This window comes from Miniopterus schreibersii (assembly GCF_964146895.1).
Source record: "Miniopterus schreibersii genome assembly, chromosome: 2".
Taxonomy (NCBI): Eukaryota; Metazoa; Chordata; class Mammalia; order Chiroptera; family Miniopteridae; genus Miniopterus; species Miniopterus schreibersii.
This window is the reverse complement of record NC_138102.1, coordinates 83,124,111-83,254,770: the sequence shown is the minus strand read 5'-3', so window position 1 is coordinate 83,254,770 and position 130,660 is coordinate 83,124,111. Positions and strand designations below refer to the sequence as shown.

General features: G+C 36.7%; 1 protein-coding gene across 1 annotated transcript; it reads left to right on the top strand.

Moving 5' to 3' along the window:
- Positions 1-9,064: 9,064 nt before the first annotated feature.
- On the top strand, positions 9,065-126,499 carry SGCG (sarcoglycan gamma). The gene is made up of 8 exons (XM_081129376.1): positions 9,065-9,209; positions 26,067-26,261; positions 31,964-32,065; positions 40,446-40,533; positions 46,123-46,242; positions 59,107-59,179; positions 122,451-122,574; positions 125,315-126,499. The coding sequence occupies exons 2-8, from the start codon at positions 26,067-26,069 to the stop codon at positions 125,486-125,488; spliced, it is 876 nt and encodes a 291-aa protein (XP_080985502.1). The 5' UTR covers positions 9,065-9,209; the 3' UTR covers positions 125,489-126,499.
- Positions 126,500-130,660: the final 4,161 nt, after the last annotated feature.

Genomic DNA, 130,660 nt, shown 5'->3' with positions numbered 1-130,660 from the left:
CACAGAAGATTATTGTTTTGAATGGAATGTAAATATGATCACTCTGATTATGTAAAAGTAAAAATAAAGTGACAGAGGGTTGGACATAGAATTAGCAGGCATTGTGAGTACAGGCAGGAAATGGGACAGCTGGAGTGACAGTGAGCTCAGTTGGAGAACAGGAGGATCAAGAGATACTCTATGTCATTGTGGAACAAGAAATGAATGTTCAAGTAGACTGAAATTTTAGATGTGACCATGGAAGAAACTCAAATGAATGATACAACTATGTAGAAAAAAGGAAAAGAGGGCTGCTGGATGATAATGTATATTAACTAATGCAATAGATTAGGTCTGAAGTGAAAAAATTCAGATATAGCAATATAAAGTTATTTAAAGATTAGTAGTGCCATAGCCTGTTTGGCTCAGTAGTTAGAGCATTGGCCCATGGACTGAAGGGTCTCAAGGGTTTGAGTCCAGCCAAAGGCATGTACCTCAGTTGTAGGGGCCATCCTTGGCCCCAGTTGGTGCATGAACGGGAGGCAACCAATCGATGTGTCTCTCTCACATTGATGTTTTCCTCTCCCTCTCTCTCTCCCTCCCCTTTCCACTTTCCCTGAAAAGCAATGGAAAAAGTATCTTTGGGTGAGGATTAAAAAAATATATATATACTAGTAGCATGTACGAGAAGGAAGATATAAGTAATGCCCTCTACCAATGGAAGTAGTGATGGACTGGGAGAAGCAGGAGGTGAGTTTGGGGGTTGTTATTATAAGCTTTTCTGGTGGATTTCCTCTCTAAATGTCCAAAAGTTAAGCTTTAGTAATTACTCTCTTAAGCATTTCCTGTGATTCTGATTTGTACATACCACACTTCCAATCCCTGCTCCAACTGAGAATCATAGCCCAAAAAATTTATACTTAATGGAGTTGCAATATCCCTTTAAATTGTGCAAAGTCATATGTTCATGGAATAATACTTTTAAAAAATCATTTTCTTTATTTATTCAGTTACAGTTGGCATACAATATTATATTAGTTTCATGTGTGCACCCAGTGATTAGACATTATAAAATGTATTAAGTGACCATCCCCAAAAATATCATATCCATCTGACACCATACATTGTTTTTAGAATATTATTGACTATATTCCCTATGTTGTACTTTTCATCATCATGACTACACTATAACTACTAATTTGTACTTCTAAATCCCTTCGCCTTTTTCACCCATCCCCTCAAACCCCCTCCCATGTGGTAATGGTCAAAATATTCTCTGTATCTATGAGTCTGTTTCTGTTCTGTTTGTTCATTTATTTTGATTTTTAGATTCAATTGTTGATAGATATGTATTTATTACCATTTTATTGTTCATATTTTTTATCTTTTTCTTTTTCTTCTTAAAGAAGACCCTTTAACACTTTTTGTTATACTGGTTTGGTGGTGATGAAATCCTTTAGCTTTTACTTGTCTGGAAAGCTCTTATCTGATGGTCAATTCTAAATGATAGCTGCTGGGTAGAGCAATCTTGGTTGTAGGTCCTTGCTTTTCATCACTTTGAATATTTCTTGCCACTCCCTTCTGACCTGCAAAGTTTCTGTTGAGAAATCAGCTGACAGTTGTATGGCTTCTTCCTTGTAGGTAACTAACTGCTTTTCTCTTACTGCTTTTGAAATTCTCTGTCATTAACCTTTGACACTTTAATTATGATGTGTCCTGGTGTGGGCTTCTTTGGGCTCATCTTGTTTGGGACTCTGCACTTCCTGGACTTGTATGTCTATTTCTTTCATCAAGTTAAGGAAGTTTTCCACCATTATTTCTTCAAATAGTTTCTTGGTCTCCTACTCTCTCCCTTCTCCTTCCTACAACTCCATAATGTGAATGTTGGTATACTTGACGTTGTCCCAGAGGTCACTTTAACTGTCATTTTTTTTGGATTCTTCTTTTTGCTATTCTGATGGGATGTTTTTTGCTTCTTTATATTCCAAATTCTCGACTTGATTCTTGGTGTCCTCTACTCCACTGTTAATTTCCGTTAAATTATTCTTTATTTCAGCTAGTGTGTCTTTCATTTTTGACAGATCATTTTTTATGTTGTTGATGTTCTCACTAAGTTTTCTTAAAGTTCTCAGTAAGTTTCATGAAGTTCTCAGTAAGTTTTTTGAGCATCCTTAAACCATCATTTTGAACTCTGTATCTGGTAGTTTTCTTTTTTCCATTTCATGTAGTTCTTTTTCTGGAGATTTCTTCTGTTCTTTTATTTGTGACATGTTTCTTTGTCCCCGCATTTTGACTGCTTCCCTGTGTTTGTTTATATTTATTAGGTGTATCTGCTATGTCTTCTGGACTTGGTAGAGTGGCCTTGTGTATAGGTGTCCTGTAGGGCCCAGTATCTCGGCATCATAGTCACCTGAGCTGGGCATTCCAGATTCACCCTTTGTGTGAGCTGTGTGTACTGTCCTACTGTAGTTAAGCCTTTACTGATGTTGGCATCACTGGGATGGACTGATCCTCAGGCCAACTGGTTGTAAGGACCAGCTGGGACTACAGCAGAACTGCTATGCAGGAGTTTACCCTACTGAGCAGGATTTGCTTCAATGGGCCTTTGGTGTTCCCTAAATCTGCTCCTTAAGTGTGTCACTCATGGAGGTGGTAGTGCTGTAATCCCATGTTGTTGAAGTTTACCACTGGGTTCACTAGCTCTGGGACCTGCTGGGAGGTGCAAAGTTGGCCACTGATTGTGCTCTGCCTGTAGAGGACTTTAACACCCCACTGTGATCATTGCACAGATCATCAAGACAAAAAATCAACATGAAAACAAAGACCATAAATGACTCACTACACCTACTGGATTTAATTGACATTTACAGAACACTTCATCCCAAAGCAGCAGACTACACATTCTTCTCAAGTGCACATGGAACATTCTCAAAAATAGACCTCATGTTAGGGCACAAGGCAAGTCTCTACAAATTCAAGAAGATTGAAATAATATCAAGCACCTTCTTGGATCACAGTGCCATGAAAGTATAAATCAACCACTATAAAAAAACCTCAAAGATATTCAAACACATGGGTGCTAAATAGCATGTTATTAAACAATGAATGGGTTACCAATGAGATCAAGGAAGAAATCAAATACTTCTGGAAAAAAATGAAAATGAACACACAACAACCCAAAAGCTATGGGACACAGCAAAAGCAGTCCTGAGAGGAAAGTACATAGCAGTACAGGAATACCTCAAGAAACAAGATAAAGCTCTACTAAACCATCTAGCACAACAACTAAAAAAACTAGAATGAGAACAGCAAGAAAATCTCTGAGGAAGCAGAGGGCAGGAAATAATAAATATCAGATCAGAAATTAATGACATAGAGACTAAAAAACAATACAAAATATCAATGAAACCAAGAGCTGGTCCTTTGAAAAGATAAATAAGATTGATGCACCTTTAGCCAGACTCACCAAGAAGCAGAGAGAGGACCCAAATAAATAAAATCAGAAATGAAAGATGTGATAAAAAAACTGACCCAACAGAAATAAAGGATCGTAAGAAAATACTATGAGTAACTATATTCCAACAAACTGGACATGAGTGAAATGGACCAATTCCTAGAAACATACAACTTTCCAAAGCTGATTCAGGAAGAGGCAGAATACTTGAATAGGCTGATAACAATTAATGATATTGAAGCAGTAATAAAAAAACTGCCAGCAAACAAAAATCTTGGACCAGATGGATTTACAGGTGAGTTTTATGAAACATTCAAAGAAGAATTATCACCTATTCTCCTCAAACTATTCCAGAAAACTTAAGAGGGGGGAAAACTCCCAAACTCATTTTATGACACCATTATCATCCTAATTCCAAAACCATATAAGGACATTATAAAGGAAGAAAATTACAGGCCAATATCCCTGATGAACATAGATGCTAAAATCCTCAAAAAAATACTACCAAACTGGATCCAGCAATACATTAAAAAGATCATGTACCACTACCAAGTGGAATTTATTTAGGGGATGCAAGGCTGGTATAATATCTGCAAATCAATAAATGTGATATATCACATAAACAAAATGAAGAACAAGAATAAGATCACATGATCTTATCAATAGATGCAGAAAGAACATTCAACAAAATCCAGCACCCATTTCTGATAAAAACTCTCAACAAAGTGGGAATAGAGGGATCATACCTCAACATAATAAAGGCCATATATGAAAAACCTACAGGTCATTTGTTACAGAACATTTCATCCCAAAGCAGCAGAATACACATTCTTCCCAAACTACATTTGCTGGCTTGCACCCTAAAGACTCTTCAGAAGACTATGGAGTAAGACCAAGAACCATAAAGGCCATAAAGTCACAGACATCTCACATAGTGGAATTTTCACTGATACATCTCCTAGGGCATGTGAAACAAAAGAAAAAATAAACAAATGGAACTACACCAAATTAAGAAGCTTCTGCACAGCCAAAGAAATCAACCTCAAAATACAAAGGAAACCCGTGGTATGGGAGAACATATTTGCCAAGGTTGTATCTGATAAAGGCCTAATTTCCAAAGTGTACAAAGGACACATACAACTCAACCAGAGAAAGACAAATAATCCAATTAAAAAATGGGAGAATCACCTGAATAGACACTTCTCCAAAGAGGACATACAGATAGCCAAGAGACATATGAAAAAATGCTTAACGTCACTAGTCATTAGAGAGATGTAAATTTAAACCACAATAAGGTATCACTTCACACTTTTCAGAATGGCTGTCTTCAACAAATCAGCAAGTGCCATGTGCTGGCGAGGATGTGGAGAAAGGAAAACCCTGTTACACTGCTGGTGGGAATGCAGACTGGTGCAGCCACTATGGAAAACAGTATGGAGGTTCCTCAATAAATTAAAAATGGAACTGCCTTTTAACCCAGTGACCCACTTCTAAGAATATATCCTAAGAATCCTGAAACACTAATCAGAAAGAATATATGCACCCCTATGTACATGGCAACATAATTTACAATAGCTAAGATCTGGAAACAGCCCAAGTGCCCTTCAGTAGATACGTGGATAAAAAAGCTTTGGGGCATTACAGAGTGGAATACTCTGCAGCTGTAAAGAAGAAGGATCTCATACCCTTTGGGACATTGTGGATGGACCTGGAGAATATTATGCTAAGCGAAATAAGCCAGGCAGAGAAAGACAAACATCGCATGATCTCACTTATATGTGGAATCTAAAGAACTTAATAAACTGATGAACAGGATAGATTCAGTGACATGGAAGCATGGATCATTCTGACAAATTTCAGAGGGAAGGAATGAGGTAGATGGGTGGGTGGGAGATTAACCAATGTATTTATATGCATATATGCATAACCAAAAGACACTGACAATTATCTGGTGAGGGACTGGGGGTGGGATGGAGCATGGTGGAAGGGGTCAATGGGGAGAAGAAAACTTAAATCCTAAACCCCTCAAAAGTGATACTCTTGTAATTAGCTACTTACTAATAGGAAAGGAATAAAGGTAAGGCCAGACATTGCAGGCATGTCATTTGGGCAGCTTTGCCAGGGAACTGCAACTCTGCACTCCCCAGGAAACTACCAGCCTATTCCTTGCAAAACCTTGTGGGAAGAGATCTAACAAAGGAAAAATAGACATACACCCAGTAAAGTTGGGATGGTTAAGGAAGGTGCCTGTCAGTCAAACTTGGTGTCAGAGATAGTTGTCCAGAATGGACATGGCCACTGCAAACCCACAAAAATTTGGGAATGCATAATCCCCTAAACAAAAGAGTTCTCTCTTTGTTGCTCTTGACACAGTTGGCTCATGAATCTTGGTAACTCTTGGTTCATGGGCCTCTTTTGCTCATGGCTTCCTCCATAGCCATGTGGTCCTGTGGACCTCACATGCAATTGACCAATGGAGCACAGCAGGGAAACACAAATTAGGCTCACCTCATGATGGATTGGACTATGAAGACATGGAAGGGAAACTCTGGGCACTGGCTTTGATTTTAGCTCTATTGAAACTACACTTCTTTTTTTACTGGACTAAGGAAGATGAGACTTTTGAAACTCAGGGGTGTAATTCCATGGAAATAAAGCTTACTACCATATCTCATCCACCCATGCAAGTCTCAAAAATTTTTTTTACTTGGGATATCACAAGAAATCCACTGCCACTGGCAACCTGGGGAGATGAGGCCTTCTCCTCTCTGTTAACAAGAGTACCACGAAAATAATGAAATACCTACATTCAGTAGTCTAGAAAACGGTTTTATTTTTTTATTAATATGGAAACTCTAAAGGAAATATGAATTATCTTTGTTAAAATTTATGCACCTGGGTGATCTCTATTTAATAATAACCAGAGAATCTGGGTGAGAATCATCCAGGTAATTACATTCCTGATGAAAACTCTTTGGTTTTTAGTTGTGTGTAGATTCACCTGATCACTTCATTTTGCTTACATGAAAGGTGTGACCATCTACTTTGAAGAAGTATACGTTCAATTGGAGGGGCAAATAATTGACATGGTATTTTTAAAAGCTTTCAAGTTTATCACTTACAAAATTATTTGATATCACATTTCATTTGCCCTACTTTTATTACTTTTATACTGACCTCTTCCGGATAATTCTCAGAATGTCTTCCTGATGGTATGCTAGCTCTGTTGTTTTAGTGTTACTCTACACTATTTTTGTATTGTAAAAAATGCTGAATCTGGTGTAACTATTCAAAGTTCAGTTAATTGAGGAATGACTGTAGGTGTTGAGCAAGGAGTTCATTGGCTAGTAGAGAGAACAGGTACTTAAACCAGTGATGGTCATGTGAATACAAATAATTATAATACATTTTAAAAAACATAAAAAGCTGATAGTGACATGTGAACTAACTTTTAAAAGTTACATAGCTCTTCAGCTCTGGCCAGTGTGGCTCAGTTGGTTGGAGCATTGTCTTATACACAAAAAGGTGGTGGGTTCCATTCCAGGTCAGGGCACAAACCCAGGTTGTGGTTCTATCCCAGGCCACGGGTCAGGGCACTTAAAGGAGGCAACAGATAGATGTTTCTCTCTCACATAGACATTTTTCCCTCTCTTTCTCTCTTCCTTCCTCTCTCTAAAATAATCAATGAAAAACATATTCTCAGTGAGGATAAAAACATTATTGTTCTCCAGTGAAAAAGATGGGAGGTAACACTAGTCAGAAATATGGCCAGGTACCCAAAGGCATTGTGCATTTTGTGGTTTCCTATGGAACCCAAAAGGCAAGGGACAGTAGAGATGGAGAGGGTGCACTTGTAAAGATGTGTGTATCCTCTCAAGTATCAGGCACCATATCCTGAAGGCTCACTGAGGCCTTCAAGCAGGAGAATGATATGAAGAGAATTACTTGTTTTTGGCTTTTCTCTGGCTGTCCCAGGAATGTAAGATGGAAAGTGCCAGTGCCTGGAAGCAGGGAAGCAGCTACCAGCTACAGTAACATACTGGGCCTGAAGGTGAGTCCACCAGTCAGGCATGACACAAGTGGGGAAATCAGGCCCAGCAGGCAATACTGGGAGCTTAGTGACTGAGTGAGGGAGGTTCCCAAAATGTCTCTGTGACTGAATGGAGGATGAAGCCATAAACCAGGAAAGGAAGGATGATAAAAGAGCAGGTTTGGGAGTAGAATAGTTTATTTGGGAGGAATGTATGGTGTGGTTTGGGGCACTTAGTCATAGGAGCTCACAGCTGCAGTTAGTGTATAAAGCCACAGGAACTATTAAAAATGGAACTACAGTATATTCATCAGCTTCAACTGGGTCCTGAACATGGTCCACTACATTTTACTTGACCCATATTTTTACAAAGCAGCTCCCAAACATTGAAAAGTTAATTGCTATTTAACCAATTTACTGATTGATTAAAAGGTCCCTCAATATGTAACCGTTAAATGTGTGATATTTCAACCAGAATACTGAATTATGAGTTTTAAATTTTGCCTTTTCAGACACATATTCATAAAAAAATCATCTTAAATCATCATCATTAAATATATTTTTGTTAAGAATTGATAGCTGTGCTATAATTTATGCCTAATTGAATAATCATGACAATAATGTGCAGAGAATTCATAAAATATTTTTAAACATAATATAAACAGATCTGATTAGTTGAAATGGTACCAGCTTTTAATGTCCTGCAGCTATTGTGTAAGAAGCGTCAAATTTCAAAAGAAGTTAGAGTATGAAGAAATAAAATAAGAGAAAAGGTTTCCTGAGAATAAAATAAAATAAAAATTAAGCATATCGAGTATCATTGCATTGCTTCTTATATTCAAGGTTTAGTACTAAAATACTAATTTCAAATCTATATTTTAGTTAGTTTTAAGTTAATCTTCTAACCAGGCTAAATAAAAGTGATACAGAACAAAATGTTAAGATTATTAAAATTTTTAATATCCTATTTTCTTCAAGAATACTTTATGATTATTGAATGATTTGTTATTTTAAAATAAAGATAAGACATCATGATCACATTGTTAAGTTCACATAATTTATTAGAAATAATACAATTTACTAGAGAAGAACACATAATTATAACAGAGTTTGTCTATCTTCTGTTTACTATTATCATTATTGAAGGTTTTCTCCTCAAATATTAGAGTTTTTCAGTTAAAAAGAGGCTTAAATAAAGTGATTTTTAATAAGTGACTATTATATGATACACAGCTTATCTGGGTGAGAACAGTATACATTTAATACTAATAAAGTTGTAAATTCTAAAGGTTGCATGGCAATCTGAAGTGATTTTTCAGGAGATTTTATCAACATTAGATTCTCCTGGAAACTATCTGAGAAGCTTTTTCTATTCATTTGAGATAAAATTTATTTTAGAAAGTTGTATAAGACTATCATGGTTCAGGGCTTAAATGTTGATTTTGTAAGATTTTTTTTTTTTGGCACACTTAGAGCTGTGTCCTGGAACTGGTGCCCAAACAATGTTAAGCTGTTATGAGCTGTTTATGTCACTGAGTAAAATTAGATACACGCCTGTTGCTAATAGGAGGAGATGAAACATGAGACAGGGCAAAATACTTGGAGCCTTTTCTTCCAGGCATAACTGGTGAAGTCTAAATCGTTCACTCTCATTCTGCAAGTGATGGGACGTTTGAAACATTTTGTCTCTGATAGAGCTTGAGCTGGTTGTAGTCAATTCACAAGTGTATTTTTAATACATCGAAGGTAAGCAATTGTTTTTAACTTGTATTTTATATAATTACAAAGTACAACTTAAAAAAAAATAAAGGTAAGACTTAATCTTTTTCCTTCATAGGTGTCATAATAATTAATAAATTAAAAATGTGTAAGTTTATTTCAAATGATTATTAAGTATCAGCAAAAGGTAGTTAACTTCTTATTATATCTTTTCTAAATTATTCTGATTACTAATATGCTCTGTATTTTTAGTATAATTTGTATTCCTAATATTGTAACTTGTAGAATACCATGATAGAATTTACATATTATCAAGCATTAAATTGTATACTGTGATTAATCCAGACAAGGTATTATCTTTAAGAACAACTATTTCTAATTCTACTCTAAAACTTTTTGGTGAAATTACATTGGCTTTCATTTTGTCTATAGTTTTGTTATAGACATTAAAAAGCCTTAAAATTAACGAAGACAAAAGTACAAGTCATTTGATAAATTGGGGATGAGCAAAACACCAACTTCAGCTTCCCAACTATTCTTGAAGTGAAAAAAAGGAGGACTATTTCTCTCCTCAAATATGGAAATAAATAAATTGTTGTTCATAATATATTTCTCAAAAAATAAATGTAAATAGGGTAAAAGATAAACTTGTGCTATGCTGTGGCTTACTAAAGTTGTTCAGTTCTTTCTTTGTGTTTCTTAAGTTAATATGGTGCAATCCAAAAACAAGTTTTTAAAGGAAGGCATACAGAAAGATAATAAGGGAAAATATAACTCAACTGGCTGAAAGGTTTGCCAGCAGAATAACTCACTAGTACAAAATGAACTACAAAATGTACTGTTTATCTTTTGCTTATTTTCTTGGAAACATTTTGTGGAGGTAAGTACAAAGAGGCACACTTAAGAAGTTTCAAAACTAGTGGTTCAGTTGGTGTTGGTTTTATAAGTTCTAGAATTTATCTAAGGTTTTCTTTCAAACTCAAATAAAAAGTAATATTTCAATATATTTAAATATCAAATTCCAAAGTCTAACAAATACAAGTTTCCAAGAAATGTTGACTAAGCTTGCAGTTGAAATACTGAAATTAAAATTAAAATTGTTACATATTATGCTTTTTAAAATATACTTTCTATTTATTAAATGAAATTTCTATTATATTGAATATGAAAATCAAATAATAATAGTAAATTATGATTGGGTGGGTGCCCATTTGGTTTAACTTTGCATACTTTGTAGAACCTATGGTTTTCTTCTGCTCCCTATTCCACTTGGCTTATTGCAGGCCCTTTCTGCTTCTCAACTATGTCCTCCATTGCTGTGGTTTCCTAGTAAGAAGCAAAAAACTGGTCTTGAGTATGATTCTACCAACTTTGTTCTTCTTAAGAATGTTGACGCTATTTGGCTTCTTTTTTGGTTCCATAATAATTTTTGAATTATTTGTTCTAGTTTGTTGAAATACCCTGTTGGTATTTTAATTGGGATTGCATTGAACCTGTAGATTGCTTTGGGTAGTTTGAACATTTAATGATGTTAATTTTTTCAGCCCATGAACCTAGTATATGCTTCCACTTGTTTGTATCTTTCTCTATTTCTGTTTTAATGGCCTATAATTTTCTCAATACAGGTCTGTTATTTCCTTGGTTAAATTTATTCCAAGGTATCTTATTTTGTTGTTGTTGTGATGGTAAATGGGGATTGTTATTTTAGTTTCTCTTTCTGAGAGTTCACTATTGGTGTATAAAAATGCCATTGATTTCTGGATGTTAATTTTGAATCCTGCTGCTTTACCAAATTCATTTATTAAATCGAGTGGTTTTTTGGTGGAGTCCTTAGGGTTTTCTATGTACAATATCGTGTTATCTGCAAATAATGACAGTTTTACTTCCTCCTTTCCAATTTCAATGCTTTTTATATTTCCTTCTTGTCTGATTACTATGGATAGGATTTCCAGGACTGCTGTTGAATAAGAGTGGTGAAAGCAGACATCCCTGTCTTGTTCCTGTAATAAGGGAAATGATTTTAGTTTTAGTCCATCGAGTATGATGTTGGCTGTAGGTTTGTCATATATGGCCTTTATTATATTGAGTTATGATCTCTATTTCCTCTGCTGAAAGTAGTTATCATAAAAGAATGCTATGTTTGTCGAAAGTTTCTGCTGCATCTATTGATGGGATCATATGATTTTATCCTTTTTTGTTTATATGATATATTACACTTATTGATTTGTGACTATTGTACCAGACTTGCATCCCTGGAATACATCTCACTTAGTGATGGTGTTTGATCTTTTTACTATATTGCTGGATCCGATTTTCTAATATTTTGTTGAGTATTTTAAGCATCTACGTTCATCGGGGATACTGGCTTGTAATTTTTTCTTTGTAGTGTCTTTCTCTGGTTTTGGAATTAGGATAAAGGTAAAGCTAGCATCATAAAGAGATCTTGGAAATCTTTACTCCTCTTGAGTATCTTGGAATAGTTTGAGGAGGATAGGTGTTAGTTATTCTTTGAATGTTTGGTAAAACCCCCCTGTGAAGCCATCCAGTCCATGACTTTTGTTTGCTGGGAGTTTTTGTTTACTGTTTTAATTTCATTAGTTGTTATTGGTCTATTTAGGTTTTCTAATTCTTCCTGGTTGAGTTTTGGAAGATTGTATGTTTCTTTGTCCAATTTGTTGGTATATAGTTGTTCATAGTATTTTCTTACAAGTCTTTGTATTTCTGTATGTCAGTTTATACTTAGCCTCTTTCATTTCTTATTTTATTTATTTGGGTCCTGTCTCTGTTTTTTGATGAGTCTGGCTAAAGGTTCATCAAACTTATTTATGTTTTCAAAGAACCAACTCTTGGTTTCATTGATCTTTTGTATTGTTTCATTAATCTCTATGTCTTTTTTTTTTCTGCTCTGATATTTATTAGTTCCTTCCTTCTACTTACTCTGGGATTTTTTTGTTGTTCGCTTTCTAATTCTTTTAGTTGTAGTCTTAGATAATTTATTACAGGTTTTTCTTTTCTTGAAGTAGGCCTGGAATGCTATGAACTTCCATCTCAGGACTGCTTTTGCTGTGTCCCATAGATTTTGCATAGTTGTGTGTTCATTTTCATTTGTTTTTAGGAACACTTTTATTTCTTCCTTGATCTCATTGATAACCCATTCATTATTTATTAACATGCTATTTAACCTCCATGTATTTGAATGTTTTTGAGTGTTTTTATTGTAGTTGATTTCTAGTCATGCCATTGTGTTCCCAAAAGATGCTTGATATTATTTCAATCTTCTTGAATTTGTTAAGACTTATTTGGTGGGTAACACGTGGTCCATCTTTGAGAATGTTCCATGTACTCTTAAGAAGAATATATATTCTGCAGCTTTGGGATGAAATGTTCTGTAAATATCAATTAAATCTACCAGATCTAGTGTGTCATTTAGGGTCACTGTTTCCTTGTTGATTTTTTGTCTGGAAAATCTATCCAGTGATGTCTTTGGGGCATTAAAGACCCCTACTATGGCTGTATTGCTGTCAGTCTCTCCATTAAACTCCTCCAACAGGGGTGTGTGTGTGTGTGTGTGTGTGTGTGTGTGTAATTTTTTTTTTTTTAGGTATGCCTATATTGGATGCATATATGTTTACACGGGTGATTTTTTTTGTTGGTTCTATCCCTTTAGTATCATGTAGTGACCTTCTTTGTCTCATGTTATGGCCTTCATTTTGAAGTATATTTTGTCAGATATGAGCATTGCTACTCCAGCTTCTTTTTTATTTCCATTTGCATGGAATATTTTTCCACCCTTTCACTTTCAGTCTATGTGGATATTTGCTCTGAGGTTGGTCTCTATAGACAGTGTATATATGGGTTAGGTTTTCTTATCCATTCAGCTGCCCTATGTCTTTCGATTGGAGCATTTAATCCATTTACATTTAAGGTTATTATTGATAGGTATCTATTTACTGGTGTTTTTTTTTCTTTATACCTATGTTCCTCTCTATGAATTTCTTCTTTTTCTTAAAGCAGTCTCATTATATTTCTTGAAGTACTGGTTTCAAGATAATGTACTCCTTTAGCCTTTTTGTTTGTTTGTTTTTTTCTGGGAAGCTCTTTATTTCACCATCAGTTCTAAATGATAGCCTTGCTGGATACAATAGTATCCAATTTCTGGATTCAGGTTTCTGCTTTTCATTACTTTGAATATGTCCTGCCAATCCCTTCTGACCTGTAGTGTTTCTGCTGAGAAATAAGCTGACAGTCTAATTGGAGTTCCTGTGTAGGTAACTTTCTGTCTCACTCTTGCTGCCTATAAGATTCTTTCTTTGTGTTTTACAGTTGTCATTTTAATGACATTGTGTGCTGGTGTGGGTCTCATTGGGTTCATCTTGATTGGGATCTGTATTTTGTGAACTTGTGTGACTTTTTTCTTCACTAGGTTAGGGAAGTTTTCTGTAACTATTTTTTTTTAACAAGTTCTCTAATCCTTGCTCACATTCTTCCCCTTCTGGTATGTCTTTGATGTGGATGTTGTTACATTTCATGTTGTCCCAAAGTTGCCTTTAACTAAGTCTTGCTTTTTAATTATTTTTTTCTTTTTGCTACTATAATTGGGTATTTCTTATGTCTATATTATTTATTAAATAGTACCCTCAAAGTTGAAGGTATGGTATCATATGAACAGAAAATCAGACGAGGTCAACCCACCCATTTTTTTTTCTTGCTTTTTTACTTCCTTTTTTTTTTCTTTTGAACTCACTTTTGTTTTGTTTTTTGTTTTAATTTACCTTTATTGTTGAAAGTATTACAGATGTCCCCTTTTATTCCCCCATTGACCCCTTCCACCACACAACCACCCCCACATCCTAGACCTTCACCACACTATTGTCTGTATCCATGGCCCATGCATATATGTATATAAGTTCTTTAGCTAATTACTTCCCACCCTCCTTCCCCCTTTTTGCTTCCCTCTGAGATCCGTCAGTGTGTTCCATGCTTCCATGTTTCTGGATCTATTTTGTTCTTCAGTTTATTTTGTTCATTAAAATCCACATATAAGTGAGATCATGTGATACTTGTCTTTCTGACTGGCTTATTTCCCTTAGCATAATACTCTTCAGTTCCATCCATGCTGTCCCAAAGGTAATAGATCTTTGCTTTTATACCTGCGTAGTATTCCACTATGTAAGTGTACCATGGCTTTTTTATATGCTCATCTACTATTTGGCCCTTGAGCTGTTTCTAGATCTGAACTATTGTAAATAATGCTGTTATGAATATAGGGGTGTATATATTCTTTCTGATTGGTGTTTTGGGATTCTTAAGCTATATTCCTAGAAGTGGTATCACTGGGTCAAATGATAGTTCCATTTTTTATATTTTGAGAAAATTCCATACTGTTTTCCATAGTGGCTGCACCAGTCTGCATTCCCACCAACAGAGAATTAGGTTTCTCATTTTACCCCCATGCTCATCAGCACTTGTTATTTAATTTATTGATGGTAGCCATTCTGGCAAGTCTGAGGTGCTACATCTTCGTAGTTTTAATTTGCATCTCTCTGATGATTAGTGACTGACCATTTTATCATAAGTCTCTTGGCCATCTGTATGTCCTTTTTGAAGAAGTGTCTATTTAAGTTTTTTGCCCATTTTTAATTGGATTATTTTTCTTTTGTTAAGTTGTATGAGTTCTTAATATATTTTTGAAATTAACCCCTTTATCAGATATATCATTGGCAAATATGTTCTCCCATACAGTGGGCTCCCTTTTTATTTTGTTGATGGTTTCTTTTGCAGTGCAAAACCTTTTTATTTTTATGTGGTCCCATTTATTTTCTCATTTACCTTGCCCTAGGAGATGTATTGGCAAACATACTGCTACAAGAGTAGTTAAATTTACTGCCTATGATTCCTTCTAAGATTTTTATGGTTTTGTGACTTAAATTTAAATCTTTTATCCATTTTGAGTTTATTCTTGTGTATGGTATAAGTTGGTGGTCTAGTTTCATTTTTTTGCATGTACCTGTCAAATTTTCCCAGCACCACTTATTGAAGAGGCTATCTTTACTCCATTGTATGCTCTTGCCTCCTTTGTCAAATATTAATTGAGCATAATTATAAGCATGGGTCTATTTTGGGGTCCTCTGTTCTGTTCCACTGATCTATAGGCCTGTTTTTGTGTCAGTACCAGCCTGTTTTGATTTCAGTGATTATGTAGTATAATTTGATATCTGATATTGTGATCCCTCCAACTTTGTTCTTCTTTCTGAAGATTGCCGTGGCTATTCAGGGTCTTTTTTGGTTCCATATAAATTTTTGGAATATTTGTTCTAGCCTGTGAAATATGCTGTTGGTATTTTAATAGGGATTGCATTGAATCTATAGTTTGCTTTTGGTAGTATGGACATTTTAATAATGTAAATTCTGCCAATGCATGAACAGAGTGTATTCTTCTTCCACTTGTTTATATATTCCTCTATCTCTTTTTTCAACATCCTGTAGTTTTCCAGGTATAGGTCTTTTACTTCCTTGGTTAAGTTTATTCATAATCATCTTAATGTTTTACAATGTTAAATGAGTTTTTTTTTAGTTTCTCTTTCTGAAAGTTCATTATTGGTGTATAGATATGTCATTGATTTCTGGGTGTCAATTTTGTATCCTGCTACATTGCCAAATTTATTTATTAAATCTAGTAGATTTTTGGTAGAGTCTTTAGGATTTTCTATGTACAATGTCATGTGATCTGTTAATGACAGTTTTACTTCCTCTTTTCCAATTTGAATGCCTTTTATTGTTTTTTCTTGTCTGATCACTGTGGCAAGGACTTCCAGCACTATATTGAATTAGAATGGTGAAAGTGGATAGCCTTGTCTTGTTCCTGTTCTTAGGGGAAATGTTTCTAGTTTTTGCCCATTGAGTATGATGTTGTCTGTAGGTTTGTCATGTATGGCTTTTATTATGTTGAGGTATGATCCCTCTATTCCTATTTTGCTGAGAGTTTTATCAAAAATGGGTGTTGGATTTTTTAAATACTTCTTCTGCATCTATTGATTTTTGTCTTTCAATTTGCTTATGTGATGTATCACATTTTTTGATTTAGGAATATTGTACTAGACTTGCATCCCTGGGATAAATCCCACTTGGTCTTGATGTAGGATTTTTTATTTTTATTTATTTATTTTAAATATATCTTTATTGATTTTACAGAGAGGAAGTGAAAGGGAGAGAGAGGGTTGAAACATCAATGATGAGAAAGTCGTCATTGAATGGCTGCCTCCTACATGCCCCCGACTAGGGATCAAGCCCACAACCTGGGCATACGCCCTGACCTAGAATTGCAACACGACCTCCTGGATCCTATATCGCTGTTGAACTGCTGAGCCATGCCCAGCCAGGTGATGTATGATTTTTTAAATATATTGCTAGGTCCTATTTGCTAATCTTTTCTTGAGGATTTTAACATCTGTGTTCATCAGGGATATTGGCCTGTAATGCTCTATCTTTCTAATGCCTTTATCTGTTTTTGGAATTAAGATAATGCTAGCCTTACAAAAAAAGAGCTTGCAAGTGTTCCTTCCTCTTGAATTTTTTGGAATAGTTTGAGAAGGATAGGTGTTAGTTCTTTTTGAATACTTGGTAAAACTCCTCTGTGAAGCCATCTAGACAAGGGCTTTGTTTGCTGGAAGTTTTTCTACTACTGCTTAAATTCCTTCAGCTATTATTGGCCAATACAGATTCTCTAATTCTTCCTGATTCAGTTTTGGAAGATTGTATTTTTTTAGGAATTGTCCATTTCATCCACACTGTCCAGCTTGTTGGAATATAGTTGTTCAACAATCCTTTGTATTTCTGTGGTGTTGGTTGTTACTTTGCCTCTTTCATTTCTTATTTTATTTATTTGGATCATCTCTCTTTCTTTATGAGTCTGGCTAGCAGTTCATCAATCTCGTTTATCTTTTCAAAGAATCAGCTCTTGGTTTCATTGATCTTTTTTATTTTTTTTTTAATGTCTATGTCATTTATTTCCACTCTAATAATTATTATTTCCTTCATTTTAATCACTCTACACTCTTATTGTTGTTCTGTTTCTTAGTCTTTAGGTGGTAGGGTTTGATAGTTTATTAGAGGTTTTTCTTGTTTTTTGAGGAAGGCCTGTAGTGCTATGAATTTCCCTCTCAGGATTGCTTTTGCTGTGTCCCAGAGATTTAAGGTTGTAGTGTGTTCATTTTCATTTGTTCCCAGGAAGTTTTGATTTCTCCCTTGATCTCTTTGGTAATCCATTCATTGTTTAATAGCATGCTATTTAGCCTCCATCTGTTTGAACATTTTTGAGTTTTTTTACTGTTGTTGATTTCTAATTCATGCCACTGTGATTTGAGAAGATGCTTGATATTATTTCAATTTTCTTGGACTTGTAAAGACTTGTTTTGTGTCTTAAAATGTGGTCTGTCTTTGAGAATGTCCAATGTGTGCTTGAGAAGAATGTAAATTCTGCAGGTTTGAGGTGAAATGTGCTGTAAATGCCAATTTAATCCATTGGATCTAGTGTGTCATTTACAGTGACTGTTTCCTTGTTGATTTTTTTCTTGAAGGTATACCCAATGAAGTCAATGAGGTGTTAAAAGTTCCCTACTATGACTCTACCACTTTTGATCTCTCCCTTAAAGTCGTCCAGAATTTTTTTAAAAAATATATTTAGTTGTGCCCATATTGGGTGCATATGTGTTCACCAGGGTTATAGCCTATTGTTGGATCAATCCTTTAAGTATTATGTAGTGACCTTTATTGTCTCTTGTTATGGCCTTCATTTTGAAGTTTATTTTTTCAGATATGAGAATTGCTACTCCAGCTTTTTTTCGTTTCTATTTGTATGTAAAAAATTTTTCTATCCCTTCATTTTCATCCTGTGTGAGTGTTTTGTTCTGAGATGGCTCTCTTGTAGACAGCATATATTTGGGTCATGGTTTCTTATCCATTCAGGCACCCTATGTCTTTTCTTTTGAGTATTAAATCATTTAAACTTAAGGTTATTATTAATAGATATTTATTTATTGTAATTTTAATTGTTTATGCCTATGTTTCTCTATTTCTTTGTATAATTACAGCAATCCTTTTAGCTTTTCTTGCAATGATGGTTTGGTGGTGATAAACTCCTTTAGCCTTTTTTTTTTTGGTCTGGGAAGCTCTTTATTTCACCATCTATTTTGAACGATAACCTTGCTGGATAGAGTAGTCTTGGTTTCAGATCCTTGCTTTTCATTACTTTGAATACTTCATGCCATTCCCTTCTGTCCTCTAGAGTTTCTGATGAGAAATCATCTCACAGCCTTATGGGAGCTCCTTTGTAGGTAACAGATTGCTTTTTTCTTGCTGCCTTTAATAGTCTCTTTTTGTCTTGAATTTTTGGCATTTTAATTATGATGTGTCTGTGCATGGGCCTCTTGGAATTCTTCTTGCTTGGGACTCTCTGTGCCTGCTGATCTTGTGTGACATTTTCCTTGACCAGGTTAGGGAAGTTTTCTGCCATTATTTCTTCAAACAGGTTTCTATCCCTTGGTCTCTTTCTTCATCTTATGGCTTTATTATCATGCTAATATTGTTGCATTTCATGTTGTCCCACAGCTCCCTTAAACTGTCCTCCAGTTTTTTAATTGTTTTTTTTTTTGAATCTCTCATTGAGTGATTTTTTTCTACCCTGTCTTCTAATTTGCTGTTCTGATCCTCAACTTCCCCTAATCTGGTATTTATTCCTTCAGAGGTATTCTTTATTTTTTTAATGTCACTCTCAATCTCCTTTATAGTTTCCATTTCTTTCCTCATGCTGTTGAGCATCCCTATGATTAGTATTTTTAACTGTATACCTGATAGATTGTTTATCTCCATTTCATTTAGATCTTATTCTGGAAAATTTTTTGTTCTTTCATTCGGGGCTTGAGTTTTTGTTTCCCCATTTTGTTTTTTTTGCATTTGTTTCTATGTATTAGGTGGATCTGCTAGGACTCCCAGTCTTTTGGGAGGTTCTCTGGTACAATCTAATATCAGACGCTGTTTGTAACTGGCCTTGAGTACCCTGTTTGGAACTATCAGTGATCCACATCTTGTAGCTCCTTCTGCTAAGGGTAGGTGGTTTTGGAAAAGACCAGAATGCACACCAAAGTCTGCTTTTTCAAGCCCTGTGTCCAGAAACAGATCAAAGAAACACTCCAAGCACCCAGTGATCCACCTTTACCTGCCGCCTGATTGTTATTCTGAGTATCTTAATGTGCCTAATGCTGTAGAGCACAGCAAGGCATAAACTCAAGAGAATGGGGTAAGAGGCTTTCCCACAGCGTGGGGCAATTGTTTTCCCCCCAGGATAAAACTGTGAGAGAAATTTGTCTTCTTCAGTATGGGAGAATGATTCTGCACAAGAATCCAGGTGGCTCCCCTCTGAGCTCTACCCCCAGAGCCAATATCCCTAGGTTTTCCTCAGACAGCTCTAGTTTACTTTGCCCTTCCTCTGGGGGAGCCCAAGGTGAGTGCCTGCACACAAAATTTTGTGCATTGGCCATTTAAGAAAAATGCCTCCATTTCCAGCTTTCTCCTCTCTCTTTGGCAGACAGAAGCTCTACCGCTTTTCAAAGCCAGATGTTATGTGAGCACCTTTCTCAGTTCTGGTGTTCTGGGCTGGGGATTCCAGCCTGGAATTTACACCTTAGAGTAATCAACCAGAATTAAAAACTACTAGACAGCCACAGAATGGAATCGATCCCTGATGCTGGCTCTTGGCTGCTGGCTGGGAAAGAGATTGGTGGTGTCAGTTCCAGACAGTGAGAAAGCCTTTGTCTCTTGGTTCCTTTTTGGAGCTTCTGTGGGGCCATAGGCAGCTACTTCTCCAGGTTATTTTATGAAAAGGAAGGGGAAAAAAGTCTCTGGCAGGGAGATGTGGACATTTTGTAATTTTGGGGGGTGGTTTTTAAAAGATTTTTAAAGATTTTTTGAGGTTTTTAAAATAATAAATGTGTGTTCTTATCCCAGAGCACACACTTCACACTCTTAACACGAACCACCAGGGAGAAGGCCTGTAAGGAACTTTTTTAAATGGCAGAGTTTTCCATGTTTTTTATTTTTTGTCTGACATTTTATTTTAAAAGTCTATCCTTTTATGTAAAAAAGAAAGAACAATTTGATTACCTTTGAATCTATGTTTTTGTGTTTGTGTTCATGTGTGCTCGTGTGTGTCTGTACTTAGAACAGAGATATATGTGATTGTGAGAATTACGGTGATTGTAACTTTGGATGAAACCCATAATTACTATCTATTTACCACTGTGCTAAGAAATTTGACTAAAAGATAAAGCAAAACTATTCTTGAAATATTTTGGTCATCTTAAATGTAGTCATAAAGTTAGGATGGATATGATGAATTTATTATTAACTTTAATATTACCAAAGAAATATATATATCAAATGATAGAAATAGATATGGATAATTCTGTAAATCTGTAAAAACACAGAAAATATTTGGGAAATTCAATTTAAATAAAAAGGTAGACTATAGGCTGAAATTGACAATTTAAAATTTTATTTACTATCTTTTTTCTATAGGTATATATTTAAATATATCTATATTCTATCTTCATTTAATGCTCTATTTTAACATTTCCCCAGGATATTATATGATTTTTAAACACTTAATTCTGTAAAACTAATAATCCAATAAATTAACTACTATAATATTTACCCCTTCATCATTTAATTAGTTTCCACTTTTTCACCATTATGATAATGCTAAAATAAATATCCTTCAACATAAATTTTTATTTTCATTTTTAACTGTTTTATATCTGCTTTTCAGCATTAAGAACCCAATATAAAGTAGTTAAAAAAGAATAATAAACAAAATGCCCCTGTAGAACAGATATGGGGTGATTTATAAACTAAGTAGAGCACATTTGCTAGGATCCTCTTCTCTGGGAGAACCACAGCTGATTATAGTACAGCCTACTTAGTCTCCTCAGAAAACAACTGACCAATCGCACTAACCATACTCCATTTTGAGTGAGTTTCAACTTACGAAATTATAAACAGTTGAAGAAACTCTGAAGTAACTAACTCTCAATGTATTTTATTACTTGTTGCACATTTAAATTTAAATAACATTATCTGAGTATTTTTCCACTCATTTGTGTTTAATTTATCCAGCAAATATTTATCAAGCACATACTATGTGTCAGGTACTCTTCTTGTTGCTGCAGATACAACAAATAACAAAACAGTTAAGGGTTTATATGAGGTGTGGAGAGCATGTACAATAAAATAAATAAGTAAAATGTGAAGTATGTAATGTGATAAGTGCTATGGCAAAAAATTAAGCAGACAGAAGCATAGAGAGTTATGCTGTGTTGTAAGTGGGGGTGTCATTATATAAGATGGTCAGGGAGAGCTCCAATGATAAATGACCTTTGAGCAGAGAGTTCAGTAATGTAAAGGGGGAGCCATGCAGTTATCTGGGAGAAGAACTTCCATGTAGAGGGAATTGTAACTACAAAGCTCCTGAGGTGGGTTACACTTGGAGTATACATGGATAAGACCAGCGTGACTGGAGAAAAAGGTAGAAGGGGGAGAGGGATCACAAATGAAGATAGGATCTGCCGTGCCAGTTAAGGTAGGGATTTTGGGTTTTGTTCTGAGTGAAATAGAAAACTGTAAAAGGTTTTATGGAGTTGCCATTTAGTGAGATGGGAAAATTTTAACAAGGAGCAGGTGGGGAGTAAGGCCACAGTTTGGGACATGAAGTGTGAGATTCCCAATTGGGTACAGAAGTCTTGAGTGCAAGGTGAATCTGTGTTAGGAATATACACTGGGAAGACCTCAGTTTAAAGATGCCTCTGAAATTAGGGGTAAATACATAGAAAAAGGAGATGTCCAAGGGCTGAGCCTGGGGCAGAGAGGTGAGGAGGAAGCAGCAAATGAGGACGAGAAGTAGCAGCCATTGCGGTGAGAAGAAAGCCAGGTGGGGTTTCTGGAATCCAAGCCAAAACAGTGTTTCAAGGAGGAGGTGATGACTATTTGGTCAATGCTGACCCTAGGACATGTGAGTGCACATTTTCTTTATCAACATGGAGGTCATTGATGAGCTTTCAAGAGCAAGTTCAATGGAGTAGTAGTTGTGAAAGCTTGTTTAGAACTGAGTTCTAGAAAGAACGGAGAACTTGGAACTAGAGAGACAATGAGTGTAGTCAACTCACTGGAGGAGCTTTGCTCTAAAAATGAATGGAGAAATGGGGCTGTGGCTCCAGGGTTTTGTGAGGCACCTGCTGTTTGTGGGGGCATGTGGGAATAAAAACATAGTCACGGTCCTCCAGCTACCACTGGCTGGTGGCTTGCCCCTTTAAGACTTTTTCTAACCTTGTAGTTTATCTTCATTAGCATTCTTTCAATATTCAAAATACTGGCAACCTCACATTTATATATTATTAATTCTCTTCCCAGAATGTCATTTCTGAAAATACTTTAACATAAACAGCATATTTTATTTTTCTCCAATTAGCCTGCAAGGGATTAGCTCCTTATCTACAATCCATGTTTAAGAAGAGTGTTGGACTTAGATCAAGAGTACTGAGTCTTTCCTTAATGGCTTACCCATATTCATGAATCATAGAACATTTTATTTAATACCTCTGAGAACTTACACAATCTATCTAGACTCATTTTATAGCATCATTCCTGGCTCAGTGTGTGTCAATGTCAACAGTTTTTTCATTTATTTGTTCATTCATTCATTCATTCATTCATTCATTCAAGACTTTTATTGTGTGCCTATTATTTCTCAGTTGAACTATTTTAAGGACACAGCAATGAATAAGAGTTACATGGAATTTACATTCTAAAGAGGGGGAGTCAATGGGCAAGTGAACAATTAAATAAACAAAACAGGGTCACAAGGCTGAATTTGGGGGAGATAGGGGCTACTCTCATAACATAATTGCTATCAGCCTTCCTATAAACCACAATAAAATGAAATTAAATGGATATTAAAGTTTTCTCAATTTTATGTATGAACAAAAAAGCCTTCTATGGTTAGGTAGTATAATGGCCCCCAAATATGTCCTTGCCCTAATTCCCAGAACCTTACATGGTAAAAGGGACTTTTGCAGATGTGGCTATGTTTTAGCTCTTGAGATGGGGAGATTGTCCTGGATACCCAGGTGGCCTAATGTAATCATAAGGGCCCTTATGGGGAGAGGCAGGAGATGTGACAGAGAAGGATATGTGACAAAAGAAATAAAGGTTGGAGTCAAGGAGTCCAGGAAACTTCCAGAGGCTAGAAAAGGGAAAGAACAGATTCTCCTCTAAACCCTTCAAAAGGAATGCAGCCCAGCTCATATTTTGATTTTTAGCTCCGAAAAACCCATTTTCAGACTTCTGATCCCTAAAACTATAAGATAATAAAACTGTGTTACATTAAGCCATTAAGTTTGTATAAATCTGTTACACCAGCAATGAGAAACTATATATAGGAATAAAAATATGTAGCAGTTGGAAATGTGTGTGTGTGGGGGGGGGGGGGTGTTACACAGATTCTTAAAAAATTGTCATTTTATTGATCTGGAGCAATACTGTAAAATAATGCACTTGCTCTAAATTCAGATTCTCCTGCCACTCTTTCCAAGCCAATAGCAGTCTCTTATCCTGTCCTTTACAGAAATTCTGGATCTGACACCATATGTCAGATGACATGCACTTTGAAATAAATATTATAGGGTAATGTGATGGATAGTGACTGAGTGTCCAGAGAAGGCTTCTTTGAAGAAATAGCAGGTGAGCTGCTACTGAAAGCTAAGAAGCAGCAGCAGTGTTTCAGATGGAGAGAAGGTCCAGGACAAAGGTCCTGAGGTGAGAGTTAACCTGGTCTATTAAAGAGTAGATGGAGAACTGTGAGGAAAAGGCAGGTGGCAGTAAATGAAGCCGAAGAGGTAAGCAAAGGCCCTTTGTGTGGGGTCTGGTGGGTGATGGAAGAACTTGGATATTCAGTGTGGGGAAAAACTATTGGAAAGTTTGAAACAATTGCGTGATAGGAGCTTACGTTTTACACATTTGCTAGAGAGTAGAGAATGGTTACTAGAGGGAAAGAATGAGGGAAGGCTTTGCAGCAGTGCGGGTGAGAGAGTTCCTGCTGGCTTGAAGTTGTGCAATAGCAATGAAAATGGAGAGAACTAGATAGATTTGCAAGGTAAGTTGAAGATACAGTTGATAAGACCTGCTTATGTGGAGCTTGAAGAGAAAAGAGAAGCGAGGATGACTCCTATGACTTTGGTGGCAGTAACTGTGCATATGGTGGTGGATATTCTCATATAAGGAAGACCAAACAAGTTCAGAGATGAATTAATAATGCTCTTATGATATCTTTAAACATTTAAGTTTTGCATAACATAAATTGTCAGTCCTGAGTATTTAAAAATACTGTGTGAACAGCAAAATTTTATGTAATCAGAACATGAGAAAATGCCTATTGCTAAAATGGAAAGAGATTTAAATAATTATTTTAGACCATGATTTATTTTAACTAAGGATATCTCCAAAACAGTCCTAAAAATGCATGCATAACTTTTGCACGCACACAAAAACCTCAGAGGAGAATATTTTATATTCTAATTCATCATTTTTTACTACATTTACAAGCAGAAAAGTTTTAATAATTTCTAGTCTTAATTTTATATATTAAAACCACTTTCTTTTTTTCTTTGCATAAAGGGGAAAATGAGTAATTTTTAATAATCTCCTCAGAGGGTTGAAGTTGTTACTAAAACACTTACTTAAAACAAGAAATATTTGTAAACATTTGTAAGCATACATGTTTTAATTTTTCTTGGAGTCAGTCAATACTTGGAAATTTAATTATAGACAAAAGTTAGTGTGGTAGGTATCTTATAAAGAGTCTTTTTAACTCTGGGTAATTTGGTAGCTGAAGAAAGACTAATTATTTGACATAAAATTGAATAATTGGATTTATTTATTTATTTAATTTTTTCCATTGGTTTTTTAAAAATATGTTTTTATTGATTTTTTAGAGAGAGGGGAAGGGAGCAAGTGAGAGAGAGAGAAATATCCATGGGAGAGAATCAACATTGATTGGCTGCCTCCTGCACTCCCCCTATTGGGGACTGAGCCTGCAACCCATTCATGTGCCCTGACTGGGAATCAAATGGATGACCTCTTGGTGAATGGGTTGATCCTCCATTGATTTTTAGAGAGAGTGAAAGGGAGGGAAGGGGACAGAGAGAGAGAAACATCCATGTGAGAGTGATACATCGATTGGTTACCTCCCACACTCGCTCCTACCAGGGCGAGATCACAGCCACAACCCTTTGGTCTGAAGGCCGATGCTCTAATGACTGAGCCACACCAGCCAGGGCTGGATTCTATTTTTTAGACTTGTAGGTACCAGCTTGATTTTTCTCCCACTGAATCTTCTAAGAACTTGATAACTTGATTATTTTAGGTTGATTATTCAATTACAGGTTTAACCCTGCAGAATTTTGAAAGCTGTATATATATTGAATTTACTGATTAAAATCTGAAACTTTGGCCATTGGACTTGAAATGAGTATGTCAAATCTAAAATATTTTGCATGAAAAATTAAATATTCTGTGGTTGAACTCTAGTGACCTGTTTTAAAGTAATATTTAATTCTTGTTTAAAAAATCATTAATTTTGGAAATTTGTTATTGGGATAAAAAATATTTTGTTGGACTCATAGTAAATCGGTGTTCACAAATGAGTTCCTTTTTTTGGTCTGTCCCTCCTCTCCTGGTCTCCCTCACTCTCACTCCTTCTATCCTGCCCTCCTCCCTCTCTTTCTCTCTCCCTTTGTTCCTCTTCCCCTCTTCCCACACCTTGATCCCACCCCGATACAGATGGTACGTGAACAGTACACTACAGCCACAGAAGGCACCCACATAGAGAGGCCAGAGAACCAATATGACTACAAAATTGGCATTTACGGCTGGAGAAAGCGTTGCCTCTACTTATTTGTTCTTCTTTTACTGATCATCCTTCTTGTGAATTTTGCTCTTGCAGTTTGGATTCTTAAAGTGATGTGGTTTTCCCCAGTAAGTATTTTTTTCTTTTTCTTTTATATATTTGTTTATTGCTGGTAGGCATGTTCTTGTTATGTTTGTGCCATCACTTCATCAATATTGTATTGGTAGAAGCCTCCTTTAATGTAATTAATGTTTGTTTCCTATCTGTATCAGAATTTTAAGTAGCAAAAATACATATAACATTTTCCTTTTTTACCCTGTTAAATCATTTCAGTGTGAACTATATACTTTGTTGGGTTTTGTTATAATTTTTTATTAATAATTATCTTTACATGGGGGAAATTGTAATAATCTTGAGTTTATGGTTGATTGAATCATGATTGCTTAATGATTAATTCATTAATTGGTAACATTTTATAGCATGTTTTTCTAATCTCATTAATTTATAAATATTTACCCCATTCAGATGCTACTTTCTCACTTTTTAAAATGCTCCATGCTGATATGCAATAAATTCATGTCCACACTTCAACATTTAATAAACTATCACTAGTCCTAAGGAATTCATATTTTTTAAACAACCTCATGTTTTCAAGATAGCTAGTTAATTTTATATGCTCTGACAATATTTTGTGTATTTTTTGAAAAAAATATTTATAGAATATAGAATATAAGATAGTTACAGTGAGAAAAAAATGCTGCAGTAGACATCACAGGTAGGTTAATCTGCTCTTCACATTCATCTTAAAAGTGTGATATAGGCATGGTCTCTTTCCAAGAACAATAATTGTAGCATCTGGTCTGAAATGCTTCCTATTAATTAGTATCCTTCACCTTCTATGCAGTTATTTCTTTCCTGTTACAATTCTATAGGCAGTAGACACATTGTTTCTTTTGTTGATATAATAAATAAATATTTATATCTTCACACATTCAAAGAGGTAAAATACCAATCCAATCAAAATATAGCTTGAAATATGTGATAATATATTTAATATATTTTAATATAAATGTATTTAAATATTTAATATACACATATATTATAAATTATTATTATAAATTATATATAAATATTATATATAAATATATTTAAGTTGTGATTTCTTCTTTAAAATGTACAACAATATTTTTACAGTATAACAATAGTGTTTAGTTCCATTGGACAGCTTCTCTTTCTGAATTCAGCACAACATGTGGTATGCATGTTTGCTACATCACCTGCATTTTATGTCTAAATTTAAAATATCTTATTTTAACATTTTTTGGAGACTGAATCAAGGGTGAACTCCTCAAATTATAAGCTATGGGACCTTTCAGGGAAGCCTCCTGACTAGAAGGCCCTGCATCAACCTGTGGTTGGCCCCTCAGTTAGCAGAATGCTAAGAGAAGATTTACTGGCAAGAAGACCCTCAGAAGGGCCTGGGAGAAAGAGGAAGCCATCTCATGACCCTGTGTAGGCAGGGGACAGCCAGATTTTAATAGTCCCTTGCACCAGTGACTGAGCTCCATCATGTCTTATTTGGGAGGATCAAGATTCATTAACTTACTTTTGTCATCTTGGGTATTTTATAGTAATCTAGACTGTATTATGAAAATAAAATTTGATGATAATAATGACAATTACTAAAATGTCTTTATACTTTTAAATATCTTTATTTCACTTTTTTTAAACTACCTGGTCTGTGCTGTGGTAGGCAAAATTCCAAGAAGGCTTTTTCCATGACCTCCACCCCTGGTGCTGTTCTGTGCAACCCCCTTTCCTCGGGTATGGGCAGTACTGTGATTTGCTGCTAGCCAAGAGAGTGTGTCAAAAGTGATGGCCTTAGGTTACCTTATATAGCAGGGGTGAAGGGACTTCGCAGATGTAATTAAGGTTCCAGATCAGCTGACCGAATTAATCACTTGCTTGATTTGTGCCCCTCTCCCCCAAATGAATGAATGATAGAGCAATCGTGTTAGAATTGACACCAAAGGGTGCAAGGAAACCCAGGGTTGAGATGTCACATAAGCATTAAACTGACAATATGGTGTAATGTAGGATCTTGATGATACTGAATTTATTGACTGAACTTCTGATTTTTCCCTACAAACAGATCATTTAATAGTTCAACAACCATGTAATAAGCACTTTTGTATATCAGGCATTAAACCAAGAAGGAAGAACAGATATGGTTAAACCCTGCCTTCAAGAAGTGTTCCAGATATCTATTGCTGCAAAACATATCACTGCAAAAAACAGGAGCTTAAAACAAAATGCATTTTATCATAACTTTTGATTTTGTAGGTCAAGAAAGGGGGCGGGGCTCAGCTGGGCAATTCTTCTGTTCCCCACAATGCCAATTGAAGCCACTCAGACATAATCCACTGGAATTGGAACTCTTTCAAAAGGTCCAAGATTACTTCATTCACATATCTGGTGCCAGTGCAAGGATGGCTGGAAGGCTGGGCTCAGCTGAAACTGATGACTAGAGAGCCCACTCTTAGCCTCTTCAGCATGTGATCTGTTGAGCATCCTTACAATCAGTATTCTGAACTCTATATCTGATAGATTGCTTATCTCCATTTCATTTAGCTTTTTTTTCTGGAGACTTCACTTGTTCTTTCATTTGGGGCTTGTTTTTTTTTGTCTCCCCATTATGTCTGCCTGTTTGTGTTTGTTTCTATGTATTAAGTAGATCTCTCAGTCCTTTTGGACTATCTCTGGTGCAGAACAATGTCAGATGCAGTTTGTGACTGGCCCTGAGTACCCTGTTTGGAGAGAGAACAACCCTCGGCTTGAGTTCTCCCTTGCTGGGGCTGGGTGAATTTGGACAGGAACAAAGTGCGTACCAAAGTCTGCTTTTCCAAGGCCCAAGTCCTGAAGCAGATTAGGCAAATACTCAAAGCACTCTGAGGTCTGCCTCTGTGTTTAGGCTGGTTAATCTGATTCTCTTAATTAGCCTGAGGCTGTAGAAACTCCTCCGGGTAGGGCAAGAGGTTTTCCAGCAGGGTGGGGCAATTGCTTCCCCCTCAGGCAAAAGCAGCAAATTGTCTGCCTGAGAAAGTTGTCCTCAGCAGTACAGGAGAATGACTCAGCACAGGAATCTAGATGGGTGCCTTCTGATCTCAATCTCCAGAGCCCACAACCCTAGATTCTCCTCACACAGTTCCAGTCCACTCTGCCCTCCCTCTGCTGGAGCCCAAGGTGAGTGGCTACACACAAAACTTTGTGCTTTGGCTCTTTAAGAGGGTGCCTGCATTTCCAGCTGTCTCTCCCTGGCAGACAGGAACCCAGATGCTTTTCACAGCCAGTTGTTATGTGGGCACCTTTCTCAGTTCTGGTGGTCTTGGCTAGGGAGCCTAGCTTAGGGTTTAGGCCCCAGAGTCCTCAGTGGGGACCCTCCACAGCTGACATATCCCTCTGGACCTTCAGCTGCTGCCGCCGGTGGGAGTCCAGCCAACCCTCCTGCACCTCTACACTTCCTACCAGTCTCTATGAGGTCTCCATTTTTCCTCCTTGGTTATGAGGGTGCTCTCCAGCTCGTCTTCAGTTTCAGTTGATTATTCAGGATGGTTTTTTAATATTTTAGTTGTAATTCCAGTTTGGTCCTGGGAGAGTGTCAGTGTAGCTTCCACTCAGTCCACCCCCATCTTTAATCCTCTTCACTGTTATTTTTAACAAATTTTAGTGAATAGGCCATATGTTGGGGAAAAATAAACTATAGTAATTTTGCCAACTTAAATATTACACATCTGCAGCTATAGTCTACATATTTAAATCCAAGAGTGACCACTCATAAAAAATGTTCAGTGATGATTAGCACATGATCACACTGCATTACTCTCAATAATTGGTTCTGTTGTCTCTTGGTGTGACTTTCTGTAGCAGTTTGAAAGCCTGCAGGTGGATGCTTCCATGTGCACTAAGCCACGCCCCAGTCATGTGTACTTGTTTACTGGTGGTGACTTTTGAATGCAAGCGTTTACTAGACCTATTCAGTATAAATTTAAAATTACAGTAATACATATAGAAAACTTTTCTGTGAAATTAAACTTTTCATACATACTTAATTTTAATTATACCAACATATCTACATAAGTAAAAACAGGTAAACTAACAAATTTGTCAATTTTTTTATCATATATGTTCAGAAAATCTACTTTACTATATAATGGACTTTCAGCTTTAACAGACACCCTTCACCTGAATTAGTCCATTATATCCAGGTTTTACTGTACAAGAAGAAAAAGCAACAACTGTCAGGGCTTACACTATTTATCCACAGGTGATGAATCTTATAATGTTGGTTTAATTTTGTAAACCAGTCTTTACAAATGCATGGTTGGATCCCGTGAGAGGCTATCAACTTTTGAGACTTTGAGCACTTTCTTCAAACCAACTGCAACTGAATCACATCTGTAAGACTCCAGAGGGCTCCCCTGCCTGTGGCGGGAGTTGGCCCAAGCCCAGCAGCATGAAGGGCTTCTATCAAGCAGTGCAAAAACCACTGCTCCCAAACCTAACTATGGGAAGAGTACCATAAAGATGGTTCTCAGACAGAGAACCAAGTAGAGTATGTAATCACAGATTGAATTTGGTTCTTCTTAATGGGGATTGTCAAGCAGAGGAGTCCATGGCATCAGTTCACAGTAACACATCTCTGTCCTGGAAATCACCTGTCACTGTAGAAAATGTCTCTTAATGTCTTTGTTTCATTCTCTCAACTCTTCTGCTCACCCCCTTTTTTTAATCCATGTCTATCCTGGGGGAAGAGAGGGAAAATCAAGATTCAATGTGTTGAATTTAGGTGCTTTCGAGACATTCAAAAGGGGAGGACAGACTAGCAACCACATATGTGGGTATGGAGCTCAGACCAGTGATGCTTAACTGCAAATAAAAATGGGTGCATTTTCCGTACTGAGATGTAGTGAAAGCCAAGGATGTGGCCAGAGAGAGAATACCAGGAAAGGGCCTAAGATTGAGCTTGAGAAAGCCGGCTGTTGAGGCTGGGCAGAGGAAGATAAATGTGTAATAGGGGGAAAAAAGTGTTTCCTGAAGTAGGAGAAAAGCTAGGACAGCATGGGATCATGGAAATCAAATGAGGATGGTATTTCAAGGAGAAACAGATCCAGTATTGAATGGTGCTGAGAATACAAAGGAAATTAAGTTTTTAAATGTCCACAAGTTTTAATAGCATGATGGTGATATGTGATCTCCAGAATTAAGCCTTCTATCCTTTCTGATAATTCTTCAACACTGGAAACTCCTCAAGAGCAGACACCTTGAACAGATCTCCACATCCTCCTATATTGCTTTTCAGTTAAGAAATGCTCAATAAATTTGGCTATTTTGTGAACTTACATGATACACTTGAAACCTTCATTCAAGAAGTATTTATATTTGGGGGGTGGTGGTGATAGAACTGTTCTGTATTCTGATTATGTTGGTGGTTACATGTGTTAAAATTCATAGAACTGTACACCTCAAAAGAGTCCATTTTATTGCATCATAATTTTTAAAAATTTTAAATAGTAATGGTATAATTGTTTTTTTTTACGTGGTGGTGAGCTCTTGGGTGTTTATGGTAAAGAAACCTTATATGTAGTTCCTAAATAGGTCTTTGTATTTACACAAAACAATAAAATACTGTATATTGAATAAAAACAACTAAAGTTTTAAATAAAGCATTTGAGAGAAATACAGAAAAGTGTTAATAGGAAATTCATGCAAATGCATATGTAATTTAAGCTTACACTAAAAGAAAGTCTTTATTGTCTCATCTTTTTAACAGACAGGAATGGGTCACTTACGTGTTACAAAAGATGGGCTTCGCTTGGAAGGGGAATCGGAATTTTTATTCCCATTATATGCCAAAGAAATACACTCCAGAGTGGTAAGACAATGATTAAACATTTAAATCATTTGTGTTTTATGAAAAACAACAATGGTTAAGCAGAGAAATTTCAGAGGAAGGTTCTTAAAATTATACATGTGCACACATTCATGATACACTCTATATAAAAGGCTTGGCCATAAGGCTATGGAATTTATTTCTGGTATTACATTCTAAAAATGCTCCATTTTCATGCACTTCAAATCTGAATTTGGTGGCCTCAGTCATTTAGACCATAATAAAATAAAGTTTGGTAATTAAAACCTTTATAAAAAATAATTTACACTTCTTTCCATTAGTGCAAGTAATTTAAATAAGCTTCTTTCAAGGCATTTAAGATTTACCTGAAAAGCTTAGAAATAAATTATTGTCATAGTGGTATGTTCTGTAATAATTATACTAATTATACTGATTGTGATCCTGTCGGATTTTCCATTAAGAGATTAAACATCACCATTAAATAATTGCGTGAGTTTAAAAGTAAATCTGCCTCAGTATTATATTCATTTACCTCTATGAAATTTATAACAAGTAGAGCCAAGCACAAAATATAGTCAAACAATTTTTGTAATATGTTCTATTTTTCCCATGTGATACTATGGACTTTGTAGTAGAGCTAAACATTTTGCTAGATTACCCATTAGGTGGTATTAGTTAAATAAAATGTTAAAACTTCATTCAACTATAATGTACCAAGCTTGAATAAAGTTGCATGCCTGTGGGGACCCACAAAAATGCCAGACCAGGACTTGAATATCACTGAGGACAGGAGCCCTGAGCCACCATCATAAAGCTGAGAGACCTTGGTGTCTAAATTGAAACAATGCTAAAGCCTTTAGACAGGCTGGGTAAGTGTAGAACTTAAAATAATCCATGTGGGGAGCTTGAGACTAAAACTTCAAACCACATAAGGTAAACTTATCTAATAAAACATTACAAAAAAAGAGAATTAACTTCCAACTAAGTAAAAATAATCAATCTGAAAATGACTGGAAAAGCACAGTTAAGAATCTCAAGGAGGTAAATCTGTTTATTTTATTTTTTTTTATATTCTTTTTTATTGATTTCAGAGAGAGGAAAGGAGAGGGAGAGAGGGATAGAACATCAATGATGAGAGAGTCATTGATCGGCTGCTTCTTGCATGCCCCGTGCTGGGGAAATTCAATCTCCTGGATCACAGAGCTTTCATCAAAAGAACAAATTATAAAATCAAAACAGATAAGACAGGGCAGGAATAATAGAGGATAGATTTACTCTTTCTCAATAACCAACTAAAAACCTTGAAAAAATGTATAAAATAATGAGTTTTGCTATGGGCTGAATGTCAATATGTTGAAATCTTAACATCCACACTGAGCCTATATGTAAGTACTTATCAGTGCATGTGTGTGTGAGGAAGATCGAGAAAATAACCACTCAGTGGGAACAGAAGGAGAAAGTTCACAGAAGTTTGGAAATAGTTTATATTTCCACAGTCAGAGAGGAAAAATTTCATAAGTCGTGGGGCATTGGGTAGAATACTCAAAAACGTATTGGCTCAGAGGTGGCACAAGATCAGCACTAGAATAAATTCTGATCTGGTACCATATAACAAAGCTTAACAGGAAGCCTTGAAAGTATCATACTTTTTCCAAGTGACTTAGTGTGCCCCAGAACAAAGCTTCTTAAGAAGACTATATTCCATCTGGCACAAAGGTCAAGGAAAGCATGAACATGTTAAGGAGAGACATGAAAAATGGAAAGACAGGGAAAAAACTCCACAAATTAATATTCTAGAGATGGAAAGTATAACACCTGGAATTTTTTTTTAAGTCAATTGGTGGAATTAATATATTAACAACAGACTGAACACTACAGAAGATTATTGAATTTTAAGATATAGCAATAGATATGAACCAAAATGAGACAAAAAGAAACAAAGAGGAAAAAATTAAGAGTATCAGTGAACTGAGGGACAATGTGAAGGGGTCTTATATATTTGTAATTGGAATCTTTGAAGGAGGGTAGAGGAAAGAAAGGACAAATATTATTTGGGGTGGAAAAAGTGTGATTTTTTTCTCCAAGTGTGATGAAAACCTTAAAACTACAGATCAAACATACTTAATGAACCCCAAACAAAAGAAGAAGAAAACTACATAAAGACGCATCATAATTAAATTCCTTAAAACTAAAGATAAAGAGAAAATCTTCAAGCAGCCAAGGGGGTGGGGGGGGGGGAGGACGAAGCAGAGGAATGGAAGACTTCTAGTCAGGAATAGTTCAAACCAGAAGACACTGAAGCACCAACTTCAAAGTACTGAAACAAAACCCAGCCAACCTAGAATTCTATGCCTACCAAAAATATCTTTACAAAACAAAGCCAAAAATGAAATCTTTTTTCAGACTTTCTAAAGATGAAAAAAGTTATTTCAGCAGACTGGCACTACAAGAAATATTAAGGGAACTACTTTATGCAGAAGGAATATGATATCAGATGGAAATATGGATCTTCACAAAGGAATAAAAAATATCAGAAATGTAAATGTGTGGGTAAACAAAAATAATACTTTTTATTCTTTTAAACATTTTAGAAGATACTTGACTACTAAAGCAGAAAAAATTTAAAAAAGTATTTTGGGGTTTACAAGGATAGAAATAAAATTTATGACCACAATGAAACAAAGACCATGAGAGAAAAACATGGAGGTACTGTTATAATGTTCTTAAATCATACATGAATTGGCATAAATTTACTTGAAGACAGACGATGCTAAATTAAAAAATGTATAGTATAAATCCTAAAGTAAACACAAAGTATAACCAATATGTCAACAAAGGAGATTAAATAAAACCATAAATTGTACTCAATCCAAAAGGAAGCCAACAAAGGACACCGAGAGCAAATGGAATAAATAGAAAACAAATAGCACATTGGTAGATTTAAAACAAGCCATAGCAATAATCACATCAAATATAAATGGTCTAAACACCCAGATTGAAAGCCGGAGATTGTCATATTGAATTAAAAAGCAATACTAACTATATGCCACCTACAAAAATCCACCTTACCTATAAAGACACAAATAGGTTAAGAGTAAAATAATTTTTAAAAGATATGCTATACTGCCCTGGACAGGTGGCTGGGTGGCTGGAGCATCATCCCATACCCACCCACCCAAAAAAAAGGTTGCAGGTTAGATTCCCAGTCAGGGCACCTAAGTTCGAACCCTGGTCAGGGTGCACACAGGAAGCAACTGATGTTTCTCTCTCACATTGATGTTTCTCTCTCTCTCTCTCTCTCCCTTCCTTTCTCTTTAAAATCAATAAACATATCCCAGGGTGAGGATAAAAAAGGTATGCTATACTAAAACTAATGAAAAGTTGTAGTGAAAATCTCAGACATTTCTCTTAGCAATATTTTTCCTGCTATATCTCCTCAGGCTAGGGAAACAAAAGAAGAAAATTGGAATCACATCAAATTAAAAAGTTTTTGCACAACAAAGGAAATTATCAACAAGACAAAAGGGCAGCTTAATGAATGGAAGAACATATTTGCCAATGATACATGTAGTAAAGGGTTAATTTTCAAAATTTGTAAGAACTCAGACAACTTAACCAGAAAAACAAACAACCCTATTAAAAAGTACGCAGAAGACCTGAACAGACACTTCAGGGAAGACATAGATGGCCAATAAACATCTGATAAGTTTCTCAATATCATTAATCATCAGAGAAATGCAAATAAAAACCACAAGGAGATATCACTTCACATGTGTCAGAATGGCTATCATCAATAAATCAACAAACAACAAATGTTGGCAAAGATGTAGAGAAAAGGGAATCCTTGTGCACTGTTGGTGGGAATGCAGATTGGTACAACCACTATGGAAAACAGTGTGGAAGTTCCTAAAAAATTAAAAATGGAACTGCCTTACGTTCAGTGATTCCACTTCTGGGAATATATCCAAAGAAACCCGAAACACTAATTGGAAAGACTATATGTATATGTTCATTGCAGCATTATTTATAATAGCCAAGATATGAAAGCAACCCAAGTGCCAATCAAAAGATGAGTGGATAAAAAAGCTGTGGTACATATACACAATGGAATACTACTTGACCATACCACAGTATGGGTGGACCTAGAGGGTATTATGCTCAGTGAAATAAGTGTCAGAGAAAGACAAATACCAAAAGTTTTTACATATATTTGGAATCTAAAGAACAAAATAAGCAAACAGCTCTGGCCAGATGGCTGTTATTTCGAGCATTGTGCTATATACCTAAAGGTTGCTGGTTTGATTCCCAATCAGGGAATATACCTACGGTTTCGGGTTCAATCCCCGGTCAGCACACGTTCCAGAGGCAACCAATCAATGTTTCTCTCTCACATCGATATTTCCCTCTCCCACTTCCCCTTTCCTCTCTCTAAAATTAATAAACATATCCTTGGGTGAGAATTAAAAATTAAAAAATAATAAATAAAATACAAACAAAATAGAAAACAACTCAGATACAGGGAACAGACTGACAGTTGTCAGAACAGAGGTGGTTGGAGAGCTGGGTGAAAAAGGTGAAGGGATTAAGAAGTACAAATTGGTAGCTACAAAATAGTCGAGATGTAGATTACAGTATAGGGAATATAGTCAATAACATCGTGATAACTGTACGGAGCCAGGTGGGTACTTGAAGCATTGGGGGACTACTCTATACAGTACATAATTTTCTAACCAACTTGCTGTACATCTGAAACTAATACAGAATAATATTGAATGCAAACTGTAATTTTTTTAAAAAAGGAAGTTGGAGTGGCTATACAATTGAAGTTTGAATGGCACAGGCATTAGGGATGTTGACACCCCACACCCAACAGTAAAAAATCCATATGCAGCCCTGGCTGGTGTGGCTTAGTTGGTTGAGCGTCTTGCCATATACCAAAAAGTCGCCGGTTTGATTCCTGGTCAGGGCACATGCCCTAGTTGAGGGCTCAGTCCCCAGTAAGGGATGTGCAGGAGGCAAGTGATCCATGTTTCTCTCTCTCTCTCGCTCTCTCTCTCTCTCTCTCTCTCCCTCTCTTCTCTCACTAAAATCAATAAAAACGTATTTTTTAAAAAATTCTCATATAACTTTTGACTCCCTCCAAAACTTAACTAATAGCCTACTGTTGGCCAAAAGCCTTACTGATAACATAAACTATCAATACATATAATATGATTTATATACTGTATTCTTACAATAAAGTAAGCTGGAGAAAAGAAAAATGTTATTAAGAAAATTATAAGAGAAAACACATTTACAGTACTTATTGAAAAGAATCCACATATAATTGGGCCCTCACACTTCACACTCATGTTATTTAAGGATAAACTGTATTAATAACAGACAATGTAGATTTCAGAGCAAGAGATAAAGATATCTGAGATACAGAGGGTCATTTCAAATGACACAGGAGTAAATTCATCAACATTTATGTAGCTAAACATTTATATACCTAATATTTGAGCTTCAAAATACATGAAACAAAAGTTGATACAACTGCAAGAAAAAATATAATTAACCACATTTAAAGTCGGAGATTTCAACATCCTTCTCTCAATAACTGATATAACAGACTCACTATCAATAAAGATATAGGAGGCTTGAACAAATTATTAATCTATTAACATAGCACTCCTGCCAACAGCTGCATACAAGTTATTTTCAAATGCATAAGGAATGTTTACTATCATATTTTGGACTTTGAAACAAATTTGAATAAATTTACAAGTATTCAAATCATACAACATATGTTATCTGACCCCAATTAATTTAATAAAAAAAGTAACACAAAAATATCTGAATATTTTCCAAATATTTGGAAATTAAATAAAACATTTATACATTCTCCATGGGTCAGAGAAGAAATCAAGGAGAAATCAAAGAGTATTTTGAACTAATTAAAAATGAAAAAAAAATATTAAATTTGAAGGTATGTAGTTAAAAGCAGTGCTTAAAGGAAAACTTATAGTATTAAATGCCTGTATTAGAAAAAAAGAACATCAGTGACTTCTGTATATGCCTTGAGAAGCTAGAAAAAAAAGAGAAGCTAGAAAAAATGAACAAATTAAACCAAACATAAGAGAAGAAATAAAAGAATAAAAAGCAGGAATTTAAAGAAAAAAAAAGAAAACATAAAAGCAACAGAGAAACCAATGAAACCAAAAACTTGATCAATCAAAATCGATCAACCTCTAACAAGATTAATCATTAAAAAGAGAGGACACAAATGACTAATGTCAGAAATTGTAGAAGGGACACCACTACGAATCCTCTAGACATTCAAAGAATGGTAAGAGAATATTATGAATAACCTTACGCCAATAATATTTTTTTTCCACAGACTATTTGGCAGACTTCCTAATGTACACATGCTATTTCAATGACTAACTAAGCCTCTGCCATTCCCATATTAGGTTCAAATTTGAAGTACAAGTTTAATTATATCCATATATGAGGTGGTCAAAGGAGATTACTGAGGGCTGTTAGGGCAGTTGTGATCTATATTTGGACCCTACCAACACATTCTTACATTTTTAATGGTCTTTTTATGCATCTCTCTCTTTGCTCCTAATTTAAGTCACATACTCTGGAGAAAAGGTATCATGTCCTGTGGCTCTTTTATCCACCTCCTAAGGCTAAATATAGTGTTGAATAATATATTGTTTTGGCCTAATAAATACAATCAGAATTCAATTCAGATGAATGAAAAAATTAAATGTTTACTTTCTACAGTGCTGTCATTCTACAAATGGCATAAAATTTGTCTAAGGGATATCACTAACTAATTATGAAAATTGAAAAACTCATTCACAATCTTTATATCTCAGCTCTCACCTAGAAAATGGAAATGCCCCACACTTCACAATAAACATTGCAGTTTTTTAAAATTGTACCTGTTGATTATTTTAAAGCACTTATAAGAAATATAGATTAAAGCGCAAGTGCAATTCAATATAAGAGCTTTTGTTAAGTAATAGAGGGAATATTTATATCATTTTGTTGTCAATATTGTTACAGATCAAATTCTGCTTTATACTCTAACAGAAAACATAGCTAGTAGTGGTATAAAGTAATCAGAACTTGTATTTTCACATAACTAAAAGCTAGAAGGGGCAGCTACGACACTAGTTCAGCACTCACCAATGTTGGAGCCATCCTCCTGCCTTCCCCAGGGTCACTAGATGTCTGCTAGGCAATATTCAAGGCATGTGGCCAGGGAAATATGCAGTGCCAATGCATGCATCCTTTTCATCAGAAAAGCGAATCTTGCCTAGAAGCTCCCAGCCCACCTTCAGCAGAATTTGGCTTACATCTCATTGACTAAAATTGAGTCATTTGGGTCCCCTTAGCTACAAGACAGGCTGAGGAAGCAATTAGCTTTTCCAAGCCCTGCAGTGGAAGGCAGGAAAAAAAAGGGTTTGAGGGTGCCCATTGGATCAAACAACCAGAGTGGTTCCCAGATAGCTTATTTTGTATAGGCACAGGAGTAGGCCTTTACAGCTTCTCCCAATCTAGGGGAGTGGTAGAAAAGACCATGGAAATTGGCATCTAAAGATTGGGTTTCCTCATGGAACTGTCACTTGCTAGCTGTGACTTTGAGTAAGCTGTAATTTAATCTCTTTGAACTAAATTTCCTCATCTACATATTAGAAGTAATGGTACCTACTTAAAATGTAGAAGATAAAATGAGAAAATAGATACTAAAACTGTGGGTAAATTTTTAACTCTTATTATGCTAGTTATTTTACAACAATGCAAAAACAAGTATTAAGGTCACATCATTGGATAAAACATGAGAGGCTGGTAAATCCATCTGCTGCCACAAAGCAAGTTGTGACTGTCCACATAAAGTTACAAAGAACTCCTCAAACTTCTTTACTTCTGAAAAATTACATTTTCCCCACAATTTTGGAAGACATTTGGTTCCCTCTGAGTGAACCATAAAGCGACTTGAATCCAACAGCTTTCTTCAAAAGCAGCTCCTTTCGAAGAAAACTGTTTCTATAAAAGCAAGCAATCTGTAAAACAAAACCTCCCACTGAGAACTGATACTGCAGAAAGCACTAACATGAGCATAAAGCCACTTTATCTTCCAACAAAAAGCTCAAAAAAATAGTCATCCAACAAATTTTTAAAGCTCTTTTGCAATTGTGAGAAGCCTTTGGGTTTTAAAAGTAACACGGTATTTATTATAGAAGAACTAACCATTCTCTGATTTAGCTTCTTAAAATATATTATGTCCTAAACATAAATTGTAACTATGGAGAAACTACTTTATACAAATCTTAAATTTATATACAAATATAAAGATGTAACACTATAAGTAGTATACATTTGGCTAATTTCGTAAATTCCTTTCTAGGACTCATCTCTGCTTCTACAGTCTACTCAGAATGTAACTGTAAATGCACGCAACTCTGAAGGAGAGGTCACTGGGAGATTAAAAGTGGGTGAGTCAGGCTTCACCACAGTGCTTTGCTTGTGTGTGGTCCATGAACAGTGTGCTGAATTGATGAGTTTGTTTTTTCTTCTAAAGAATTCAAAGTTATTTATGAACAATCAACGTATTAATGTGCTGACCACAGAGAATAATTAGCATCATAGGGGGACAGTCTGAAGTAATTTAATTAAAGTTATTTTGATTCCAAAAACTAGAGGAACGTTCAAGGTACCACAAGAAACATAACGATTATTGCAGGATACAAAAGAATCTCTCAGAAACAAAAGGGAAATAACCAAAGTTGTTGGCTTCAAGAAACAGAGACCAGGGGCTGAGAGCCAAAGGTATTTGTTTTCTCTCCCTCCCTCCCTCTCTCCCACACCCCCACACCCCCGCTTGTCCCTTCCCCCTCTCTGCCATGTACCCCTCCTTTCCAGTGTACATTTGTCCACCCTTTACCCTTGTGCAGTATGGTTGTATCTGTTCAAACTCTGTAAGACCTCCAGGACCTCTCTGTTTTTTTATCTGATTGACTATAGCTCTCAACACCAACCAACTTAGTTTTCAATTTCATGAGTTCTAAATTCACAACAAATATTCTAATTGGCCCAATTTGTCTTTAACCAAATGCCCGTGGGTGGGCTATGTAAATCTATCCAACCATCTAAGACCGATCAGAGAACCAGATCACATGGGAGTGAGGTCACATGGAATCTTGTGAGAAAAAATATGGATAAAAGAAATAAAAGGGCAAACCAGCTTGTAAAAGAAATGTGTATGCATTCTCTACCAACAGTCCATAGGCTTGCCAAATCCAAGAAATTAGATGGCCCTTTTGATTATGGGAAAATAGATTAGAGGTATACTGCCAACACAAACTGGTTAACTTTCAGTGTCTTCCTTTTTATTAATTTATTTACTTATTTATTTGTTTGTTTTTATGTTTCTGTTTATATATAAATATGTGATTGAGTTTATTGCAAGAAATGGTAAGAGAAAATGGGGTTGCAGAAAGAAAAGAAATAGAGACACAACTGGATAGAGGTTTTCAAACTGCGCCTACTATCCATAGGCCTCAGCAGCCCTTCCATGGATCCTTCTGATTCTTTGGCATCAAAACATTGACCTTGTGAGTGATTTCCATGTTGCAGTTCTGCCCGCAGGTTTCATAGCTTTCCCTCCTGCCTTCCGTGGCAAGGCTTCTCGTAGTACCTGCATCTCTTGATGTCCTCAATGAGCCCATCCATGCTGAGGATTCTGTTCAGGGTCCTGTATGCACCTTCCACGTTTCCTTCATGTACCATCACAGTTATGGCAATCAATTTCACATGTTCTACCATGACCTTGGAATTAACTCTTCATTCTGCAAGGCCCCGAGCCCTCGGGACCCAGCTAATGTGAAGCATGCTTGCAACTAGAAGTGGAAAAAATCAGTGTCTCTTCTTTTAAATGGCTGTTTTTACAAAACAGAATAATGTTACATTGGAAACTACAGCCATGTATTAGCCTGATGATTCCTTTTTATTATACTAATATAAGAACTCCATATTTTATGTTGTTTTAATGTTTATAGCTTATTCTAAATAATTAATTGTATTTCTCTTGCTTAGATGTTTGTTTGATAACTCAGTCCAATGAAATTCTCAGTAGATCTAGGGATGAACCTGAGCTTTATTGGGCATACATGTTCTGGAAACTTGTCTGAATCAAATCATATGTTCTTGATTGATTATATAATATTGTAACATCTTTATAATCACTTGTTAAAATTCTTTAAATGACTGTAGCTTTTAAATGTTTGAGGGATTTTTGCCAATTTTTGTCATTTATCCACCAGTTATTGAATGCCTATGTATTAGTTTCTATATGCTGTCAAGTAATTAATGACATATAAATATTATTTCTTAAAAATTCCAAAAGTAGAAAACTCCTTTTATATTTTTAAAAAGGGATTTAAAACAAATCCTCATTTCCTTACTCAATTTTTGGTAAAATGTGGATTTTCATATATTATACAAAGGAGTTAGATATGTCTGTTACCAATTTCATGAATAAAAAACAAACCCCAAACTGAAGCACTGGAAAGCTAATTTGCTCAAGAATGCACAGCTAGCTAGTTGAAAAGCCTAACCAGGAATGACCTCAGGACTTGTTTCTCTCAGCCAGGAGTGTTTCCACTAGCCCTTTATTTCTCTAACCAGATTTCCTTAAAGTATAGCATGCCAGTAACTGTTCTAGTTGTTGCTAATACAATTACCATTTTTGACAAAAAAAGGATTTACTAAAAAAAAAAAAAAAAAATGTTTCCCATTGGAATTATTTGTAGCTTCAAATCGTGAGTTTTAACCTTAGTTTCATGCCCAATCATGAAAATTAGTGATTTCTATTAAATATTTGTTTGTAAAGCCTCTTATATTGGGCACCCTGAGCTAGGGGATGTAACTCAGCTCACCAAATCCAAGATTATTTTCAATAGATGACTTCCCACAATCACAGTCATTCCAGCCTCACATTTTCTAAAAGAAGTTAAATTTAGCCAATCCAGATACTAAAATGTAACTTATGTGAACTAGACAAATTAATCCTATTTAATTAAATGAATAATGATTTATCAATAAACCACTGAAAAAAATAGCAATCAATACAGTCAAAACCAAAAGCCTTAAATTCCAAAAAAATCAAGCACTGATATCTAGCATTTTAAATCCTTGAACTATTTTTTTTTCTTTTCTTTTTATTAAATTTATTGGGGTGATATTTACCAATAAGAGTATATAGGTTTCAAGTGTACAATTCTATAATACATCATCTGTATATTGCATTGTGTGCCCACCGCTCAAAGTCAAATAACCTTCTGACACCATATATTTGACTCCCTTGAACTAAAAGATATCAAATCATAAGCAACAATAATGGAATCTTACCAGTTATAAATTCAACTCCGGTTCCTACAGTTAATTTTCTTTTGATTTCAAATAACAGAAACCCAGTCTGGTTAGCTTGAAAATGAGACACACCCAGAGGTATACAAATTGTACTCATATGGCTTTGCAGGGTTTGATATTTGTTTTTAAATGATGCCATCTTAAATTCAAGCAATCCCGGTGAAGAGGGGAGGGCTGTTAATAAGGCATATTGTGTGACAGGAAGAATTTGATTGTATTTTCACTAGACAAACCCTTATGCCAATTTCACAAATTCATCAGATCATAAAACCTTCCTTTATTTATTTCCTTTATGTTTTCTTTCTTTCTTTCTGTGTATGAAAGCTTTCATTAAAAATTAATTTTACCAGATGACTTTTTTATTTATCACCAAGATCCAAGATAGAATTTAAATTCTATTTCTTAAAGAACTCTTCTACAAAAGATTACTTGCTCAGCCCTAATCCATGTCTAGCTAGATTATAAAAACTAGTAGAATATTAATAAAAGTTAAAATATTAATTACAAACTCAATTATTTTAAGAGATTATTATCCTAGTGATTATGGGCTTGTTATCATTGGGGAACAGTTTCTTTTGAAGTGGAAAATAAATTTCAATTTAACATTAAATGTCTATATTTTTTAATATAATGAAGATGAAATTTTATTCACCACTGTGCCTTTATTCAAAAGTGCTCCCTACTTGCAGTGCCTCCTTCTGCCTCATCAGGGAACCATAAATTGTTTCTTCAAGGTCAGTTCAGACATCATCTCTTTCAGGGTTCTGCTCCTGACCCCCTGGTGGACCATGAATTATTTGTCAGGGTTCTTATTGAACACTGTCCATGCCTGTATCATGGCATTTATCAAATTGTCCTGAAACTAAATTTATATGCTTTTTCTTCTACAAACTATGAACTTTTTATAAGCTGTGAACTACATCTCACTCACTTATATATCCTCAATTTTTATAGCACAGGACTTGAACATAAAAACAATCAAAAAAACATACAATAAGTTTGTGTTGAACAGAACGGATTCACTTTCCTGCATTTATTTTTATTTAAGAAAGTATTTATATGGTTTGTTACTGATAAAAATTATGCAACTAAATTCACTTGTTGAAGATTTCATCAATGTATATGAAGCAATGGTTACAGAAAAAAGTCATTAATTTAACACTTTTAACTTAATAAAGCTTCCTAAAATTGTTATATGAACCTCCAATGAACAAAACTCTGAACTCTTACTGGATAAGTTATTTCAAGATTTTACCTTTTAATTTTAAATTCAGATAACTGTATATTTATCATTTAATGTAAATCAATGTCTATATATAAAGTATATCAAAGACCCAGAAGAAGTAAATGATGACACTGAATCACTGGGTGACTGAATCTGGGTGAAAGTTCAGAAGAGCAAAAATACAGGCAACTATCAAAAAAATTAAGGCAGGGGCTTCCTTAAGAGAAAGAAGATAAAACAGAGGAAAAAATGAGTTCCACTTTATAAGACACACACACACACACACACACACACACACACACACACACAAATGAAGAATCAGTGAAGGGTTCTGAGGTACAAATTAATAAAATAATATAAGAATATATTGGTGACCATGTCCAAAATGGATTCATGTATTAATTGAAAAGCCTCTATTTAATTTCTAGCAAGCATCCATCAACTTTAATAAGCGCCATGTGGAGCACAGGGACACATACACAAAAGCTATAAGCTATTTTCTCAATAAATTTACTTTTTTTGATAAGAATATAAAACTAACATACAAAAGAACTGGGGAATACTTGTAGTTCCATAAGCAAATGCTGAAAACTGTGTTCTAGAAAGATTAATCCATTATGCTGCCAGGGTTAGAAAAATTGAAAGTACAAAGCTAACTTACGAAATAAGATGATGAGCACAAGCTCTCATTCACCCCAGGAGGATGCCAGCATCCCCAGTGCCTGACCGGTAGTAGCTCTGATCAGACATTTCCCGAATACAGTAATGATTTGAAAGGCAATGGGTCTAAAGTTCACATGAAGGAATTAAGCTTGGAGGAGAAAGTGATGCCTTTGTCACTGAAATAAAAAGAAAGAAGGAGTGAAGAAGACAAAAATGCCTTAGGTAAGGGCAGGAATTTGAGGGTGTTATTCCATGGTGATATCTGTGTTTTTCATGGAATAGAGGTGAGGACATCTTCTGAGGATAAGGGCAGACAAGATAATCTGAGTGTGTTATTTTCTGGGTTACCTTTAGCCATTAAAGTGAGCCATTCATAAGATGGTCTTTCATAAATCTCACATTTCAGAATACAAAATCCTTATTTAGTTAACACTCAAAAGAATGCTGATTTAAATAGTATGAGTGGCAGAATTAAATTATTTTTGGCAGGTTTCAAAACTTTTAAAAATTAGCTGTTAAATAATTTATGCATACATATATTTGATATAGATTAGCACAGCTTTGACATAAATTACTTTTAATAATATAATAACTTAGGCTTATAACTGTAAAAAATTAATCATGAAATTAAAAACAACCTGTTGGTAAAAAAATCCTACATATTTAGTTATTTGATATTGCTGGATGACATGGAATGTGTAAAAATAGAGATTACGACACTGCATGTAATGAACACTTTAAAATACTGTTTTAATTAATCCTTCAGGTCCCAAAATGGTAGAAGTCCAGAGTCAACAGTTTCAGATCAGTTCCAAAGATGGAAAATCACTGTTTTCTATTGATGAAAGTGCAGCTGTGGTTGGTACAGACAGACTTCGGGTAACTGGTATGTAGTAGCTCTTTTTATTTTGAGATATAATTGACATAAAACATTATATTAGTTTCAGGTGTGCAACATAATGATTCCATGTTTGTATATATTGTGAAATGATCACCACAGTGAGTCTAGTTAATATCCATCACCTTACATACTTACAAATTTTTTCTTGTGATGAGAATTTTTAAAATTTACCCAAAAGCAACTTTCAAATACACAATACAGTATTATTAACTATATAACTATGGTGTAGATTGCATCTCATGACTTTAATTTATAGCTGGAATTTTGTATCTTTTGATTTCCTTCACTCATTTTGCCCATCCCCCACCCTCTTACCTCTTGCAACCACCAATCTGTTCCCTTGATCTATAACTTTGTTTTTTATGTTTGCTTGTTTGTTTAGATTCCACATGTAAGTGATCATAATGTATTTGTCTTTCTCTGTCTGACTTATTTCTCTTAGCATAATCCCCTCAAGGTCTATCTATATTATTGCAAATGGCAAGATTTTCTTCTTTTTAAAGGCCAAATATTATTCTATATCACATCTTTATCCATTCATCTGTAGCAACTCTTGAGAAAAACAAAAGAATATCCCATGGAGTGCACTTCCGTAAAAACAAATAATACTTTTGGCAAATTTACTCCTTCAGGCAGATAAGAAAAAATAGTTTGAATTTATTGGCTTTTCTTCATGGCATTTCTTTGGAAATTCTTTAGTACTTTCCTAGAAGAATGAAATCGTCCTCACAAATCTTTATCCACTCCTCCCTTTATCTCTCCCCACTGGTATAACACAAAAGCTTATCATAAATTCTTCTATCATCTGCACAATAATAAACATCCGTTTTCCACATGACTTTTGCAAAGGAACCTTCTTCCAAATCTCTTTTATTCTCACTATATCTGGCACTTGGATTCTCTATATATATTTTTAAAAAACATTTCTTTCTTTGAAATAAAGATAAGATGGGGTTCTGATACGGCTCATTTTTAGGACTGAAAAGAAATTTTATTTTTAAAAATGTTCACAACCTATTTTAAATTTACTTGCTGAGCTTCTGTAAAGACTAGAAGACACATAAAGGCAAACACTAGTTCAATTCACCCCAGTACTTTTTTTTTCTTTTAATCCTCACCTGAGGATATGTTTAATGATTTTTTTAGGGGGAGGAAGGGAGATGGAGAAAGAGAGACACATCAGTTGCTTCCCTCACGTGCCCTGACTGGGGATCAAACCCACAACCTTTTTGGCGTATGGGACTACGCTCCAACCATCTGAGTCACCCATCCAGGGCATCCTGATACTTTTATATACTATTCTGAAAACTAGTAGCAACTTTATTCTCTCATATATTGTTACCAATACTCATAAGAGAAAAAGAAATAATTTTCCCTGACTTAAGAAATACACACAACTTTAACACAAAGTTTTATATATAATTCCTAACAACAAACTATAAAATCACAACCTATGTTGCAGTATACTATAAGGCAGTAGTGTCCTTTTCTTACTAAAATAAAGGACACTAGGAAATCTAATTAAAGGAAATTGATTATTTCCTACTACAAAAATGACCAGGTTGACCAAGTGTCTCGGTCATCAGAAATCACTGTTGCACAGTATAGAGAATATTGGCTTTGTAGATCTAGCTTCTATTTCCATCCAAACAATTACTAGCTGCATGACCATGGACATGTTTTGCCAGTTTTCTAACTTTTAAACGTGGATTTATAATGAGCATGAGGACATTGAATAATTTTATCAGAATCCCAAAGAAACAGGTAAGTCATGGTAATTTGAGGAGAGTTTATTCACAGGGGTGTGCTTTTAAAAGTATGATCAGTATGTAGGGAATTCACAAGTGATATTTCATTAACCCAAATTATGTAGGAGTGGAGCTGTTGCCCTCCATAGGCCCAAGGAGAGGAATCTGTGACCAGGGTAAGAAAGATAAAATAGATTAGAGGAGGCCTCCTTCAGAGGAGAAGTCTTCATTGAGGGAAACAGCCAGGCTGAGGCAAACTTGCATGAAGTGAGCCAGGAAATAATTACCCTGCCCTCACCCTTTTTTCTTTTTTTAATCTCTTACCAGGGCTTCCTATTTTCAACCTAATCAGAACTAGAGGGAAAGGGAACCCAGTGGGACTTTGTCTCCCAGAGTGCAAGGTAGAAAGGGGAGAAAAGAGGACCTGGGTGGTCAAGCAGAAGATATCTGACACAATATTCATGTCACATGAACACTATGGAATAAGGCACAGCTATAGAAAAGATGTGTGAGCTGATATGAATGGCCCATATCATGAATATATGTATCCATGTATGATACATGTGTGAAAAAATTGGAGTGTGAAGTTTTGAATGATTCTATTTTTTAAAACAATAATTATGCATATATGTATGTGTATAAATGTATAAGCATGTGCATATATAAACAAGTGTGTGAAATATCTTAGCTTTTTAATTTAGTGTTTCTACAAAGTCCTTTGCAATACAATAGAATGATCCCATAAAGACTGTGTTGGTGCTAAAGGTGCTTTGTATGTTTATAGCAGGTGATCAGTAATGTAGACTGGCTGACATGGCTGAAATAAAGATAGTTTGTTCATAATTGGGGAAAAAAGTGGATTTATAATGTTCACTGTACTAGTGTTGCTGGATTAAGTGGATTGATGTATGCAAAGGACAGCAAAGGTCTTAGTAGAGTATTATTGCACTGCAGGGCAATAAAATCTGTAGGAGAAATAGTTTAAGGAATAGTTTAGGTGGCTTCAAACCCAAGTCATCCTACACAGGGCATCAATGAAGTAAACATTTTCCTAGCCCAGGACTCCTTCCAAGCCATGATATCAATTAGTGGAATGGGTGAGAAAAACCAATAAGCAGCTATGTTATTTATTACCTACATGCATGCATCAGAATCACCTGGAGGGCTTGTTAAAATATATATTGCTGGACTTCAACCCCAGAGTTTCTGATTCAGTAGGTCTGAAATGGGACATGAAATTCTCTTTCTTAGCTGATGCCATAGTGCCAGGGACCATACGTTGAGAACCTCTGTCCTACACTAATTTGACCAGAGTCAGTGGGAGAAGCAACATGTCAGCAACTTATAGACATACTCTCTGCACACACATTTAAGTTGCCTTTGTAAAGATGTCATATTCTTCTTCTCTTTCATAGGTTTATTTATTTATTTTGTCTCAGGCACAAACTCTTCTCTCCAGTGAAACTAACCAGAGCAAATACCACTGCATTTGCAACTACTGTATATTTTCCTTGTCATTATGCCATTGAATGTATGAATAGTAAAATTATGACCCAGAATTTAGCTCTTGTTAGTTTATCAGTTTATGATAAAAGAAATGCAAGAAATTCCACAATTCTGACTTCTTTCCTTGTTTTTTCTCTCTATCCAAAGATCCAAGGTCTGACTCTCTCTGTATATTATCTAGCTTAGGTTTTCTCAACCTTAACACTGTGGGTTGTTGTTTTTTTAAATCCTCACCCAAGGATATGCTTATTGATATTTAGAGAGAGAAGAAGGAAAAGAGAGAGATAGAGAGAGAAACATAGATTCATTGCCTCCCCCACCTTCCCCAACTGGAGATTGAACCCGCAACCTTTTTGGTGTACCTGATGCTCCAACCGAGTCACCTGGCCGGGGCGCAATCTGGGTAATATTTTTGGAGTGAGTAGGGAGCTGTCCTGTGTATTACATTTAGCAGCATTCCTGACCTTTTTCCATAGGTCCAGTAGCCCCCCCCCCCCGCCCCACCAATAGTTATGACAACCAAAATGGCTCCACATATTGCCAAAAGTTTTTTTAGGGGGTGAGGAGTTAGGGGTAAAATAATCTCTAGCTGAGAACCACTGGTCTAAACTAAACCTATACTATTTCTCTAGAATTTATTAACATTTATTTAATAATGTATACTATAGGTTAGTCATTAAGCTAAATACCTGTAGGACAAAATAATTAAGACATGGTCCCTTTTAGATGATGTATATATTTCAGCTGAGATGTAAAACATTAATTTGTTGGAGACAGTCCGCTAAGGACTGTAATAGGTGTTTGGGCCAAGGGCTACATACAGGAGGAGCCTGAAGAAAGGGACCAGTTGTGCCAGAGTGTGATGGAAAGAGAGACAAGAGTAGCTCCAGGAAAGAGAAATTTGAGCTGGTCTTAGAAAGATGGTAGGAGTTTTTCAGGAAGAAAAATTAAGGATTACATTCTAAACAGAGTGTAAAGCATGACTGGATATTAAGCTGACCGGCTATTGGGAGCCAGAACTTGCCTATGAAGCTGGCTACTGTTCCATTGTGACTGGTCAGCAAGGTGTTTAAAATTACTTAAATTAATGTAAGTGCAGACATGAGCTATCTCGTAACCAGTCAGCCAGGTTTAACAAATGATTGCTAAAAATAATAATGGATAACTTTTTCGAGAACCAGACTAAATTTCAATCCTGCTCCCTCATTAAGTAAATGAGTATAGACCTTGAGTGAGTCACCCCTGGGTGCTTCTCAGGACGCCTCCAGGCGTCTTTACCCAGTGATCTCTTATTGACTGGATAATATTGTACAGAATCAAATAAAGCAAATACAAAGTGATTGTAAAATTAAATTTCAAGTCTTTCCAAAGATGCAGGGTTTCAAGAGTCAAAGACGACGTAGAAATACTGGCATTCCTAACAAGCCCAGTAACAAAAGAAGACTTGAAAAGTCAGACTTGCCAGCAACTGCAGAAGTGAAAATGAATAAAGATGATGACCTGATAGGTACTTCAAAGATCAATAACTTTAATATCACAACATTAAAATATTCACCCTTGGAAAGACTGACAGTTCCCTCAATTTTACTGTTCTTATGGCTTGAAAATGTTAAATATTATGTGAATAATGTCATATTTTGCCACTATGGTAGGCAGAATTCTAAAGGTAATCCCCAATGACCTTTGCCTTTGTAAAATTCCATCATCTCCTCATGTAGATGGAATCCGTAAATACGATGAAATATCACTCCCATGATTATGTTATTTATATGGCAAAAGGGAGATTACTTGAGTGGGCCTAATAATCTCATGAGTTCTTTATAACAGAGTTTTCTTTGGCTAGTAGTAGAAGGGAAAGTAAGAGAAATTAAACGTGCAAGAAGGATTTGTTGCTCTCTTGTTATATGAAGATGGAGGGGGCCATGTGACAAGGTTTCTAGAAGCTTAGAGAGGTTTTGTCTGACAGCAAGAAAATGGGACCTCCGCCACAAAACCATGAGGAACTATACCTTGCCAACAACCTGACTGAGCCTGGAAGCAGATCCTTACCAGAGCCTCCAGAAAGAGCCTTGCCTGGTTAACACCTGGATTTTGCACTTGTAAGACCCTAAGCATAAAACCTAGCCAAACCCACTGGGTAGGACTTCTGACCTACAGAAGTGTAAGCTAACAAATGGCTATCATTTTAAGCTGCTGATATCACAGTAATACACAATTTCAACTGCGTTGGAAAAATTGCACCATAAACAAAACTTGATTTATTCTTTATTTAATATGACTTCATACTTTCACATACTTGCTAAGTTCTGTGAAATATAAAATACAATAAGAATATTTTTATAAACTTTAATTTTTCAAAGTAAATTCCACCTAAAGATTTTTCCACTACTTACTGTAGAAGTTTGGTTCCTATTTTAAATGGACTGACTCCAAGTAGCCTTTGGAGTTTGTTAGATCAGCCAAGGAAAGAAGAGTGATAAGAAAAGAGACAGCCAGCCAGCTTCTCTTTGGGGAATGGGAAAGAGAATTAAATGCTTTGCTTCATTTTTCTCTCCTCTGATTACTTACACAACTGCCCCAAACATGGAATCTAAGGGGAGAAATGAAGTGGCTCTTTCTTTAAGGTGCTACATTCCAAATTTCTGACTTGCACTAAATCCTAATCTTGACTCAGATAAAGAAGTGTTTTCTTGCCATTACCTTTGTCTTAAGTATTCAAAGAATAAAATGAAATCTCTAACTCTTAAGCAGCTTTTATATAGACTTTAGTTAACTAGAAAACTAAAGAATCATTTTTAAATCAAAATTATGTAGGAGATTAAACAATTTGACCAACTCAGTTAGAAACTGACCTAGACCTTTAAGCTGTCTTATTTTCCTCCCTATAAATAGAATTGGTCACCAAGTGACCAAAGTTAGCATGCCTGTTTTACCCCAGTTAGAGAACACATTATTGGAATAGCATCTGAATGTCATCCTCAAAAAACAATTCTATTTCATTGCCAGGACTGACTTCTGGCAGATGATAAATTATTAGTTTGGTTGCCCCCAAATATATTTAGTAAGAAAAACAAGATCCTGTAATAGTATTCATTTTCTTATCACTAACGAGGAAAACAAGATCTAGGGATAAGCCACTCAGTTTATTTTTACCTCTATGTTAAGCTAAGCAGGCTTACATAAAGTCTAGAGTGATGGTGTAGAAATGCTGAAGTCCCCCACAAAGCCACTGACAAAAAAGGACCTGGAGCGTAGAATTTAACAACTGAAAATGTAAATATAAACAAAGATGATAAGTCCAGGGACCTTAAAAAGACATGAAGACAGATATCTAGAAGGTGCTTATAAGTCACCATATGCTTTAAGTACATATCCGCACATGCATCTCTCAACACTTTTTGATGCAGCTCTGTGGACAGTTGATGACCTGGTCCATCACATAAAAATCTTTCAGCTGAAAGGAACAAAACACCCAATTAAAAGTGGCTTAAACTATAAAGACATATTTATCTCATGTGAGAAGTCTGGAGGTAGGATAGCTCCAGGTTGACTAATTCAGTGGCCCAGTAATATTTCACTCCAGCTTTGCTTCTCTTCAAGTATGTTGTCATTCTCCTTTTAGTTGCATAATAGTTCCATCAATTCTAAGCATCACTTCCCCGTGCGATGACTTCCAGCAAGAGAACCCTGATGGCGTTTAGTGATCTGGCCTCTTTAAGTTACCCTTCCAAACAAAATTCACCTCATAATAAGTTACTTACATTTCTCTTATAAGTGGTATCTAACTAGAATTTATTTTTTTAACCCAATCTAATAAATTTTGATATTTTTGTGAGGGTTTAAGAGATTCACATTCATTTTGATAACTGTTCTCTTTGGGCTTATCTGGGTCATATTATTTTGTAATTTTTATTTTTTAATCTTATTAAATTTGAGTCTGAAATAAGACTGGTATAACAGGAAATACAAAGGGACCAGATTATGCAGGGACTTGTAGGCCACTAAAAAAGATAGAATTTATTTTACGGGCAAAGGAAAGACATTGGATTGTTTGGAACATGGTACTCCTTAGTTTGTTATACATTTTACGATCAATATGACCATTAGAAGGGAGAATATATTCTTTGGAGGAAAGAATGGAAGCAGTAAGACAAATTAGAATGATGTTAATTTTAGTACAGGCAATAGATTATGGTGAGCTAGCAATGGTCATAGAGGGAAGCTAATGACTCCAAACTAAGAACATATAGAGACATATAGATAAATGGGTGGCAGGCATCCAGGGAAAAAAATCAAAGATGAAAAGATTATATTTGTATTTGTATGATGTCATTACTCTCTGGATAATGGAGATGCCTGAGGAGGAGAAGAATATATTTGCAAGGCAGAGAGAACTGACAGTCAATGTTTTAGATATGTAAATTCAAGATATCTGTGAAAGCCTAGTGAATATGTCAAGCCTACTTTTGGATAAGTCAGCTACCTACTGTTCAGAGCAGAAGCTTAGAACAGGGATATAAATGGGGATATCATTAACCAAGTGAACTCAGAGATGTTGACATTAGAGCCCATGTAAAGAGAGAGTAGCCACCAACAGAGAGTTGTTGACAGACAATGTGGTAGGAGGGATGTCACAAGAGCCATTTTCTTAGTACCAAGAGAGACTGTGTTCCCAGAATTTGAGGTCCAGGAAAGGTGAGGACAGAAATCACCCTTGGATTTATTATCATGGAGGTCATGATCATATTAACAAGAACATTTTCATTGGCTTTTTAGGCAAAGGACAATTTATTGGTGACAGAGTGAATGGAATAGGAGTCAGTACAGGCATTATGTGGAAGTGTGACTATAAAGGAGAAATGGATTTTTTTCCCCATTTAAAATGCCCATTTCAGTCCATAAATACTCAATGAATATGTGGAATTAACCTTAATAAATAGTGTAAATTAAAAAATCTAACATATGTCTGGGTATATATTATGGATACATCGGATACATTGTTTGAACAGAGATATTAATATTGAACTCTGTGTGTTTCTGTAACTGAGGAACTTAGAATAGCAGTATGTTGGGAAGAATGGAGCAACTTGGAGCAATTTCCTCTCCAGTTGCTGGGCTCTATCCATGACCTCCATGTTTGCTGGGCCCCCATGATCTTTTCAACTGCTTCACCACCATTTCAATCCATCTTGTACTACAATCTGACTAAAGATCCTCACATGAGTATCATTCATCATAAATTGTTCTAGGATCCAGAAAAGAATGGTGTCATTCAAATACTACTGATGCTTTATAATAGAAATGACCACACCATTTACCATGTCTAATTTTGGTAATATATTCTTTAAAAAATGTTACCATTATAAGACTGGGCTTTTTTTGGTCTGTTTTATCATACTTTCTTGTATATATAATATTTATACAGGGTGATATTATATAAGGTCATTTTACTACATGATTTATATGATGAAATTTCCCCCCTTGCCTATAATTTATACAACCTCAAATAATATGCTCTATTTTTCAAAAGGAGCAGATGTTACACCAATTATATTTTTATATATAATTTTGGTTGGGAATATTTAAATATGGGTGAAAACATAAAGGAAATATAATTACATTGAAGATCAGCAACCATTTACTGGGAAGTATTTTATGAAACCATTTAGGAAACATCTATTTTATTATATGCAAATAAGTTCTAAGGAGTATTTACTTTGAGACTAAAGAGTGACATAATCAAGATCATTTAATTTGGGCATTTGCAATTTTAGTGATAGAGAAACTGCTCCTTTTATTTGAAGATAATGCATATTAGTTTGTAGACTTTATGTCTGCCTACAAGTACATTGCCATATCATGTCACTCTATCACTGACTCTGATAATATTAGAAGGTAATTGGCATGCATTTAAATATAATTATGGAGTTATATTTCCTTGTAAATAGCCCCACTGGCACTCTTAGAATGATTCCAGTTCTTAGAGGAAAAAGAATTGAGGCTGTGTTAAAATAAAAATAAAATAAAAATTGTAATCAAAATACATCGTAGTTTCTACCTTGTCTGAGAAAGGGTGTATGTTTATAGACAGTAAAATGTGTTGACTCTTTTTTTCTCTCAGTCACATCATTTTATTCATATAAAAATGAAGAGGTAAAATAATTATACAAAGTATATGGCCCACATTTCTTTTGATTCTACCAGCCTACCTATGGAAAGAAATCTTTTTAAATGAATTTGAGAGAGAGAGAGGAAGGGGAGAGAGAGAGAGAAAGAGAAAAAGAGAGAGAGAATTTGTTCTACTTATGCATTCATTGGTTGATTATTGTATTTTATTTATTTGATTGATTGATTTTTTTTTTAGAGACAAAAAGGAAGAGAGAGAGAAACATTGATTTGTTGTTCCACTTATTTGTGCATTCATTGGATGCTTCTTGTATGTGCCCTGACAGGAGATTGAACCCACAACCTTGGCATATTGGGACAATGCTCTAACAAACTGAGCTAACAGGGCTTAATAATTTATAAAGCTTATTCTAGGTTCTTCAGAACAAAGCACTACTCATGTTTCAAACAATGCTATATAAACCAGACAATAAACTTATTTAGTGTATAAAATTATACTTAGCATATCCCTACTTGTCACAATTATTGACTTAAGATGTTCTGTTCCTTTACTTTTTCTTTTATATTTTGCAAATCTTGGGAAGCAAGGGGGAAAGAAAAAGATAAAGAGAATACGAGTGTCATACAAATGATTTTGTTTGTATTTTCCCCCCTCTCCATACCAAACAGAAAAGATTGTTTATATTTCAGGCAAACCAGACATTGTACTTCAAGATTTGATTGGCACAGTTTATTGTGGAAACTCCAATGCTTAGAATAGTCTTATTTTACATAATGGTCACCATTATCATTGAGGTTTGCTTAGGTCATATATATATATATATATATTTAAATATATCTTTATTGATTTCAGAGAGAGGAAAGGAGAGGGAGAGAGAGGGATAGAAACATCAATGATGAGAGGGTCATTGATCAAGCCTGCAACTGGGCATGTGCCCTGACCGGGAATTGAACCCGATCGCCTGTATCCTAGGTCGACGCTCAACCACTGAGCCACGCCCGGCCAGGCTGCTTAGGTGATATTTTAAGGAGTGGGTCGTATTGTAGTATGTATGAGGATCTGTTCTCATCTGAATATAATTTGCATTACTTATAATATAATTTTCATACAATGTTAACCTTTGCTTTTGTGTTTATTTCCATTGATTACAGTTTTTGTGTTGATCAGACTACTAACTCTGGTTTGTTATTTTGAATTTTCATTTTTTACTAATTGAATTATCTTTTACTTATTTGCCACAAACTTTTATTTCTTGAATGAGAATGTGTGCCCTTGTTATGTCTTCATATTTCAAAAAAATTATGAGAGAAGCAGTAATTATAATGACAAAACTAATACAGGTAGTATTGTGGAGAAAATGTGAGAATGTTTAGAATTGTTAAATCAGGAAAAACTGCTAAAAGACCTTTGCTCAAGCTCATGATTGCTCAACTTGGTATTTGGGAAACTTCCACTAGGCTTTTAATGGCGAGTATCAAAACTAGTACATGAGTAAATTCAAACATAAACATTTAAATTGTCTTCAGTATTTCCTAAAGAAGAAATAAGAAATTCTGCACAATATGAAAAGGTTTGCTGAGCTCCTTTTGGGACCAAGAGGGACAGAAACAAATTATTTGCAAACTGTACCTGCAGACCCTAAGTCTGAGATGGGACCTAAGCCAGGGGTGGATCCTAAGAATGGGACATAGCTCAGGACAGGCATGGGACCTAGGTAAATCATAATGAGTACGTATAGGCAAAGTGGTGCTACTTAAATCTGAGTGTATGTCCATAAAATTAAAGAGAAGGATTTTAAATATAATATGAAAGACAAATTTGTATTTCTATGTTGAATCCTTTACTTTTCCAGTAACTGGATTATTCATTCATTCCTATACACTAGTCACATTCCCCTGCACCTGAGCTACTGCTGTCCTTAAAAGTCATTGTCCACCATCTCCATATAGTCATGAATGTCTATTTATTTTAAGGTTCAGGTCAACTGTATTTTACTATAGAAAGTCTTCCCTGCTGCCTTAAAGTAATTCTCCCCTGCTGATGATGCCCAAAATAGCTTAGTTGCACATTTCTACAGGCACATTACTTTCTATCATATAGTATTTGTTATTTATATATGATAAATGCTATAGCATATAGATTAAAAGTTTGAGCTTTGAATTCAAATCACAATTCTGCCCTTTAGCTGTGTAACTTTATGAAACTTAATTAACCTTTTTGCTCCTCAGTTTCCTCCTCAGTAAAATAATTGTATTGCCCCATAGAGTTCTGAATATGAAAACAGATATATCAAAGAGCATGTCACCGTCACCTTTGCATCTCTTCACCTCCACCGACACTGTCTTATGTATAATTAAGTTCTTAGACTAGTGAAACAACAGGGAAGATACTGACTCCTAGAAATTAGAAAGTCAGCTTTCAATATTTAAAATTTTTGATTTTTCTCTAATTTTTTGATGTGCCTTAAGAAACAAATGATACAAGACACAATTTTTACACATAAAATCTAGAGAATGAGCCCTAGTCAGTTTTGCTCAGTGGTTAGAGCATTACCCTGTGGACTGAAGGACCCGGGGTTCAATTCTACACAAGGGCGCATACCTTGGTTGCAGGCTCTAGCCCCGGTAGGGGTGTGTGCAGGAAGCAACCTATTGATGTGTCTCTCTCACATTTCTGTTTCTCTCTCTCCCTTTCTCTCTCTCTCCCTTCTTCTCTCTCTGAAATCAATAAAAATATTCTGGGGTGAGAATTAAAAATAATAATAATAAGCCCAGCTGGTTGGCTCAGCGGTTGAACATTGACCTATGAGATCGCGGTTCGACTCCCGGTCAGAGCACATGCCCGGGTTGCGGGCTGGATCCTCGGTAGGGGGCGTGCAGAAGGCAGCCGATCAGTGACTCTGTCATCATTGACCTCTCCCTCTCTCTCTCCCTCTTCCTCTCTCTGAAATCAATAAAGACATATTTTAAAAAAAAACAAAACAGCAAAAAACCCCAACAAAATAAGCCTGCATGTCTGAAATTGCTTTAAAAATCATATTTTTATCATACTGAAATTGTGCTATCCATGGAAAAGCAAGAGAGTAGTTGCGCATATATTTGTTTTTAATCCTCACCCAAGGATATGTTTTTATTGATTTGAGAGAGAGGGAAACATGGATGTGAGAGAAAAGCGTTAATTGGCTGCTTCTCGTCCGCACTCCAACTGGGGATCAAATCTGCCCCCTATATGTGCCCTTACCAGGAATCAAACCCACAACCTTTTGGCTTATGGGACAACTTTCCAGTCAAATGAGCCACCCGGCCAGAGCATGTCTATTTTTTCTCTTCCCTGCAATTCAAACATCTGCACAAATTCAGCAACAAAGATCAGAACCTACTTATGCTATAGTCTAAATGTTAGTTCTGTTTGGTGTAGTGTGTCACTTATTTTACTTTTGTAAAATGATGCACTTTGTTTTTTGCTTAGGGCCTGAAGGAGCTCTTTTTGAACACTCAGTGGAGACGCCCCTTGTAAAGGCCGACCCACTTCAGGACCTGAGGTAAAAATTTTGTTTAAATATAAGCATACACTCTTATAGAAGATACCTGGATGGGTGCTAGAATAATATTTTAAGTTGTTATCTGACTGTTTTTTATTCCAATAGTTGTCTTTATTCTCATGACTTTCTGCTTATAGCAGTCATTACTAATATTCAAAGTACATAAAAAGTCCTGATTCTCCACTCATGCTGTCTCTGTGCTTCAGGCCTCTACTCTCCCTGCTGCTTGCTTGAATACCAGCCTTGTACTTTCCTATAGCATAGTCTTGCCTTCAATTTATTCCTTTCTAACCTGTCCATCAGAGGGACTTTGCCAAATACCACTATGCATTTCAGTTTTATCAGGCCACCTTGGCCTTAGGAAAGTTGAAAGATGTCCCCCACTGAGCCCTCCATGAGCTCAGGTCTTCCTACTGCCTCTCCAGCCTTGAGCCCTCACAGCACCTCCTGCCTGACCTGCCCTCCAGGACTTGAGTGGCTGCCACCCTTCCCACTCCATCCTTTTATACAGGTTGTCCCATCTGACTGGAGTTTCTCTTCTTCTCTTGAGGACCTCATGAATATCTACTTATCTCTCAAGTTTTAGTCACATGCTATGAGCTCATGATTCATGTGTTTCCCAAATCCGTTTTTCCCTGAAAAGCATTAGCATAAGTTTCCTGAAATTGTTCACAACTTTTAACACAAAACATTGATGTATTCATGTTATACTATCCTTCTCTACTACAGCTGAAAAGAGGGCAAAACCTTTGTACCTTTAGTGAAAGAGAATGGTGCCTTCTTGGGTTGAAATTTTCAAAAGAACTTTCTTGAAAATTTCAATTTACATTTTATAAAATATGTGCACTGTTAGTAGAGAAAGAGCAATATAAAACCAAATACATAATAAATCCATATTTTTCAAAAATGTTGGAAAACTTTTGGTGTATATATAGTTTAATTGTGGTAAAATACACATAACATAAAATTTACCACCTTAACCACTTTTAAGTGTACCGTTTAGAAGTATTAAGTACATTTACATTATTGTGCAACCATCATCACCATCCATCTCTAGAACTTTTCATTTTGTAAAACTGAAACTCTGTCCCCATTAAATAACTTCTTCTTTTTTTCATTTCTTGGTTTTAGAGAAAGAGAGGAAGGGGGGAGTGATTTGTTGTTCAACTTATTTATGCATTCATTGGGTGATTCTTGTATGTGCCTGGACTGGGGATTGAACCCACAACCTTGGCACCTTGGTGTATCTGGATGATGCTCTAACCAACTGAGCTTCCTGGCCAGAGCCCATTAAACAGCTTCTCATCTTCCTTCCCCAGCCCCTGGCAACCACCATTCTACTTTCTGTCTCTATGAATTTGACTATTCTGAGTACCTCGTGTAAGTGGAATCATACAGTATATGTCTTTTTGGGACTGGCTCATGTCAGTTAGCATAATGTCCTCAATCTTTGCTATATCTTTACATAATATCAGAATATATAAAATCACCTACTTCCATGTATACATTTATTCTTTATATGTGCCTCTATGTATTTCACTTTATCACTAGGCTACTGAATTTACTGACTTATTGCTATAAATATTTATTCCAATAGTATGTTTGTATTTTATAGCAAAACCAAATAATATTTTTTAAAACAAGTGTCTTAAAGTCTAAGATATCTCTTAAAATCATGTTTCGAATTTGAACTTGAAATATGTGCAAGATAATTAACATATTCTATGACATTATGTATAATAGGAGAAATAAAACCCAGTAGGAATCCCAGCTTTATATAGACAAGCCTGGTGACCTTGGCCAAACTAATTTTTTGAGACTATTTTTTTCTCATGTATAAAATGTTGATAGTATTACACATCTCAGAGTGCTCTAGGAAGGATTTAATAAGCTTTTAGGTTGAAAGTATTTTGTAAACTAAAAGTCAAATACAAATAATCATTTTATATCATTATTCTACCAAGTAGATGTTAACACTAAATGAAATGAATTAGGAAACTCAGCATTTCTTTTATAGTTAATGTTTAATTAAATATTAATCAAAAGGAAGTGGGAGTTCAATTCATCTTGCCCATGTAGAGAATATTTACAGCATAAAAATAAATTGTGACTATAATTAAATTATAACAGTTTCATTAATTTTGATAAAGGATTATAAGATCAATATTGCAGAATTATAGTTAGGGAAGAACAACAATTTTACTTTCCTAGAATAGAAAGGTGATCCAGTATCTTTAAAAATAATCCACTTAAAACCATTTTAAAATTTTAATATAAATTGCAGAGATGCCATACCTCTTTTTAAAATAATGTCACTGTTTTCACTCGGGGGGGGGGGGGCATGTTTGAACATTCATTTTATAATTAGTTTCTCATTTATTAATTTTGGTGTTCGCTTAAAACTTTGCCAAAATCCCTCTTTGTACTAAAATTTTAAAATGGTCAATCAAGTTTTACACAATGAGCAGCTAATTGAAACCTTAAAACGACACTGTCCCAATATTAGTTTGCTATTACCATTTACAAATGTATTGATTTTATGTTATGTCTTAGAAAAATACACACATTATTTGGAATGTTTCAAGTTTTGAAGACATACACAAGAGAAGTCCTGTGTAGAATGCGCATATCTTCTGTCAAGTATTATAATGTAATGATATTTATAAAAGGTGCATGTTACTACATTGTTCACATAGTTAGTAGGTGTTTAATTTAGGAATTATAATTGTGCTAAAAATAGTGTTTCACATCTCTATTGTGTACATCTTTCTAGGTGTTTTCAGAGACTTCACTCCAGTTTTAAACAATTCAAGATGAAGTGAAACACTAAAACTATACTCTTCTACACAGTCTTTGCTATTAGCATGTACAACTATATTGAATTCATGTTCTGTCATAAGCTAATCCATGCATTAGCTATCTGGAACATATTCAAATAAATCTTTGATAATATACATGCACACAAAATATATATAAAATTCAAAATTAAATAACTCATCTATGTTGTCCCATTAGGACATAAATTCTGCTAGCTTACACAGCAGGCCCTTACTAAACAAGAAATGGCAAAAGAGTATTCTCTCATTTTCTAAAAGGTGGTACTAAGTGAGGGTTACAAAACCCAAGTGTTACAACCAAAGTGATTGATAAAATAATGAAACTGTAGGGAATTACTTGAGGAATATGGTGAGGATGGAAGGCATGAACTAGCATGTATTGAATGCACTCAGTTGCCAGGAATTGTGCTCTGTGCTGTCATAATTTATATCCTTTAATCATCAACTCAACCTTAAAAGTAATCAACTTTATCTTCATTTTATAGAAAACTGAGCTCTATATAGTTGAAGTACCCAACTTATAACTAAAATCCAGCTCTGTGAAACCCATGTACACTGTGTAGTTTCTCTGCCACCCAGGTGCACCCTTGAGTGATTTCTTCTTTGGTCTACTACCAAACTCCACTGATTGGTTATATGATAGTTAATTCTCTTCTATAAGTTCTTACCATAAGTTGTCTTTTATTTTTTAGTTCTGGGTCAAGTAGCATTACTATTCCTGGCCTGAGTAAAGTGAAATTGATTCTAGAATTTCCTAATTGGCCTATGGAAACACTGAATGTGTATTGTGTAGGGTTAAGATCATGATGCATTTGTAAATATATCTCTGAAATATACATGAAATATTATGTAAATTTTGATATTTGCTCAAATAGTAGTTATAGAAGGGTGACAATTACTATTTTATTTAAGAAGAAATTTAATGAAGGAATAAACAGGAGATTAGTGGAAGCTGAGGATCAGATCAGTGAACTAGAAGACAGGGTAGAAAAAAATCACTCAATCAAAGAACCAAAAAGAAAAAACAATTAAAAAAACAGGAGGACAGTTTAAGAGAGCTGTGGGACAACATGAAACATAGCAATATTCACATCAGAGAAGTACCAGAAGATGTAGAAAGTAAGCAAGGGTTAGAGAACATGGTTGAAGAAATAATGGCAGAAAACCTCCCTAACCTGGTCAAGGAAAAAGTCACACAAATTCAGGAGGCACAAAGAGTCCCAAGCAAGAAGACTTCAAAAAGGCCCATGCCCAGGCACATCATAATTGAAATGCCAAAAATTCAAGACAAACAAAGAATATTAAAGGCAGCAAGAGAAAAGCAATCTGTTACCTACAAAGGAGCTTCCATAAGGCTGTCAACTAATTTCTCATCAGAAACTCTAGAGGACAGAAGGAAATGGCATGAAGTATTCAAGGTAATGAAAAGCAAGGATTTGAAACCAAGACTATTCTATCTAGCAAGGCTATCATTCAAATAGATGGGTGAAATAAAGAGCTTCCCAGACAAAAAAAGTCTGAAGGAGTTTACCACCAAACCAACATTGCAAGAAACATTAAAGGGACTGTTGTAATAAGAAGTAGAAAGAGAAACATAGGCATAAAGAAATAAAATGTCAATAGACAAGAACCTATCAATAATAACTCTAAATATAAATGGATTAAATGCTCCAATCAAAAGACAGGTTAACTGAATGGATAAGAAAACAGGACCCAAATATATGTTGCCTACAAGATACCTACCTCAGAACAAATGACTCACACAGGCTAGAAAAACAAACACAAACTCTTGGAGCACAGTAAGGGAGAGATAGACAGCAATATAGTCATAGTAGGGGACTGTAACACCCCACTAACTTTACTGGCTAGATCTTCCAGAGAAAAAAATCAACAAGGAAACAGTGACTCTAAATGACACACTAGATCAGATGGATTTAATTGAGATTTACAGAACATTTCACCCCAAATCTACAGAATATATATTCTTCTCAAGTGCACATGGGATGTTCTCAAAGATAGACCACATGTTAGGACACAAAACAAGTCTATACAAGTTAAAGAAGACTGAAATTATATCAAGCATATTTTGAGATATTTACGCAATGAAATACTAGGCAGTTGTAAAAAAGAAGGATCCCTTATCCTATGAAACAGCAATGTGGGACCTGAAGAGTATTATGTTAAGTGAAATAATCCCGTTAGAGAAAGACAATTATCACATGATCTTACTCACATATGAAATCTAATGAACAAAATAAACCAATGAACAAAATAGACCTAGAGACATAGAAGCATGGAATAGACTGACAAATCTCAGAGGGAAGGCAGGGGTGGGTGGAGAGAGGTTAACCTAAGAATTTATATACATATATGTATAACCCATGGACACAGACAATAGTGTGGTAAAGGCCTCGAAGGGGAAGATGCAGGGTGAAGAGGATCAATGGGGGGAAAAGGAGGGACATTTGTAATACTTTCAACAATAAAGGTAAAACATAAAAAAAGAAGAAAGATAATTAACTTGTATTTAAGCTACAATCTCTGTGCCAATATCTATGATGCTGGTTCTACATAAAATGCATGGTCCCTGATCTTAATGAGTTTATAGTCTACTGGGAAAAGAAACATGCAAACAAATTACAATATCATTTGTTGTTATGATGAAAGTGCAGATTACAGTGAGAGCATAGCAGAAAGAGCGTAAAATCTTCCCAAGGTAATCTGATATGACAAAGAATGAAGCATTTAAACTGAAACTTAAGGAATCAATAGAAGTGAATATTGTAAGGTAAACTACAAATTCTCTGCAACCCAATAGGGATGTGATGGTGACTAAATGAGTTATTTTTTGTAAATCACTAGGAACAATTCCTAGCATGTAGTAAGTTATATATATATATATTCATTGGGTAAATAAAATAAGCATGCATGGAAACTTTTGCACCTGCTTCAAATACTTGTAAATACTGGTTTACTTATTAAAAGTTTGTAAATATTGCTCAACTAGAAACCAAGAAAGACTAATTCCCAGGTTATAGTAATAAAGAGCAAATTTGTGGTCAGAGTGGAGTAGGAGCTAAGCCAAGGTACTCATGGATAAATTGGGATCCCATAGAGATGAGAGGCTTAGACAATAGATTATGGGGACTGAGAGTCCAAGCTATAGCCTAGTGTGCATGAAATGCCAGGACTGAGATAACTCACAAATCCCACCCCCAGCCCTCATGAAACTGGTATTTGAAATAACTTGCCCAAGGATTCTGTAAAGAAGATTACTATCTTGGGTCATGGGTTGAAAAAGTTACTCATGAGAAATCTTGAACCACAAACCTTTGCTGGCCATGGTGTAACCAAAATGGCAGGTTTGGCTGCCTGCCTCAACAAAAGTCAAACTTGTGAGACAGGTGTGGTGCAAAAGGTGGACTCCCACCCCAAAGACCATTTCTCCTTTCTGCTCAAACTTACAGTTGTAATAGGGATAGAAAGGGGAGGGCTTTTTCTATCCAGTTATCTTGCTAACTTTTGGTACATTTGGAACCTGTCCATTCATCTTTCTAACTTTTGGTGCACTCCATGTAAAAACCTTCCCCTGTACCATCTTGGCCAATGGAGGAGACTCCCCAGTGTCCTTCATTGTCTAGGGTAACAATTCTCTTCTTCAAAACTCTGGACCCTTGTAATCTTACAATGGTAAATGGATGGAGGTCTCATCTTTGGTAGTTTCTTTCTGATGTCAAGGGGTGTAGTCTTACCTATCCGTTGTTTCAGAGATTCTTGCTACCTACTAGAGGAGGAAGGGGGTCAAAAATGGAGGAAAGCCTTAATGCAAGGGAGAAGGATTGCTGTCTTTGGAAGGCAGCATATGTAGTGTCTCAAGGATAGCACTGCTGAACAAGCAAAGCTGGTAGACTGCTTCATATTTCAAGAAACAGTGTTGCAGAAGGGCTTCCAAGGTGAGACCTATTGTGTAGACAAGCAATCAAGTATTTAGTGAGGGTTATGCTTAGCAGTGCATTGTAGTGAAATCAGAAACTGGAGAGACTAAGGGATTCCCATGACCTAATCCTAAGTGGGGCTTTGGGTTGCACACCCAACATCAGGATAAGTTTGCCAAGAAAGCCACTGTCAGGGAAAGGCAGACAAAGCATGGGCATAAAGTATAGCAATTGTCAAAATAATAATAAAATAAAAAGTAATGTTGTCACTTAGCTTTGGTAGGCATTCTCCCTTTCCAAAAGAGGAATTTTAAATCTCTTTCAGGAGTGCAGGTCCAGCTTTCCCTGACAGTATCAACAGCAGCAGCAAGATCCAAGTCCTGCTCAGGTAGCACCTGCTTTATCCGTGCATGGTGGATCCAAGGCTTCATTCCTGTGAGCTTTAGTAAATAATGTGTTGTCAACAGGATGTCATAGAGACCAGTCCATTGCCTGTCTAACTGCTATTCAGAATCTTGAGTCTTCTGGGTCTTTAGTAAGACTTGGTCTCCCAGCTGGGTTTATTTTAAATTCTGACAAGTACAGGTGGGGAATTAAAGCCCAAGGAACTAGCATCCTCGGTGACTTGTCTTGCTGCTTTATTGGCAGCTTGGTTTTCCTGGCTTCTTTGGGAACTGAGCTTCTGGTGTCCTGGGCAGTGCATTATAGCAATACCAAGCTGGCATTCTGGATTGGTAGATTCATTGCTTCTGGTAATTTTTAAATCTCTTTTACATGCTTGATATCTTTATTCCCCAAGGTTAAGATCCCTCTTTCTTTCCATATTGCCCCATGGGCATGGACTACCAGGAAGGCATATTTATAGTCAGTATAGATGTTAACATTCTTCCTTATGATAATTCTAAGACTCAGATGAGGGCTATCAGTTCAGCCTTTTGTGTTGAGGTTCCTATGGCAAAGGCTTCTATTTCCTTGTTTATGGTGACCATATGTACCTGTCTCATCCTTGACCATTTTCCATCAAGCTGCTCTCATCTGTATATAATTCCCAGTCAAGCCTGTCAGTGGATGGTCCAATTGATCCAGTCTGCTGGAATAAAGTTTGTTAGTGATTCCTAAACAATCATATTGGAGGTCTGAACTTCACTCTGAGTCCTGGAGTAGGGTGACAGGACTTAAGGTAGTGGTGGTTTGTAAGGTAACATTTGGGTTGTATACTAAAATGGCCTGATATTTTCCCATTTGTGCTGCCATCAGTCAATACTCTCCTTTCTGTTCTAATAGGGTTAGAATCTGGTTTGGTACAAATACCATAGTAGGTAGTAGGTTGCCCAGAGTGAATTTCTATGCTTACTGTAAGATGTCACAGGTAGCTGCTACTGCCTGGAGGCAGGGTATTTATTCTTTTGTCAAGTGATCTAGTTTCTTTGAGAGATAGGTTATGGATTGGGGGGTATTTTCCAGAGCCTGGGTTAGTACCCCAAGCCCAATTCCTTTGAATTCCTTTTAAAGTTTCCTTTTTAAGGGGGTATTGTTTCTTCTGTGAGATTCACACACTTTCTTTTAGGTTAATTTTTATGAATTGGATGTTAACTGCTCTCCCTGGGGTTCCATTGGTTTAAATTACTTGATTGACCTACTCATAGATCCCATAGATCCCTGGTGGGAAGAGTCCACTTTCTAGTCCTCCCAGGCTAGTCAGGAGCCTTATCTATAACTAGCCACCTTTCATGAGTTGTTAGCAGGATGTTAAGGAGAGCCTGTATGTCTGCTCACTTTGTATGGTGAGTGGCAATAATGGAAGTGATAATGGAGGATCACCATTTTCTGAGGATCCTCCCTATATGAGGGGTTGGAATTCTTTCAATTCAGTATATCTGAAGTAAAAAATGGAGTATGAGCCCAGTAGTGGTCAGCAGGATCAACTTCCTGGTTTATTCTGCCTATAAGGTTTGCCTCAGTAGGAATTGTCTGACTCCAGAGAGAGATGTTTCTTGGCCAAATTGGGTGCCCTGCCAGGTCTTTAAGGGGAGACCATTCCTTCATCATACAGGGGTGAGGATGTCATCCCCCTGGGCCCTATTTCAAGATTATTTATCAGTGGGGGGCAAAGTTAATGGAGATCTTCCTGCTGCTAGCCCTGGGCCCTCCTGGTTTAGAGCATTAAAAAGACTCATTTCCTTATTATCCTTTTCTTCCTGGTCTTGCTGTGAGGGAGAGGTTTTGAAGCCAATTCCCTTCTCTGCATCATTAGGTTGTTCCCTTTCTTTGCCAAATTCTTATTGTGTAAAAACATAAAAGCCAGGACATAAGGGATTTTGTCCCATTTCCCTAACCATTGGCAAAACAATTCCAACTGCATGAAGGTGTAGTAATTTGTGTAACCATTTAGAGGCTGTTTTTCCCCATAGTCTAAAGTATACATAGGCCAAATAGTGTTACAACAGAAAACAAATTCCTTCTTAGTTATTGGATCATAGCTATACATGGATCAATCTTCTAAAATTTGGCCCAGTGGATTCTCTTCAGGAGTCAAAAGAGAACAACCCTTGATGGCATGAAAGTAGAAACACAAAACCATAACCACAGAAAGACCCCAGACAACGTGGGAACATAAGAACAAAATTTGGATCCATAATTCCATTAGTCCAAATGAGCACTCATAAGCAAGTATTAACATCTTATATTCTACCAACTGGTACCACAAGGGCCCTGACCTGACCCTAATGGCACAAAGCTCAAGTGATACAAAACCCAAGTAACCTGAAGCCCAAGTGGCACAAAGCTCAAGCAGCATGAAACCCAAACAGCAGAGAGAGCCTAGGATAGTCTGTGATCTAGTACTGCAAATGGCCCTAACTGTACCCAAGGGGCACAAAGCCCAAGTGGCACAAAGCTCAAGTGTCAAGGATAGCATGCCAACCAGTATGCAGGCTGGTTTGACTTACCCAGTCTTGGGGTCTGTCTACTCCCCAGAAACACATTTCCCTTCATTAGCCAAGCATTTCAGGTGGCTGACCCCCTGAGAAGGTGTTCAGGGAAATTCACCAAGAAAAGCTCTCAGCAGCTGTTGGGAAATCTCCACAGTCTTGCTCCTGGGGGTTGGCCTGCCACAGGCAGCTGGGACCTCAACCTTAGCCCTCTGGGACTTATGAATGTTTATGCTATCCCATCTGGGTCACCAAAAACTGTAACCAAAAACACAGGTTTCATTGGCCTTCAGCAATGAAAGCCAAACTCATGAGACAGGTGCTAATGCAAAAGGAAAGAGGTTTATTCAGGTGCCATGACCTGGAAGAATGGTGGACTCTGTCTCAAAGACCATCTTCTCTTTCTGTTCAGGCCCTCAGTTGTAACAGTGACAGTGAGGGGAGGGCTTTTTTTCTATCCAATTATCTTGCTAGCTTTTGGAACACTTTGGACCTGTCCAGTCATCTTTCTAGATTTTGTTGCAATCAGTGTAAGAATCTCCCTCTGTGTCATCTTGGCCAATGGGGGAAACTCTCTGGTGCTCCCCATCTATGGTAACAATGGTAAGAGGACTAAGTCCACAGTACCTCAAGGTACAAAAACTCCAAGCTGGAAAATCAACATTAAAAACTGCACCAAAATCTATAAAACCCATAGGACAATAAAATGGAAGGGAAACTACATTAAAGAAATTCTCCTATTATCCATGACATAAAAATACCTATGGAAAACCATTTTTGCTGAAGATGAGCTTATTAAAAGAAGACAAAAAAAAAAAAAAAAAGACAAATGGATAAAGAATTGAACTGCCATGGGTAAGAATTAGCAACCACTATAACCTAACACTTAAAACTCTACGTAGTAGAGCAAAGAAGAGATTTTAAAACAGGTTTGAATAAAATTCTCATACAGGAAAAGAATTTGAAACCAAAGGTAAGGCAAAGACAAATTGCTTCTTCTGTGATTTGACTCATCTCCTTTGCTTCTTTAAGCACTTTTAAAAATAAATTCATAGGGATTAAAATACTATATATATTATGAATATTAATCTTTTTCTATTGTTTCTTTAATTTGTAATGTTTATATACTCAAATTTATTAATCATTTCTATTATTACACCTAGATTTTAAGCCATTGTTTAAAAGAATTTCCTGCCCTGGCCAGTGTGGCTCAGTGGATAGAACATCGGCCTATGCACCAAAGGGTTGTGGGTTTGATTGCTGGTCAAGGGCATGTACCTGGGTTTCAGGCTTGATCCCCAGCCCCCGTTGGGCATGTGTGGGAGGCAACCAATGGATGTTTCTTTCTTTCCTTCTCTCTCTCTCTCTCCCCCTCCCTCCATTCAACTCTCTCTAGAACAAGAGTCAATGGAAAAAATATCCTCAGGTGAGGATTAATGAACAAAAAAATTAAGACTTCCCCTACAGAAAGAGGAATTTGTCAGCCAAGTTTCTTGTATGGCTGTATCTTTTACATTTAGATTTCTGATCCATTTAGAGTTTATTTTTTTATGAGGTCTGGATCTAATTTTATCCTTTCCAACTGACCAACCAAAGGTGTCAGCAATCAGATTATTTATTAAAAACTCTATCTTTGCCACTACAATATAAAATACAACCTCAATCATATATTAAAATGTCCTATGCTTGTGGACCTATTTCTGTACTTTCAATTCTATTCCACTAGTTTGTCTATTCAAGTTGCACTAACAATCTTGTTAATTAAACAGGCTTTAAAATATATTTTAATATGTGGTAGGACTAGTCAGACACACACATACACACACACACAAACATGCACACACACTCACAGCCTCTTAGCTTATTTATTTCAACATTTCTCTGTCTACTCTTGCTTATTTTTTCATATGAACTTGAGTACTAATATGCCTAATTCAAGAAAAGCTTATTCTTTATTATTTTTTACATTAAATTTATAAATTAACATAAGGAAAACTGACTTTTTAAATTTTACTTTTTAAATGACAGTTTGCATTAAATATTATTCTGTATTAGTTTCAGATGTACAGCAAAGTGCATTGAAAACCATGTACTTTACAAGGTGGTCCCCCTGATGCTTCAAGTACCCACCTGGCCCCAGATATAGTTATCACAATATTATTGACTTTATTCCCTATGCTGTAATTTACATGTCTGCAACTATTCTGTAACTACTAATTTGTACTGCTTAATTTCTTCACCTTTTTTACCCCTCCCAACCTCCTTCCCCTCTATCAACTGTCACTTTGTTTTCTGTATCTATGAGTCTGTTTCTATTTTAAAACTGATATCTTTACAGTATTATCATTTATCCAAGAACATGGAACGCCTTTCCATTTGTTAAAATCTATTTTTGTACCTTTAAGGAATATTTAAAAGTTTTTTGATAAATGTTTTTTACAATTCCTGTTATGTTTATTTCTAAGCATTTTAGCTCATCTTCTTTGTTGATATTATAAATTAAGTTTATTCTACCATTATATCTCCTAACTAGTTATTGTTTTTGATATGAATATTATTGATTTCTGCATGTTAATTTTATATAAACTACCTTACTGAACTTTTTATTGTTTGACTGAAATTTGTCATTGGTTCCCTAATGTGTTCCAGGTATACTATCATCATCTGAAAATAGTTATACTTTCACACCTTGTTTTCCAACTCTATGTTTCTGATTGAATTCTCTTATATCTTCCCAGTATCTTCAGTGCAATGTTAGAAAGAAATGAAAATAGTATGCATCCTTGCACTTTTCCATTCTGAATGGAAATGCATCTGGTGTTTCTCCATTAAGCAAGGTGTTGTGAATGTATTTTATAAAGAAAGTAAATATCAATTGTATTATGCATAGAATGGATGTTAAATTTTGTCAAAGGCTCTTTAACACTAATGGAGAGATATATATCCCTTAGATATATTAATATAATAAGTAGGTTTTCTAATACTGAACCAATCTTACATTCCTAAAAAAGAAATCAACTTGGTTATGGCATGTTACTTTCTTAAAATGGTTTTGTATCTCATTTGCTAATATTTTATAAAGAACCTTTGCATTTATATACATAAGTGATATTGGTTGTAACTTTCGTTTTCTTTTTTGTGTGCTGTCTTTGTGAAGTGTAGGCAACAATGTTATTTGTGTCTCGACATAGAAAGTTCTCCCTCATTTTCAATGTTCTGGAATAATTTGTGGACAACTGGGATGCTCTGTTCTCTAAAGATTTGGTAGCATTCTCCCTGGAACCATCTAAGCCTGTTGAATTTTTAAAAGTTATTTCCTTAATAGTTAACTTCTTCTCTTATGGAAAATTGACAATTTAAACTTTCTGCCTTTAGAAAGAATCCATTTTGATAAACTATGTTTCCTTAGGAAATTTCTCATTTAAACTTGGTTTTCAAATACATTTGTATAGTGGCCTGAAAGTAGTCTCTCTGGAATTTTACTTCCACTGTTTCAACATTTTTTTTTAATCCTTACCCGAGGGTATTTTTTCTATTGCTTTTCAGAGAGTGGAAGGGAATGATAGAAACATCGATGTGAGAGAGACACATCGATTGGTTGAGGTACGTGCCTTTGGCTGGAGTCAAACCTAGGACCCTGCAGTCCCAAGGCCAATGATCTAACCACTGAGTAAAACTGGCTAGGGCTGTTTCAACATTTTTTGAAAAAACTCATGGATAAATATCAATATCTATAAGTATGTGATTAAAAAGTGAAGCATTCCAAGTATGTATTTTTCATTTCCTACGGGTTACTATTTTAAGTCAACTTAACTGAAAGAATAAAAGCAAATTTTTTTTATTGTTCAAAATATTACCGATGTCTCTTTTTCTCCCCATTGACCCATTCCACCCTGCCTCACCCCCCTCCCTAGTCCCTCACTATACCATTGTCTGTGTCCTTGGGTTATGCACTTATGCATATAAGTTCTTTGGTTAATTTCTCTCCCTTCACCCACCCACCGCCCTCCGTCACTCAGATTCTTCAGTCTGATCCATGATTCCATGTCATTGAGTCATTTCTGTCCATCACCTTATTAAGTTCTTTAGATTCCACATTTAAGTGAGATTATGTGATGTTTGTCTTTCTCTGCCTGGCTTATTTCACTTAGAATAATATTCTACAGGGCCATCCATATTGTCCCAAAGGGTAGGAGATCCTTGTTCTTTACAGCTGCATAGTATTCCATGGTGTAAATGTCCCACAGCATTTCTATCCACTCATCTACTGAAGGGCACTTGGGCTGTTTCCAGATCTAAGCTATTATAAATTGTGCTGCTATGAACATAGGGGTGCATAAGTTCTTTCTGATTGGTATTTTGGGTTTCTTAGAATATTTTGCTAGAAGTGGGATCACAGGGTCAAATGTCAGTTCCATTTTTAATATTTTGAGGAAACTCCATACTATTTTCCATAGTGGCTACATCAGTCTGCATTCTCACCAGCAGGGTACTAGGGTTCCCTTTTCTCCACACCCTCACCAACACTTGCACAGCTATGAACGAAGGGGTGCATATATTATTTCTGATTAGTGTTTCAGGATTTTTAGGATATATTCCCAGAAGTGAGACCACTGAGTCAAATGGCAGTTCCATCTTTAATGGTTTGAGGACCCTCCCTACCGTTTTCCACAGTGGTTGCACTAGTCTGCATGCCCACCAGCAGTGTACTAGCGTTCCCCTTTCTCCACATCCTCACTAGCACATGTCGTTTGTTGATATGTTGATAGTAGCCATTCTGACAGGGGTAAAGTGATACCTCACTGTGATTTTAATTTGCATATCTCTGATTAGCGACATTGAGCATTTAGTCAAGTATCTTGGCCACCTGTATGTCCTCTTTGGAGAAGTGTCTATTCAGGTCCTTTGCCCATTTTTTAATTGCATTGTTTGTTTTCCTCTTCTTGAGCTGTATAAGTTCTTTGTACACTATGGAGATTAACCCCTTATCAGATACATCCTCAGCAAATATGTTCTTCCATACCATGGGTTTCCTTTGCATTTTGAGGCTATTTTCTTTTGCTGTGCAGAAGCTTTTAAGTTTGATGTAGTCTTAATTGTTTATTTTTTCTTTTGTTTCTCTTGACCCAGGAGATGTAACAGTGAAAATTCCACTACGTGGGATGTCTGTGACTTTAGTGCCTATATTTTCTTCCAGGATTTTTATAGTTTTGTGACTTACATTTAAGTCTTTTAGCCATTTTGAGTTTATTTTTGTGTATGGTGAAAGTTGGTGGTCTAGTTTCATTTTTGCATGTATCTGTCCAATTTTCCCAGCACCATTTATTGAAGAGACTGTCTTTACTCCATTGTATGCTTTAGCCTCCTGTATCAAGAATTAACTGACCATAATGGTGTGGGTCTATTTCTGGGGTCTCTGCTCTGTTTCATTCCATTGATCTATATGCCTGTTGTTGTACCAGTACCAGGCCATTTTGATTACAATGGTTTTGTAATACAGTTTGAAGTCCGGTAATGTGATCCCTCCCACTCTGTTCTTTTTCCTCAAGATGGCTGTAGCTATTCGGGATCTTTTTTGGTTCCATATAAATTTTTGAAATGTTTGTTCTAGGTCTGTGAAATATTCTGTTGGTATTTTAATAGGAATTGTATTGAATTTATAAATTGTTTTGGGTAGTATGGACATTTTAATGATATTAATTCTTCCAATCCATGAGAATGATACATTCTTCCACTTGTTTAAATCTTCCTCTATTTCTTTTTTCAGTGTCATGTAGTTTTCCGAGTACAGGTCTTTTACATCCTTGGTTAAGTTTATTCCTAGGTATCTTTTTTTTTTTTAGTTGCAATGGTAAATGGTATTGCTTTTTTAGTTTCTCTCTCTGAAAGTTCATTGTTGGTGTATAAGAATGCCATTGATTTCCGGATGTTGTTTTTGTATCCAGCTACTTGGCCAAATTCATTTATCAAATCTAGTAGTACTTTGATGGCGTCTTTAGGGTTTTCTATGTACAATATCATGTCATCTGCAAATAATGACAGTTTTACTTCCTCCTTTCCAATTTGGATACCTTTTATGTTTTCCTCATCTGATGGCTGTGGCGAGGACTTCCAGTGCTATGTTGAATAAGAATGGTAAAAGTGGACAACCCTGTCTTTAATGGAAATGGTTTTAGTTTTTTGCCATAGAGTATGATGTTGGCTGTAGGTCTGTCGTATATGGCCTTTATTATGTTGAGGTATGATCCCTCTATTCCCACTTTGCTGAGAGTTTTTATCAGAAATGGGTGTTGGATTTTGTCAAATGCTTTTTCTGCATCTATTGATATGATCATATGATTTTTGTCCTTCATTTTGTTTATGTATTGTATCACATTTATTGATTTGTGGATGTTGTATCAGCCTTGCATCCCCGGAATAAATCCCACTTGGTCATGATGTATGTTCTTTTTAATGTATTGCTGGATCCGGTTTGCTAGTATTTTAGTGAGGATTTTAGCATCTATGTTCATCAGGGATATTGGCCTGTAATTTTCTTTCTTTGTAGTGTCTTTATCTGGTTTTGGGATTAGGATGATGCTGGCCTCATAAAAAGAGTTTGGGAGTTTTCCCTCCTCTTGAGTTTTCTGGAATAGTTTGAATGGAATAGGTGTTAATTCTTCTTCGAATGTTTGGTAAAACTCGCCTGTAAATCCATCTGGTCCAGGACTTTTGTTTGCTGGGAGTTTTTTGATTACTGCTTCAATTTCATTAGTTGTTTTAGGCCTATTCAGGTTTTCTGCCTCTTCTTGATTCAGCTTTGGAAGGTTGTATGCTTCTAGGAATTTGTCCATTTCCCCCATGTTGTTCAGTTTGTTGGCATATAGTTGCTCATAGTATTTTCTTACAATCCCAATGTTGGGTCAGTTGTTACATCGCCTCTTTCATTTCTGATTTTATTTATTTGGGTCCTCTCTCTTTGTTTCTTAGTGAGTCTGGCTAAAGGTGCATCAATCTTATTTACCTTTTCAAAGAACTAGCTCTTGGTTTCATTGATTTTTTGTATTTTTTTTTTAGTCTCTATGTCATTAATTTCTGCTCTGATTTTTATTATTTCCTTCCTTCTACTTCCTCGGGGCTTTTCTTGCTGTTCTCATTCTAGTTCTTTTAGTTATTGTGTTAGATGGTTCATTAGATCTTTTTTCTTGTTTCTTGAGATAGGCCTGTAATGCTATGAATTTTCATTGCAGGACTGCTTTAGCCGTGCCCCAGAGATTTGGGGTTATTGTCTGTTCATTTTTGTTACTTTCCATGAAGTGTTTGATTTCTTCCTTGATCTCATTGGTAACCCATTCATTGTTTAATAACATGCTATTTAGCCTCCATGTGTTTGAATATTTTTGAGTTTTTTTATAGTGGTTGATTTCTAGTTTCATGGCATTGTGATCCGAGAAGATGCTTGATATTACGCTTGAGACTTGCCTTGTGCCCTAATATGTGGTCTATTTTTGAGAATGTTCCATGTGCAATTGAGAAGAATGTGTATTCTGCTACTTTGGGGTGAAATGTTCTGTAAATGTCAATTAAATCCATTAGGTCTAGTGAGTCATTTAAGGTCTGTGTTTCCCTGTTGATTTTTTGTCTTGATCTGTCCAATACTGACAGTGGGGTGTTAAAGTCCCCCACTATGATTGTGTTGCTGTCAATCTCCCCCTTAAAGTCCCCCAAGAAATTTTTTATATATTTAGGTGCTCCTGTATTGGGTGCATAAATGTTTATATGGGTTATTTCCTCCTGTTGGATTGATCCCTTTAGTATTATGTAGTGACCATCTTTGTCTCTTGTTATGGTCTTTATTTTGAAGTCTATTTTGTCAGAAATAAGAATTGCTACTCCAACTTTCTTTTCCTTTCCATTTAATATTTTTTTTCATCCCTTCACTTTTAGCCTGTTTGAATCTTTTGTGTCTTGTAGACAGCATATATTTGGGTCCTGTTTTCTTATCCATTCAGCTACCCTATGTCTTTTGATTGGACCATTTATTCTATTTACATTTAAGGTTACTATTGATAGATACATATTTAATGTGGTTTTTCCTGTTTATACTGATGTACCTTTCTCTCAATATTTCTTCTTTTTCTTAGAGCAGTCCTTTTAGCGCTTTTGCAATGCTGTTTGGTGGTACTGAACTCCTTTAGCCTTTTTTTGTCTGTGATGCTCTTTATTTCACCTTCAATTTTAAATCATAGCCCTGCTGGATAAAGCAGTCTTAGTTGCAGTTTCTTGCTTTTCATTACTTTGAAAACTTCTTGCCATTCCTTTCTGGCCTGAAGAGTTTCTATTGAGAGATCTGCTGTCAGCCTTATTGGGGTTCCCTTCTAGTTCACTTCTTGTCTCTTTTTGCAGGCTTTAATATTTTCTCTTTGTCCTTAACATTTGCCATTTTAATTATGATGTGTCTTGCAGTGGGTCCCTTTGAGTCCCTCTTGTTTGGAACCCTCTGTGCTTCCTGAACTTGTGCGGCTTTCTCCCTCACCAGTGAGGGGAAGTTTTCTGTCATTATTTCCTCCACCAAGTTCTCTATCCCTTGCTCTCTTTCTTCCCCCTCTGGCACCCCTATAGTGAGAATGTTGTTTTGCTTCATGTTATCCCAAAGTTCCCTTAGACTGTCCTCATGCTTTTTAAGTGTTTTTTCTTTTTTCTGCTCTAATTGTGATTTTTTTTCTACCTTACCTTCTAAGTCACTTATTCTATCCTCTGCTTCATTGAGCCTTTTTTTAATTCCTTCCAGTGAATTCTTGATATCAGTTATAGTATTCTTCATTTCTGCCTGATTCTTATTTATGATATTTATCTCTTTTTTTTTCATGTTTTCACTAAGTTCCTTGACCTTACCATTAAGCATCTTCTTGTTCTCATTTATTTCCTTGAGTATCTTTATAACCATTACTCTGAACTCTATTTCTGGTAACTTGCTTAACTCCATCTCATTAAGGTCTTTTTTTCTGGTGATATCTCCCTTTCTTTAGTTTGTGGTTTGTTTCTTTGTCTCCTCACTTTGGTTTCTCTTAGCATTTGTATATTTGCTGTTTCCCAGTCTTGTGGGGTGGGATTTTGTAGTGTGTGTCCAGTGGAGCCCAGAGGTGTGTTTTCTTTATACTTCTGAGCTCTTTGCTCTAGGCATGACCTTTTTGTTGGTGTCTCTTTTGTGGGTTATTTGGACTCTCCTGTTGTGATTGGGTCTATATTGTTGTGGACCTGTTCTTGGGAGGAGTCACCTCTCAGGTTGGCTAACTGTGTGTCTCAGCCCCAACCACATCATGTGAGCTGTTATACAGTGTTTGCAAGGCAAGACAATACACAACCTAACTGCCAGGAAACAAGCAGTATCTTACAAAATATCTTGACAATCACAATGAAAACACCCCAAATGGAGACAGAACTGGGAGAGTGAAATGAGAATGCAAATGCAAAAGCAAAGAAAAAAAGGGAAAAAAGAAAGAGGAAAAAAATAGAGAGAAAAAGATATTATTGCTAATAGGAATGAAAAATAAAAAATAATAAGAAACTAAAATAAAATGTAAAAAATAGATCAGCTACTGGGAGTTAAAAGGGGCCAAAAAAAGATTCTGAAAGAAGGGCTGGCAAAAAATTAAGGGTAGAGCATAGGAATTGGATAATAGTTGAAAATAAAAAAGTAAAAATACAATAAAGAGATAAACAGGAACTAACAAACAAAAAGACAGGAAGACAGAAGGGAGAAAAAGAAAAGAAAGAAAAAGAAAGACAAAAAAAGAAAAAAAAGTCATGCCAATGGAAAGAGAAGGGAGAGAGAGATAAAGCAAAGGCACAGAGAGAGATCAATAAGAAATATGGAGGAAACTATAGAGAAAGGCAGTAAACTTATTGGTTATAATTATAATGTCCCAGCAATTAAGCAAAGAATATCAAGAAAATCTTGATAGTAGAACAAAAGATAAAACAAAACAAAGCAGAAAAATAACAAAGAAACAAGGAAAACAAAACAAATTTTTTTAATTAATTTAAAAAATTTTAAATTAAGGAAAATTTAAAAATTAAAAAAGAAAAATATTTTTCCTTTCTCTCTTTTTCTTAAGAAAAAAGAATCAATCAATTGACTTTCATCTGGGCAGGTTATGTTTTCTGCAGGTCGCTGTTTTGTACGCTGATTTCAGTTCTCCTGGACGGTACTTGTGTATCAGCCAAAGTCAGGAGCTATCCAGGTTTGGCTCTGGTGTCCTTAGGTAGTTGGCTGATCTGAGGCTCTCTGTGGCCCACCTCTATTTGTCAGCTATTTTGCATCCTTTTAGTTTCCTGGTCTTACTCCAGAGTCTTCTATAGAGTATTTAGGGTACAGGCCTGCTAGTGTAGTTCTTGATATTTTTCCCTTTAATTAGAGGTTTCTCTGTCAGGCACTGTCAGTGGGGAAGTTAGTCTCTGCTCCTCAGTCCCTACCCTATCCTTTAATTCTAGATCCCCATGCAATGGCCTGCTGGAGTTTCAGATTGACTTCGGTCTATTGCTTTTTCTATATGAGTAGTTTCAGCAGCCTAGGCTCAGTGGGTTCAATTAAAAAAAATTCCTGTGAGTACTTTGCCTGCCCAGCCTCCAGCAGGGATTTTAAGTTTTTCCTCCAGTTCCCAAACAATAGTCCCCTAGAGTATTATTCTTGTAATGTCCTCCTGTGAGCTGTTCTTTCTTCCCCCTCAGGACTGTGTCCTGTGGGGAATATCTGGGGCTTCAGTGAGCTGAACCAGACCCTTTCCTGTTTAGGGTGGTGCTCCTAGCCTGCAGGACTGGTAGGGGAGCTCCGCCCCTTCTTTCCCAGATCTGGTTTGCTGGCCGAATAGGGCAAGTATTTCAAACACTCCACTATGCAGGCACAAATCCCAGCTTCCACTGGTCTCTCTCCCTAATGCAAGCCAGGAAGGTGAACGGCCATTCAGCAATCAAAAACTCAAAAATGCACAATGTAACAGACAAGCACAGAATCCACCCTGCAAGGTCCTGCCAGCCCCATGCCTAGTCACCAAGCAGGAGGGGTGACAAACTCAGTCCCACAGAGCTCCCCTCACAGAAGATCTCAGTAAAGCTGGGATGGCTCCATGCACTTCACCACGGCACCCTTTAATGCTGGTCAAAAATCCCAGAACTGCCCCAAGGAGCACTCAGGCTGCTGAAGGAAAACTGCCTCCCATAGGTAGCTCTAACCTGTCTCTGGTGGTGGGAAGGCTCTTTTACCTTTCTCTGAGCCACACAGATTAAATGCTTCCTGGGGCTCAACACAATGCCTTACAGGAAGGCAGAGGGTTCCTGTATGTGGCTACTCAGTGCAGACCTCTGGTTCCTTTCTACTCGGGTGCCACATGCTTTGGGACTGCCTTTCCTATAGTCAGCACCCTATGCATAAGATGCCAGTTGCAACTGCCTTTAGAAGCTTTGTTTCTCTAGGGAGGTGCATCCCCATCCTCACAGGCACACTTTTCCCCTGGGTCCCTCTGCCCTCCATGCAAGGCACTCCGTTTCTTCTTCTCCACTAGGGGTTGGAGAGCCCCACTTTTGGATACCAGTCTGCACTCCCAGGGGGAGGGAGCTTTATAGCCTCTAAGCTTCAGGGCTCAGAGCCCAGCACAGGCTTTAGGAGGACTCCCCCTTTTTATGCCCCCCTCTCTTATCAGACTCTATGATGTTTCTTCAGTGCTTCCTACTAAAAATATATCCACTCAGGTATGTTTCTCTGGTGTTTCCAAGCTGGTTATGCAGTATTTTAGCAGTAAATCAAGTCTATGGCTGGGAGCAAGGGCACTCTGCTTCTTGTCACTGTGCCATCTTCCAAACCTGAAAGCAATTTATGCCAGTAACTAATTGACAACTTATAGTGTGGCTTGTTTTTCTTAATTATATAAATTCCAAGAAAATAAATTAATAAAATATGAAAACTAAAAAATAGTAAATTTAGTCCATCAAACAACTGAAAACAGTTTGAGGAGATTGAAGTTTCATCCACTATCAGAATATCAGTCAATACTCAAAAAAGAATTAACTGATGACATCTTCAGCTTCTGATCTGTATGTAAAGTGCTGTTAAATCAGGAATGTGAAATACATGATGTAAAACATGAATATCCCAAATGTAAACTTATAAGTTGTCTTCCAAGAAAGGCTTATGAAAATATTGCTTCTATTGTTCTTTTAGCTAAAAGAAATTTTTTAATCCTCACTCAAGGATATGTTTCTACTGATTTTAGAGAGAGAAGAAGGGACAGGGAGAGAGAGAGAAAATATATCAATGTGAGAGAGAAACGTCAATCGGTTCCCTCCCTTGTATATTCTGACTCGTGATCAAATGCACAACCTGGGTGTGTGCCTTGATGGGATAAAACCTACAACCCTTCAGTACACAGGACAATGCTCCAACCAACTGAGCCACACTGTCCAGGGCTAAAAGGAAGTTTTTAATATTTAATTTTTATTCTCAACAAGTAGAAGCCTAATTCATTTTAAGAATGACAGATAAGATACAAAGTACTGAACAAAGGTCCTAAAACTGAGTTCTCAAGGGTAACCTTAATGTTATAGTCCACTGACTCCTGTGGTAATCAAAAGTTTAGGCTCCCATGAAAAATTGAATAGGGCAGATGGTTTAAACATAACCATCTGATCTAAGTGAAATTATTTATTCTGTAATGCAATATAATCTTTCACAAATTTCTACTCATTGAAATGAAACTTTACTCCATTCCAGACTTTAGAGATTATTAGTATTTTTCCTGTAAACTATAACCTTAATGAGTTTAGAGGATAAATTTTCATTTTTCATAAATTATATAAATTGTATATACTTTCAAAGTAAAAATAAACTTTTCAGAAATATTAAAATCACAAGAGTAATTTGGATGATCATGGAATGGTGTCAGCATTGAGGGTGAGCAGTACTTAATATTATTTCATGCTATGCATTTTTTCAAATATAAGTTCTGTGATTTCTTTTCTAAATTGTAATAATAGGCAATTCAGTTCAAGTGAAAATAGATGAAATCAGTAAGGATGACTGTAAGAAGAAATTAAAGACAGTAATATTAGTATTAATATGAATAAGTGTCAAACTATATCTACATTTAAAAGTATCTTTTCTATAAATTCAAGTTAAACATTTGAATATTTCAAACCTATAATCATAAATCATAATGAATATAATAATTGAATATGTAACTATTATTAAATGTAGATATTTGTATAAATATGACTATAGCTATAAAATGTTTTTGCATAGCTCAAAATATAGCTTTTTTAAGCTTTTATATACCAAAACACAAGCTTTCTTGTACAAAAAAAAATTAAGCATAGCAATGAAAATATAAAAATAAGCCCACATCCAGATCTCCATAAACATAAATATTATACCTGATGGTGGTCAAGTCTAATAAGCAGTGGATTGCCAAAGGCAATGAATGTTTCACTTGTTAATCACACATGTATAGGTGTTGATTTTTATCTTGGAAGTATTTGTTCAGTATAATATTTAATTTATCTTTGTGTTGTTGTGTGAAAAAAAAATTTTAAGAACTTGGACTATTAGAAAACACCTTTTGGGCATTAAGAAGGAAATTAGTTTTCTCAAAAACACTTTTGATTTTCATATTTTAGATCTTTAATCCAAATAGAATCTTTTCTTGTGGGGTGTAAAGTAGCAAATGATTTTATATTCTTTTCCAAATGAATAATCAGTTGCCTAAAATGTCAATTCATCTCTCATTCATTTGTAATGCTACTTTTGTCATATGCTGAGGTATTTTTAAAGGGTTGTTTATTCTGGTCCATTGTTCTATTACTTTCTTCTCTACAATATAACTTAGTATATGCTCAGGCAAGTTTCTCACCAGGTCTTCTTCAGAATTGTCTTGATATTTTTAGACTTTCATTTTTTCATATAAATTTTATAAACAGTCAGTCATGTTTTACAAAAAAATTCTAATGGATTGTTAGTTGGAATTTCATTGAGTTACAGGGAGAATTAATTTTTTATATCTGTTTACATAGTTCTTCCTTTATACCCTACAATACTATTTTGTCATATTTTCCATTCAGTTTTGGCATATGTTACTAGATTGCTCCTAGTTTTTAATTCTATTGAGAATGGGTTCTTTTTCTATTACATTTTCAAAGTGATTATTGATTTTTGTATGATAGTTTTAAACTAGTAATTTTGCTGAATCCTCTTATAGATGCTAATATTTTGACTGTAAACCTATTCGATTTTCCATAAAGGTGGTGATACTACATAAAAATGTAATCCTTTTCAATTATTATACTTCTTAAATCCTGTTTTATTGTTTTGACCAGGACCACCAATAAATGTTGAATAGTAAGAGTAATAATAGATATGTGTCTACTTCCTGACTTTGAGTAAAGTCTCTAAAGTTTCAAACTAAGTAATTTCTGCCATAGGTTTTTGTTTTTTGGTTTTTTTTAAAACATATCTTTATTGATTTCAGAGAGAGGAAAGGAGGGGAAGAGAGAGAGATAGAAACATCAATGATGAGAGAGTCATTGATCGGTTCCCTAGCCTGCAACCTGGGTGTGTGCATTGACCAGGAATCGAACCCTGATCTCCTGGATCCTAGGTCGATGCTCAACCGCTGAGCCATGCCCAACTGGGCTGCCATAGATGTTTGGTAAATATTTATTATCAAGTTAGAAAAGTTTTATGTTAGTCTCAGTTCCCAGCTGTCTTTATTCTGGACTTTGAAACGGTGTAAGAGCAATTGAAGATCTGATATAAACTCTGTGAAAGAAAAGATCCTATGCTTTTTAGGAAATTGCATTTCTTTTCCCTACCAATTCAATTTCTTTAATGAAGTTCTTCTCTTCAAGATTTTTATTTCTTAAGTCCATTTAGGCTTTTTATTTCCTGCTAGAAACTTTTCCCTGCCACTTGCGATTTCAAAATTATGAGCATAGTGTTAGTCTTAAATGTTTATGGTGAAAGTATATTCTCTTTTGCTTTAAGGCAAGATGTATTGGTAGAGATGTAGATATAGACATAGATATAGATATATAAATATTGATGACTATTAGGTAAATCTTATGAATTACATTGTTAGTATCTTCTATATATTTCTTATATTTATCTTCCACACCTATCAGTTTCCCAATGCTGTTTATTAAAACTTCCACTATAATTTTTATATTGTTGATTTTCCCTTTTACATTGATTTTTAGATGCATACAAGTCTATGCTAACTAATCTTGTGAATTGTTCCTCTTAATCATTAAGCCATTACCTCTATTTTGTCTGATAGTAATACTGCTGTACTTGGTTCTGTTTTTGTTTTTTTTGTTTTTTGCACTGATTTATTTTTCTCAACATTTTATTTTCAATATTTTTGCAACATTAAAATTCAGTTGTTTTTATAGGGGTTACATTTCTTGATTTGAGATTTTCTTTTAATCCCATAAAATAAAACTTCTCATTTTTAATAAATATGTAAATTTAACCACTTACATTTCTTATAATCACTGTTTGACTTATTTATATTATCTTGTGTTATGTTTTATATACTGTGCTTTTTCTTCTCACTATTTCTTCTTTTTGACCTTATGTTGGATTAATAAACTTTTTCTTATTCTCCCCACACATTTTTCTCTAATGGTTCTTTTTATTCTCTTAACAATTATCCTTTATTATTTTTATTTTTTTCTATCCCCACCAAAGAATATGTTTTTATTGAGTTAGAGAGAGAGGAAGGAAGAGAGAAAAACATCAATGGAATGTCTTCCATACGCACCCTCACTTCTGCCAGGGCCTTGTATGGGTCACTGTTCTGAAACCAGTTTTCATATATATATATTTCAACTTGGGGCTTACCCAAAGCCTTGAACAGTGTAGATTTGAGTTCTGCACTGACATATGATTTATGATACTTCCACTCACACCACAGAATGAACAGTCTGTTTTAGGGTTTTGACCATGCCGTATCTCAACCCCTATCTACATGCTAGGAGCTCATTTCAAATACCAAGCGTTCTTAGTGCATCTGTCTCCATGCGCTATTAACTTAATGAGCTCCAACATTTCAGCTCCCACTCATCACTTTGGCTATGAGATCCTTCTGTTTCTAGCACCTTGAAAATACCATGTATTTTCATTTTGCTTTTTTAGTCCTCATATGTGTTTTAATTTTTTAAATTATTTTTTATTATATTTTATCCAGCATTTATATGTAATTAGAGTGAGGGTGAAGAACTCTGCATCTACTAATCTGTGCTGACCAGGCTTTCTAGAGTGATATTTTTTAAACAAAAATTGAATCTTGTCATTCCTCTGCTTATGTCCTTTTAAGCTGCTTGAATGTTAGTTTCTTAAGGGCTAGAAACTTGTCTGTCTTGTTTGCCACTGTTTTCCAACAAACCTAAAACATATAACAGGCTCTTAATAAATGTATTAAATAGATAAATACATTATTTCCCACCACTTTAAAACAGTTCTTTCTGTTAAAGTTGACATACAATATTATATTAGTTTTAGGTATACAATATAGTGATTAGGCATTTATTTACCTTATGAAGTAATCTCTCTGATAACTTTAGTACCTCTCTGACACCATACATAGTTATTACAATTATTTTTTTTAATCCTCACCAGAAGATATGCTTTTTCAATTGATTTGAGAGAGAGAGAGACAGATAGACATTTATGTGAGAAAAACATTGGTCGGTTGCCTCCCACACACACCCCGGCTGGGGATAAAACCTGCAACCTCAGTATGTGTCCTGACTGGGAATTGAACTCTCAGCCTTTTTGGTGTATGGGATGATGCTACAACCAATTGAGCCATCCAGCCAGGGCTACAATATTATTAACTATATTCCCTATATTGTACACATTTCTCACCACTTTTAGACTTAAGACCAATACCATTAACACAGGTTAGTAGTTAGCACGTTCTAGTGGTCAGCATAGTCCAGCAGTTCTGACATGATCTGGACAGTGCTACTTACAGGCTAAATTTTCTTATTATATTTGCATTTATGTTTCCTGCTTTCTCATTCTATTTTACTAAATTTGGACTTAATCGGGGTCTAAAAGACCTTAAAACTGAAACATAATCTTCAGTAACTTTTCCCCTGTTTTGAACGGCACCAACATGATATGAGCAATAAATATTAAGGTCATACAGGATTGATTGGCTAGTCATATTTTATAAATTCAATTAAAAATGAACATAGGCAGCTTCCAGAGGTGGCTGAAAATGGCAGTATAAGAGGATCTTGAACTTACCACCTCCCAAGAATACAATGAAGGTACTCCTTTATTTATTTGTTTATTTATTTTTTATTTATTTATTTATTTGTTTGTTTGTTTGTTTATTTATTATCTTAACCAAGGATATGTTTTCCATTGCTTTTCAGAGAGAGTGAGAGACAGAGAAGTATCAATGCGAGAGAGACACATTGATTGATTGCCTCCTACACACGCCCCGACTGGGGCCTGCATTTGAGCCTGCAACTGAGGTACTTGCCGTTTGTCAGAATTGAACCTGAGACCCTTCAGTCCACAGGCTAATGCTTTAACCACTGAGCAAAATCAGTACACCTATATTTAGGGCAGTCCACCTATATTTAGAGGAATTCCTCCTGAGAGGCAACTGAGGGCAAATTAAACAGCTTCTTCACAACAAACATGAGAGCCCATATAGAGATGGTTGCAGAACTGTAAGAGCTCTATGGGATGTAAAGGAGTACTGTAGGATTGAAAGAACCAATGAGCACCATTGTTTATGTTTCCCCTGAACTTGGGTAGCGAGCAAGAGCTATGGATTCTCTAGCTGACCTGTAATGCTGCTGTAGTGCATTCCCAGCTACCCCTCTCAAAGCTATATTCAGCAAGAACAGGAGAGCACCATATAGAATGCACAAGGGGCCCCTTTACCCAGAGATTTATCAAATGTGTACGGTGGGGTGCTACTACACACACTTACTGAACTGTGAATGTATGCAGGGCTCCCCTACCAGGAGAAAGTGTGGAACTAGCAAAGCACTATGGTACTGCACACAGGGCTGTCCCATTCAGAGATGAAGAATTAGTGGGTGCCTGCTGCATGTTCACATGGGGCTGCCCCACCCAGGACCAGACTGCTTCACAGGTGACTTTTACCAAACCATTTAAGCAAGTAATACCGATTCTTCTCATACTATACAAAAAATATTGAAGAGGAGGTAATGCTTCCAAACTCATTCTATAAGGCCAGAATTACCCTGATAACAAAAGCAGGCAAAGACAAGAGAGAGAAAGATGATATAGATAGATGATAGATTAGATAGATAGATGATAGATAGAGAATATGAATGAATGAATGAATGAATATTACAGGCCAATAACACTGATAAACATAGATGTAAAAATCCCAACAAAATACTAGCAAGCCAAATTCAACAATACATTAAAAAATTTATAAACCATGATCAAGTGGAATTTATACCAGGAATGGCAAGGATGGTTCAATATCTGCAAAACAATTATGTGATGTATTGCATCAACAAAACCAAGGATAAAATTATATGACCATCTCAATGGATGCAGAAAAAGCATTTGACACAACTCAACATCCATTTATAATAAAAAATTTTAACAAAGTATGTATAGAAGAAATATACCTAAGTATGATAAAGGCTATATAGTACAAGTCCACAGCTAACATCATATTCAATGGTGAAAAAGTGAAAGCTTTTCCTCTAATATCATGAACAAACCAGTGATGATCATTTTCACCACTTTTACTCAATATAGTATTGGAGGTCCTAGCCACAACAACCAGTCAAAGAAAAGAGATAAAAGCATCCAAATTGAAAACAAATACATTTCTACGTCATGTGTAGAAAACCCTAAAGAAACTAACAAAAATTAATAAAATTAATGAATTTAGTAATGTAGCAGAATACAAAATTAATATACAGAAATTTGTGATGTTTCTACACACTAATAAATTATCAGAACAAGAAATTAAGAAAATATTCCCAGTTACAATTGCATCAAAAAGAATAACATTTCTAAGAATAAATGTAACTAAGGAAACAAAATACCTGTACTCTGAAAAATATAAAATATTGAAGAAGACACAAATAAATGGAGAAATGTCTAATGCTCATGTATTGGAAAAATTAATATCATTAAAATAGCCATAATACCCAAAGCAATATACAGATTCAATGCAATTCTTATCAAAATACCACTTGCATTCTATTTTGTTGTTGTTAATCTAGACCCGAAATATTTTTCCACTGATTTTTTTTTTTTTTTTTTACACAGAGAGTGGAAAGGAGGGGGAGAGATAGAGAGAGAGAAGCATCAATGTGATAGAGACATATCAATTTGTTACCTCCCACACATACCCCTTGGCTGGGGATCAAGTCTGCAACTGAGGTATGTGCCCTTGACTAGAATTGAACCCACAACACTTTAGTCTGCAAGCCAATGCTTTAACCATGAACTGAGCCAAAATGGCTAGGGTACCAATGGCATTTCTTTTCAGAGATAGAGGAAATAACCCTAAAATTTATATGGAATCAAAGAAGACCACAAATAGTTAAATCAATCTTAAGAAAAGAAAGTTATTACACTCCTTGATTTCAAAATATACTGCAAAGCTATAATAATCAAAACAATATGGTACCAGCACAAAAACAGACAAATATATAAATGGAATTGAATATACAGCTCAGAAATAAACCCTTGTTTTTAGGGTCAATTAATATATGACAGGGGAGGAAAGAATATAATTTAAAAACAAACAAACTTTTAGACCATTCTGTTATCTCCATATACATACAAAAATAACTCAAAATGGATTGAAGGTTTAAATGTAAGACCTGAAACAATAAAAGAGCTAGAAGAAAACATAGGTAGTAAACTATATTACATCAGTCTTACTAATATCTTTTTGGATATATCCCTTGAGCAAGGGAAACAAAAGCAAAAATAAAGAAATGGGACTTAATCAAACTAAAAAGCATCTGCACAGTAAAGGACACCATCACCAAACAAGAAAACTACCTACTGAATGGGAGAATATATTCTCAAATGATGTATAAAGTAAGGTATCTATATCCAAAATATATAAGAAACACATATAACACAACAGAAATAAACAGTCTAATGAAAAAAATGTGTAGAGGACCTGAATAGATATTTCTCTAAGGAAGACATACAGATGGCCAACCGACATATGAAAAGATGCTCAACATCACTAATTGTCAAGAAAATGTAAATCAAAACCAAAATGAAATATCACTTCACATCAGTGAAATGATTATAATAAAAAAGTCAACACAGGCCTGCTAGGCGTTCTTTTATCAATAGTGCACAAGAGTTGGTTTTTCTCCACAGTTGAGCATCAACCTAGAATCCAGGAGATCAAGGTTCGAGTCCCGGTCAGGGCACATGCCTGGGTTGCGGGTTCTATCCTCAATGACTCTCTCATCATTGATGTTTCTGTCTGTCTCTTTCCCTCTCCTTTCCTCTCTCTGAAATCAATAAAGATATATTAAAAAAGAAAAAAAAGTCAACATATAACAATTGTTGGCAAGAATGTGGAGAAAAACCAACTCTTGTGCACTATTGATAAGACTGCAAATTCATGCAGTCACTGTGTAAAACAGTATGGAGATTTTTTTTAAAACTAAAAATATATCTACCATACAATCCAGTAATTCAACTTCACTACTGGGAATTCATCTGAGGAAAACACAAACACTAATTTAAAAAGAAATATGCACCCCTCTGTTCCTTGTGGCATTACTTACAATAGCCAAGATATAGAAACAGTGTAGGTGTCCATCAATAATAAGTAGATCAAGATGATATTATACACATACACAAACAAACACACAATAGAATGCCACTCAGCAATAAAAAAAGAATGAAATTCTTCCATTTGTTACAACATGGATGGACCTAGAGGGTATTATTCTAAGTGAAATAAGTCAGACAGAAAATGACACTTATATGGTAATTTAAAAAAAATCAAACCAGACAGACATGATCAAAGATGGTGGTGGAGAAGGTGAAAATTACACTAACCTCCTCCGAGGACTAAGTGGAATTACAAATAAATTATAGATCAACATAAATAGCCAACTGAAGACTAGCTGAACAGAAGTTTTAAAACTAAGGCTATACAGAAGAAGCCACCTTGAGACTGGTCGAAAACGTGGAGACACAAAAATGGCTGGCCCTGCACCAACGCGCAGCAGTTAAGAATCCAGAGGGATATCTAAGCCGTAAAGTTCCTCTCCTTAGGAGCAAGGAATCTCAACCTCATGCCAGGCTTCACAGTCCAGAGCACCAGGGCTGGGAAGAGGAGCCCATATAACATCTGAGTGTAAAAATCAGCAGGGATTCCTTCCACCAGAATGAGACTTGAGACTGCTAGAAACTCAGGTGTGACACTAAAGGGCCAGTGCACAAAATCTTTTTATAGGCACTCATTCTAGGCTTGGGTGAAGGCACGGCAGCCCAGAATAGACTGGAATCATACAGGGAGAGGTTGGATTGTGTCACTTTGGGGAGAGGCCTGGGGAGCCAGCTACCAATGTCCCTGTGCTGGGGCCTTCTACCACACTGGCCATAGATGGCATCTTTCCTGGGTCCAACACTTTTCTCCATAAAACATCAGCCTGAAGGAGTGCACTAGGCCACACTTCAACTCCCTATGACCCAGCCTTGCCAAGCTCTCACCCTGTGGAAGAATTAGCTAGCTGAGGCCAGCCTGGACCTGTGTTGCAGACTGTCTTGAAATGCTCATGAAAAGGTCTAAGCAGACTTGGGGGATGGTGGTCAGAAATACATAGAGATTAGCTAAATTGTGTGGATTTGGTGCAAGGGCCAGCTTTTCTAACCAATGCCACTGTTCCTGTGCAAACCTTTCCCTCAAAAAAGCCAATTCTCAATCTGTTTTAGCCTAATGAACTCTATTGTCCCCACTCTGGTGACTCCCTGAGACCCTACCCCACCACAAAGGTGCACAGGTCCTAGGTGGCTGGTGGCTGGCATTGGTATACCCAGGGACTTTTGTTGAGTGGCCTCAGATCTAGCACTGGCACAGAGTTTGAGTCTGTATCAAACTGGTGAACACCACCTGCCCTTAACTGGTGACTCAGAACCTACTACATGCAACTAGTGTACTGCCAGAGGCTCTTTCAGTGGCTGAGCCTAACAGGCAGCTGTAACATTCATAAAGCATTCAGAGTGCCTAGGGCCTTTGCTGACTTGCCCCAGGCTCAGTACTGATGAAAGTCATCCTCACTATGTATCTCGGCCCCTCCCATGCACACTCATGCCTAGCAAAGGCATTGCTTTGTAGTTTCTAACAGGTAGCCCAGGACCATTTACAGGCTGTCTGACATTGACCTACACTGGAGTCCCTCCCAAGAGGTTCCAGAACAAGCACATCTGGTGGCTGACTTCAGATCACATCAGAACATGACCCGATTAGCTTCACAAGAAGCATGATCAAAGGAAGACCTTGGCAGGCATGATATCCTCCTGGGTTAAATTCTGCTTTGTGGGATCAGTCTCCACACAGCAGGACATACATTGTGGATGCGATTAGACCTCATACTCAGCCAACATGAGGGTCAACCCACCCACGGATTGGCCAAAAGCAATCAAGACTAAACTACAACAGAAACATTTACAAAGCCTATACAAAAAACATTCCTGGAGCACCTAGCTCAGATGATCAAGGAGTCTGCATCACTGAGCCCCACAAGATACCTACTACATAGGGACACCCTATCAAGACTGGGAGACATAACAGATCTAACTAAAACTGGAACAAATACAGAGGGGCAACCAAAATTTGCAGACAAAGAAACATGCCCCAAATGAAAGATCAGGAGCAATTTACCAGGTACAGAGTTGAAAAAAATGGTTATAAGACTGCTCAAGGAACTTAGTAAGAACTTCAGCATAGAGATAGCAAGAATAAAAAAAAAGGACATAGAAACCATAAAAAAGAACCAGTCAGAAATGAAGAATTCAATATCTGAAATGAAAAATACTAAGAATACTCAATAGCAGACTAGATGAAGCAGAAGATCAAATCAGCGATTTAGAAGACAAGGTAGAAAAAACACCCAATCAGACCAGCAGCAAATAAATAAATAAATATAAATAAAAGTAAAAATAAAAAGAATTTTTAAAAATGAGGATGACTTAAAGGATCTCTGGGACCACATCAAGCATAACAACTACATCATAGGGTTACCAAAGAAGAAAGCAAGCAAGGGATTGAAAACTTATTGAAAAAAATAATGACTGAAAATTTTCCTAACCAGCTGAAGGAAAAAGACACACAAATCAGGAAGTGCAGAGTCCCAATTAAGATGAACCCAAAGAGGCCACACCAAGACACATCATAATTTCAATGGCAAAAGTTAAAGACAAAGAATCTTAAAACCAGCAAGAGAAAATTAGTTACCTAATTTTCCTTTGTGTCAACTAATTCCTCTATAAAAACTCTGTAGGCCATGAGGGATTGGTACAAAATATTCAAAGTGATAAAAAGCAAGGACCTACAACCAAGACTACTCTATCTAAACTGGCCATCATTTAAAATTAAAGGAAAAATAAAGGGCTTCCCAGACAAGAAAAAGCTAAAGTTCATTACCACCAAACAGTGTTATGAGAAATGTTAAAGGACCTTCTCCAAGAAGAAGAATAAAAGAAAATCAGAAACATAAATATGTATAATAAAATGGCAATAATTAAGTACCTATCAATAATCATTTTAAATGTAAATGCTCCAACCAAAAGACATAGGTTAGCTGCCTATTAGAATAGCTATATTTGCTATCTATAAGAGACCCACTTCAGATAGAAAGACACACAGAGACTGAAAGTAAAGAGGTGGAAAAAGAAATTTCATGCAAATGGAAATTAAAAAAGAGGCTGGGGTAGCAATACTTAAATCAGACAAAATATATTTTAAAACTAAGGCTGTAGTAAGAAACAAACAATGACATAACATAATGATAAAGGGATCAATCTAACACAGGAGCACCTAAATATGTAAAGCAAATATTGATGGACATAGAAGGAGAGATTGACAGTAATACAGCCATGGTAAGGGACTTCAACACGCCATTGACATCAGTGAATAGATCTTCCAGAGAGAAAATCAACAAGGAAACAGCAGCTTTATATGACAGCTTTATAATCTAGACCAGATAGATTTGACATTTTAAGAGCATTTCACCCCAAAACAGCAGAATATACATTCTTTTCAAGTACACATGGAACATTTTTCAGGATAGAACACATGATAGGTCACAATATAAGTCTCAATAAATTTAAGATCAAGCATCTTCTCTGACCACAATGGTATGAAACTAGAAATCAGTTACAAGAAAAAAATGAAAAACACACAAACACGTGGAAGTTAAATTGTATGTTACTAAATAATGAGTGGGCTAACAATGAGTTTTAAAAAAAATGAAAATATATCTTGAGACAAATGAAAATGACAACACAACTCAAAAATCTATGGGAGGCTGAGAGCAGTCCTAAGAGGGAAGGAAATTCATAGCAATACTGGGCTATCACAAGAATCAAGAAAAATCACAAATAAATTATCTAACCTTACACTTAAAGGAACTAGAAAAAGAATAACAAACAGAGCCAAAAGTGAGTAGAAGGAAAGAAACAATAATGATCAAAGTGGATATAAATAAAATGGAGTCTAAAAACAATACAAAATATTAATGAAACCCACAGCTGGTTCTTTGAAAAGATAAACAAGATTGATATACCCTTAACTAGACTCATTAAGAAAAAAAGAGACAAGACACAAATAAAATCAGAAATGAAGAAGTACAAAGGCTTGCAAAGAATATTATGATTAATGATGTGCTAACAAAATGAACAATCTGGAAGAAATGGATACATTCCTAAAAACATACAATCTTTCGAGACTGAATCAAGAAGAAACAGAAAATCTGAACAGACTGATTACAACCAATGAAATCAAAGTAGTAATAAAAAAATTCTGAACAACCCTGGCTGGAGTGGCTCAGTTGGGGCATCTTTCCATATGCCAAAAGGTCATGGGTTCAATTTCCTCTCAGAGCACATCCCCAGTTGGGGTGTGTAATGGGAGGCAACTGATTGATGTCTCTCTTGCATTGACATTTCTGTCTTTCTCTCTTCCCCTCTCTCTAAAATCAATAAATCATATCCTCAGGTGAGAATTATAAAAACAAAAATATCCCAACAAGCAAAAGTCCTGGACAAATGGTTTCACAGGTGATTTTTTTTCACCAAACATTTAAAGAAAAAATGGCACCTATCCTGAAACTATTTCAAAAAATTCAAGAGAAAGGATGACTCCCAAGATCATTTTATGAGTCCAGCATTACCCTAATTTCAAAACCCGATAAAAACTCTACAAAGACTAAGTAATAAAGTGGATTAGTGGGAATAGTAGTAGAAATATGTATGTAGAGTTATAATAAGGTTAGGAACTGTATACTGTCATTCTAGAAGCTAACAGTGTCTCTGAAGGTTTGGTGTTTTTTAATAAAAATGAGTACTTCAAGAAAAATAAATAAAACATCTCCCTGTCCTCAAAGAACAAGTGTGGAGAAAGTCAAGTAAGGTGAAAAGTAACAGTACAGTCTTCACCTGCTGTGATACTGGCAAGTCCAGAGTGCTGTGAGAACAATGAGTCAGAAAGGGTCCCCAACCTAGCCAAAGATATGTGTGTGTGTGTGTGTGTGTGTGTGTGTGTGTGTGTGTGTGTGTGTGTGCTGGGTTACCTGGGGGCTAATCAGGGTGTAGCGTATAAACGGAAGTTACTGAGGGTAAGACAGGCAGGGAAGAGTGTCTCTAGCAACAAGGCATGACATAAGTAAAGGCATAAGAGACCTGGGCATCAGGTGGTATGTAGTAGTAGAATAAGATTGTAGGCATAATAGTCCTCCTGCTCAGGAATACTATCACACACTCTCATTTTAGTATTCAGATATTAGCCTACTGGGAACAGTCCGAAACCAAACCAAACTGTATTTCATTAAAAAATTTATCTGTGCACTTAAGTGCCAGGATTTAATTCCATGTTGAAATTTTCTTGTAAAGCTATTGTTTAAGATAAGAAGGTAGATTTACTATATATTCAGATAAATTCACGAGTGAGGGGGGACACAGGGTGTGTTGTGGAACTGGAGACATTCACCTTATGGAAAGACCAAGTGGCACTTGAAGGCTCGGGGTTCAGGAGATTTATTTTATGCTGGTGGGCCCAGAGGAGTCCAAATCCAAAGTCTGAGCTCCTAACACAATCAGGCAAGGAGTTATATACCGTACATGCTTCTGCCTAAGTTGTGGTAGGAGGGTGGGAGAAAGTGGCAGGGTGCAGGAAGGGGAAGTGGGGCGTGGGACGGGGCCACAACTGTCGCCATTTTAGACCAAGTTTTCCCTTATCAGGTGGGAGAGGAGAGGGGAGGAGAGAGAAAGGAAGAGGTGTCCTATACTTACACACCTCCAGAATTCAAATCATTTTGCTACTTCTGTGACTTAAATGTAGTACTAAGAATAGATTTTCCCCACAATTATCAATAATATTATAAAATTATGTTTCTACACCAGCCTATTAGTTGTCACTAAACAAAGTTGTTTTCTTTTTGTGCTTAACAATTCCTGTTTAAACTTGTTTTATTAATAAAACCAATATCACTTAAAAAAACTCTACAAAGAAAGAAAATTATAGGCCAATATCCCTGATGAGCATAGATGCAAAAATACTCAACAAAATATTAGCAAACAGAATTTAACAATCCATTAATAGCATATACAACATGATTGAGTTGGATTTATTCCTGGGATGCAGGAATGGTATGATATCTGCAAATCAATTAATGTGATACACCACATAAACAAATTGAAAGATAAAAATCAGTAGATGCAGAAAAAATCATTTGACACATTTCAGAACCCATTTTTGATAAAAACTCTCTGCAAAGTGGTAATAGAGGGAACATACCTTAACATTATAATGGCCATATATGACAAACCCTCAACCAACTTCATACTCAATGGGGAAAAACTGAAAGCATTTTCCTTATGATCAAATATAAGACAAGGATTTTCACTTTTACCACTCTAGTTCAAAATATTACTGGAAGTCCTAGCCATAGCAAAAAACACACAAATGAAAGGCATCCAAATTGGAAAGGAAGAAGTAAAGTGGCCATTATTTCCAGATGACATGATCCTGTATGTAGAGAACTTCAAAGATTCCACTAAAAACTACTATAATTAGTAAATGAATTCAGTAAATGGTAGGATACAAATAAGTTTTCAGAAATCAGTTTCATTTTTATACACCAATAATGAACTATCAGGAAGGGAAACTATTTACAATTTACAACCCCATTTACAATTGCCTAAAAGAAAATACCTAGGAATAAGTGTAACCAAGGATATAAAAAACCTTTACTCAAAATTATGACACTGGAGATAGAAAATGAAGACGATGCAAACAAAGGGAAGCATATACAGTCCTCATGGATAAAAAGCATCAATATCATTAAAATGTCCATACTACCAATTGGTTAAGAGATTCTAAGACGGCTGCACACTAGGTAAAAGCTACACTCACCTGCTTCCAGCACCAAATTGTATTTACAGATAAATTATGAAGCAATCAACCTGAATAACTAACTGAAGGCTAGCTGAACTGAAATATTATAACCAAGGATTTACAGAGGAAGCCACAAGGAGACTGGTGAGAAAGGTGGACATGCTAAAAGGGCTGGCCCCTACACCCACATGCGGCAGCTCTACAGCTAAAGTGATATTTCAGCTGCAAAACTCCCTCCACCCAGGGGCAAGGGGTCTCGACCCCACACAGTGATCCCCAACCCAGAGCAACAGAGACAAGAAGAGGAGCCCGCATAGCATCTGGTGGTGAAAATCAGTAGGGATTCAGTCTGCCTGGGAGAGAAGAGAGTCTGTAGAGACACAGATGCCACCTTCCCAGGGTCAAGCAGTCCTACTGTACAGCACCAGGTGGGACAGTGCACTTCCCCTTCCTCCAGGTACTGGTCACACCACTCTCCCCTGCTCTGGTCCTGCAGAGGGGTATGCTGGCTGCACCCAGAGGGAACATTTAGGGGGCTCTTTTTCTAGAGAAGCCCTTGATGGAGACACAGCAAAGGCTTCTCCAGAAAAGCCACAGACAGAAATTGAACTGTGTAGTTTTGGAAAGGGGACCATTCTTCCCCACTTAGAGTGCACAGCCAGCAAGCCCCCCCACCCCCCCAACCTGTTGAATCACTGGATCTGCCCTGTCACTCTGTGGCTTCACCCTGCTGAATACAGTTGCACAGGGTGATCACAGTACTGCTCAGCACTGAGACTTTCAGAGTGTCTCCCAGGGAAGTTTTTGTTTGGGAATCAGATGGGCAGATGCTGGGTTGTGTGCTACATACAGGGAGGCCACTCCTACCTCCCATGAAGGCTCAGCCCACGCTATCCTGGGAAGGGAAAAAAGTGCCTAACCCCCTCTTACAGGCTTGCTGGCATTACCCCCAGTGGGAGATTGTTTGGCTTAGCCCTCCTGAGTCCCAATGGCCCTGCCCAGCTGAGCTCAGTTCCACAGGGGGAAGAATGTGCTGCTGAAAGCTGGGGTATTCAGAGTGTGTCTCTCCCAAAGGCTTTTGTCTGGACAAAGTTCTTGGCCCTCTTCTGTGGGCTTGGCCAACACCACCACCAACTGGAGATTCCTTGATCTGTTTTTTGGACCCTGGAGGTTCTGCACTGTTGACCTTGTTCCTACAGAGGGGACAAATGGCTACACCCAACTAGAACCTGCAGTGCACACCTCCTGGATGAGCTAGAGTTGGAGACTCTGGCAGAGAATGAGTGGTATGGCTCAAGTAGGGACCACTTTCCTCTCATTGAGTTCCTGGCCTACAAGTCGGGGACCCACTAGCCCCATCTTCCTGACCCCAGCCACCCTACCTTACCAAGCTTGTGACCTTGGAGGGTCTATGCATCATGGCTAGTCTGGGCCCACTCTACAGTCTTTCTTTGGAAGGCTCTGGAGAAAGACCAGGCAACCTCTGGGGGAGGTGGAGTAGCTTACAATTGGAGGCCGACTTCGGGGAACCTTGGTCCTTTTATAGATATGCCCGAGCTCTAAGTTGGAGGATGCCAACTCTTATACATGGATTGGTCCCTCTCATGCACACCCAAGCCCAGTAGATGCAGCCACAAATAGTGAATAGTATAGTAGCTCTAGACAGGTAGCCCAAGGTCAGTTACACACAATATCTGATATCGAACTGTATCTGAACTTTGCCCAAGTGGAACCAGAATCAACACAATCAGTGCTGGGCTTCAGACAACACCAGAGCTAGACCCAATTAGCCATTCAAGTGGCAAACCCAAAGGGGGATTCAGAAAGGCAGCAGACCCTGCTGGAAACAATTCTGCCTCAGGGGACAGCCCCTGCCCAGGGACTCATACATGGTGATCAAGGTTTATCCTTATAGTCAGCCACCCAAAAGGGTTAACTCTACCTAAAAAAGGAGCAACAGGATTCAAGACACAAGTACAACAGGAAGAGCCATTATAACAAGCTTGGGATTCAGAGCAGATCTACTTAATACACAGGGCCAAAATGGGGAGAAACAGAAAAGTTCCACAAATGAAGAACAACGCAAATCCCCAGAAAAAGAATTTAATAATTAAATGAAAGCAAACAAGATACCAGATGCAGAGTTTATTATTTATTTATTTATTTTAATTTATCTTTATTGTTGAAAGTATTACAGATATCTCCTTGTTTTCCCCATTGATCCCTTCCACCCTGCATCCCCCTCCCCCCCCAAGGCCTTCACAACACTATTGTCTGTGTCCATGGGTTATGCATATATGCATATAAGTTCTTTGAATAATCTCACTCACTCCCCCAACCCCATCCTTTCACTGAGATTCATCAGTCTGTTCCATGCTTTTATGCCTCTGGATCTATTTTGTTCCTCAGTCTATTTTGTTTGTTAGAGTTCACATATGAGTGAATCAGGAAGAATCAGAAAACCTGCATAGGCTAATACCAACTGATGAAATCGAAAGAGTAATAATAAAAAAAAACTCCAAGCAAACAGAAGCCCTGATCTGGACAGCTTCACAGGGTAGCTTTCTAATTCTTTAAGTTATAGGGTTAGATAGTTTACTAAAAATTTTTATTGCTTTTTGAGGTAGGCCTGCAATGCTATGAAGTTCCCACGTAGGACTGCTTTCGCTGTGTCCCATAGATTTGGGGGTTGATGTGTGTTCATTTTCATTTGTTTCCAGGAAGTTTTTGATTTCTTTCTTGATCTTATTGGTAAATCATTCACTGTATAATAACATATTATTTAGCCTCCATGTGTTTGAATGTTTTTGAGTGTTTTTACTGTAGTTGATTTCTAATTTCATGCTCTTATGATCTAAGATGCTTGATATGATTTCAGTCTTATTGAACTTGTAGAGACTGGTTTTGTGTCCTAACATGGGGTCTATCTTTGAGAATGACCCATGTGCACTTGAGAGGAATGTATATTCTGCAGCTTTGGGGTGAAATGTCCTGTAAATATCAATTAAATCCATCTGATCTAGTGTGCCATTTAGAGTCACTCTTTCTGTGTTGACTTTTTGTCTGGAAGATCTATCCAGCGAAGTCAGTGGGGTGTTAAATTCCATGACTATGACTGTATTGCTGTTGATCTCTCCCCTAAAGCCCTTAAGGTTATTATTATTATTATTTCATTTATCTTTATTGTTGAAAGTATTACAGGTGTCCCATTTTTTCCCCCAATTGACCCCTTCCACCTCTCTCCCTTTTAGGCCCCTCTCCCTCCCCCGACCTTCATCCCATCATTGTCTGTATCCATGGGTTATGCATATATGCATATAACTTCTTTGGTTAACCTCTTCCCACCCTCCACCCCCCTTCCCTCTTCCCTATGAAGTATGATCGTCTGTTACATGTGTCAATGTCTCTGGATCCATTTAGTTCATCAGATTCTTTTGTTCATTAGCTTCTTGTTAAAGAAGACCCTTCAACATTTCCTGTAGTGCTGGTCTGGTGGTGATGAACTCCTTTAGCTTTTCCTTGTCTGAGAAGGTCTTTATCTGACCTTCAATTCTAAATGATAGCTTTGCTGTGTAGAGTAATCTTGGTTGTAGTTCCATGTTTTTCATCACTTTGAATATTTCTTGCTACTCCCTTCTGGCCTGCAAAGTTTCTGTTGAGAAATCAGCTGACAGTCGTATGGGTGCTCCTTTGTGTGTAATTAATTGCTTTTCTCTTGCTGCTTTTAAGATTCTCTTTGTTTTTAACCTTTGGCATTTTAATTATGATGTGTCTTGCTGTGAGCCTCTTTGGGTTCCTCTTGTTTGGGACCCTCTGTGCTTCCTGGATTTGTAAGTCTATTTCTTTCCCCTGGTAGGGGAAGTTTTCTGTCATTATTTTTTCAAATAGGTTTTTAATTTCTTGCTATCTTTTCTCTCCTTCTGGCACCCCAATAATACGAATGTTGGGTCTCTTGAAGTTGTCCCAGAGGCTCCTTATGCTGTCTTCATATTTCTGGATTCTTTTTTCTTTTTGCTCTTTTGGTTGGGTGTTTTTGGTTTCCTCATGTTTCAAATTGCTGATTTGATTCTCAGCGTCCTCTACTGTACCGTTGAGTTCCTGTAAATTATTCTTCATTTCAGTTCGTGTAACCTTCATTTTAAATTGGTACTTTTTATTTTCTCAATTATTTTCGTAATACTCTTAGTAATATCGTTGAGCATCCTTATAACCATTATTCTGAACGCTGTAACTGTTAGCTTGCTTGGATCTATTTCTTTTAGTTCCTTTTCTACAGATTTCTTCTGTTCTTTCCTTTGTGACATGTTTCTTTGCCTCTGCATTTTGGCTGCTTCCTGGTGTTTGTTTCTATGTATTAGGTAGAGCTGCTATGTCTCCTGGAATTGTAGAGTGTCTTTGTGTAGTAGGTGTCCTGTAGGGTCCAGTGGCTCAGCCTCCCCAGTCACCTGAGCTGGGCCTTCTAGGTGCTCTCCTGTGTGGGCTGTGTGCATTGTCCTCTTGTAGTTGAGCCTTGGTTGCTGTTGGCATCACTGGGAGGAACTGACCCCCAGACCAGTCAGCTGTGAGGACCAACTGCAACTACAGCCGGAGAGCTGCTGTGCTAGAGACACCCCTAAGGAGCAGGATTTACTTCAGTGGAGCTTCAGTGTTGATAAAGTGCACCTCTTGAGTGTGTCACTCGTGGATATGATAGGGTTGTAATCCAGCGTGGTCGAGTCTGACCACCAGGTGCACTGTCTCTGGGTTCTCCTGGGAGGTGCAAAGTCAGCCTGTGCCAGTGCCTTGTCCAGGGCCCCCCAGCATGGGCTACACAGCAAACTGTAGTTGGCTGCTACTTGTGCTGGGCTTGGAGGTGTCCAGGAGAGGCCAAGCTATGAACCAATGCAGGCTGCCACTAGTGCCAGGCCTGGGGCCACTTATTAAGCTGCATGGGGCACGCTGCTGCTTGTTTGAGAGATTTTAGGAAAGTCCTAAGCATGAGTCTCGAGAGGCCACTTGTACAGAAAAGCCCCTGGAAATGGCCTGGATGAAGCTGCAGGTGGGAAAAGCGGGGCCTCTGGGAATCACTGGGGTGGGCCCAAAGGCGTGAGTCAGGTGCTGGTGATTCAAATATGGTGCCTGCCTGCCGGCTGTGTACAGGGAGGGTTCACCAAAGGAGCAATGGCCTCTGCCATCTCTTCTGCCTGGGAGAAAGCTGCTCATCCACCTCTTGCCCTGATTTCAGGCAGGTTAGTTTGTCCCCAAGTGTCCCAGGTTCCTTTAAAGCTGCTGCCTGGCACTGGGGCTCAGAGGGAGAGTGTCTGAGTCAGTCCATGTGTGAACCCTTTAAGAGGAGCTACTGGCGCTCCCGCAGCTTCCGAGACCCTCAGCAACAGTCCCTGCTGATTTCACAGCCCGAAGTTGTGGGGACTTCTCTTCCTGGCCCTGTAGCCCTGGGCTGGGGGCCTGCTGTGAGGCTGGGACGCCCTCTCTCCTCCGGGACACCTCCACTGCCAAGATTCCCTCCCGGGTTTCAACCACAGCACCGGTTGTGGGTCAGCGGCCACGTCTCTGTGATTCAGCCCCCATCTGCCCAAGTCTCTGTCCCTCCTACCTCTCTCAATGCTCCTTCAGTTCCCTGGTTGTAGGGCTTCTGTTCAGCTAGATTTCAGGGGGCTCTGAGTGATGGTGGTTCTGTATTTTAGTTGTGATCTTGATGTGGTTGTGGGAGGTGGCGGGTGCAGCTGTTACCTATGCCGCCATCTTGTTTCTCCAAGGTTATTATTTATAGGTTCTTATTTATTGTCATTTTAATTTTTTATGCCTATGTTTCTCTCTATATTTCTTCTTATTATTACAGTAGTCCCTTTAACATTTCTTGCAGTGCTTCTATTTCTACTCCTAAATACAGCAGTTCCTTTAATATTTCCTGCATTACTGATTAGGTGGTGATAAATTCCTTTAGCTTTTTTTTTGCCTGGGAATCTCTTTATTTCCCCATCTGTTTTGAATGATAACCTTGCTGGATAGAGTAGTCTTGGTTTCAGATCCTTGTTTTGCATTACCTTGAATACTTCATGCCATTCACTCTGTCCTGTAGAGTTTCTGATGAAAAATCAGCTGACAGCCTTACAGGGCCTCCTTTGTAAGTAACAGATTGCTTTTCTCTTGCTGCCTTTAATATTCTCTCTTTGTCTTGAATTTTTGGCATTTTAATTATGATGTGTCTGTGCATGGGCCTCTTTGGATTCTTCTTGCTTGGGACTCTCTGTCCCTCCTGAACTTGTGTGACTTTTTCCTTCACCAGGTTAGGGAAGTTTTCTGCTATTATTTCTTCAAAGAGGTTCTCTAACCTGTTCTTACTTTTAACCTCTTCTGGCACTCCTATGATACAAATATTGCTATGTTTCGTGTTATCCCACAACTCCCTTAGACTGTCCTCCTGTTTTTTAATTGTTTTTTCTTTTTGGATCTATGATTGAGTGATTTTTTCTACCCTGTTTTCTAATTCACTGATCTGATCCTCTGTTTTCTCTAATTTGCTATTTATTTCTTCCAATGTATTCTTTATTTCTGCTATGTCATACTTAATTTCCTTCATAGTTTCCATATTTTTTTTATGCTGGTGAGCATCCTTACAATCAGTATTCTGAACTTTATGTCTGATAGATTGCTTATCTCCATTTCTTTTTCTGGAGACTTCTCTTGTTGTTTTATTTGAGACTTGTTTTTTTGTTTCCTCATTTTGGCTGCTTATTTGGGTTTGTTTCTATGCATTAGGTAGGCCTGCTATGACTCTCAGTCTTTTAGGAGGGTCTTTGTTGAAAGCCAATGTCAGGCACTGTTTGTGACTGGCCTTGAGTACCTTGTTTGGAGCTATCAACAACCCACAGCTTGAAGTCTTCTCTGTTGGGGCTGGGTGACTTTTGACAGGAACAAGATGTGCACCAAAGTCTGCTTTGCCAATGCCAGGGTCCAAAAGCAGATCAATCAAAGACTCAAAGCACTCTGAAGTCTGCCTTTGCCTGCAGGCTGATTAATCTGATTCTCTTTTTATTTTTTTTAAGTTTTATTATTGTTTAAAATATTACAGATATCCCTTTTTCTCCCCAATGACCTATCCCACCCCATTCCTTCCCCCTCCCGAGTCCCTCTCCCCAACATTGTCCATGTCCTTGGGTTGTGTATATATGCACATAAATTCTTTGGTTACTCTCTCCCCCTCCACCCACCCGCCCTCCTCCATCCCACTGACATTCATCAGTCTCATCTATGCTTCCATGTCATTGAATCTATTCTGTTCATCAGTTTATTAAGTTCTTTAGATTCCACCTATAAGCGAGATCATGTGATATTTGTCTTTCTCTGCCTGGCTTATTTCACTTAGCATAATATTCTCCAGGTCCATCCATACTGTCCCAAAGGGTACAAGATTCTTCTTTACAGCTGCGTAGTATTCCACGGTGTAAATGCCCCACAGCTTTTTTATCCACTCATCTACTGATGGGCACTTGGGCTGTTTCCAGATCTTAGCTATTGTAAACTGCGCTGCTATGAACATCGGGGTACATATATCCTTTCTGATGAATGTTTCAGGATTCTTAGGATACATTCCTAGGAGTGGAATCACTGGGTCGAACGGCAGCTCCATTTTTAATTTTTTGAGGAACCTCCATACTGTTTTCCATAGTGGCTGCACCAGTCTGCATTCCCACCAGCAGTGTACTAGGGTTCCCCTTTCTCCACACCCTTGCCAGCACATGTTGTTTGTTGATTTGTTGATGGCAGCCATTCTGACAGGTGTGAAGTGATACTTCATTGTGGTTGTAATTTGCATCTCTCTGATGATTAGCGATGTTGAGCATTTTCTGATGTGTCTCTTGGCCATCTGTATGTCCTCTTTGGGGAAGTGTCTACTTCAGTCCTTTGTGCATTTCTTAATTGGGTTGTTTGTCTTTCTCTTGCTGAGTGCTATGAGCTCTTTGTACACTTTGGAAATTAACCCTTTATCAGATTCATCCTTGGCAAATATGTTTTCCCAGACCGTGGGGTTCCTTTGTATTTTGAGGCTGTTTTCTTTTGCTGTGCAGAAGCTTTTTAGTTTGATGTAGTCCCATATGTTTATTTTTTCCTTTGTTTCTCTTGCCCTAGGAGATGTATCAGCGAAAAGTCCACTACGTGGGATGTCTGTGATTTTACTGCCTATGTTTTCTTCCAGGAATTTTATGGTTCCATGACTTAGATTTAAGACTTTTATCCATTTTGAGTTGATTTTTGTGTATGGTGAAAGTTGGTGGTCTAGTTTTATTCTTTTGCATGTATCTGTCCGGTTTTTCCAGCACCACTTATTGAAGAGACTGTCCTTACTCCATTGGATACTCTTGCCTCCTTTGTCAAATATTAACTGACCATAGTGGCGTGGGTCTATTTCTGGGGTCTCTGTTCTGTTCCATTGATCTATATGCCTGTTGTTGTACCAATACCAGTCCGTTTTGATTACAGTGGCTTTGTAATATAGTTTGACGTCTGGTAATGTGATCCCTCCCACTCCGTCCTTTTTTCTCAAGATGGCTGCAGCTATTCGGGGTCTTTTTTGGTTCCATATAAATTTTCGAAATGTTTGTTCTAGGTCTGTGAAATATGCTGTTGGTATTTTCATAGGAATTGCATTAAATTTATAAATTGCTTTGGGTAGTATGGACATTTTAATGATATTAATTCTCCAAATCCAAGAGCATGGTATCTTCTTCCACCTGTTTAAATCTTCCTCTATTTCTTTTTTCAGTGTCATGTAGTTTTCTGAGTACAGGTCTTTTACATCCTTGGTTAAGTTTATTCCTAGGTATCTTTTTTTTTTTTAGTTGCAATGGTAAATGGTATTGCTTTTTTAGTTTCTCTCTCTGAAAGTTCATTGTTGGTGTATAAGAATGCCATTGATTTCCGGATGTTGATTTTGTATCCAGCTACCTTGCCAAATTCGTTTATCAAATCTAGTAGTACTTTGATGGAGTCTTTAGGGTTTTCTATGTACAATATCATGTCATCTGCAAATAATGACAGTTTTACTTCCTCCTTTCCAATTTGGATACCGTTTATGTTTTCCTCCTGTCTGATGGCTATGGTGAGGACTTCCAGTACTATGTTGAATAAGAGTGGTGAAAGTGGACATCCCTGTCTTGTTCTGGTTTTTAATGGAAATGGTTTTAGTTTTTGCCCATTGAGTATGATGTTGGCTGTAGGTCTGTCGTATATGGCCTTTATTATGTTGAGGTATGATCCCTCTATTCCCACTTTGCTGAGAGTTTTTATCAGAAATGGGTGCTGGATTTTGTCGAATGCTTTTTCTGCGTCTATTGATATGATCATATGATTTTTGTCCTTCATTTTGTTTATGTGATGTATCACATTTATTGATTTGTGGATGTTGTATCAGCCTTGCATCCCCGGAATAAATCCCACTTGGTCATGACGTATAATCTTTTTAATGTATTGCTGGATCCGGTTTGCTAGTATTTTAGTGAGGATTTTAGCATCTATGTTCATCAGGGATATTGGACTGTAATTTTCTTTCTTTGTAGTGTCTTTATCTGGTTTTGGGATTAGGATGATGCTGGCCTCATAAAAAGAATTTGGGAGTTTTCCCTCCTCTTGAATTTTCTGGAATAGTTTGAGTAGAATAGGTGTTAATTCTTTGAATGTTTGGTAAAATTCGCCTGTAAATCCATCTGGTCCAGGACTTTTGTTTGCTGGGAGTTTTTTGATTACTGCTTCAATTTCATTAGTTGTTATCGGCCTATTCAGGTTTTCTGCCTCTTCTTGATTCAGCTTTGGAAGGTTGTATGCTTCTAGGAATTTGTCCATTTCCCCCATGTTGTCCAATTTGTTGGCATACAGTTGCTCATAATATTTTCTTACAATCCTTTGTATTTCTTTTGGATCAGTTGTTACATCGCCTCTTTCATTTCTGATTTTATTTATTTGGGTCCTCTCTCTTTGTTTCTTAGTGAGTCTGGCTAAAGGTGCATCAATCGTATTTACCTTTTCAAAGAACCAGCTCTTGGTTTCATTGATTTTTTGTATTGTTTCTTTAGTCTCTATGTCATTAATCTCTGCTCTGATTTTTATTATTTCCTTCCTTCTACTTGCTCGGGGCTTTTCTTGCTGTTCTCGTTCTAGTTCTTTTAGTGTTGTGTTCAATGCTTCATTAGATCTTTTTCTTGTTTCTTGAGATAGGCCTGTAACTATATGAATTTTCCTCTCAAGACTGCTTTTGCCGTGTCCCATAGGTTTTGAGTTGTTGTCTGTTCATTGTCGTTACTTTCCATGAAGTGTTTGATTTCTTCTTTGATCTCCTTGGTAACCCATTCATTGTTTAATAACATGCTATTTAGCCTCCATGTGTTTGAATATTTTTGAGATTTTTATAGTGGTTGATTTCTAGTTTCATGGCATTGTGATCCGAGAAGATGCTTGATATGATTTTAATCTTCTTATATTTGTAGAGACTTGCCTTGTGCCCTAACATGTGGTCTATTTTTGAGAATTTTCCACGTCCACTTGAGAAGAATGTGTACTCTGCTGCTTTGGGGTGAAATGTTCTATAAATGTCAATTAAATCCATTAGGTCTAGTGATTCATTTAAGGTCTGCGTTTCCCTGTTGATTTTTTCTTGAAGATCTGTCCAATGCTGCCAGTGGGGTGTTAAAGTCCCCCACTGTGAGTGTGTTGCTTTCAATCTCCCCTTTGAAGTCCCCCAAGAGACTTTTTATATATTTAGGTGCTCCTGTATTGGGTGCATAAATGTTCATAAGGGTTATTTTCTCCTGTTGGATTGATCCCTTTAGTAATATGTAGTGACCATCTTTGTCTCTCATTATGGTTTTTATTTTGATGTCTATTTTGTCAGAAATAAGAATTGCTACTCCAGCTTTCTTTTCCTTTCCATTTGCATGGAATATTTTACTCCACCCCTTCACTTTTATCCTGTGTGAGTCTTTTGCTCTCAGGTGGGTCTCTTGTAGACAGCATATATTTGGGTCCTGTTTTCTTATCCATTCAGCTACCCTATGTCTTTTGATTGGCCCATTTATTCCATTTACATTTAAAGTTACTATTGATATCAACTTATTTAAAGCCATTTTCCCCCTTTATGCTGATGTACCTTTCTCTCACTATTACTTCTTTTTCTTAAAGCAGTCCTTTTAGCATTTCTTGTAATGCTGGTTTGGTGGTACTGAACTCTTTTAGTCTTTTAGTCCACCTTCAAATTTAAATGATAGCCTTGCAGGATAAAGCAATCCTGGTTGCATGTTCTTGCTTTTCATTACTTGCAGAACTTCATGCCACTCCCTTCTGGCCTGAAGAGTCTCTGTTGAGTAATCCGCTGTCAGCCTTATGGGGGTTCCCTTGTAGGTCACTGCTTGTCTCTCTCTTGCAACCCTTAATATTTTCTCTTTGTCCTTGACATTTGCCATTTTAATTATGATGTGTCTTGGAGTGGGTCTCTTTGGATCCCTCTTGTTTGGAACCCTCTGTGCTTCCTGAACTTGTGTGGCTTTCTCCTTTGCCAGCCTAGGGAAATTTTCTATTATTATTTCTTCCACCAAGTTCTCTATCCCTTGCTCTCTTTCCTCCCCCTCTGGCACTCCTATAATGAGAATGTTGTTTTGCTTCATGTTGTCCCAAAGTTCCTTTAAACTGTCCTCATGCTTTTTAAGTGTTTTTTCTTTTTGCTGCTCTGAATGTGTGATTTTCTCTACTTTGTCTTCTAAGTCACTTATTCTATCCTCTGCTTCATTGAGCCTGCTTTTAATTCCTTCCAGTGCATTCTTGATATCAGATACAGCATTCTTTATCTCTGTCTGAGTTTTATTTATGGTCTGTATCTCTTTTTTCATGTTTTCACTAAGGTTCTCGATCTTATCATCTATAGTCTTCTTAAGTTCCTTGAACATCTTCATCATCAATACTCTGAACTCTGTTTCTGATAACTTGCTCAACTCCATCTCATCAACGTCTTTTTCTGGCGATGTTTCCTTTTCTTTAATTTTGGGGTTGTTTCTTTATCTCCCCATTTTGGTAGGTCTTAGTGCTTATATCTATATATTAGATATATTTGCTGTGTCCCAGTCTTGTGGCGCGGGATTTTGTCTTGTGGGTCCAGTGGAACCCAGAGGTGTATTTGTTGTTAATACTGGTGAAAATTTAGAAAATAATAATAAACTAAAAGATAAAAAATAGAGAAGCTACTGGGAGATAACAGAAGCAGAGAAAAGATTCTGAACGAAGGGCCAGCACAAAATTAAGGGAGAGAATAGGAATAGGGTAATAGTTGAAAATGAGAAAACAAAAATACAATAAATAGAATAAGAGAAACTAACAATCGGATAGGAAAACTGAAGGGGGCAAAATGAAAGAATGAAAGAAAAGTGGAAAAAGAAAGAAGAAAAAGAAGAAAAAAGTTATACCAATGAATTGAGAGGAAAGAGAGATAAAGCCCAGGTAGGCAGGGAGTCTGGTAAGAGATTTGGGGGAAACTATAGAGGAAAGCAGTAAACTTGGTTATAATGATAAAGTCCCAGTCCTTAAGCAGGGATATCAAGAAAGTCTTGGTAGTAGAAGCAAGGATAAAACAAAACAAAGCAAGTAATGAAAACAAAACCAAAAACAAGCTAAGCAAGACAAAATTACTTTATAAAAAAAAAATTAGTTAAAAAGTGTTTTTTTAAAAAAAAATTAAAAATGAAAAGATAAAGATTTTTATAAAATTTAAAAAAGAAGAAAAAACAAATTTTCTCCCCTTTCTCTCCTTCCTAAGGAAAAAAGAGAAAAAATAAACCCACAAACAAAAAAAACCCCAAAACCCAAAAATCCGAAAACCAAACAAAACAAAAAAACAGCAGAGAGAAAGGTAATCAATCAGGTGTGTTTTTTCTGGCCAACTTATGTTGTCTGAGGGTCACTGTTTTTTGTGATTTCAGTTCTCCTGGGAGGTACTTATCTATTACCCAATGTGAGGAGCCGTCTAGGTTTGGCTCTGGTGTCCTTAGGTAGATGGTTGATCTGAGGCTCTCTGTGGGCCACCTCTTCTTGTCAGCTATTTTGCAACCTTGTAGTTGCCTGGTCTTGCTCCAGAGTCTTCTGCAGAGTCTTTAGGGTACAGGGTGGCTAGTGTAGTCCAGGGTATCACTCCCATTAGAGGTGTCGCTGTCAGGCTCTCACTTTGCAGGAGTTATTCTCTGCTCCACCGCCAGCTCCTCAGTCCCTACCCTGTCCTCTGATTCTAGTCCCCCAAGCTCTGGCCTGCTACAGCTTCAGATTGATTTCAGCCTGTTGCCTCTTCTGTCTCAGCCGTTTCAGCAGCCAGGGCCCAGTGGGTTCGATTCAGAACAAATTCTGGTGGGCCCTTTGCCTGCCCAGCCCCCAGCAGGGGTTTTCAGTGTTTCCTCCAGCTCCCAAACAATAGTCCCCAGGAGTCTTATTCTTGCAGAGTCCTCCTATGAGCTGCTCTCCCTTCCCCCTCAGGACTGTGCCCTACGGGGGTGTCTGGGGCTTCCGTGAGCAGGACCCGCCCCTTTCCTGTTGGGGGTGGTGCTCCTGGTTGCAGGAGAGGCCGGCCGGCTCCGCCCCTCCCTGCTCAGCTCTGGTTGGCTGGTCGCACTTGTCCCGCCCCTCAGACCATCTACTGTGCAGATCCCAGTTGCAGCCTCTGCTGCTCTGTCTGTGCAGTGCACGCAGGGAAGGTGGGAACCAGTTCCGCAATCAAACTCGCAAAAGCACAAAGCAACCCTCAGGCAGAGAGCCCGCCTTGCAAGGTCCCGCCGCCCTTACTCCAAGGCACCCAGGGGGAGGGCACCCAAAGTCAGCTCCATGCAGCTCTCCACACCACTGGTCTAAGCAAAGCTGGAGCGGCTTCACACGCCACCATGGCGCCCCTCAGGGCTGGTCACAGGTCCCAGCCTCTTGGCACCCTGGAGCTCAGGGCAGGAGGACACTCTCCGGGCTGGTTGCAGAAGCCAGTCTCCCAGCACTGGGAGCTCAGGGCGGGAGGGCTCCTCCCCTCCGCCACGCCACGCATATTCAGCGCTTTCTGGGGCTCAACACAGTGCCCCACAGGGAGACAGAGGGTCCCTGTGTGCGGGTGCTCAGCGCAGTCCTCTGGTCCCTCACCGCTTAGGTGCCACAGGCCTTGGGATAGCCTTCCCTATGGTCAGCACCCCGAGCACCAGACACCCGGTTGCAGCCGCCCCTAGAGGCTTTGTTTCCTAGGAAGGCACCGTCTCCTCCCGGACTCACTGCTCCCCTATGTCCCTCTGCCCTGTGCGGAGGTCGCTCCTTCCCCTCTCTACTCCAGGTGTGGGATCCCCACTTTTGGAGGCCATCCGCGGGGCTTTGCAGCCTCCAAGCCTTCAGGCTCAGAGCCCAGCACAGGCTTCAGGGAGACTCCCCCTTCCAAGGGCTCCCTCTCTTACCAGACTCCGTGATGGTTCCTCAGTGCTCCCCACTCACACTTCGTCCACTCAGGTATGTTTCTCTGTTTTTTTTCAAGCTGGTTACATAGGATTTTAGGAGGAAATCAAGTCCGTGGCTGGAGCGGGGGTGCTGCTGCTTCTCACAGGGCCGCCATCTTCCCCAACATGTCTGATTCTCTTAATGATCCTCAGACTATAGAAACTCCACAGATTTGTGCAACTGATTGTTATCAGTCTCTTAATGAACCTCATGCTGTAGAAACTCCGTGGTGTAAGGCATGGTAGGGAAAGACGTTTTCCAGCAGGGTGGGGCAATTGCTTCCCCTCAGGCAAAAGCTGCTTTGAAGGTAAATGTCTGCCTCTGCACTACGAGGGAATAACTTGGCACAGGAATCCAGAAGGGTGCCCTCTGATCTCAATCTCCAGAGCCCACTACCCTAGATCTCTTCACATAGGTCCAGTTCACTCTACCCTCCCTCTGCTGGAGCCCAAGGTGAGTAATTGCACACAGAACTTTGTGCTCTGGCTCTTTAAGTGGGTTCCTGCATTTTCAGCCATCTTTCCCTGACAGACAGATATCTGGCTGCATTTCACAGCCAGTTGTTATGTGGACACCTTTCTCAGTTCTTGTGTTCTTGGCTGGGGAGCCCCGCTTGGGGCTTGGATCCCCGAGTCCTCAGTGGGAACCCTCCACAGCTGTGGTATGTCTCTGGACTTTCAGCTGCTGCCCGTGGGAGCCCATCCAGCTCTCTTGTGCCCCTCCACTTCCTACCAATCTCTATGTGGTCTCCACTTTTCCTCCTTGGTTATGAGCGTGCTCTCCAGCTAGTCTTCAGTTGCAGTTGATTATTCAGGATGGTTTTTCTATATTTTAGTTGTAATTCCAGTTTGGTCCTCAGTGACAAGAGAGTGTCAGTGTAGTTTCTACTCAGTCCGCTGCCATCTTTAATGTCCCCCAGATGCAGAGTTTAAAACAATGGCTATCAGGATGCTCAAGCAACTTAGGGGAAGAATGGATGATCTCAGTGAGAACTTAATAAAGGAGATACTAAGCATTGAAAATATCATAGAAACAATAAAAAAAAAATAACAGTCATAAATGAAGAATACACTAGAAGGAATCAACAGCAGGTGAGATGAAGCAAAGGATTGAATCAGTGATTTACAGGACAAGATAATAGTAAACAACTAAGCAGAATCAAAAATAAAAGGGAGTTTTTAAAACTGAGGAAAGTGTTAGGGACCTCTGGGACAACATCAAGCATAACAACATCCATATCATAAGGGTTACTTAAGGAGAAGAGAGTAGCAAATGATTGAGAGCCTGTTTTAAGAAATAATGGCTGAAAATTTCTCTAACCTGGTGAAAGAAATAGTCACACAAGTTCAGGAAGCACAGAGGGTCCAGATCAAAATGAACCCAAAGAGACACACACAAAGACACATCATAATTAAAATGGCAAAGGTTAAAGATAGAGCCTTAAAGGTAGAAAGACAGAAACAGTTAGATACCTACAGGGTAGTTCCCATAAGGCTGTTGGCTGATTTTTCAACAGAAATACTTTAGGCCAGAAAGGACTGGCATTAAGAATTCAGAGTAATTGAAAGCAAGGACCTGCAACCAAGACTACTGTATCCAGCAATGCAATCATTTAAATTTGATGGTTAGCCCGGGTTTCGGGCTCAATCAATGACTCTCCCATCATTGATGTTTCTATCTCTCTCTCTCCCTCTCCTTTCCTCTCTCTGAAATCAATAAAGATCTATTAAAAAAAAATTGATGGTGAAATAAACAGCTTCCCAGACAAAATAAACGGCTAAAAGAGTTCATTACCACCAGTACCAGTATTGCAAAAAATTTTAAGGGTTCTGCTTTAAGAAGAAGAAATGTATCAATAGAGGAACATAGGCATAAAGAATAAATAGCAATAAATAAGTACCTATCAATAAAAACAAATGTAAATGGATTAAATGCTCCAATCAAAAGACATAAGATAGCTAAATGAATAAGAAAACATCACCCACATATATGATGTCTTCAAGAGACCCATCTTAGAAAAAAAAGATACACATGGGCTGAAAGTGCAGGGATGGGAAAAAATATTCCATGCAAATGGAAATGAAAAGACAGCTGGGGTAGCAATACTTATATCAGACAAAATAGACTTCAAAATGAAGCCCAAAACAAGAGACAATAAAAGTCACTACATAATACTAAAGGGATTGATAAAACAAGAGGATATAACCCTAGTAAATATATTTGCACCTAATATAGGAGCACCTAAATATATAAAGAATATATTGATGAACATTAAGGGAGAGATCAACAGCAATACAGTCATAGTAGGGAATTTTAACACCCCACTGACATCAATGGATAAATCTAGACAAAAAATCAGCAATGCAATAGTGACCTTAAATGACATACTAAATGAGATGGATTTAATTTATATTTACAGAACATTTCATCCCAAAGCAGCAGAATATGCATTCTTCTCAAGTGCATATGGATTATTCTCAAAGGTAGCCCACATGTTAGGGCACAGAATAAGACTTAATAAATTCAAGAAGATTCAAATGATATCAGTCATCTTCTCTGACCACAATGGTATGAATCTAGAAGTCAATTAATGATAACAAAACAGAAAAACATTCAAACACATGGAGGCTATATAACATGCAATTAAACAATAAATTGGTTAACAATGAGATCAAGGAAGAAACAAAAAGTTACCTGGAAGAAATGAAAATGAGCACACAAAACCCAAAATCTATGGACAAACAAAGTTCTGACAGGGAAGTTCATAGCATTACAGTTGTACCTCAAGTAGCAAGAAAAATCTCAAATAATCAATCTAACTCTACATCTAAAAGAACTAGAAAAAGAACAGCATACAAAGCCTCTAGTAAGTAGAAGGAAGGAAATAATAAAGATAAGAGTGGAAATAAATGACATAGAAACAAAAATAGAAGAGATCAATTAAACTAAGAGCTGATTCTTTAAAAATATAAACAAGTTTCATGAATCTTTAACCATATTCATCAAGGAAAAGAGAGACAGAGCCCAAATAAATAAAATAAGTAGTGAAAGAGAAGTAATGAATGACACCACAGGAAATAGAAATGATTGCAAGAAAATAATATGAACAACTATATGCCAACAAAATGGACAGCCTGGGCAAATTGGATAAATTTCTAGAAAGATATAATCTTCCAAAACTGAATCAGTAAGAATCATAAAACCTCTACAAACAAATTACAGATAATGAAATAGAAGCAGTAATCAAACAACTCCCAACAAACAATAGTCCAGGACTGAATAACTTCACAGGTAAATTTTATTAAACATTCAAGGAAGAACTAACACCTATCCTTCTCAAACTATTCCAAAAATTCTAGGAGGAAGGAACACTTCCAAGCTCTTTTTACCAGGCCAGAATTAACTTAATTCCAAAACCAGATAAAGATGCTACAGTGAAAGAAAATTATAGTCCAATATCCTTGATAAAATAGATACTAAAATGCTCAACAAAATATTAGCAAACCAGATCCAGCAATACATTGAAAAGATCATACACCATGATTGAGTGAGATTTATTCCAGGAATGCAAAGTTGGCACAATATTCTCAAATCAGTGAATGTGATGCATCATATAAACCATATGAAAGATAAAAATCACATGATCATATCAATAGATGCAGAAAAAGCAAGTGATAAAATTCAACACCTGTTTATGATAAAAAAAATTCTCAGCAAAGTGGGAATAAAGGAATGATACCTCAAAAGAAGAAGGCCATAGATGACAAACCCACAGCCAACATCATACTAAATAAGCCAAAACAGGAAAGTGTTACCCTTTAGATCAGGAACAAGACAGGGATGTTGCTTTCACCACTGTTATTCAACATGTACTAGAAGTCCTAACCACAGCAATCAGATAATAAGAAGAAATAAAAGAGCCCTGCTCAGTGTGGCTCAGTTGTTTGGAGTTGTTTGGAAATGATTGCCGAAAGGGCACATACCTAGGTTGCAGTTTTGTGTCTCTCAGGGCACTTACGAGAGGCAGCCAATTGATGCTTTCTTTTCAGATTGATATTTCTCTCTCTCTCTCTCTCTCTCTCTCTCTCTCTCTTTCCTTCTCTCTACAATCAATAAACATGAACTCGGGTGAGGATTAAAAAAAAAGAAGAAGAAAGGAAAGTCACCCAAATTGGAAAAGAGAAAGTAAAACTTTCATTATTTGCAGATGACATGATATTATATATAGAAAACCCTAAAGACTCCACCAGAAAACTACTAGATCTAGTAAATGAATTTGGCAAAATAGCAGGATATAAAATTAATATTTAGAAATTAGTGGCATTTTTATACACCAATAATACCAATAATGAACTGTCAGAGAAATTAAGAAAACAATTCCATTTACATTTGCAACAAAACCAAAAAAATAAGGTACCTGGGAATAAATTTAATCAAGGGGGTGAAAGACCTATACACAAAAAACTATAGGACATTGAAGAAAGAAATTGAGGAAGATACAAAGAAATGGAAGCATATGCTGTGTTTGTGGATAGGAAAAAATGAATATCATTAAAATTTCCATACCACCCAAAGCAATCTGCAGAGTCAATGAAATTCCTATTAAAATACCAATGGCAGATCTCACAGATCTAGAACAAATATTCCTAAAATTTATATGAAACCATAAAGATCCCGAATATCTTCAGCAATATAGAGGGAGAAAAACAAAATTGGAGGTATCACATTACCTGATATCAAATTATACTACAATGCCATAGTAATCAAAACAGCATGGTGTTGACACAAGAACAGGGATATAGATCAACAGAATAGAATAGAGAGTACAGAAATCAACCCACACCTTTATGGTCAATGAATACTTGACAAAGGAGGCAAGAGCATACAATAGAGCAAAGATAGTCTCTTCATAAATGCTTTTGGGAAAATTCGACAAATACATGCAAATATATAAAATTAGATCACCAGTTTACACCAGACATAAGAATAAACTCAAAATACATTAAATACTTAAATGTAAATTGTGAAACTATAAATATCCTAAAATAAAACATAGGTAGTAAATTCTCAGACATTTCTCATAGCAATATTTTTGCTGATATATCTCCTTGAGCAAAGGAATAATTTAAAAAAATAAACAAATGGGACTACATCACACTAAAAAGCCATAGCAAAAGAAACCTTCAACAAAATGAAAAGGTAATCCACTGAATGGGAGGATATATTTGCCAATGATACATCTGATAAGTGGCTAATTTCCAAAATATTTCAAGAACTTATACTACTCAACACCAAGAAGAAAAACATCACAATTAAGAAAATGGGCAAGGAACATAAATAGACATTTCTTCAAGGAGGACATACATATAACCAATAAACATATGAAAAAATGCTCAATGTAACTAATCATCAAAGAGATGCAAATTAAAACCACAATGAGATATCAGCTCATACCTGTTAGAATGGTTGCCATCAATAAATTAACAAACAACTAGTGCTGATGAGGATGTGGAGAAAAGGGAATCCTTGTGCACTCTTGGTGGGAATGCAGACTAGTGCAGCCACTGCCAAAAACAGTATGAAGTGCTCGCAAACATATGAAAAATGGAATTGGCTTTTGACCCAGCAATCCTACTTCTGGGGATGTATCCTAAGAATCTCAAAACACCAATCAGAAAATAATATATACAACTCTATGATCATAGCAGCGCTATTTACAATAGCCAATATCTGGAAACAGCCCAAGTGCCCATCAGCAGATGAGTGGATAAAAAAGTGGATCAGTTGGTTGGGTGTCGTCCTGTGCACTGAAAAGTTAGTTCGATTCCCAGTCAGGGCACATGCCTTGGTTGTAGTCTCAATGTATACAGAAGTCAGCAGATCAATGTTTTGGTCTCACATCAGTGTTTCTCTGTCTCTCTTCCTCTCCCTTCCTCTCTCCCTATATATTTTTATGAAAATATATACATAAATTTTAAAAATTAAAAAGTTGCGGTACATTTGTAAGATGGAATACTACAAGTCTGTAAAAAAAAAGAAGAAATGCATGGATGGACCTGGAAATGATCATGCTAATTTAAATAAGCTAGTCACAGAAAGACAAATACCATATGACCTCACTTATATGTAGAATCTCATGAATAAAATAAACTGAAAAATAAAATAGAAACAGATATATGGATACATGGAACAGACTGACAGCTGTCAGAGTGGAGTGGGATTGGGTGGCTGGATGAAATAAGGTGAAAGGATTAAGCAAATATATATGTGTGTGTGTGTGTGTGTGTGTGTGTGTATCACACACATAGACACAGAGAACAGTGTGGTGATAGCCAGAGGGAAAGGCAATGGAGTTAGGCAAAGGCCGGGGTATGGAGACAGAAAGAGACTATTTGGGGTTATAGACACAAGATGCAGTATGCAGAGGATATTTTGTTGAGTTGTACACTTGAAACCTATATGATTTTGTGAACTATGTCACCCCAATAAATTCAATAAAAAAAAATGAATAAATAAAAGGTATGTGTTAAGGCAAAAAAGAAATGTCCATAATACCAAAAGAAATCTACATATTCAATGCAGATCCTATCAAAATACCAATGGTGTTTATCACAGAACTAGAACAAAAAATCCAGAAATGTATTTAAAACCACAAAATATCACAAATTGCCAAAGGAATCTTTCAAAAAGAGAATAAAGTTGGAGCTATCACACTACCTGATATCAAACTATACTACTACAAGGCTATAGTAATCAATTTAGCATTGCACTGGCATAAAAACAGACACATAGATCCAAGGAATAGGATAGAAAGTACAGAAACAAACCATGCCTACATGGTCAGTTACAAAGGAGGCATGAACATACAACGGGATAAAGACAGGTATAATGTTGGGAAAATTAGACAGATACACACACACAACATGAAACTAGCTTACACCATATACAAGAATAAACTCAAAATGGATTAAAAACTTAAATGGAAAAATCAAAACCATAAAACTCCTAGAAGAAAATATAGCCAGTAAAATCTCTTCCATTTCTGTTAACCGTATCTTTTCTGATATAGCTCCTTGGGCAAACAAACAAACAAACAAATAAATAAGCAAACAAAGAAACAGATGGTACTATATCAAACTAAAAAAGTTTTACACAGTAAAGGAAGCCATCAAAGAAATAAAAAGACAGTCTACTGTATTGGAGAACATATTTGCCAATTATACATTGATAAGAGGTTAATATAAAATATTTATTAAAAGTTCATACAACTCAACATCAAAATAACAAACAATCCAATTACAAAGTGGGCAGTGGCCTTGGCCAGTGTGACTCAGTTGGTTGGTGTGCCATCCCATGCACCCAAGGGTAGAGGTTTTACTTCCGGTCAGGGCACATATCCAGGTTGCAGGTTTGATCCTGGTAGGGGCAGGTATGGGAGGCAACCAATGTTTCTCTCTTGCATCAATGTTTCTTTCTCTCTCTCCCTCTCCATTTATCTCTCTCTAAAATAAAGGGAAAAAATTTTTTTTAAATATGAGCAGAGAACCTGAATATATAGTTCTCCAAAGAGGAGATATGGATGGCCAACAGACATATGAAAAGATGCTCAATGTCACTTACTGTCAGAGAAATATAAATTAAAACCACAACGATAACTCCTCACACCTATCAGAATGGCTATCATCAATAAGTCAACAAACAACAAGCATTGGCGAGGATGTGGAGAAAAGGGATCCTTTGTGCACTGTTGGTGGAAATGCAGATTGGTTCAGTCACTATGGAAAACAGTACAGAGGATCTTTCAAAAATTAAAAATGGGACTGCCTTATGACCCAGCAATTCCACTTCTGGGTATATATTCGAAGAAGACCAAAACACTAATTCGAAAGAATCTATGCACCCCTATGTTCATTGCAACATTGTTTACAATAGCCAGGATATGGAAGCAACCCAAGTGCCCATCAATAAATGAGTAGATAAGAAAACTGTGGTGCATATGTATAATGGAATATTATTGGGCTATAAAAAGGATGAAATCTTACCATTTGCAATTGCATGGATGGACCTAGATGGTATTATGTTAAGTGAACTAAATCAGAGAAAGACTAATACCATATGATTTCACTTATATGTTGAAATCTAAAGAGCTAAATAAATGAACAGACAAAATAGAAATAGACTCATAGATACAGAGATCAATCAGACTGATGGTTGCTGATGGGGGGTGGTGTTGGGGGACTGAGTGAGAAAAGTGAAGGGATTAAGAATTACAAATTGGTAGTCACAAAAGAGTCATGGAGATGTAAAGTATGCATAGGGAAAACAGTCAGTAATATTGTAATAACTATGTATGGTGCAAGGTAGGTAACTTAAAGTATCAGGGGGTCACTTTGTAAAGTTTACAATTGTCTAACCACTATGCTGTACACCTGGAACTAAAACAAAATAATATTGGCTATAAAGTATAATTGGAAAAAAAAAAGAATTTTATTTTATATAAATGTATTCTATTAAAAAACAAACAAACAAAACAAAACAACAACACACAGAAACAAAGAAAAAACTGACAGTTGCCAGATGGAAGGGGCTGTAGAGTGAGTGATAGGTACAAATGCTAAAGGGGAATATAGCCAATGATAGTGTGGTAACTTTGCACAATGACAAATGGTGATTAGGCATAGTGTGGTGAGCACATCTTAAGATTAAAATGTCGAATGTTGTACACCTGAAATTAATAAAATATTGTATACCAACTATACTTTAATAAATATGTGCAAATCTTTGGAAAATTAATGAATTCTATTATCTTTATTTTAAAAGGAATACAACTTAAAACTCACCTGCTTTAGCAACCAAATTATCTTAACTGTACTTTTATAACACAAATTTTGTGTGTGTTATTTGTTCATTTATTTTATTTGAATAGATTTATGTAAGTATTCAAAACTTATTCTTTATATGTCATTGATAAATATTTATATATTCACATATTTGAAGAAAAGGGTAGATATCTAACTAAGTAAAACAAAACTAAAAGAAAAAAATTAAATTCTTTCATATCTTCTCTTCAATGTGTTTATAGAAATATATAATGCAGAGGATTTTAATCACAGGCTTTTTTGTAAAATGAGTCTTTTTTTAAATTGTTGACACTATTACAGATGTTCCCCATTTCCCCCCTTTACCCACCTCCACCCAGCTCCTACGTAGCCCCCTCTCTCTGGCCATAACCCCACTGTTGTCTGCATTCATTGGCTATGCATATATATTCTTTGACTAATGAGTCTTAAAGTGTGCTAAACTGTAATATTTCATCTTCAAGACTAGAAATGATGGCAAGGGGGAAGAAATTTGCTCTTCTAGAAACACCATTTTATGATATGGTTAAAAACGAGTAATTGGCCCTATTGAGACAGTTTTGTTGACAACTGATCTTTGAAACAAACTAATCTTTACTAAGGTCTTCAAGTTCACAAATGGTTTGCCTGAAACGGATCAGACCTTTATACGTTACTTACATGTCTTCTTCCCTTCCTTCTTCTTCCCCTTCTCCTTTCTTTCTATCACTCCAGGCAGGAAAATGTAAGCAATTAACAAAGGTCAAAGTAGCAAAAATGGGCAATCAGCTAGATCAACAATTTGCAACCTTTCTCATCTCACGGCACACATAAACTATGGCACACCAAAAAAAATATTTGTTGCCAATCTGACAAAAAATAGGTATAATTTTCATTCATTCACATAGTGAAACTAGACACAATGGGTCTGGGCTGCCTGTCGCTACTTCAGCCAATTAAGCAGAGACAAGGTTGAATCATATTTGAGCATTTATTCCAATAATGTTGGCTGTATGAGAGAGCAGTTAGATCATTCTGAAACCCTGCTCTGCCTACCCCCCCTAAGCCAGTTCTTTATATTGGGTAGAAGGACAGGGATTACATGGGGAAGTGGGCAAAAGGAATAAGAATGGGTATAATGGTTTACAGGTTACAGGAAGTGCGGGCTGGGGATTTGCAAAAGGGTGGGGCACCTCTGGGATCCTTTTGTTTTGGGAATGAGGTTATCTTTCCATGATAAAAGGAGAATGGACCGCATTCCAAGGTCAACTCCCATGTCCTGGGGCCTTACAACTCCCAGCCAGGTTAGAAAGTGCTTTTGCTAATTAGAACAGATCACAATTAACAAAACATGATTAACATTTCTTATAACTATAGCTAACAATCACAGTCAACAGAGCATTATTAACATCTCTGCCCCTAATAAGACCAAGCTTATCTAGAAATACCAATGTTTCTCCAAGACCTAAGCCCAACATAATTTGACCAATAAATTCCATAAATGTCTCTAAGTGTTTTCTTATACTCAAACTAAGATTTCAAAATGTGTAACAGATCAGATTTCACATACTGAGATGTATATAAGAAAATCAAACTTTATTATAGCATATAGTGGTAGACAAAAAATTTGCCAATTAAAGGTGGCAACCATCTGATTTTAAAACTCTATCAAATAAATATTCAGTCAATTCATATGCAAATTCATTATCAGAGTATTTCCCTCTTCTTGATCATTTCCCTTTCTCTCTCTGACCCACTTCCACTCTAATCTTACCCTAGAGGAGGATACAGTTCTTTTTCTATCCTGTTCTCCCTCTCATAGATCTTTAAACATTTCAATCAGCCTTTTAAACTTTTGGGTTGAGTTGGGTTGGAGCAACTGAAAAATCTTTCAAGTGATCACATTGTGCCATCTGGTGGAAATTCAGTTTTTCAGGCAGAGAATTCTTCTGGTCCATATATTCCTAGAATTTCTGTATTATGTTTGACTTAATAATCACAAAGAGATTCTGATAATTTTATGAAAACAAAGCCAGCTGAGGTCAATCTCCATCCTGTGTATTAACTCCATCAGCTGAGTATTTTTCCAAAAGAAATCTTTGCATCTGCCCTGTAATCTTCCTAAATTAAAAAATAATAGCAACCAAAATCTAAATGCCTAACTTATAGTCTAGTTTTTGAACATGTAGCAAATGCACGTGTTGCCCTTAACTTTGTCCTTTTTCCAAACAAGTTTGTGCTTTAACTAAAAAGAAATGGTTTTACAAGTTTATTCACAAACAGCAATTTCTTCTCGTGTGGAATGCAAGAGTGCTTAACCATGCCATCTGAAACTACTGCACAGGATTAGGATTCTCTGCTGTTTTATCTGTCATTAGAAAATACTAATTTCATAGACTCTCACTGATAGGAAGTTAATTTCTTTACTGCACATTATTTCTGGATTTTTAAATGAATAATGTACATTTTATTAACATTCAAGAATGATACAAAGATACTATATACCTTATTAATTATATTTTCTGTGCTAAGCTATTTGTTGAGGGATTCCTGGGACAGCTTTTTAAAATACTACTTTTCCTTGGTTTCTTGATCTCATTTCAGATTAGAATCTCCCACACGAAGTCTAAGCATAGATGCTCCAAAGGGTGTTCATATTAAAGCTCACGCTGGGAAAATCAAGGCCCTATCTCAAATGGACATCATTTTTCATAGTAATGATGGAATGGTGAGTTCAATAGATCAAGCTCCTACTGTATGTCTTGATGATACTCATATCCATAAGGTATCAGTATATTAAATTTATGGTAGTTTGTAAAGAAACATTATGAAAAGCGAAGAGTAGAAAATGTGAAAGGGAAATGTCAATTTAGCATTGAAAGGAGGTCCAAGAAAGTTTAAAATAATTCTATACTGGATACAGACAGCTTTCTTTGACTGGTATTTGTGCCATCAAATCTTTTGTTATTTTCAGCTTTGAAAAACTACTACAGACTTTCAGAGTTTACAGAGAATATCAACTCTGCCATTTCCTAGTGATTCAACTTCTCTCAATATGGCTGTCACTAAAAGGTACCTGTAAGTGACAACCATTATGTTACTGCTGACAGCTCTGAGCTTCTGTAATGCCAATAATCATGGCCAGGGAGGTTCACACTAGATCTGGACAGTCGGAAGGAAAACTGTAGAGCAGAAGGAGCATGAGACATTCCTTTATTTGGCTGTGGCAGGACAAACGTACATAAGGATAAACCCACACTCTTCTTCCCGGTGTCAGCCAGCCAGGCATACATGGGGGACAAACTGCACCCCAAGGGACAAAACCACACCTCTGAAAGTCCTAGGACAGTTTTATAGGACCCAGGACAATAGTGGCTCTCAGCCAAGAATAGGGCAGACATTAGTCAGCTACACGGCATCTATTATGACTGTGCTATATATCATGTTTACATAACTGGGGCCAGGAGAAGATGTCAAGAAAGCTGAAGTATTTTCACTTTCCCCACAGCTTCCTTATGCCAAATTCTGTTTAAATGAAAATAAGATCTTTAAAAGTCAGCTACAATAAGGATAAAATCTGGACCTTCAAGTCCAGAAATAAAACATCACTGATACAGTCCAGTCATAACGAGGCAATGGAGCACTTGCTACTCAACATTGTTCTAGTGCTAGATCAATTCACTGATTACCTATTTGAATTCAGGAAAGATAACAGGCCTTCCCATTTGTCAAATAGGGGAAATAATATTTGCTTAACTATGTCACAGGGTTATGAGACATCAATATGTTAATATGGGTGACATTTTGAAATTATATTAACTTAATATTAAGAGGAAGGCGTAGTTGAGGCAACAAATGGAGGCGAAGAGAGGTAGCTCATGAGTGTAGACAGGACTTGGCTGACAGCCTGTGAGTGGAATGTGAAAGTCACCTGGCAAAGCTCCTGCAAGTTTTAACTTAAAAAGTTATGATGCCAGGAACAGATAAATGCAAAAATGAAAATCAAGACATTTGGAATCTTATTACTAAATCATGTCACTACATTCTTAAAATGTATTACCTTGGAATACAGATTGTAATTTTTTAATAACATAACTTTTTCCCCATGAATTAGGTGTCAATTTATAAATAGCACAGTCTGACCCATAATTAAAGTTCCTCTCCCTTTTTACTGGGGCCCAGTTCAGAGTGAAGTGATGTCTGGCCCCCCACAAAATATTGTCCCACAAAAACAAAAGCGGATGTGCAAGGGAGCGGTATGTGAACTACCAGTGACTAGAGTTTGCTGGGGAAAAATAAATAACTAGAAACAAATTGACCAATTATCCATAAAAATTGAGAATAGAAAAACAGACAAATTAGAAAAAATCAAAAGCACATGGAGAAAAGCAAGTACCCACAGAACCAAAGCATTGGGCAATGACCTATTAAATAGGCTCTACTTTTAAAAAATAATATCCATTTGATTCCTTTTATTCTGGGAGTCCCAGACCACAAGGGTCAAGCTTTGCCTGTAATGCCACTAATACTGTTTCACCCACTGCTTCACAGGGCAGCAGTCAGTGTCCTGGGAGGGAGGACAGCCTGCAAAGATCAGTTTGTTAAAATATTGGAGTTGATGGATGAGAGCCACATAAAATAGAGGAAGGATCTAACTTTGTTGGCAAGGAAGAACATTATGCCTACCCACGATGTGCTTTAATTCCTTCTAACAAGTGAGCACCCTAGAAAGGGTAGGGTTCGTTAGCTCAGTGCAACAATTCTTATTGCCTTCAGTTATCAAAAAGTTTCCAAATCTCAACCAATAGCCATTTGTTTGCATTTCAGTTTAACTATAATAGGAACACAAAATTCAGTAGCTTTCATTTTATTTTAGTTGGCTTTTATCTGTCTACTGCTTTTCTGCATCTAATAGAAGGCAGAAGTTTCAAATATTTCAAAAGTTAAGGAAATGGTTGATAGCTAATAGGATAAATTTAATTACCTTTCACAGGAAAATAAAATCAGAAGAAATTCCAACATTCACAGGTAAAAATTATTTAAATGAACCTGTTTCTGTGGCTTGTAATTTATCCTAATGGGGAGAAGATGATTTAGCATAAAGTTGAAGTGGATCACAAGATAAATGTGAATCAGCAAAATAATTCTATTATTACTTTTGTCAGGTAATTCTGAAAGGCATTTTTGTGAGTGTAGCATTATAAATTTTCCTAGCTCAACTAGCACAATGAGTAAAAGTAACAGTGGCTTCACTCCAAATTGGAGAAGGAATTATTAATACCTTGCCTAAATGTGAAATATAAATAGGTTTTAAAAGATTCAGATAATTATGACAAGTAAAACCAGGTGCTTATTTCATTTTCTATTTTGAGAAAATACTAATTTGTTTAGAACATTTTGAGAATTATTAATTTTATGCTTATTGTATACATTCCTCCTTTACCAATCTCTCATTTTCTCCCAAACAGCTTGTGCTTGATGCTGAAACTGTATGTTTACCCAAGTTGGTTCAGGGGACTCAGAGTCCTGCTGGCAGCTCACAAAGACTCTATGAAATTTGTGTATGTCCAGATGGGAAGCTTTATGTGTCTGTGGCTGGAGCAAGTACCACGTGCCACGAAAACAGTCACATTTGCCTCTAAATCACCCACAATTTTCCATGGAGAGCCTGCTTTGTTTCAGTGAACTTTAAACTAGTGACCTCAAGCCTTCACACTTAAAGCAACTTGACACCATGGAAAACAGGTGGTGGATGGAAGTAAGATACACTTTCAAAAGGAACTCAGAAAGAAGGAAAACCTGTGTCAATGAAAGGGTTCAGATGAATGGTGTGTGAATGTTAGATGCAAAAGTCAAAGAAATATCAAAAGAATGTATTTATTCATCAGATTGATTTTCATCAGAACCTCGTGAATTTTCTTTTCCTTTCTTGTACATGTCAATCTACAATGAAATATTGAACTGCTGTGTGGAATTAATTTATGGTGTTCAATTGTGGATATCTAACTCCCTATAAAAATAGCATCGGTCAATACTAAGATGCCCCAAAGTTCTATGAGGTGTTTTCATTATATCACTCAAACCTGTGAGTTCTCGCTTCATTTTAATGCAAAGTTTGTCAAGTTTCACAAGAAGATCTTCATATTTTAAAGGGACTTTAAGGTTGATCTGGTTTTCAATATGTAGTCAAAGGAATAAATTATACAAAATTAATCATGCTTTTTTGATAGTCAATGAGCAATAAAAATCAACCTACATTTTTCCTAAACTTCACAGTTTGAGCATCTTACTTTCTTTAATCCTCACAGCTCTTTGAGGTAGGTATTATTTTCCCCAAGTTACTGGTGATAAAAAACAGTTCAAGCAGAACAAGTCACAAGGTCATACAGTATCTACTGGAAATTAAACTGTGACCCTACATTTGAACAGCTGTTTCCACTTGGAAAAACTTTGATATGTTGTTTCATTCCATTCAAAACACCAACCTACATAACTGTGTAGATGGGATAATACTCTTTTGGCAAGTGAAGAAACTAAAGTCAAATGGGTTTTGCCATCTACCAAGATCAAACAGCAAGTAGGTGGTAGGACTCATAACTGCCCATCCTGTGTACTTACCTCTACACAACAGATAAAAAATTGGATGTAACTTCATAGAATCAGACTCTCAGTTTGTGAAAAAATATTCAGTACCAATTGGTTGACTTATTATAAGTTGCTATGTAACCTAAATGGGACACACTACACCTATGAAAACAAGTTAGTTATATGTAAGCCACTCACTTTTTAAATGTTCTTCACAAAGAGTGGTGGATTTTGGTTTCGGTTTGTTTGGGGTTTTACCAGTTGTTATCATTAGAGTCCCCAAACAGCAAAAGATATGGTGGGATCAATGGCATTGCAACTTTCTAATTATAGGATTTATAACTATAAACACAAGTTCCAATTCATTTTCTAGAGTCTCAAAACTGAAAATAGAAAAGTGAACTTATTTCTAATGCTGTTTAAACAAGGTGTTCATTTAACAACATGTAGCCCACTTATAACAACTTGACTTTTAAATCGCGAGTATGCATAAGAGCAAACTCAACTCTAAATATAATGCTCCTACAGTTTCACCGGGGTTGGGTCCATTTTAAATTATAAATTGGGTCACCTTTTCCATTTAAGTCCTGATTTAATGTCTGCTTTCTTGCTACGACAGTCTTATTGTCATAGTAAATAGTGTTGCCATTTTTTTTTTTTTTTTGGTCATATTTACTCTGGCTCCATGTTTGTGCAAAATAAATATCTTCAAGACCTGTTGACATAACACAGGATCACCATGGAACATTTATGAATTAGTTTGGTTCTCACATGTCAAAAAAAAAAAAAGATGCTTAAATGATAAAGTGAGGTCAAGAAAAAGCATCAAGAAGAATGTATGATGAATAGAACCTTTTAAATATACAGTGTAAGTTAGATTTTTTGCTCCTTCACTATATGATGTTATCGTTAAGGATCTGCACTCTCCAGAGTGAGATAAGAAATTTCTCTTTGGTTAGAATGACAACTTCTAGATAGGCTGCATTCTAAAATGTATTACATAAACCTGCCTTCTTAAATACATTATACAATGCAATTTAAATTTTCATTAAAAGTCCAAGGACATGATTATGCATTTACACTAATGAGGTAGACACACAGACACCCCATATATACCAAGTGATTACAGACCATTGAGTGTTGATATTTTATGCCAATTTCCAAACCAACTGTGTAGACACAAGTTAAAAAAAAAATCAGACTATCAGCTGGAATAGTAAAGAACTCTGATTTGCAGTAAAATGAATTTCCTAAGACTTGACAGTTAAATAAAACACAAATTCTCTCATCCAGGGCTGAACTGTAGGCTCCCAATGCCAGTAGCTCACTATGTGTAGGAAGGTGAACAGGTGCACCTGTTCTGAAGACAGACAAATTTTAAACAGAAAGGGGTGAGCTACACGTTTAGGTCCTTCTTTTCAATTCACCAGCCAGATCAATCTCTTTTCCTTTGGGGAACAGTGAAGAAAGGTGGAAGTTATTCTTCTGAAAGGGCAGAACCCTTCACACTAAGGCTATTAGGTTGTCTGCTTTTTCCCTGATTTAAAATATCACGTTTTACTCAGCTTTAGCAGTCTTCTCCACATTTAAAATTCCACTTTGTTTATTGTGGTTTGGAAACAAATAAACTTTGTGTCAAGTACAAACAAGCAGGAGGAACAAGAAGATCTAAGAGCACTGCTAAGTAAAACATGGAATTTTTAACTGAATACACAGTGCAACTTCAATTCTGTCTTCTTTGAAATCTGGGCTTTGTATTCAGAGTAAATGAAGGTACTTCCCAAGCCACTTATCAAGAGAAAGAATATATTTTAAACACGTAGTTTTTATTTTTAAATAAAATCTAATTTGGGCTTTTAGTATACAGGTAATAGGTCCAAAGTATAAGTAGATAAGTCTCACCAGTCTGTGGTTGATAGAAACTGACAGACAGGATGGAGAATGCACCTCCGCAGCTCCATCAACTGACAGAATGCCTTCACAGGGTGCTCAAGAAGCACTACTATAAGCCATATTTGTTAAAATAAGATAAATGGGGAAAAAACTTTAGAAGCCAAAGATTTAGGAAATCCCACCTGCAGGCTGCAGCTTCAGCTCCTGCCCAAGCATTTCCAGCTTGTGGTTTAGGCCTGGTCTATGGATTGAGAACTTGCCAGTCTCCATAATCACTAGTCAATTCCTGGAAATAAATCTTTTTACATATCTATCTATATCTATATTATCTTCTATTGATTCTGTTTCTCTGGTAGAACCCTGATTAATACATGACTAATTAAAATCTTTTCTAATTCTTTTCTACCAGCACTACAAATTTTATTCTTGACATCTACAAAACAGTACAGAAAATGTTGACTTGCACAAATAGAAGAAAATCCCACCTATCCTCCAATCAGACATGGGAACAACTTTATTAAAAACTATTGAACATTTTACCGACATCATTCCCAGACTCTCAGCACTCCACGCTCTGCCTCCAGGACTGTGCAGGTTGTCCACTAGTTATCCCTCCCTCACCTAGCAGCACAGAATCTGCTCGAGTGCAGGAGCCCATCCCAGTCCCATTCTAGACTATGTGCTACTCAGGAGCAGTTACTCTACACACCACTGACAGTTTCCATTTTTCTTTTTAATACAAAAAGCAAAACAGGGGAAAAGAAAAAGCATAAGATAATTAGCTCACAAAATTTCTTGCCCCAAATTTCAAAATCTAAAAAGCTACCCCAAAATGAAAACTTTCCAAATATGTCAGTTGCAAAACCTGACCTAAATTTATGGCTATTTATCAGATCAATTCACAGGTTTCACTGCAAAATATCAACCCTGATGACAATGCTTCATTAAAAACTTCCTAAGACCCAAATTCTGAAATACATTTGAATCCAAGGGTTTCATACAAGGGATTGTGAACCTGTAACTCTTTAATTTTTAAATTGATTTTTAAAAAGGGAAGGAGAGCAAAACACTGATGTGAGAGCAAAACATCAATCAGCTGCCTCTTGCACACCTCCTACCAGGGACTGAGCCTGCAACTCAGGTATGTGCCCTGACTGGGAATCGAACTAGCAACCTTTCGGTTGATGCATGAGACAACACCCAACCAACTGAGGCACACAAGCTAGGACTGAACCTGTAACTTAAAAAAAAAGTCTAAAAAAAACCCCCACAAAACTCCAACTGAATCAACTATCACAAAAGCCAGACAAGGTTTTCTGTGTAAGTTTTAATACCCAAAAGCAATAAAATACATTCCAAGTGCCGAAACTGAGTTCCAAAGCAGTAAGCACTTCTTTAAAAAGGCCCAGAAAGCTGAAGATCCAGAATTTGGGTAGTAGCAGAACACAAAACTGTTAGCACTGCTCTGCCTAACTTTGAAGACTTCCACCTCAGAAATAAAGACGAACATTTCCTACCTGTTAGGGTTCAAGTGTGAATTAGCCCCAAACATGAAACCCTCTCCTGAGACAAGGAAAATATCAATTCAGCCTCTACCTACAGAAGAACCATATATAAAGTATCTACTTCCAATCCATATGTATTCAGGGTGGGGCAGAAGTAGGTTTATAGTTGCTTACATGGAAAAATAATACAATAATAGGTAACAATACAAGAATAAACTGTGTTTTACATACTCGCAACTATAAACCTACTTTTGCCCTACCCTATATATACCATATATATCAACTAATCTTATTCCCTAAAAAGGTAAAATAAGATAAATTCTTTAACCAATAAGCACCTAATAAACCTAGTACTTTATATTCAATCATAAAAAATCCTACTAAAATTCCAGTATAAAAAATATAAGAAAATTCTATTGTAATGGTGGGAATGCAGACCGGTGCAGCCACTATGAAAAACAGTATAGAGTTTCCTTAAAAAATTAAAAATGGAACTGCCTTTTGACCCAGTGATTTCACTTTTAGAATATATCCTAAGAATCCCAAAATACCAATCAGAAAGAATATATGCACCCCTGTGTTCATAGTAGCATTATTTACAATAGCTAAGATTTGGAAACAGCCCAAGTGCCCATCAGTAGATGAGTGGATAAAAAAGCTGTGGGACATTTACACCATGGAATACTATGCAGCTGTAAAAAAGAAGGATCTCTTACCCTTTGGGGGTAAGCATGGAGGGATGTGGAGAATACTATGGAGAATATTATGCTAAGCAAAATAAGCCAGTCAGAGAAAGACAAATATCACATGTTCTCACTTACATGTGGAATC

Excerpts from the sequence above, each read along its gene's own strand:
- SGCG (XM_081129376.1), top strand. The coding sequence starts at position 26,067 with ATGGTACGTGAACAGTACACTACAGCCACAGAAGGCACCCACATAGAG. Across the intron at positions 26,262-31,963 it reads AAGTGATGTGGTTTTCCCCA|ACAGGAATGGGTCACTTACG; the intron begins GTAAGTATTTTT and ends TCTTTTTAACAG. Across the intron at positions 32,066-40,445 it reads AAGAAATACACTCCAGAGTG|GACTCATCTCTGCTTCTACA; the intron begins GTAAGACAATGA and ends ATTCCTTTCTAG.